The 144179-nt window shown below is 41.4% G+C and overlaps 6 protein-coding genes across 12 annotated transcripts in view; 3 read left to right on the forward strand and 3 right to left on the reverse strand.

Annotated features, from left to right (window-relative positions):
- Positions 1–28295: 28295 nt before the first annotated feature.
- Positions 28296–45550, reverse strand: fam207a (family with sequence similarity 207 member A). The gene is made up of 7 exons (XM_031736313.2): positions 45093–45550; positions 44387–44507; positions 43697–43729; positions 38981–39049; positions 30423–30597; positions 28670–28735; positions 28296–28573 (listed from the first exon to the last, which is right to left on the reverse strand). Exons 1-7 carry the CDS (start codon positions 45261–45263, stop codon positions 28447–28449), a joined length of 762 nt encoding a protein of 253 aa, XP_031592173.1. The 5' UTR covers positions 45264–45550; the 3' UTR covers positions 28296–28446.
- A 2170-nt stretch (positions 45551–47720) lies between these two features.
- cep70 (centrosomal protein 70) lies at positions 47721–55443 on the forward strand. Of its 6 annotated transcripts, none has more exons than XM_039607540.1 (12): positions 47721–47773; positions 48633–48732; positions 49138–49261; positions 50349–50451; positions 50971–51122; positions 52887–52992; positions 53091–53222; positions 53311–53460; positions 53598–53766; positions 54504–54612; positions 54693–54772; positions 55084–55443. In XM_039607540.1, exons 1-12 carry the CDS (start codon positions 47738–47740, stop codon positions 55143–55145), a joined length of 1323 nt encoding a protein of 440 aa, XP_039463474.1. In that variant the 5' UTR covers positions 47721–47737; the 3' UTR covers positions 55146–55443. The 6 variants fall into 6 exon arrangements, 5 of the variants coding, with proteins under 5 accessions (XP_039463474.1, XP_039463476.1, XP_039463473.1 ...); XM_039607542.1 differs by lacking the exon at positions 47721–47773 and adding an exon at positions 47784–48320 and having other exon boundaries at positions 48706–48732; XM_039607539.1 differs by lacking the exon at positions 47721–47773 and adding an exon at positions 47784–47950.
- A 2690-nt stretch (positions 55444–58133) lies between these two features.
- LOC116317522 (ankyrin repeat domain-containing protein SOWAHC-like) lies at positions 58134–61605 on the forward strand. Its single transcript, XM_031736309.2, has one exon. The coding sequence runs from the start codon at positions 59407–59409 to the stop codon at positions 60637–60639; it is 1233 nt and encodes a 410-aa protein (XP_031592169.2). The 5' UTR covers positions 58134–59406; the 3' UTR covers positions 60640–61605.
- Positions 61606–61878: 273 nt separating this feature from the next.
- On the reverse strand, positions 61879–83344 carry dhrsx (dehydrogenase/reductase (SDR family) X-linked). Its single transcript, XM_031736311.2, has 7 exons — positions 83211–83344; positions 68560–68667; positions 67180–67248; positions 66030–66131; positions 65736–65943; positions 63752–63959; positions 61879–63388 (listed from the first exon to the last, which is right to left on the reverse strand). The coding sequence occupies exons 1-7, from the start codon at positions 83308–83310 to the stop codon at positions 63206–63208; spliced, it is 978 nt and encodes a 325-aa protein (XP_031592171.1). The 5' UTR covers positions 83311–83344; the 3' UTR covers positions 61879–63205.
- LOC116317523 (E3 SUMO-protein ligase ZBED1) lies at positions 71587–83347 on the reverse strand. The gene is made up of 2 exons (XM_031736310.2): positions 83211–83347; positions 71587–74047 (listed from the first exon to the last, which is right to left on the reverse strand). Exon 2 carries the CDS (start codon positions 74020–74022, stop codon positions 71959–71961), a length of 2064 nt encoding a protein of 687 aa, XP_031592170.1. The 5' UTR covers positions 74023–74047; positions 83211–83347; the 3' UTR covers positions 71587–71958.
- A 57831-nt stretch (positions 83348–141178) lies between these two features.
- cd99 (CD99 molecule) overlaps positions 141179–144179 on the forward strand; it is a 19525-nt gene continuing 16524 nt past the window's right edge. Inside the window, exon 1 of one of the 2 annotated variants that reach the window (XM_031745980.2) lies at positions 141179–141532. In XM_031745980.2, coding sequence (XP_031601840.1) covers positions 141472–141532 — 61 coding nt within the window. In that variant the 5' untranslated portion in view covers positions 141179–141471. The remainder of the gene's footprint in view (positions 141533–144179) is intronic. The other variant, XM_031745979.2, reaches the window with a different exon arrangement.

The following is a 144179-nucleotide window of genomic DNA, read 5'->3' on the forward strand; positions in this document are numbered from 1 at the left end:
TGGTGAATCCATGGCGAGGCCAGCATCACCCATGGCCTGCGACATGTCCAAATCTAAGGTCACCAATGTGGAGGTATGGTACAGACGACACAGGAGCTGTAACTTTCCATTCCGACTTTATTCATCTCCAAACTACAACTGGACATATTGTGCCAAAAACCAGCAGAACCCTTCCTCCCGACCTGGGTGTGAGTGGAGCCCTCTGGTGGGCCACCACAGTTCCACCATTTACTTTGTTTCAAAAATGTTATGTGTTTTTATTTTTACATGTGCATGTGTGATGGCATGCCACACATGGTAAGCTCCACACCTCACCACCAGTTGATTCACCTTAGTTTAATTTACAGTCACTACTTTAAAATATTCTACTTATTCTTCAATATTGTTTCTTTATTAAATGTATTTATTTTTCCATCACACCTTCCAATGTTTATATGGCGTGCACACATATTAACCTTGCAAGGTCAAAGTTCTGTTTTATGTTATATTAATACATCTCTCTTTGTTTGAGTTACCTGGGGGTTGGCGTCTTCTCCTGTCTGGCAAAAGGTGTGGCAAAGGGCTGGGAGAGCTGAAATACTACTGACAGCCTAATTGGACAGAACCACATGCTTCATTGCCTGGGGGGTGTTTCATGTTTGTTTAATTGTTTTCTATTAGTTGGTTATATGGCAGCCATTTTGTTTTCCCCCGTGTGTGTCATTTGGTTTAGCTAAGCCAGTATTTAAGTTCCCCCGTGTGTCATTTCAGCAGGTCAGTTTATCATATGTTTGTTTGAGGTTTTGTTAACTATTATCTTGAGTTTAGTCTATATAGTTGACCTCTTTTATTGGTCTGCCTGTTTAAGTTTTGGCTTTGTTAAACATATTTTCATATTTTTGGGTCAATAAAACCCCTTTTTTGAATTAAACCACCTGTGTCCTTTATGCTTTACTGCTTGGTCCCTGACAGCATGTGTAGCAACCATTATACATATATATATATATATATATATATATATATACACACACACATATATATATATATATATATATATATATATATATATATATATATATATATATATATATATATATATATATATTCAATGCAATATGAACCTTGTAAGAAATATTACTGATAAAATAATACTGTAGAACATGTTATTAATGCATTTATCATAAGGCAGAGTATATGGCAGCAATAAAAGAATCTCTAAATCCCAACAATATATATATATATATATATGTGCTAGCTTCCCTCTGTTCACATGTCTCTGTTCTTCACTATTCCCGTCTCTGATTTTCATGTCCGTGTTAGCCACGTTTCAAGTTTCATGTTTTCTGTGACTAGTGTTAGTTTGGGTCCACTATTCTCCACTCCACACAGTCATGTGATACTAAACCATTAAACAGGAGTAGCTATACTGGCCCCTAGTTTGTTTATTCCTCACATTAACGATCTGTCTCTAATTCTCTTTGTTCTGTGTTATTAAGCCCAGGCTTATATATTGTAGTTTGTCCTGTAAAGAGGCTCTTTAGCATGGTCATCAGCAGCTGGGAACATCAGCTCAAGACTCCTTCCAGAGCGTTTCCACTGCATCATCTGTAAACTTGTTATTGAAATAATCGCTGACTAATCGAGTAACTGAAGAAAAATTAGGCAGATAATTGGATTAGAAATAAGTATTTAAAACATCTGTTAACTTATTCAAAAACCATGAGCACATATCTTGCCCATTATATATATTATTGTGCATGTAAATACAATCAGACTTTACAAATGATACCGTGAACATGTTTTAATCATGAATAAACATATCTGTAGTTATAAAGTACTCAGAGGAGTAAGAAGCTTTATGAATGATCAATGAAGCACTTATTACTGTTTAATAGTGGGCCATTAATAATACAAAAATGTTACTGCTAGTTTGATTAAAAGCCTTACAGTAGGACTGACTGCAGTCTAGTCTCGTGACATCTAGTGGTGAGATTTTGCACACTCTGTGTCTGTATGTCTGATCGTAAGCATTATGATTGTGCCCTCTAATTTCACTATTACAAACCTGTGAGAATCTTTTAATAGATCATAGATTATTTAAAGTCTACATGTGTCAAATATGTGATTAAACTTTCTTACTACTCACTGCTTTAAGAGATGAGACCTCATTATTAGAAATAAATGAACAAGCAATAATGAAAATGAGGGCAAAACCTCAGAGATTCAGCTTTTTTGAACATTGTTTATGGGTTCAGACCAGTACTAAAGTGAGACAGAGACCATGTAAACTAATGTACATGCTAAATGGGTCATTCTTTCAAAGCTGATGTAAATCTAACAGCCTGCAGCCCAGCTCAGCACACCACAGCCACTGCAATCACTTCAACAATCGATAAGACCAGGTGTGCAACACACTCTTTCATGGAGGGGAAGTCAGCACTGTGGAACTTCATGTTCACTCGTTAAAGAGGACATTAGCTGTAACTACGTAACATCATGCTGTGTTAGTATGCTATACAACCAAAACACTCATTTGGGACGCCCTGAGCTACCACCGCTTCCATAAACAGTGAATAAATCTGTTCAGTATGTAGAAGCTCTCTTTGTCTCTTTGTCCTGAAAACTTTCATTACATAAAACTCATCATGTACACTATTCAATTCAATTCAATTCAATTTTATTTATATAGCGCCAAATCACAACAACAGTCGCCTCAAGGCGCTTTATATTGTACAGTAGATCGTACAATAATAGAACCAGAGAAAAACCCAACAATCATATGACCCCCTATGAGCAAGCACTTTGGCGACAGTGGGAAGGAAAAACTCCCTTTTAACAGGAAGAAACCTCCGGCAGAACCAGGCTCAGGGAGGGGCGGGGCTATCTGCTGTGATTGGTTGGTGAGAGAAGGAAGACAGGAAAAAGACATGCTGTGGAAGAGAGACAGAGATTAATAACAGATATGATTCGATGCAGAGAGGTCTGTTAACACATAGTGAGTGAGAAAGGTGACTGGAAAGGAAAAACTCAATGCATCATGGGAATCCCCGGCAGCCTACGTCTATTGCAGCATAACTAAGGGAGGATTCAGGGTCACCTGGTCCAGCCCTAACTATATGCTTTAGCAAAAAGGAAAGTTTGAAGCCTAATCTTGAAAGTAGAGATAGTGTCTGTCTCCTGAATCCAAACTGGAAGCTGGTTCCACAGAAGAGGGGCCTGAAAACTGAAGGCTCTGCCTCCCATTCTACTTTTAAATACTCTAGGAACAACAAGTAGGCCTGCAGAGCGAGAGCGAAGTGCTCTAATAGGGTGATATGGTACTACAAGGTCATTAAGATAAGATGGGGCCTGATTATTTAAGACCTTGTATGTGAGGAGCAGGATTTTGAATTCTGGATTTAACAGGAAGCCAATGAAGGGAAGCCAATACAGGAGAAACACTACCAGTCAGAAGTTTGGACACACCTTCTCATTTTAAGGTTTTTCTTTATTGTCATGACCCTGATTGGTTCTTGCTATAATATGAATTCTAACAGTTGTCAAATAGAGCTGTCAGCTGTGCACCAACCTGACTGCTGCACAACACACCTGATGGTCCCAGCCCCATTAAGAAGGTAAGAAATTCCACCAATGAACCCTGACAGGCACACCTGTGAGGTGAAACCATGTCAGGTGATGACATCATGAAGCCCACCGAGAGAAGGCCGAGGGTTTGCAGGGCTGTTAACAAAGCAAAGGGCGGCTACTTTCAGGAATCTACAACATAGAGTTATTTATCTTTTCTTTTTTTTTGCTACATGATTTCATATATCTTGCTTCATGTATTTGATGTCTTCAGTTTGTATCTACAATGTAGAAAATAGTGAAAATAAAGAAAAGGTGTGTCCAAACCTTTGACTGGGAGTGTGTGACATATAGGGCTGCTACGATTCATGCAGTAATTAGAATAATTTGATTACTGAAAACCTTCGACATGAATTATTTGCTCAGTTCTTTGATCAATACGCTGAACTGTAGCATCCCATTGTCACCATGTAATCGCAGGTGCTTCAGATGTGTGTAGAGTTCATCTAACTGTTAGACGAAGGCTTAGAGAAAGAAATGTGTTTGTAGCATCCAAAACAGGAGCTCCTGTTCCTGTAACGACCATTAAAACCTTTACTTGGAAAAAGCTGCGGAATTCCTTCATCAAAGCAGCTGATTAACAAAATGGAGAAAAGAGAACTTTGTGGCTGTTCCCTCCACTGCTGTTTGTTATACACAGCTAAAACAAAAACAACGCTTGGACACTGCTAGCACGGGGCGCCCACACAAACGCAAAGCAGGAGATGAAGCATCGCTGAATATGTTTCCAAACCAACTTCATTCTAAGCCAAAGACTAGAAAATATGGTGAAGCATATCTTCCCTTTGGCTTCACCTGCACAAGTGCCGAGGTAGGTCTCCCTGCAGAATTAGTTTTCCCTGCATCGGAGCAGCGCTGGGGTCCGTTCTTCGTACCTCGCTTACTACATCCAAGATCAAATCATCGCGCTAACTTTGAGCTCGCTAATCCGGTTCTCCGAACACACCTGTTGTTGACGATTAGTATAGCTGGATGAAGTAATCTGAGATCACTGGGTGGCTTAAAAGGGGCTACGCATCGATAGTAGAAACATTGATCGGCAACCCTGTGATTGGTCGGCGAAGATGTCGAAGGAGCGCGCTCAGTATTTCACGGCAGCAGACCAAGAACTCTTGATTGAGGGATTTCAGGAGTTTCAGAGTTTAATTAAAACGCAGGGGAACACTGCAAAGGCTGCAAAAGCAAGGAGAGAGGGCTGGCAGAAAGTTGCTGACAAATTAAACTCGTAAGTGATCCATGATATTACATTATATCATGTGATATTATATTATACCACATTATATTATATTACATCATATCCTCTTTCACATTAGAGCCACAACAGGACCCACTAACATGGGAACAAGTAAAAGTGAAATATAAGAATATTCTACAGAATGGTAATATTTATCACTTATATTGCTTTTAGTCTCTTGAAAAGAGACCCTGAAATAAGACAGGTGGTGGTCCTGCACCCCCTCGTCACACCCCGGCTTTCTGTACTGTGACATTTATTGACATTGTGGGTTTTTTTGTGTGTACTTTTACATAACACTCCATCACTTTTACCTGTTCCCATGCAAGGGGTGACTGAAGCATGCACAGTAAGTTGGGAGATAGATATATCTATCTATATAGATATATATATATAGATCTATCTATCTATCTATCTATCTATCTATCTATCTATATATAGAGAGAGAGAGAGAGAGAGAGTGTGGTAAGTAAATAACAAAAAAATCGATATCTCTCTATGAGCACACCGTCGCGCTGAGCTAAAGGATCCTGTCTATCCCGCAATATCCGCTGAATTCTGTAAACTCTCCTTATCAATCTTGCACCTTCCTTGCTCGCGTACAAACGGACAGGACATGGCTGCGACAGACTTCCCAAATCCACCTTCGCTTTTTTAGCCGTGGTCTCTCATCTTGATTACACGTAGTAATTTACTATTACTACTCTAAAATATGAATTACATCTGACATGATCTACTACATGTAATAGAATGATTAATAGTACATTTCCCTTTTTTTAGGAAATGACCTGTATGTATCTGTATGAAATCAATGAAAGAATCAAATACTGCATTATCTTTAGTTACATTGATAATATTTATTTATGGTCAAACAGTGGAGAAATATCGCTGTTGCTTTCGTATAAATGCAGCGGACATACCTGAGAGGCCGCGATCTAATCCTGTTTACATAAAGTAAGCCTGCTCCCGAGCAGGTTTACGCTTACGGATCTGTTGCTATGACAGCAAGTCCCAGATGAGCTTCGGAGAACCGAACGATCCAAGATCACGCGAAATCGTCAACAATCAAATCCGGCTAACTTACTTAGCGAGGTACGAAGAACGGACCCCTGGGCTGTTCAAATCACGGACAAACAGTATCCCACAGTTGTTTATGTTTTTGAACCCATTTTGTAGAGGGTTTTTTTGAAAAATGTATTGACAGCAATGTTGAACATTATTACACAGGAAAAAAAACAACTACGTGTAAAATAATTACACCGTGATGCCTCTGCCTTTCTAAATGCAGGGACAGTAATGGCCTGTATACACTGTAAAATCTAATTAGTTCCCAGAACTCAAAAAAATTATGGAAACTCGTTGCCTCAAAAAAATTGAGTAAAGCTTAGCTAAAAATGACTAAGTTAGGACAACTTATTTACTTTGAGTACTCTGTACAAATCAAATCAAATCAAATCAAAGTTTATTTATATAGCACATTTCAAGACCGAAGTACACCAAAGTGCTTTCCATAAGATCATAGTACAGATAAAATCAAGTATAATAAAATTATAAATATGAAAATACAATAAAATAAAATAGTTACATAATCCAATGCAATCCGGATGCAGTTTGCCCTAATTGACCTTAAATGCAATGTCGAACATGTATGTTTTTAAACGTGATTTAAAAGACTGAATAGAATCCGATGCGCCAGATATGGAAAGGAAGTGTATTCCATAACCTAGGTGCTGCAACGGCGAAGGCACGATCACCTCTGGTTTTCAAGCGAGACCTGGGTTGCACTAAGAGCAGTTGGTCTGATGATCTTAGTGCTCTTGTGGGGCTATATAGGCAGAGAAGATCAGCTAGGTAATCAGGTGCCATATTATTTTAAAATTTTATAAGTAAACAGTAAAACTTTAAAATCAATTCTAAATTTAATGGGGAGCCAGTGTAAGTTTGCCAGGACAGGAGTAATAGAGTCATACTTTCTTGAGCCAGTCAAAAGGCGAGCTGCGGCGCTTTGAACTAGCTGCAGTTGTTGAAGGAGGGAGAGTTGTAGGCCCATATACAAGGAGATGCAGTAGTCTAGCCTTGTAGTAATGAAGGCATGAATAAGTTTCTCCAAATCCTTGTAGGGAATATAAGATTTAGCCTTGGAAATTAGACGTAATTGATGAAAGCTGGATTTAACCACACTAGATACCTGTTTGTCTAATTTAAATGAGCTATCCATAATGACTCCAAGGTTCCTAACGGCGTCAGTAAGATGACTAGCAACAGGACCAAATATGTCATTTAGCCGTCCTGAAGATGTATCTCTGTCAAAGACAATAATTTCTGTCTTCTTCTCATTTAGTGTAAGAAAATTTTGTGATAGCCATTCCTTAACATCCCTTAAACAGTCAAGCAGAAGATGTAATGGGAGGACGAGGTCCGGTCAAATGAAGATAAATTTGAATGTCGTCCGCATAACAATGAAAAGAGACATTATGTTTAGCAAATATTGAACTCAATGGCAACAAATACAAGGAAAACAACACAGGGCCCAACACCGAGCCCTGGGGGACACCACAACGAAGGGGAGCAGGTGTGGAAGAATATTTTCCTATCATGACTGAGAATGACCTATCAAAGAAATACGATTTAAACCATGTAAGGACAGTTCCTTTTAGGCCAACTACTTGTTCAAGCCTTGTCAAAAGAATATCATGGTCAACAGCATCAAATGCTGACATCAAATCCAGTAAGACTAAGATTGCGGGACACCCCGTGTCAGTAATTAGGAGCAGGTCATTAAAAACCCTTAATAATGCAGTTTCAGTACTATGACGCTGTCTAAATCCAGACTGGAATTTTTCATATAGACCATTTCTCTCTAAATAAGTCTGAAGTTGTTGAAGCACTATTTTTCTAGGATTTTTGACAAGAAAGGAAGTTTAGAAATCGGTCTGTAATTAAGCTAGCGTATTATGATCAAGGCTAGCTTTCTTTATAACTGGTTGCACGACTGCATGTTTAAAGGCAGTCGGAACACAGCCAGATGACAGTGATAAGTTCATTAAAGCTAGGATACAGGGCCCAATAGTATCGAACGCCTCCTTAATTATACGCGAAGGGATGGTGTCAAGCAAAGAGTTAGAGTTTTTCTGGGTATTAATTAATTCTTTTAACGTCGTGAGTGATGCCAGTTCAAACTGATGGAAGGCAGCTGAACATACTGGGATTGGGGCATGATTTACAATCTGGGGGTGTGAAGCCCTTAGCAGTGAGATTTTATCTACAAAATAGTTCAAAAATTTCTCACAAAGGGCCGGGGAGGCATCTATCAAGACGTCAGGGCAGGGATTAACCACTGAGTTGAAGATTTTAAATAGAACTCGAGGGTTATGACTGTTAGTTGCAATAATGTTTGACAAGAAAGACGTTTTAGCCATTTTAGCGGCCTTCTGATATTTGGACCGGCTCGTGTGCAGGATGTCTAAAGACACTTGAGTTGATCTTTCTTCCATTTCCTCTCGGCTCGGGCGACAATCACGCCTGAGGGCACTGGTAGATTCATTTAACCAGGGTTGACGAGAGATTTTACGGCGTTTGGTCTTAACTGGGGCTACAGTGTCCAAAATGGAGGAGCATGTAGAGGAAATAAAGTTTACTAAACCATCAACCGAGAGGAAGCATTACTAAAGTCATCATAGCAAACAGTGTTAGCAAAAGCCTCGGAAAAGAGGGCAACAGACTCCGAATTAATCAGGCGTGTTAGGCACTGTGGGCCCTCAAAGTTCAGATCCAGGTTACATGACTGGACGCTAAACATAACTGGGAAATGGTCCGAAATCCCAGCATCTTTAATGTCAGTGATGGAAATATCCAGGCCATACGACAGAACCAAATCCAGCATATGCCCTTTAGTGTGAGTTGGTTGTGTAACCCACTGGGTAATATTAAATGAGTCAATGAGGGATAAAAAATCCTTGGCGAGGTGGTCAGCCTCACAACATAAATGAATATTAAAATCACCACAAATAAGAACACGATCATTAAGCGTGAGGATAGATCCTAGAAGGCCAGCGAATTCACTGATGAAATCCTTAATACATTTTGGAGGGCGGTACACTACCACACAGAGAATCCGAGAGGAACCAAGCAGCTCCAGAAGTTGTACTTGAGCTGGAATATGAGGCAGAGGGCAATAGTCGCACTCTGAGTTTAGTTCGAAAAACTGAGGCTACTCCGCCACCCCTGCCCACAGTCCTAGGAGTGTTAAAGAAGGCGCAGTCTAGTGGGAGAAGTTCCGAAAAGGGAGAGGACTCACCGGGGCGGATCCAGGTCTCCGTTAAAAACAAACATCCAGCTTTGAGGCTAGGAAAAGTCATTAACAATAAAGGATTTGTTCGCCAGTGACCTAGTATTCAGTAGTGCCATCCGAAGAACGCCGATTGTGTCACTCCTAGATGCACGTCCCAGCTGGCGGAGATTGGTGTAATCCACTCCTCTTCCAGTGTCCCGCTTCAAACTCCAACCGAGTGGAAACTCTGCTGGTTGTACCATTGGGGCTAGCTGGCCGGCATAGTGAATCCATCGATAGCGACACTGTCTGAGGGTATACTGAGAAAGCCAAAAAGCTTCTGAGATGGAGCGGCAATTAACCACCCAAGTGCTTTTAAATGGGCTTTGATTCGACGCCGAACACCACTCCGTCTGCCCGCTTTCTATGCCGTTTTTGTGTAATGGAAAGAACGGCAAATAGTACGCACAGGCGGAGGAGTCCGTTCGAGTATGGGAAAAGTATCCTAAATTCCGGTGTGAGTCCAATTTTTGATGGTAAAAAGGTCGAAGATTTAAAAGAGTTTGTCGGTCGTAGGTAATTAGTGCAGTAGTGTCCGGAGAGCATAGTAAAATTAGGAGAACGAGGAGTAAGCAATACTCAAAAAGCGGAGTCCACAGACGGCTGGCCGTACACAATGGCGCCATCTTTGTCGATTACTCAGATGGAAGGTGATGTACAAGCTCATTTGTTCCCAGAACTCAAAAAAATTGGATCAAGTTTACGTAAGATGACCAAGTTAGGGCAACTTACTCATTTTGAGTACACTGTACAGCCTTGTTAGTTCCCAGAACTCAAAAAAATTATGGAAACTCGAATAACTTGATATCTCTGACTGTACAATACTAATTGTTTACCTACTGACAAACATTTCAAGTTCAACTAAATGAAAAAACAATTTGTGGTAACCTGAATATGATTAAAAATAATTAACAACACTTTTTGTAATGATGTTAAAAATCAGCCCAACTTTTATTTTCAAACACAACAAAGTATAACAGCCAACATACTGGACACTGTTCTGCTGAACAACAAACAATTATATTGACATCACTGTTATAATCTTACAATGAAACAAAGTCTCAGATGTAATTATTCTGAAAACAAGTTTAGGTCTACCACAGTTTGTTTTGTACTTACATTACTTATATAATCAAAATAAAATATTTATTGTTCTGTCACAAGTGCAGTCTCTAATTTAAACAACACATTTGTTTTTCATTCCAACACAGGAGCTGGAATGTTGTATTATTTTAAGGATGCTTGTTTCCAGTCCAGGCATTACTGCCTGAATGACTGTCATGGATCGAGGTGATCCAAATGTAAGTGCAGAAGAAAGTCTTTAACTTCCCTTAAGTACAGTGGCAGTGGATGTGGGTTGGAGATGCAATGAGCTTGAACCTGCAGGCGACCAGCTTCACTGACCACACCATCTGTGACGGAGGACTCGTCTCTCCTGGTGTCCTGCAAGCAAACAATCAAATTTTTTGGAACATGAACTTAATTGCTTTCTTAAAACATTTTTTTCTGCATTCGGTATAAAACAGACTCCAATTTAGACGATCTCAGGCTCCCTCCCCACCGGAGAGGTGACTTTCAATGTCCCACTTGTCAGTCTGGATAGCCCTGACCACCACCCAACACACAATAATGTCATGAAAGCATCATTTTAAAAAGGGCTATGCAAACATGGCCAATAACTTTCATTCTAATGATGTGCAAAATGATTTTGGGCACAAAACAGATTTTGCTGTTAGAAAACTTGCAGACTTCACTATATACAGTGTAGACCCTCTAAACTAAGTTTGGGGGATGTGATCTTTCGAGAAATGCAGACCAAACTGTTGTTGTTTGTTTACTTACACAGCATGTCTTGTAGAATTAACTGTGGTCACCAGCAACAGCATAGTGCAGTCATATCTCAAGTCTAATAACAGAAGACAGGAAAAGATCAGTAAAGAAACAACTTCCCCAAAGCAAAGCACAAATAAAACAATAAGTAAAACAGGCTGATCTAAAGTATGATTAAAGTTCAGCCTGATTAATATAAATGTCACTGACAGTTGCTAATATATTGGAAAACCAAAATACCACTGAGTTGATGTCTTTCTGTCCAACAACAGGAGTGCTGGTCCCGAGCCTCAAAGACAGTAAGAAGCAAGCAGAGGGAGAAAAAACAGAACATTTTTCAGAAACTGATTTGATCCTTAATGGCTGTGCAATCATTGTAACATAGAGTTTGCTTATGTTGTTAAATAAAGGCTAGATTTGACATTAATAGATGCCACAGATGTTCTAAAGCTGCCACAAAGCATGAAAAAAAAATGGACGTCTCCGAAAACGTCAGAGCATTTTTGCAAATATGTGATGTCTTGATAAATCGAGCAGATATTTGAACTTTACACAGCTACATTCTCGCCTGAAAATATCTTAAAAGTTTATTTTGTGACCCAGAAAAAGTAATAAGTTTTTCATGGCGCCTCCGCCATTGCCGCGCTTACAAGTACGCACAGGCTCCGACAACCACGGCGACAAATGCGATCCTCCTTTTCCCCAGACTACCCTTTCTGGGTCACAAAATAACCTTTTAAGATATTTTCAGGCGAGAATGTAGCTGTGTAATGCTCAAATATCTACTTAATTTATCAAAATATCACATATTTGCAAAAGTGCTTCACGTTGGAGAGCTCTGTTATCCACCCCCACACCCCACACCTACCCCACCCCTAACGGCTGCACCTCCCGAAGAATTTTGTCTGGGCTCTTATCTCACTTATTTATTTCAAACAATCAACAGAAAATTTCACCACATAGTTTTATGTAAGGTTTTTAAGGCTGTGGTGTTAATTTTTAAGTAACAGCCCAGCGACAGCAGCAACGCTAGGCTAACACTAACTAGCTAGCAAGATTTTAAACCTGGTGCTAAACTAAGAGAAGCCACAAAATCAGTTTGAATAAGAGTAAACATTTACTCACCAAGTCAGTGTATCAGGTAAAGATCCACAGCAATGACAACAATAATATCTTGAGCTGACGCTTCTCCAGGTTTGCTCAACATATTCCATAAAAAATGCACCGTGAACATGCGGACTGATCCGGGAGGGAGGAGGACGGTAGTCACGTGGCATTTTCAAAACACATCTTTCATCCTTCCGCACTGAGAAGCAAAACTTCCAGCTTACTTAGTTTTTCTAAGTTAAGACAACTTAAATAAATTGAGTTTATCAGCGTTTTTGCATAAAAAGTACTGGTAACTTATTTAAATTGAGTTCTAATAACAAATTGATAAAAATTGAGTTCAGCCTATTTAATATTTTTAATTAAACACAATATTACATTTTACAGTGTATGTAAGCTGTAAAACCTGCAGAGTCAGATTAACAGTAACAGTATTTTGTCTCTATCTGCCATTCTGCAATTCATCTCATGTAAACAATAACGTGGCGCACAGTGTGACGTGAAAAAGGCACATACCTTTGACATTGCGTGACGAACTCTGTAATCCTTGTCCACACGTAAACGCAAAAAAAAGGAGTTTTAAATAATCTCCGTTCTCGGTGATTCGATACGCCGTTTACATGTGCCCGAAACAGCTGCGCGTTCAAAAATACCCGTGTAGGTGCGGACGGAGCGTAAAAGAGTTGGTAGTTTATTTTCTTACTACCTGTAATTTACTGCAGATTATTTGTATTTGCTTAATTGTTTAATAAATGTTTGAGGTGTGAAATAAACCGCAATGGAGCAAAATATGGGTGTGTGTGGTTGAAGGATGTGTTTGTGCGTGTGCGTGTGCGCGCGGGGGGGTGGGGGGGCGCGAACATTTTTCTTGTTAAACAAGGGGGGCCCAGCAAAAAAAGTTTGGGAACCACTGGGTTAGATCATGCAACGAGCTGAAGGCTGACAGCAGCCGTTCTATTTTACATGGAAGCATACCTGCAGGAAACAGGGCTGAGTCTAAAGAGGTGTATGAGACCATATTTATTACAAGGCTTTTGTAACATTTTAAGATTAAAATTGAAATAAAAAAAACTCTGTTATTAAATTGATTTCATATTTTAAAAATATAAAAATAAAAGATTTGTAAAACTCTGCGCTTTGTCCGGTTGGACACATTAACATCTACACCGTCATTATGTCCTGTTTTCAGCAGCACAAAAACTTTGCATCCACACACAGGGAAAAGCTCGCTCCTCTTCACTTCAACACACACACACACACACCTACACACACACCTACACACACACACACACACACACACCTACACACACACACACACACACACACACACACACTCATAAACATGGACACACAGCAAACCTGCGTCACCACTTTTAGGCTCCCATTAATGCCAGTAAGCCTTGTAACAGTGAAGGTTACATTTTTTATGCATGTGTAGCTTATATTATTTGACATTACTGTATTTATTTTTACAATTAAGAAAATGTTTTCTTTAAAAAAATACAACTTTAATAAGGCTTTAATGTAAATAGTGTATTAGTTGATTTGGACAGATGTTGCATGTAGTTACATTTTACAACTTTGCAATTTCAAAAATTGAAACCAATGACAGATCATTTGGAAATGCCTGTTTTTTCTTTTGAATATTTATTACTATTCATTAATAAGGAAAAGAAATATTTATCAGATAACTCGATTAATCAATGGAATAATGGAAAACAAATTAAAATAATTGTTTACTAAAATAATAGGTAGCTAGCTTCTTTGGCTGAATACATCATGTGCTCTTTGTTAGTTTGAACAGGGAAATTATGACAAAGCATCATGGACGTCATATGAGCGCTTATTTTAATGCTTGTGATGACGGCTATGTTTTTTCCTTGTATTCTTCAATTAGATCCTTTTAAAAAACTTCCAGAATATGAGTCTATCCAAACAAGCCCACTGAGTGTCCCACAGGAAGTGTGAAGGCTCAGTGCAGCCAAAAGAAATAGATGTGATAATATTATAAATGTGGGGATGATCATAAAGCCTTTTCGTCAGTGTCTCCTGGAAGTGATGTATTTGATGCCGTTCACTCAAAAACGATTTTCACATCTGATCAGATTAACGTCATCAGACAGCGAGGAGATGTTTCACATTATGATTAGAAATATTTGAGCTGAAAAAGGCTCAATTCAGCCTGGATGGACAAACGCTGCACCTGCAGAGGGCCTTCAGCTTTTAGCTTCACACGTCTGAAAGGGGAACCTGCTACAACCTGCCAGCTCCCCATTACACCTTTAAATGCTCCGCACTGTTTCTTTTGATTTACTAATGTTGCTGTTTGTCTGTGCTGTCACCCTCAGGGACAGAGATGACTTCATCCTGAGGCTCTTTTTGCTTTTACAAGAATATTGTAAATATCTTTTAATAAATGTGACATGTACAATATTAATAGAGTCACGTTTTCCTCTTCATTTTTGTCCTTTGCAGCAAGAGTGAAAGTCTGACTGATGCTGCTCAGAAGAAGCTGCTCAGCTTTACAGGAACGTCAACCATAAGTTTAAATTTGAACTACAGCAGGGATGAAAAGCTGGACATAGAAACACACAGACACTGCACCATGCATGTACCAACACATAGCATCATCTGTTTGAACTGAAACCAGCCTTCTGTATAACCCAGGCCCATCATCGTGTAAGGACACCTGAAGAAAATTGTGAACTTCTCATTTCCTGTCAACATGTTACAGTAAGCACTGAATATGAAACCCAATGAATACTTCTTCCATAAGTACTCACTGTATTTACTGCACAAACCTGTCAAAAGTTAGTTTTTTTTCTATGAGGCAACAAAGGCTGAAAATCACAAAACTTTGTTCATTTCATTTGTAGACAGAAAAACCAGAGTTTGAGGGCAGATTCACAGATCTCCATATTTAGACTGATGCCATTATTTCTGTGATGCAGCAGATTCAAATAATATGAACGATCACTTTTCAAATATGAATCTAAGCTCTAATGATATTACACGACCATGTGAACAAAAAGAGTGAAATATTAACCATTGTTTGTTTGTTTGTTTGTTTGTTTGTTTACAAAGCTATTTAATTAGACACAAACGTGTCACAGTAGGAGCCAAACCTGTGATAGTGGTCGGTTTGTGTGACCTCCCCCTAAATATTGATCGATTGATTAACTTGTTATATTTTAGCTGTCCGCCCAAATCCAACTAGACCCGAGCTTGGTGCACTCGCGCCAAAGTAAAAGGATAAAAAAAGATACTAATTAAAGAAAACGGTGAATTTTCTGCAACGCTACATTTGTCATAAAATAAATGAAAAGCCGGTCTTCTTATTTTACAGCGAGTCTTGAAGTGGCCTATTTATTACACATCATGCAGTAAATTGTGATCACAGCTGTTGGTCCATGCTCTCTTCTTCCTAAAGTTCAGCGCCGATGAATAAAAGACACATTTTAAGCAAAAGCGACAACATGACTAACCTGATGCTTTCTTCCTAAATCTTCTGTCCTGTTTACTAACCGTGCGCTCTGTCAACACTGACACCGTTACACCCGGATTTAAGGAGGCTATAAAACCAGCTAATGAACTAATGAGAGCTACTCACAGCGAGCTTCTGTGTGACGGCGCCTGTAGAGCACGAAGGTTCAAAATCAAACTACTCTGGATGCTTCAGTGCTGCGCTTCTCATTGGACAGCAGCGGCGCCATATATGGTAATGATTAAATGTTTGCAGCATCACCCCTGACATCCAGCTTCATGCAGCAGCTACATCACCACTCCGTGCATCTAATGAAAGGAGGAGCTGCTGGACAAAACATTAAGAACACCACGGCAGACAAGGTGTTTTTTTCTTCTAACAAACTTCACTTCATTGACATATTTTTTATTCACTCTGTAATTATTGTGTGAATGCAGCTGTTACTCATTTCATTTTTATTATTCTGAATAATGTAGGCTTGTTTGGCGTTTGTTCCTGTCTTTCTTTCTATAATAACTTTTTCTCACAGTCGATTGGAAAAATCTCCCTAAAATTACGATTTGAACTGTTTCAGCTGTTACTACAGAAACTATTAAAAAAATGTCAGTTTTGGTGTTTGTGTTTCTTATTTTTATTTTTTTTCTTGTGTTATTTACTGCGCGATAATCTTACACGCTGGCCTTTTTCTTTGCTGCAGGATGATGCAAATGCAACTAAAAGAGCTTGTGTAATTGTTTATCTAAATGAAGACCCAGAAACCCTCATAAAGGAGTACATGGTAAGTTTAGTGACCTCTGCTTCCCACAGATTTGCTTTTTTAAATGTTAGTGATGTTTTTAAAACATTTTATTTATTATTTTTTATTAATTCTTTTCCTCATTGGTATTAATAAATTATTTTTTTTCATTCTTTTAGTATTTTAGTTCATTCATGAACAGATGTCCATGACCCAAAGAATAAACCATGTTGGGGTGCATACACAGTACCTGTTAGATCGTTGTTGGTTTTCAGTCAAACTATGAGGTCTGTTGGCATTAAGAAACACAGAATATTGCCGTTCTTCCCTCAGGACAATTGCATGCAGTAAAGATCTCTTCTCACTAACATTAAGAATTTGTAGACTAATGTTTAACATTTAAGGGAGGTGCTACTGAGTTTTCCAGTGTAGCCTTTGTCATGTGCATGGCTGGGAACAGATACCAACAGGCCAAAAGTGGCTATTAGCACAGCTGGAAAAGCTACACCAAATATGTACTGTGGTTTGTGTTCTGACTGAAGGTTTATTTCTTTTGTTTTTGAGGATGCTGAGGAGAACCAGGAGGCAATGCGGCAGACGATCCTGGGAATCTTCACCATTAGGAAGGAAGGTGCAGAACCCACTGGTGACCTTGAAGATGTCGGAGTAATCACTGAAGATGCTGAAGTGCTTCATGACCTTGGTAACACTGCATATGCAGTCGCTGTTTCGTTTGGCCTCATTTACTCACTGGACTGGAGCCTCCCCACAAAGCTGAAGTACACATCTGAGGTTTTACAAAGAACTGTGACGGAAACTGTCTGTTGACAAAAGCTCAAGTGGTAAAAAACAAACTGAATGGATCCACACACTGAGCTACTAATGCGCTTTGAAAAGATGTCTGAATGTGTTTTAACAGACTTTCGACTTGTTCACGTGAGGTTTTCCTTTTATGTCGGTCAGGGAAGAGGAAGAAATAAAAATGGAGAGTGTAACAAAGACCGGCATGAACGAGGGGCAGTAAGAGATGTCAGCAGGCTTATAGCAAGTTTGTTGAGGGTGACAGAGGGTAATATGGAGTCAGACTTAGAGGCACTAAATGAATGTCGCTGAAGTTGCTTGTCATTAGCAGGACATGTTGATTTTATACGTGGTGCAGTTTTAAAAATGTCCATCTGTAGCTAATGGTGGTGTTGTTTTGACCTTTTCAAAGAGGAAATGAATTAACTCATTTTTTAGAAGTATTTCCTGTGGCACAGCACTGTTTAACCCTTTGAAATACTGATTCAATTTTAATTTCATCACAAAGTTTCTCCGGGTTTGGATTGTGCAGGTCAAACTATTCCAGAAGGTTTTTTGTTGATTGCATGTTTTGATCATATTTAGAGGCCGAGAAAATATATTAATTTGTCTGGTAGCGAAATAATTACAACCTCATAAACTGACTCCAGCGTTTCCTCAGGTTCTGGGAGTTTATTTGAGAATATCAATGACAGCTGACGGTTGTTAGAGGTGAAGGGTAAAGCTGGTGATTTCCTTTTTTTTTCACAGTTATAGACAACAGATTCAAAAAGTAAATTTATTTTATTATATGTATTTTAGAATAGAATAGAATAGAATAGAATAGAATAGAATTCAACTTTATTGTCATTGCACATGCACAGGTACAGGGCAACGAAATGCAGTTTGCATCCATCCAGAAGTGCTTTAGCCGTGATATAGATATATTACAATATATATTAGCAGTAATATAGATATGTAAGTATATTACAGAAATGGGTCTATTACGGTATGTTATAATGTACACGGTAAGTATGTTATGAATATGCTATAACTATAAGTATGTACAGGCTATGAACAGGATATAAATATGAAAAAAACTATACAGAAATCTGAGATATACAGTTATACAGAAATGTGAACTATGCAAGTTATAAACAGTTGTGGGATTAAAAATTATCGTATGTACAGAATGATTATTTACACAGAGCTATACAGTAGTGCAGTTAAGATGAGTGAGATATGTGGATAATTTCTACAGAGGCTATATAAAGTGCTAGTGGTTGTGAGTGGTGGTTCAGTCCATGTTATTATTGTGTGTTTGAGGGTACAGTTGTCCATTGTGTGTGTGTGTGTGGCGGTTGTGGGTGTGTGTATGTTCAGTCCATGAGTTTAACGTGGGTCAGATGTCAGGAGGCAGAGTTCAGGAGTCTGACAGCTGTGGGAAGAAGCTGTTCCGGTACCTGGTGGTCTTAGTCCGGAGGCTCCTGTAGCGCCTCCCAGAGGGCAGGAGGGTGAAGAGTCCATGTGATGGGTGACTGGGGTCTCTGATGATTTTCCCAGCCCTTTTCAGACACCGCTTCCTGTAGATGTCCTTTATGGCAGGAAGTGGTGCTCCGCGATGCGCTGGGCAGTTTTCACGACCCTCTGCAACGCCTTCCGGTCCGAGGCGGAGCAGTTCCGTACCAGACTGTTATACAGTTGGTCAGGATGCTCTCGATGGTGCAGCGATAGAAGTTCACCAGGATGTCTGAGGACAGGTGGTTCTTCCTCAGAGTCCTCAGGAAGAAGAGGCGCTGGTGAGCCTTCTTGACCAGCTTGGAGCAGTTGGTCGTCCAGATGAGATCCTCGGAGATGTGGACTCCCAGGAACTTGAAGCTGTTCACACGCTCCACAGCCATCCCCTTAATGTGGATGGGTGGATGTGGGTCAGCATTCCTCCTGTAGTCCACGATGAGCTCCTTGGTCTTCTCGGTGTTAAGCAGCAGGTTGTTTGTGTCGCACCACTCAGCCAGATGATCCACCTCCTCCTGTAGGCGGTCTCATCGTTGTCACTGATGAGGCCAATCACCGTGGTGTCATCTGCAAACTTAATGATGGTGTTGGAACCATCAGCAGGTCTGCAGTCGTGGGTGAAGAGGGAGTAGAGGAAAGGGCTCATCACACAGCCTTGTGGTACACCGGTGTTCATTGTGATGGTAGATGAGCAGCGGTTATCCAGTCGGACATGTTGGGGGCGGTTGGTCAGGAAGTCCAGTAACCATTTGCAGATGAGGGAACTGATGCCCAGGTCTGTCAGTTTCCTGATGAGTTGTGAGGGTGGATTGTATTGAATGCTGAACTGAAGTCTATAAACAGCATTCTGGCGTAGGTGTTGTTGTTGTCCAGGTGTGAGAGGACAGAGTGCAGTGCGATGGAGACTGCATCCTCTGTGCTCCTGTTCTGGGTGGAGGGGAGACAGGATTTGAAGTGTGCTAAGACCAGCTGCTCTAAGCACTTAGTGATGATGGGGGTGAGTGCTACTGGGCGGTAGTCATTGAGGCTAGATGGGTTGGAGTTTTTGGGTATCGGGACAATGGAGGTGGATTTGAAGCAGGCCGGTACCACAGCGTGGGCCAAGGACAGGTTGAATATGTCTGTGAGCACTCCTGCAAGCTCCCCAGAACACGCTCTGAGAACACGCCCGGGGATACCATCAGGACCTGCAGCCTTGTGGACATTGATCCTGCTCAGCACCGCTCCTACATCGGTGTACATTTTCTGTTTCTCTCCAGTTCCTTTCTGCTACAAGTCAATTTGTTGTTGGTTTGGCAACATTAACAATATTAACACTGCATAGAAAATCCCAGCTATGACCGCATTAATGTGAGAGTGAAACACAAACTGTTCAACATTAAGTTCAGTGAAGAAGAAGGAACATCTTTATTGATATACTCAGCAGAGGGTGGATGTCTGTGTTTCACTGGTAACAAACGTTTGTTCCACTAAAGTGCTGTCATTTCAATTTACTTAACTACACTGTGTGGAAACTGTTGACGTATCCTGGTTTAGTAAATCAACTTAAGACTTCTACGGTTATACCACTTAAAACAGGTTAAATAAAATAAAATCCAGTGACTGCCGCACTAATGTCAGTCAGCTAAGTTGGAGCTGCAAAGTATTGTTTGACTGGTTTTACTAAAGAAAAGTTGTGTTTACATATATACATGTCTGCACTCATCAACACTTTAATTATGTGAACACAGACTTAAATCAGAGCTGAGCAGGGGCGGATCTAGAAAGGTGGCATGGGGTGGCAAGTGCCACCCTAAAATAAGCCCTTGCCACCCCAAGTGCCACCCTAGTTTTGCATATGGCAGTGTTGTTTATTAAAATAAGATACATTTACCATTTACCAAAATAAGATACCATTAATGCTTCGATCAAGCTAGCTTCAATTTGTACTGAGTATGAATTTTAAAACTAACTGAATTGATTGCACAATCCCCCTTGCCTCCTAAAAAAATGGTTCAGCCCATAGCCGCTCCTCCAACGTGTTGTCAATAGCTACCAACGCTATGCTCTGATTGGTGCCAGGGGACATTTTGAATGTCTTCATATTAAATCTGCATTTGCATAATTTCAGAAACTACTGAGATGTATGAAGAGAAAGGGTGACATCACTAGTTTCTTCCACACAAAGAGGAGAGATCAGGGAGACAAAGGGTTAGAAGCTGAGCCAGCGCAAGAAGCTGAGCCAGGGCAAGAAGCTGAGCCAGGGCAAGAAGCTGAACCAGGGCAAGAAGCTGAGCCAGGGCAAGAAGCTGAGCCAGGGCAAGAAGCTGAACCAGGGCAAGAAGCTGAACCAGGGCAAGAAGCTGAGCCAGGGCAAGAAGCTGAGCCAGGGCAAGAAGCTGAACCAGGGCAAGAAGCAGCAGAGGAAGAAGAAATAGACATATGGTCCAAAGCAGAGGAGGTGATGGGGTCAGACAGCAGAGGGAAGGAGAGACAGCCTGAGTTCTCTGTGTGTATTCAAAGCGATCCCCATGGTAAGATGTCTATCTGAATTTGCATAAATGTAGAAAAATAAAATATATAACTAACATGTAAAACTAAATTACAGTAATGGTTTAATCATATTAAATATGCATTAGCATTGTGTTGCAATACAAATCTAATTAATTAATTTGTGCGTATCAGGTTTTTCAAAACACAGTTGAAGCTCATGCAATATTTTGTGTTTTGTATGTGATTTTTAGACATATCCAAAGCCAGAAGTGACAACCCAACACAGCCACATCTGAGTTTTCCTAAGACTTATCAAGGATGCAGCAGGAGGAGCTTCCACCCACAATGGTACAAAATACACCCTTGTTTGGAATATTCCCAGAGTAGAGACTCTTGTTACTGCTTTGCTTGCCGGCATTTCTCTTTTCCTGATGCTCCCAAAAGTGTGTTTACTTCAGTTGTTGGATATCGTAATTGGAAGAAAGCAAAGACAGAGGGTTCTGTTCTCATGCAAAGTCTCAGAGTGATAAAACAGCAATGATTGCTTGGGCAGAGAATAAAAAAATTTGTGAAAAAAATGAAACTCTGATGACTGCAATAGATGACCATCGCCAGAAACAAGTGCTTCAAAACCAGACTTACATTAAGACTATAGCAGAAAATCTAATCTTGACTGCTACAGAAAATATAGCTCAACGTGGACGCAGGGAGTCTGCTGACTCAAATAAAAGGGGCATTTTCCTAGAAATGTTGAACATGGTAGGCAATCATGATCCTGTGGTAAAAAGGAGACTGGAACAACAAGCCAAAAATGCTTTGTACACCAGTAAAACCATCCAGAATGAAATTGTTTCATGTTTGGCTGAAATGGTTGCTGAGGAGATCATGGGAGAAGTTAAAGACAGTGCACAATTTTCAGTCATTGTAGATGAGACTAAAGATGTCAGTAAATCAGAGCAAATTTCTTTTATAGTTAGATACTACTATAATGGTGCAATACACGAGAGTGTCTTGGGGTTTCAAGAGGCAGACAGACTGGATGCTGCTGGGCTGACCAGCAAGATTATTGGCTGTTTAGAAAAACATGGGCTGGACTACAGACAGAACCTTGTTGGCCAAGGGTATGATGGAGCATCTGTGATGAGTGGGTCGCATTCTGGTGTACAAGCTAGGATAAAGGAGGTGGCAAAGTATGCTTTCTACATTCACTGTAGTGCCCACTGCTTAAACCTTGTCATAGTAGATGCAGCCCAAAGTGTGCCTGATGCAGGAAATTTCTTTTCTTTGCTAGAACGATTATACACATTCATATCTGGATCTTACGTCCATCAGAAATGGCTGACAGTGCAGCAGGAAATGTTTCATGGGGTACCAAGAGAACTGCAGCCCCTTAGTGATACACGTTGGTCTTGTAGACATATAGCATGTTGCAATATCATGGACAGGTTGCCTGCAATTTTGCGTGTACTAGAAGAGATCTCATCAGAGAACAATGCACAGAGAGCTGTAGAAGCAAAGGGCATTCTGGTTCAAATGGATCTGAATTTTGTTGGATGCCTTGCACTCTTCAGAAAAGTATTGAGTGATTCTAATATGTTATCAGAAATGCTTCAGACTGTTTCCCTTGTATTCTTATTCCTATTTATTCTATTCATCCCTTTTGTATAGTCTTTATTTATATATGTCTCTGTATTTATATATGTGTATATATGGTATATTTCTGCTCACATTCTGTAACTTCTGTCGGTGCTGTGCTATTGGAAACCGAATTTCCCGGAGGAACCCACCCGAGGGATTAATAAAGTTTTATCTAATCTAATCTAATCTAATCTAATCTGTCTAAGGCTATAAACCTAGTTGAATCGCTTAAGGAGACAATGGTTTATTACCGAACTGAATCCTTTTTTGATGACCTGTGGACTGATATTGTAGAAACATGTGAAAAAGGTGGCATTTCAACCCAACACATCCCAAAATGATCAATACAGAAAGCAAGAAAACTTCATGATTCTCTTGTTACTTCTACCCTTGGACAGCATGCAGACCCAGACAGCAAACAAATGTTCAGAATCCAAGTATTCTACCCAGTTATAGATTGTATGATGGGAGAAGTGGAAAGACAGAGGAAAGACTGTCCAATCTGTCTATACTCAGTACTGAGTCCAAACGCACAAAAGCATTGGATTTGGATGAGTTTGTCAGACGGTTTGCTCACCAACATGGAAATCGGCGCATTCAGTTGTTGTAGACACAATATTCTTCAACGTGGCCTAATGAAATGAAAAATAAAGTTTAAGTACTTGAAAAATGTTTTTTTCATATTATTTTGTTCAGTGTTTTTTGTAAAGTACAAATTTCTGACCTTTTGGTGTAAATGTAAGGATGTAATACACTTTTGAATGTATTTCCAACATAAAAAGAGTGTGAAACTTAATTAAAAATACAAGTCCAACTTAATCCACCTTGTGTTGTGTAGATTTCTGGATTTTGTACTTATTGGGATATATGCTTATTTGTTGTATAGGCTATACACTACATAAATTCCAAAATATTTTTTAATGTAACTGAAATATTTTGTTATTTTGGCTAATGCCAAAAAGAATGTTAGACTACGTTATATTAAACACGCAATTTACTGCAAATCGATGTATTTTGACTATATATGGCATGTATTAGAAAATGTAGCACCTGCAAATGTGTAAAGAAATGGCTTTGACTTTGCCACCCTATCTGATCTCCATGCCACCCTCATGCCACCCCAAAAAATTTTCTCTAGATCCGCCCCTGGAGCTGAGCAGGTAAGGTTGGAATGACCTGATCTGGTTATGTTGGTTATATATATATATATATATATATATATATATATATATATATATATATATATATATATATATATATATATATATATATATATATATATATATATGTACATAGAACAAAACTGGGCTTATTGTTGACATAACTGTGTGATGTGAACTGAAAAAATGATCTGTGTGAGTTTGCCATGTGGACAAATATACAAACTGTCTTCAGATATAATATATTAGAAGACAGAACATTTGTCTGTATTTACATAAGGACAGTGACAAAATAAAGGACAAACCATAAGTGGTCCTAGTGAGGTCGTGTGTGTCTTATAGACTGCACTTTGTGACCTTGTTTTAAATCTTTTTGTGCTTTTGGCAATGTTTTAATGTTGCAGATGTTTGCACCGTATTCATTTCCCACATGTTTTTTAAATAATATTCATTGATTAGTCTTATTCTCACTTTGTCTGCCTTGCATGGTTTTTATTTGTTTCTCTTTAACATAAAGAAAAGTTCTGTTGGGTTACATTTAAAAAAACAAAAAAAAACCCCAAAAAACAGTTACATTTACTGTCCAGTCATCATTTCTGGGTTGTTCCTAAAATTGACGATAGTTTTCACATAGGCAGGTAGAAACCCAGTGACTGCTAAAGGAGTATAAGAACATAGAGGGATGGGGAGGGCAGGATGACAGCCTACATGACTTTATTAATGAGATCGCCCCTGACACATTTTACCACGTCAGCTCACCCAGGATCACATCTTTGTCTTAGCTTACAAAAAATATGCTGGAAAACTCTTTTGTAAATCACAGGATTTATTTCAGTGGGGGACGGTACAGGTGCGGCTAAACTAGTCTGTGGCTCTTTGTAGAACATACACAGTAGTGATGGGAATTCCAGCTCTTTTTAGAGAACCGTCTTTTTCGGCTCGGCTCACTAAAAAGAACTGGTTCTTTCGGCTCCCAACCGGCTCTTCAGGTTGTTTTGTTGCTTTAATTAATTTATTATCAACAACAATATAAAATTATGCACAAAAGAAAATAGTAATGTAAAAAAAAAGAAGTGGATTTACTTATATGTTTACATATAAATATATATGGTGGCCCCTAGAGACAAAGCACATACAAACTCCAAAACACATTGCTACCGTTAACTGACCTTCCTAAACAGAGCTACCTAGATCACTTAAATTACACAATTGAAAGCATATGTGTATTGTTTGTGTATTTATACCAAGGTTATTATCGTTAACTAAAACTAACGAAATAACGAAAACTAGAAGTGAAAAAACATTTTCGTTAACGGAAATAAAAATAAAAACAAAAAAAGGAAAACTAACTAAAACTGTAATGAGTGTTCACAAAACTAACTAAAATTAACCGAATTTATAGCAAAAATGTGTTTAGTTTTCGTTGATGTGTGCGTGTCATACAATAGTCAAGGGTGAAAATGAAGTTTAGTTTCCAGGTTTTTTTCTTGCTGTGTCTCATTATGCCAGCAGGTGGCAGTACGTTAGTCGAGTCGTCTGTGTTGCTGCTCCGTCCACGCGCAGAATCATGTCAGGAAAAGTCTGGAGAAAGCACCAGCTTCCAATTTGGGATTACTTTGAATATGACTGTGTTTTGGATAAAGCAAGTGTCTTGTAGTGGAACGAGACAAATTATGAGGGACATTTCTAAAAGGAAAAAAATCCCACAAACCTTAAAGTGCACTTGAAAAGCTCACACAAGAAGGCTAACCTAGCTTACCTTGAGAAGGTAAGGGAGCACGCCCAACCCTCATCCCCAGAAACAGAAGCTAACCCCAGGCAAGGTAGCGTGATGCATCCCGAGACAACAGGACTGGGATATCTACATAACTGTGTGAGTCAATTGCCTTCAAAAGGTTTATCAGTTCACTTGAACCAAAATTACGAACACCCGGTGCTGCAAGAGTTAACTCTTGTCTAGAGTTAACTCTAAACTCTAAACTCTGTTTAGTCTCATTGCGGCCAAGATATCCATTTTATAGTTGCCTGGTATCAATGGTTGTTCATCTGCCTTTATTTATTTATTTATTTAAAGAACCCATAGGTGGGAATGTGAGTTGTCTGTCTCTGCGTGTTAGCCCTGCGACAGACAGGCGACCTGTCCAGGGTGCAGGGTATGGTAGCTGGAATAGCAACATACCCAAGGATAAGCAGAAGAGAATGACTGATATGATGAAACTGGGATTTTGTTACACTTAATTATTGCAAACACAACTAAAACTATAACTGAAACTAATCAAAACTAAACTGAAACTAAGGATTTTCAAAAAAATAAAAACTAAACTAAACTAGCAAACAAATGGTAAAAACTAATTAAAACTAATATAAAATTGAAAATCTGAAGTCAAAACGAAATAAAAATAATAACTAATGAAAATTGCAAAACTATTAAAACCCTGATTTATACACAAGCACTCATATATATTCAAATAATTTAAAAAAAAAACGTTCAGCAGAGGCCTCTCCATGTACAGCAGGGGTGTCCAACTCCAGGCCTCGAGGGCTGGTGTAGGTTTCAGACGTGTCCTTGATCCAGCACAGCTGGATCAAATGGCTAAATGACCTCCTCAACATGTCTTGAAGTTCTCCAGAGGCCTGGTAAGGAACTAATCAGGCCCTTGAGGCCTGGAGTCCCCCACCCCTCATGTAGAGCGTTATACTGCAGTAGTGAGAGAAACTTAGCTTCAGGAGTTCTAACCTTTTAGTAAGAACACCTGGATACTTCATGTTCTGAAAGTATTTATACTGAAACTTTCATCTTTTCCTAAACTGAACTAGGTTTGGTGCCTGAATCTGACTGTAACTTTAAAATAAGGTCATTAGCACATGGGCTACAAACCCAGCCTCCACTAAATTCTCCTAACACATTAGATTATTTTGCTTTGTCCTAGTAAACCCAGAATCTGTAGCCTTTCAGGCACTATTATTATTGTTGTTGTCACAGTTCATTCACTCATTGATGCTGCCACACTTGAATTGTGGTTGTGTTCTTTCATTGCTGTGTTTGTGTCTGTTGTGTGTTGGTCATGAAATATTTGTCCTTGCAGTTTAAGGCTGTGAGATTTGAGAACAGTGTGATTCACAGATACAAGCTTGTGCTGGGAAGCGCACCGTGCTTCATATATTCACTTCATTTAGAGGCTGCTAACAATGAGCTCTGGTTACTTTAATTCAACACTGTGCTCGTCCCATAGATTCATTATTAATGAGTTCTAATGGCAGCACTGAACTTTGTATTGATTAGGTTTTTCTTGCCTCTGACTAATAATAACAAGGCTTCCGGGGGGGGGGGGGGGTAAGGTACGACTCGATGACTCTGGAAAGAAAGGAATACATTTCTTAATTGGATGGTTTTCAAACAGTATCATTGTCTCTGTAACTGATCCATACTGTGAGAGCCTTCATATGGGGGGTCACATGAAGTCAGACGACTCTCAACATGATCCCTACCCTTATCCCCAGCACAGGTTCTGCAGCACATTTAACATATGCTGTAAATGTAATTGAATTAAAAGGCGGTGATTTTGAATTGAAACTCAAAATATAACCCGTTTAACACCAGCTTTAGTGTTAAGCATAAATGACTAATGTGATTTAGCTGTTTAAATAAAAGCAGAAAGCAAAGCTCTGACTTACCATTAACGTCAGTTTGTAGTACAGCCGTGTACAGAATAACATGTAGGAGTTTGTTTGTATTTTGAACCACAGACAGAGTCCTGGGATCATCGCCCAGGCCGTTTCCTGTTCACTGTGCTCTTCTTCTTTCTGTCATTCACTCCTGTAATGTTTGATTTGTCCTTCAGTGCATTCAGAGCTTTGATCATATGTTGTGGCTTCACACAAATGTCTTTAATTGCAAATTAAATACTTAGAGTCAAATCCAGACCTTCATTCATTCATTTCATTTATTAAGAAATAATGAAGAAGAATGTAAAAAAGGAAAAGAGCAGAAGCTAAAATCACACATCAAAGCTAGCACGTTGCCTTGACATTACTTATGTCTTATCTCTTCTAATTTCTGCATTTCCTGTAAGTCAGACTTGGGGAAACATTTCACACTGTTTTTGTAAGACTCCTCATTTCATTTGCATCTACACCCGAAGTGGAGAGTCGGCACGGAGACATGTGCCATATTACTGGGAACACACCAGGCTGAAATAAAGGGGAATTATCAGAAGCATCCATATTTCTGTATGTTAGAGGTATGTGAATGTGGTGACAGTTTGAACACTACTGTCAGCTCACAGCCTTATTCACAGATAAGCAGCTGAAAATACACATCCTGGGATGTTACGTTATTATTATTTTTAGTGAACACAGAGTGATTAAAGTTTGTGAACCTTGTAAGAGAAATGAAACAGAACATGTTGGGTCTAAACGTTGTGATTTATTATTTCAGAGAAACCCTGCTGTATCATTTCCACTCACAGGTATCAGGGTTGTTGCTGTTCGCTGACAGTTATAAATGTTTATGTGTGAATACTCTTCAGCCTCCCACAGTCCAGCTTTGGGATCTTGCTAAAGGCAGCTTTGCTCTTCCTCCTGTCTCATCCTCTTCCTCAGCAGCTCACCGATATCAGCCAGAGGGTTGGTTTTACCTGAGAGTGTCCTCACTGCTTTGCTGAACCTGCTGATCTCAGTTTCCCTGTAAAAACAGAAAAGAAGAGTGGCAGAGGATTTCCACACAGGAGTGTAGTCTGGCTCTCAATCACTGTAAGTAAGAAAGAAAGAAAGCTCTTACAGCAGTTTGCGTTTCTGTGAGCGTTTCATCTGACTGAAATCTGTGGGCGCTGGTCTCTTCACCGGGCTAAAGGGAGGACATCGGACAGAGACATGGGGACACTTTAACACATCGAGAGCAGTGGACAGTTTCTTCTAATGGTGTCTCCTACTGGTCTTCCACAAAGCAGGGAAACGCTCTGGGGTTTATTTATAAAGCAGTCATTACTTTAATGTTGCTTGACATCAGTATGTGGTGGTCACATGACCGCAGAATTTAAGTGTAAATCAAACAAACTAAAGAAATGCTTTTTATCACAGTCTGTGGTAGAAGCTGCTCCTTCAGGTAGCACCATCCAAACTCTGTAAGACAGTCGGGGACAGGACAAGGACAGACGGGGACAGAGAGGGACAGACGGGGACAGGATGGGGACAGAGAGGGACAGACAGGGACAGACAGGGACAGACGGGGACAGAGAGGGACAGGATGGGGACAGAGAGGGACAGACGGGGACAGAGAGGGACAGAGAGGGACAGACGGGGACAGAGAGGGACAGACGGGGACAGGATGGGGACAGAGAGGGACAGACGGGGACAGACGGGGACAGAGAGGGACAGACGGAGACAGGATGGGGACAGAGAGGGACAGACGGAGACAGACAGGGACAGACAGGGACAGACGGGGACAGAGAGGGACAGGATGGGGACAGAGAGGGACAGACGGGGACAGAGAGGGACAGACGGAGACAGGATGGGGACAGATGGGGACAGGATGGGGACAGATGGGGACAGACGGGGACAGGATGGGGACAGAGAGGGACAGACGGAGACAGGATGGGGACAGAGAGGGACAGGATGGGGACAGAGAGGGACAGAGGGGGACAGACGGGGACAGACGGAGACAGGATGGGGACAGAGAGGGACAGACGGAGACAGACAGGGACAGACGGGGACAGACGGAGACAGACGGGGACAGAGAGGGTCAGACGGGGACAGGATGGGGACAGAGAGGGACAGACGGGGACAGGATGGGGACAGAGAGGGACAGGATGGGGACAGACGGGGACAGGATGGGGACAGAGAGGGACAGGATGGGGACAGACGGGGACAGGATGGGGACAGAGAGGGACAGGATGGGGACAGACGGGGACAGGATGGGGACAGAGAGGGACAGGATGGGGACAGACGGGGACAGGATGGGCACATGGAAGCTCATTTAATTATTAAAGGTTCGCTCTCTCAGACAGACCTGTGGTCACAAGAGTCAGCTGACTGTACTAAGGAGATATCTGACACTGATCCAAATGAAAATATCACTCAGTGTTTGTTTTTGATATTATTATTATTGTTGTTGTTGTTATTACTGAATAGTGTTAAAGTTTGACTTTGACCTAGATGAACCCAAGCCCGATTACTGCTGCTTGAATAACAAATTTACAGTTCAAGGTTTGTTTTTTTTGCCACTCATCATGAACACGACAGAACAAACTGAAGTTCAAATTCTCTAAAATACAAACAAAGTGACTGAGACTAAAGATGTGAAAACCAGCACGAGTGTACAAAGATGACAAAGTTTCTGAGGACTGTGAGTGAGAGCAGCCATTGGTGAAGCCTCATCAGCCACAAACATGCTGTAGGATGCTATTAGTCCTGATTTGCTGCCTTCAAGGACAAAAGAAACGCGATCATTTCGGGACGCTGCACTTGATAATCAACAACTGTCATGTTGACACTTGATGCCTGGCTTGCTCAGCGCTGTGCAAAGTCACACTTACACTTTGATTTTCCTGCTTTTGCGGCAAGCAACGGGGGCTGTGGAAGCTGGGGAGATGAGCTGAGAGAGCTCCGGCAGGGCGTCAGCCAGCGGCCTCATGTCTCCCACTACAGGAGTGGCCTGTCTCCGGACCTCGGCTGCTTGGAGCTCTTTCGCCTGCTTGATGGAGCTGATCTCTAAGAAACAGCAGCGAAATTATTACAGTAAGACATATAGTGACAGAAAATGTCAGTACAAGATGTGTGGCATTTACCACACTGCACTCACTGAATGAAGCCTGTAATTTTAGATTCTGGTCTTTTACAAAGTTCATATTCATTTTAAGCTAGCTTCCTTCTGGTTGTAAACAACTCTTAAAAAAGAAAGCTCTGGGCGACACAGCAGTGTACTGGTTAGACCTGTAGACAGAAACCAGTGAGAGTCCATTTGAATACCATAACCCTATTTGTACCTGGCAGCTGTGAAAATACAAGCATCCAAAACAAAAAGCCTTGTTTCTGTTTGTTGAGCCATCACTGTAAATTTACAAGGAACCTCTTTTTATGATGTCATGTGGTTTGGCCTCATCTCGCTGCTTTTCACGAGCAACAAAACACACTTCATGTTTTACAACAATACATACAACACTAAAGCAAACACCTGGTCCCTTCCTGTGACATCAGCACTAAACAGGAAGCTATGCATACAGGAAGTGAGGCAGCACTTCCTCCTTTTGCTTCTGGAACACAGGTAAGTAAGGCGAGATCAAACAAAGTAAACTGGACAAACTAACAGTTTAAACATTAAATGAAATGCAATGAAAAAACGGCACTTCAGAGGGTCATTAACATGGCCCAAAAAATCCTTGGACATCCTCTTCCCTGCCTGAAGGACCTGTACAGCACGCTTGAGGTATATATATATATATATATATATATATATATATATATATATATATATATATATATATATATATATATATATAAACACACACATACACATATATATATACATATATATTATATATATACATCCACATCCTCTCGAGCTCTTCTCTGAGCCCTTGGTATTTCTCCAGCTTCTCGTGTTCCTTCTTCCTGATATTGCTGTCATTCGGAACCGCTACATCGATCACTACAGCCGTCTTCTTCTGTTTGTCTACCACCACTATGTCCGGTTGGTTAGCCACCACCATTTTGTCCGTCTGCATCTGGAAGTCCCACAGGATCTTAGCTCGATCATTCTCCATCACCCTTGGGGCATCTCCCATTTTGACCTTGGGACTTCCAGGTTATACTCGGCACAGATGTTCCTGTACACTATGCCGGCCACTTGGTTATGGCGTTCCATGTATGCCTTGTCTGCTAGCATCTTGCACCCTGCTGTTATGTGCTGGATTGTCTCTGGGGCATCTTTACACAGCCTGCACCTGGGGTCTTGCCTGGTGTGATAGACCCCAGCCTCTATGGATCTTGTACTCAGAGCTTGTTCTTGTGCTGCCATGATTAGTGCCTCTGTGCTGTCTTTCAGTCCAGCTTTGTCCAGCCACTGGTAGGATTTCTGGATATCAGCCACCTCCTCTATCTGCCGGTGGTACATACCGTGCAGGGGCCTGTCCTTCCATGATGGTTCCTCGTCTCCCTCCTCTTTCTTGGGTTTCTGCTGCCTGAGGTATTCACTGAGCACTCGGTCAGTTGGGGCCATCTTCCCAATGTATTCTTGGATGTTCGTTGTCTCATCCTGGACTGTGGTGCTGACACTCACCAGTCCTCGGCCCCCTTCCTTCCGCTTAGTGTACAGCCGGACTTGGGGTGAAACCCTCCATGCATGGTAAGGAGCTTTCTTGTCTTTATGACAGTGGCATCTATCTCCTCCTTTGGCCAGGCTATTACCCCAGCAGGGTACCTGATCACGGGCAGGGCGTAGGTGTTGATGGCCCGGATCTTGTTCTTACCGTTCAGCTGACTCCTCAGGACTTGCCTGACCCTCTGCAGGTATTTGGAACCGCAGAGGGAGGGTAATAATGCTTTGGATTTTTATATAGCGCTTTTCAAGGCACCCAAAGCACTTTACAATGACATTATTCATTCACGCTCACATTCATACACTGGTGGAGGCAAGCTACGGTTGTAGCCACAGCTGCCCTGGGGCAGACTGACAGAGGCGAGGCTGCCATATCGCGCCATCGGCCCCTCTGGCCAACACCAGTAGGCGGTAGGGTAAAGTGTCTTGCCCAAGGACACAACGACCAGGACAGAGAGGCCGGGGATCGAACCGGCGACCTTACGGTTACAGGTGCCCTTCCCAACCCCCTGAGCCACGGTCGCCCCGTACTGCCCCTTGTGGCTGTTCAACTTGTAGCCAAGCATCTCACTGGTCACTGCTGCCGTATTGTAGATCAGCTTGTTAGTGTCGGTAATCGTGGTTGTAGGTATCGTCCATAGTGCTGCATTAACATCATCTAGCAGACCTGAGGGTACTTCACGTAATGTATATACATATATACACATATATATATATATATATATATATATACACACTACCCTACCGGAAACCCGATCGGTACCCCGCATGTGCAGATCTTACATCACTTCCTCTCTTTGCCAACACTGCGACATTCAATATATTTGAATGATACGGTTAGTGCCCAGTTAGCTCCTAGCATTTGTCAACAGCTGTGCCTCCTTTTCGACTACCGGTAAATGGTAAATGAACTGGTTCTTATATAGCGCTTTTCTACTCTGAGCACTCAAAGCGCTTATACAACTAATTCATTCACACAAGCACTTCTTCTAAGCTAAGTGCTAATTATCTAACATTCATACACATTCACACTCCGATGGATGCATCGGAGAGCAACACGGGGTTAGTATCTTGCCCAAGGATATTTGGCATGCAGACTGGAGCAGCCTGGGATCGAACCACCAACCTTCTGGTTAGTGGCTGATCTGCTCTGCCACCTGAGCTACAGCCACCCCGGGACATTTAAACAATGGATAATCCGTATACAAACAAATTCATGCTTTTCTCCTCAACAGAGAGCGTTCCCCGATTGAACAACAGCGCTGTAAAATAAGAAGAATGGCGCCTAATTACAGAGTTAATAATACAGACTTTGTAATAGGTCATGTGAAGATTCATCAGCCAGATGAAGTGTTTACTGACAATTGACAGTGATAGCGGACATCATCATCACTATTCCAATCAATCCTCTCCAAGCATAAACACACTCGACTATCACTAAATCAAATGTAACACACGTTTGTAATGACGCTAATTCAGTTTACAATAGGGTTCATTCGCTCGGTCAGCAGGTGGCAGTATCCTCGAACACTGGGGAGTAAACTGCCATTAAACGAACAGAAGAAGAAGAAAACCCCTGCACATGCGCGGTACGGATCGGGTAGACCCGATTTGTACTGTCCGACTTTGCACATGCGCAGTAAGGATCGGGGAGTCCTGATCCGTAACTATCTTTTTATTTTTCGTTTTTGTCTACATTATATTAAATGTTTCATTATTGGAAACATTTTAAGAGATACTTATTATTCTTAACATCTTAACAGATACTCTGACCCGTAACTATCGTAAAACGCTTCGACCGGAAGTAGACACCTTTCACGCATGCGGGGTACCGATCGGGTTTCCGGTACGGATCAGGTAGTGACAGCAGCTGTGTCCCAAAACGTCGGCTGCATCCTTCGGAGGACCCGGCCTTCGCGGTCTACGTGGGCCGGGTCCAAGCAGATATTTGATGTTTACACAGCTACTTTCTCGCCTGAAAATACGTTAAAAGTTTATTTTGTGACCCAGAAAGATTAAGAGGACTAATTTTAAAACTTAGTAGCGGCCGCCATTGTTGACACGAAGGACACACCCGACCCATCCTTCAAATTCGGGGAAATGAAGGACGCATTTGTCGGCCGCATTTGAAGGAGTTGACGAATTGGGACAGCCTTCGTCGCCTGGCTGTGACGTAATCGGCCTTCAAATGCGGCCTCCGGAGGATGCAGCCGACGTTTTGGGACACAGCTAGCGTCCTTGGGTCGGGTGTGTCCTTCGTGGCCCACCATATCCCAGAATTCATAGCGCGGTCCAGCCAAATTTCAGCTGCCAACAATGGCGGCCGCTACTAAGTTTTAAAATTAGTCTTATTAATCTTTCTGGATCACAAAATAAACTTTTAACGTATTTTCAGGCGAGAAAGTAGCTGTGTAAATTTCAAATATCTGCTTGGTTTATCAAGATATCGCATATTTGCAAAAGTGTGCCGACGTTTTCGGAGACGTCTGTTACCCACCTGCTCGATAGCAAGCCGGGGGGTTCAATGGTCACTCAAGCCAGCGAGAGCAGCGGACTCCCGGCTTCATCGTTTTCAGACCCCCGCTCTTTCGCTACTCAGGTTAAACATGATATATATAAGTCACTCGGATAACTTAAAAATGTAATTGTTTGCCTTTTTTCGGTGTTTTATTTGTTCCGGAGTAAATTGGTTTGGCTGAGATCAAAGTTAGATTAGATAAAATAAAACTTTATTAATCCCCTGGGTGGTTTTCACACAGCTGAATAAACGTCAAACAGAAAACTGATTAAACAGAAGTGTGAGATGGTCGAGAGTTTACGCCAGTGTCCTGTTATAATTTAGATAGCAAGGAGCAGACGGCCGAGTTTATTAAACTCCACCGACACAGCGGTGACGTTAATCAGAAGGCTAGACTGTCCAATTTCACAGCTGTTTACTTCCGGCCTACCCGACCTTCTGAGGACCTGGTCCACGTAGACCGCGAAGGCCGGGTCCTCAGGAGGATGCAGCCCATGAATTTGGACACGACCGTTATATTGAGTAACAAACGCAGACAGTAAGTGTTTGCAGACTACAGAATAAAGACGAGGGACAGCTAACAACAACAAGCCTAACCTGTGAGCGACGGTGTTCTCGGCCACTTTGTGATGACAGCTCTGTAACATCACACATGCAAACTGTTGCACATGAATAAAGTCTCTGTGGAACTTTAACAGGAGGGTTTTGTCCATTTTACTGTCATTCAATTCTTTTCAAACTATTTTCTGGCATCACAGTGAAAATGAGCGACGTGTCTACCAAAACAATAAGAAGAAGTATTGATCCCAAAGGAACCTTCATGAAATGTCTCTTTTTTGTCAGGATAGTCAACTAAATACTCCACAGCTGATGACAAAGATTAAAGTACCACCTGCCAGGATTCATTCTTCTGTCAAACAGCTGAGCCCCAGTGATGTGGAAACAAACCAATAAAGTATGTACTGCATATTTCTTACTTCCCAAACATCAGAATTACTTTATGTTTAGTCATTCTGGAAATGAGGCTTCTTTCCTTAATGTGTCCATTCAAACCGTACATTTAAAATGAAAGCTGGATGTCCTTGGACAGTGGAGCACAGACTGTAACACTGGGACGATCCACTGTGGAGCTGGTTTAGGGTTTCAGCAGGGCTGAGACATGAAGCCATTAGTAACTAATTATACGCCTGAAGAGGATACGTGTTGTGTTACTGAAGAATTGATTGGCTCATCACAGGGCTACTGTTACAGGCCTAATCCCAATTACCTGAAATGATCATGGAGAGAAGATTCCTAATTGGAAGAAGATGTCAGTCTTAAAACCTTTACAGGGCTCTAGACTAACTTTTTGCCACGGTTAGGCACACTGGTGCAAAAGTTAGGCGCACTCAAATTTTTCAACCGCATTGCTCAACACCGCAGTTTTACATGTGCACTTTTTTTGGGGGGGAAGTTGCAGTCCATACAGACAATATTGATTTCTAAATGATTAACTAACAAACTTGTGCTTAAATTGCTTTGTCAATATTGTAGAAAATGTTAAACTTAATCATCATCTTGGCTCCTCTGACGACCTGTTTGCTGCTGCCTGCTGCTGAAAGGCAGTGGGGAGAGGGGACACTTGGGCAGTGCATTTATTGCAGCATATAATGTGTTTTCTGGATACACTGCTGTTTTTTCAGCATTCAAAGATTGATGGCACCGTGTCAGAGCTGGCTATGAATTTCAGACGGATCAGTCCTTAACTTAACACAAAAGTTATCAATAGTTCTTTTCATCTTTTCTTATTACCCACAGCTACATCCACTCTGTCAGGCCTAGGCTGCTCACTAGGGCTGGGTATCATCACTGATTTCTATAATCCATTCGATTCCGGTTCTCAAAGTCCTGATTCGATTCAATTTAGCCTCAGACAGTCAGAAATATTATAATTCTGATCATTTATCAGAATTATAATAGTGCAAGCACTTCGCTCTTGCACTGCAGGCCTACTTGTTGTTCCTAGAGTATTTAAAAGTAGAATGGGAGGCAGAGCCTTCAGTTTTCAGGCCCCTCTTCTGTGGAACCAGCTTCCAGTTTGGATTCGGGAGACAGACACTATCTCTACTTTCAAGATTAGGCTTAAAACTTTCCTTTTTGCTAAAGCATATAGTTAGGGCTGGACCAGGTGACCCTGAATCCTCCCTTAGTTATGCTGCAATAGACGTAGGCTGCCGGGGATTCCCATGATGCATTGAGTTTTTCCCTTCCAGTCACCTTTCTCACTCACTATGTGTTAACAGACCTCTCTGCATCGAATCATATCTGTTATTAATCTCTGTCTCTCTTCCACAGCATGTCTTTCATCCTGTTTTCCTTCTTTCACCCCAACCGTCGCAGCAGATGGCCCCGCCCCTCCCTGAGCCTGGTTCTGCCGGAGGTTTCTTCCTGTTAAAGGGAGTTTTTCCTTCCCACTGTCGCCAAAGTGCTTGCTCATAGGGGTCATATGATTGTTGGGTTTTTCTCTGTATTTATTATTGTGCTATCTACTGTACAATATAAAGCGCCTTGAGGCGACTTTTGTTGTGATTTGGCGCTATATAAATAAAATTGAATTGAATTGAACTGATACACATGAGACTTCATCAGAATTGTGAACATCACAGCAGATGCCTTTGTGTCAAAGTAACTGAGAATAAAACACAGAAAAACATGAAGCAGATTTTCCTGGTCTGGCGTTTTATAGCAGATAACCTTAAAAATATTCTGCAATTTTGCATAATTTTAAGAAGTTTAAATTTCTTCAGTATTGAACAGCAGAAATTAGGCTTTCTTGTCCGAGGACATTTAAGAAAAAAGACAGCGGCCGACAGCGCTGTAAACAACGGTAGACTGGTGGGTGATAAGAGAATGAATGATGCAGAAAACAGAGATTTGAGACGGGAAACTGTTCTTGAAGTACAGAGAGAGAGAGAGAGAGAGAGAGAGAGAGAGCTGTGCATGAAGTGTGATTTTTATCGTGGTGGAAGCAAAACAGCAAAAGTCAGAGGGAATTCATGACGACATTGATCAAATGTGAAGCGCAGTTTGCTGCTTCTTTTGCTGCTGGCTCGGCGAATTTTGGTTGGAGAGACAAAACCTGCAGCTCAGAATCAGCGCAAAAAGACGGAAACAGCGCGGACCAGACGCAGAATCGCTGAGCTCCGACAGCGTGTCCGTGTTCGGGCCGTGGGGTGAGAAAGCCGAGAAAGACAAAGCTGATTCTGATGCGTCGGTCCGCTCTGTGTTTACATCTTTGTGTGGAGTCCGTGTGCCTGCTCTCATTTGCTGTTTGGTGGTTGTTGAAATAGTTTTGTGAGCTTTAATCTGAGAATCTGGCATTTCTGACAAAACACAGTTATACTTAAAAGTCAATTCAGGATTTAATGAATCGATATCGCTTTATTCAAGCTACTCGCCTCCCTCTATCCACCTGCACTTTCAACTGGACCACGGCCAATCAGAGAGGTCCCGCCCCTGACTATTTCTGATTGGTTTAGTCCACGATAGGGGCATAATGTGTGTCTGTTGTTGGCCACACGGAGAGTTGCAGAGATTTTTTTTTTTTTGTTACCCGAACAGTTGGTCGCACCGGTGCAACCAAATATGTTTTTAGTCGCACCACTGAAAAATTTGGTCGCACTCTAGAGCCCTGCTTTAATAAGCTGTGTTACATGAAAACAACTAAGATCACACAAACTGTTCAAAGCTTCACACATAGTTTCCAAGCACGTGTGTCCACGGTGAGTGGAGTGTAACGGGTTCACCTTCTTCACAGAACGACGCGTCCAACTGTTTTTTCACAAGCTTTGAATTCAGTTCTAGCAGCACTGAGGCGACACCTGGACCATACACAGGTCCCACAGGCAGTCCAAGTCCCTCTGGATGGCAGTTCGAAACCTGCCATTGTTGTTTCTGATGTTTTTGAAGAGTTTGTGGACTAAAGTGGGGCTCGAGCACAGAGCGATCAGACACCTCAGCCTCCCTGGAAACTAAACCTAACTCAGTATTTAAAACATTGTAATAGTGAAGTGATCCAAGACAGACACTGACAAAAATATAACATTAATAAGAATGAACACAAGCCAACGTGGCAGACTCCAGAGTGTGTTTGGACTGTTTACTTAGATGAAAATGTGTGTTGGCCTGAGATTTTTTGTAAGAAATGGAGTTGTACGACTGAACCTCAGCTGACAGAGTGAATAAGAGCAGGTTACATTGTTGTGTCCATGTGAACTCACTGCTGAGCCACCGCTCCCTCCTCTCCTTCATCTTTTCTTTCTTTGACTGCATTTTCTTGATTTCTGTGCCTGTAGAAACACAAACACACACAAACAGGAATATCAGTAGACATAACAGCACACATCCAAGCCAGTGTGGCATCACTCAGCAGTAAGACGAACCTATGAGAGGCAGCTTTATGTGACCTATCAAAGATGGTTGCAAACCTTCCTTCTTGAACAGAAAACAAAGCTTCGTGCTGCATAAACCAGCGCTGACACTCCGTGCATGTATCAGGACCAAAACTCATGCAGGGTTAACCCAACGTAGAAACACAGTTCTTTCATTGTGGAAATGAAAGAGTGAAGACAAAATGCTGTAGAGGCGCTGAGCAGTCCTGTCCCTGTAGCTGCAACAGCATCAGAAATATATTAAAGCTTATTAATCCTTGCTTTAGCAGCAGCTTCAAACATGCTATTCTTTGCTCGACGTCCCTCTTTTAAATCATAGCAGTGCCCAGCACTAAAATAAAAGCTAGGTCAACACTGACCCATGAAATAAATGTGTTCTGGTATACGGTGCACTACTGCTCATATTGGGGTTAATTACATTATAGATGCAGTATTCTGTCAATATAAAGACTTTTAAATAAAATCTACTGACTATATGTTGGTGTTTTAAATTATATAACAACTCCCTCTTGTCTAACATTAAGGCTGAGTGTATTCCACATTTGTTCTGTGAAGACGTGCTGTGCTTAGAGCTGGGCGATATAAGATTTTTTCATATCACGATATGTTTTTTCATTTCAGGCGATAACGATATATATCACGATATAAGCCAAATAACTATATTTGTAAGATTTAAATGTGCCGTTGCTCACAAGTAAAATGTGAAATAATTAGCAGCTTGTTTTGATTTAAATATTTATTTCCCATAATAAGTTCAACAGGGTAGATGTACTTAAGGAACATGAGACTTCAGTTTCAGATAAATAAAGGCAAATATTGCAAACTACACAAAAGGCAGCCGCTAAAGCGTTTAAGTTTCAAAATAAAACAAAACAGACTAAATTGTCAATTCCACTTAGAAACAAAATATTAATTCTAAAAATAAATCTTAGTTTGTTTTACAGAAGAACAGACAAAATTGACTAACTTTTGTCAATATCAAATAAACTGAGAACTAAAAGGAAATTTTCAATCTCTCCTTGTTGTATAGCTTAGCTATTACCTCAATTAGCTGCTTGAATCCTTAATTTTCGACCGTGTTTATTGGTAGCATGTCTTTAGCAAGACGGTAGGCTATGGCATTCGTTATGTCGCTATGTCTCTTAGCTTTTTTGTCATATGGTAAGACGCTGGAGAAAGCCGACTCAGTTGACTGTTGTTGCTTCGCAGGGATTCTCCTGGTTGTTTTCGATGACGAATTAGCGCTTTCAGTCTACGGAACTTCTGTGGCCCTTCCTTTCGACAATCTCTCCGGCATTGGAACCATCATCTGTGTTCTCTTCGGTAACCTGGTCACCCAAGCTCTCGGCTGATTTTTCTCTAGCGGGCAAACTCATTTTCTCCATTAACCGGCCGGCACGGCGGCTGGCTGCTTCCCAAACAAATACACATGTGCGGCTTGGCACTTGTGCTGTACGTAACAAGTCACGTGACGTGACGCTGCGGCTGTGATTGGTTCGGCTCTGCGCTACTTAATTTGGATTGGCTGTTCTGTTTTTTTTAAGACAGGAAGAGAGAGAGAGATGAGGTCTATCGCAATAGTTTCATTTTTCTATCGAGAAAAAGTTATTTCGCAATACATATCGTTATCGTTCTATCGCCCAGCTCTAGCTGTGCAATACGAAGCAAATTAAAAATAATTCAGAGATCACAAAGTCCAGCGGTCAGGTAAAATCAAAATCTTATACACCCTTTCTGAAATGCTGAGAATAACCAAAGGGACACCCACAGTCAAGTACAAAGAGTTAACACTGTGATAACTTCACTGAGCGTCCAAGAGAGAACCATTTATCAGAAAATCTTCCCTCAGCTAAAACACTGTAGAGGTGTCATGGATGGATCTTCCAGCACGACAAAGAACCCTCAAATTTCCACATCCATAATTCTGAGGCAGGTATACACAGGGACTAACCAGCGCAAACACAGGGGTTCAGAGTGGACCCTAATGGAGGTGATGGCCAGCAAGCATCCAAAACAATGAACACATATGGAAAGATGGAATGATAGAACAGGAGGTGATGAGAGGGAACTGAGTATGAACCAAAGAGCTGCGATGAAGCTGAGGAACTGATGCAAACAGGAAACTAAAAGAACAAAAGAGAGATGTTAGAGCCCCAGTTACACCTGTACAGTTACACTCAGTCATCCAGGTAAGGAAATCCCAAAAGGCTGATTCTGCTTATCTGGATGGTTTCAGTGGGAGAAACTGTTAGAGTGAATTGTTAAATGTTGCCATTGTTGTACTTAAATGTGTAAACCTTGTCTTAACCTGTATGTTTAGAGATTTTTCTGTTCCTCCCCTACATGTAGGTGGGGGATGCAATTGGTTACAGTGTTTAACTGCAGACATTGCATGTAGGGCTCTGGGTGTCCTTATTTAGTGAGGATGTTTTACTTCCTGCCCTTTATGGCCTCACCTTTGCTTGTGTATGGGTGAACCTTTAAAGGAATTGAGCCATATACAGGGTGAGAGGAGATGACCCTTTGTGATCAGCACAAAGTCATACAAACACACCCACATCCACACACACACGTGCTCCCACACACACACACACGCACACACACACACACACACACACACACAGTGCCTTAGGCTACGTCCACACTAATGCGTTTTCATTTGAAAACGCATCGTTTTCTCTCCGTTTTGGCCTCCCGTCCACACTGAAACGCTGCTTTCCTCAAGGAAAAACGCAGCGTTTTGAAAACGCTCTCGAAAACGCTTACATTTCAAAACGCAGCTGTCCTGTCGCAGTGTGGACACAGGAAAACACAGACTTTCTAAAACGATTATGTATTTTAGTCATGTGATGCAGTCATGTGACCAATTAAACAAAGATAGCGGAGTGCATTATACAGCGGTTGTTTTGATTGCTCTCAATTTTGACAGCCCTAAAAAAAGATTAATATCAGTCTGTACATGCTGCAGACAGCTTTTCTTCAAATTCTTTAATTCTCACTCGCTTTTGCGCATGCGCAGGACTGGAACGTAAGCGTTTTCATCCGTTTCAGTGTGGACGCACACCTCTGTGAAAACGACTGAAAACGCTAGTGTGGACGCAGAGCGTTTTCAGATGAAAAAGCCGTTTTCAAATCTATCCGGGCTCGTGTGGACGTAGCCTTAGTTTTAGAGGTGGCAACAATGGGTGCTTGTGTGTCCCTGAATAAAAGGCTGCAGGGAAGGCTGTTCTTTGAAGTTGGCTGGGAAACAGGTGAGGAGCATTCAGCTCCAAGAGCCTGGTTCCGACCAGGCTTTCCTTGCTATCAAGTAAAAACCGGTTGAGCTGTTTGTCTTGCTTTGTCCACGGGTGATGAGTCTCTGAACCAGCAGGCGTGCGAAGCGCAGACCCAACAGAAACGTTCATCATCATCAGATGACTTCTTCAGTCTCAGCTGACTTTATGATCATTAAGATGCAGATTGTCACGACCACTGATCAATACCAACAGTCACTTTGGATGAGTGATGAAACGTTTCTCCCACTGAAAACATCCAGATGACCAGAATCAAACCTGCACAGGTTTCGATGGGATCTCCGTCTTACCCTAATAGGAACTGCCAAGGACTTGTTTAAGCTAGCGATGGGGAGACATGCCTAACTCAACATCTTGTATGTTTGCTCACTTAAAAATAATAGACGGCTCATTCTTTGTATCATAGTTTAAATTTAATTGAGAGATAAAATATCAACCAAGGCAACAACAGACTGGCTAAGGCGGAGGCCCATTAAAGGCTCCCCAGTCTCCAGACGTCAATCCTCCAGAACATCCGTGGAGGGAGCTGAAGCGTGGAGTTGTTTGTCAGGTGGAGTGGGCCAAACTCCCCCCAGAGATGTGTGCAAAGCTGCTGCTCATCCTGTAATTATGTACCCCACTGTATGTCAGCCAGTGTTGTTCAGACAGGCATGTTATCTCCACACTGTGAACAGTGCAGACATCCTAGCAGGCCTTTATCTACCAGTACAGCACCAAACAACACAAGTGTTTTAACAGAACAGGCAAAGATAAGCATCTGCCACTGACTACAACTGTGAGCACAGGTGGAGAAATCCAATCTTTCACAAGTAGGTGGGGGTTTGTTGGGCAGGGGGCATGCTTTACCACCACTGTTCCCACTGGGAGCCTCATTTTTCCACTGTCAGATGAAATGGATCTCTGTGACTGAGGTGGGCAGAAGACGAGTTCTTCACCTAACCGTCATACATCCACCACACCGCACATACTGCAGAGTAAGGGATATTGAACAGCTGAAGGCAAATGAGAAAACAGCACCACAGCAGGGAGAGAGAAGACTGGTTCAGCACATCACAGCTTTGCAGCTGCTGTAGACGACTAAGTAGTGACGAGCATTTCAACAGTTTCATGGAGGTCTTCATATACACTGAAGAACCAAAACAGGCCTGCTTATTAAAGTCACACCCACAATTACACTGTTTTTTTGCCTCTGTACATTTCAAATTTGAAACTGCTCTATTCTCAAATTACAGAGATTCTGAAGTCTTCTTACCTGTTGTTGCTTTTTCTCTGTTGTTGTCAAATGCTGAAATAAAATCAAAACACTGAGTGAAAACCAGCATTTACACGAGCTGTTCACACAATGCAATATTACATCTGACTCAGGGGCCTGAGCACATTAACCTAAGATTAACTGCAACCGGTTTCACAGCTGAACAAGAGAGACACTTAATCAGCTCAGCAACTCGATTGAATTTCATTTTATTTATAATCACATCAACAGTTTACAGAGATTTAAGGATAGTTTGTTCCTGTCACACCATTTTTTTAAATTTTGTACATTTCTTAAGTAACCATATCGAGCAGCTCTGTTAGGTTCCAAACACAAAATATTTCTCTCATCAGCAAATAGCACTCATTTTAATAAGTCAGACACCTTACAAATGTCACTGATATAAATAAATAATGAATTGTTTTCATTTAACTGTAGCAGTTTACCCGATGAAGAATACATTTTCTGAATTATTTACATGTAGGTTAAGACTCAGGCACAGAAGCAAAACCACTTTCTGAACGGACACAGAGCTTTGTGTTTCAGTTTAGACCTGAGCCACGCTTATACCGTCTTTATAGTTGATACCTTAATTTGCTTCACTGACCTGTGTGGGTCATAATACAATAATCAGTCCAACTTCAAACCTGCACAGAAGCCATCACACTGACATGGTCAAACGTCTCTTACCTTTCGTGACAGGTGTGGGCACATCTGGAGCTTCATCAAACTTGAGTGTCTGTACCAGAGCCTCAGGAGAGATCTTAGTGCCAGCAAAAACACTGGAGGGGAAGGATGCCAATGCAGGAGCCTGCAAGGGTTTAGAATGAAAGTACATCTATAACTCAAATGCTTCTATCCACCACATTTGTGCTAGAATGGAGCCTAATGTGTGATTCTAAACTGCCCATAGGTGTGAATGACTGTCTGTCTCTATGTGTAATGGTCGCTGGGATTTTCTCCAGCTGGTACTTAGTTACTCAGTAATTCAGCAATTACTTCCTCCAAACCATCAACGTGTCTTTTAGACCCCATTCCTACAAAACTGCTCAAAGAAGTCCTGCCATTAATTAATGCTTCAATCTTAAATATGATCAACCTATCTCTAATAATCGGCTATGTACCACAGGCCTTCAAGCTGGCTGTAGTTAAACCTTTACTTAAAAAGCATCTCTAGACCCAGCTGTCTTAGCTAATTATAGGCCAATCTCCAACCTTCCTTCATATCAAACATCCTTGAAAGAGTAGTTGTCAAACAGCTAACAGGTCATCTGCAGAGGAATGGCTTATTTGAAGAGTTTCAGTCAGGTAAAGGTTGATCTTGTCACGTCCGTTCCAACAAAGTGGCAGTGACAGATTTTGACTGTTCGTTATCTCCATGGTTTTAAACACACACCTGTCTGTGAGGCTTGCTCCCCAGTCTTAAATTTGCTGTGAGTAGTTCACCAGGATCCTTCTGTACGGTAGAAGACACCAGTGAGCCGTGCTGCGCGAAGCCGATCGGCCCATCGACCTTTACGGCCTCGTGGTGAAGCTTCTGCCGAACATATTTTATCTTCCCAACCATTTTAATACCGCCGAACCAACTTTAAGTCCACTTCTTACACGAACTCCCTCGTGTTGATACTTCCATTCAAGAGCGTGCAATGTAGGTCAAGTCGTCTATGCTAATACCGGAAATAGTTCTGTTTCGCCTTCAAAAATATTTTCTTTCCTTTGAACATGTTGCCTCAAGCAAGGTTTTGGTATTTCACTAACGGAAAACACGCCGCGTACTTAACTTCCCCCCTGTTATCGCAGCTGCCATCGACGGTGTTAACACTTTAACTGACTTAGAGAGCGAATAAGGAGGTTAAACATATTTTATTTTGGTAATAACTACCGGAAGTAGTTATAGTAGTTCTGAGACGGCTGGTGTACCAGCTTAGTGCCTCGGTGTAAAACGAGGAGGAGTGAAAGTTCCTAGTCATACTAATTTCCAAAAGTTATGTTCTCCAAAACTTTAAGATGTATGTATATATAATTTCCAAAATTATGGTATAATTTCCAAAAGGTTTAGTACCAAGTTATTTTATTTCTTTTTTTCTTTACCTTTTAGAAAATAGGAAAATAATTACTTCCTTAAATTTGTTGAATAATTTGATTTGATGAAATAAATATTTTGTACACTCTCCTCGAGTTGCAATGTTAACTATTATTTTTATATTTTTATTCTGATACGTATTTTTATATTTTATTTTCTATTTATACGATAGTTGGAAGTAAGCCACAGAGGTAGCCAACCAATTCATATTCACATCATCTGCACATTTAAATTCAGTATGACAAAACATTTATTTATGCGAATAATTTTAGTCTTCTTAAATATAACTCACGAAACAAGTAAAAGTACAAATGTGTATACGTTACAGACGTCCTATTTAGTAATTGTGCATGACAATTTTGGAATGGTTTGAACTGTGGGTTAAAGGAGAAAGAGATTAGGGACTAAAGTAGAGGACACAGAGTCAAACATCACTGACACAGTCTCTCCCACATGAAGTCCAGGTTGCAGGTTTTCCTGTGTGGGTGACTGATGTGCTGCCAAAGTCGTAAAATTCTCTATGACTATGGTAGGAACAGATGTGGGTGTGTCCTCATCTCCAGAGAAGTCCAAGTTGATCAAACAAACCTACGCACAAAGAAATGAATAGAAAATGTAAACATCAGCAAAATATCAGCAGGGATTTAATAAACCAACTTTATGAACTCTGTGAGAATTATTTCCCTATCATTTACTATTTACATCACAGCATTCAGGGCCTTTACAGACACAGACCTTACAGAGCATACAAAGAAAATAAATAAACTCATTCAGTTTCAGCTTTGGCTTTTATTACATATGTTTTATTAATATCTAAACTTCATTATCTGTAGTTTTACCACACATTTGACTAAGTATAGGTACTTTAGGTGCATATGGTTAAATGCTACTTATTGTAATATACTGAAGATTCAATGCAAAGATTCAACTGTGTTAGAGAGGCTAAGAATGAAAGTGTGCACTCGTGTAATGAAAACAAATGAACTTGAATCAATACTGTCATCTCTGCTCTTTGCTTTGTCACAGAGCAGTAATTAGTGATGGGAATTCCGGCTCTTTTTAGAGAACCAGCTCTTTCGGCTCCCAACCGGCTCTTAAGGTTGTTTTGTTGCTTTAATTAATTTATTATCAAAAACAATGTAAAATTATGCACAAAAGAAATTACTAATGTTAAAAAACTTGGATTTATTTATATGTTTATATATAAATATATACGGTGGCCCCTAGAGACAAAGCACGTACAAACTCCAAAACACATTGCTAGCATTAACTAACCTTCCCAAACAGAGCTACCTAGATCACTTAAATTACACAATTGAAAGCATATGTGTATTGTTTGTGTATTTATGCACAAGCACTCATATATATTCAAATAATTAAAAAAAATGTTCATTTACCTGTTACTACCACACACCAAATCCGGTCGTTGGTACTTCTTGGCTTGTGTAGCCACTAGGTAACAAAAGCTCAACACTGCCCCTAGCGTCCTGGAGCACTTCTGTTGTGTTTTGTATGTGCTTCGGAGTTTGTACGTGTTTTGTCTCTTTGTCTCTTTTATTTATTCACTCCACATAAAATGTCAAAAATTAATTATAAAATACAAAAACCAACTATTTACATTTCAACTTTTAACAATTTACATTTTCAGCTTTTTCCTTTTAAACAAATTTAAAGTGAAACAAAACAAAACACTGCAAACCACAACACAATTAAATATAAATTAAAATATGAAAACAAAAAGAAGATGCACATTCTCTGTCATATGGGGCTGCATGAATAAACTTTCTGAATCCTTTATCATCCGCCACTGAAAATAGTTGTGGATGATTACTATACCTTTCTAATGTGACGTTGTTGTCCCTGGCTCTCTCTCTCTCTCCCTCCCGCTCTGTTCCTGTGCAACTGCGAGTGTAACTACCGCCCCTCCCCCCTCTGCTCAGCGCAAGCACAAGGCTCGCATGCGGAGAGAAGCGGAAAAAAGTGCGAGAGAGAGGGTGAGAGAAAGAAAAGAAAAAAACACGGCTCGCGTCGTTCACTTCAAAGAGTCGGCTCTAAGAGCCGTTTCGTTCGCGACCGACACATCACTACATCGCGCACTTATTTGAATGACGGAAGGAGCATATTTTCTGTATGAGATGACTGAAAATGAGCAAAGTGTACATCAACAGCTGGTAACTTGTACTAAAATTATCGGTACCAGCCTTCTTTGTTCACTACATTAATATTTGCTAAGCTAACGTTCAGGGCCAACGCTAACTTGTTAGCTACTAGTGCTGCTAACACTGCCTGTGCCTGTTTGCTTGATTAGGATTATATTTTTAACTGGACGTTTATTTATCGACTTTTTACAGGAAGTACTTACAGTAAGGACTTAATTTAACCACTTTAGGAAGTCTAAGGTGAATGAATGTGGTTTGGCTGATTAAAGAATACATTAAACGAAGATTACCAAGTTGTGTTGAGACGCCAAAAGAAGAGCTTTTCACTGAAGCCCTTTGGACACTTGTTGATTTCTTTCTGTAGACTGAACCGATGAAACAGGTAAGCTACGTATTAAAACAGCATGATTAAGGTGATCCGAGGCTGCAGGGTTGTTGGGTCGCCTTTCATACACTGCTTAGCTTCAGCGACCTCTCTCAGATACACGAGCTGCATTGTTAGTGAAAGCTGGGTTTACGTTGAGTGGGACGTTTTTACGCGTGGATATGGACGTCAGGACTACTTATGCTTTACAGTCAAGAAATCAAACATATGTTTATCTGTGGAGCTACAAGCAGTTTCAGGTAGAGCTGTATTTCTGTTAACTGGAAAGTGTTGAACTCCGCTGTCAGTGATGGTTTGTGTGTGTTGCAGCAGGAACAAGTGGAGTGGGATGACGTGAACAAACGTTTACAACATCATGGTTTTAAACCGGTGTTTTTTGCAGATCCCGCCGAGAATAAGAGTCCTGCAGGTAAGAATAAAAGTACGAGTATAAGATAGACTTTATCAAAGGTCACGTGTTACGGTGGTCGAAAGTGAACAATCGTATGAGGCTGAAAACTGTAATAACTACAAATGGAAACAAAAAACAGAATTTAAAACTGCTTACTCAGCTGACTAAAGACAGGATGTATAAAGTGGCTCAACAATATAAAGTGTAGCTGATAAATGCTGTTCAGTAAATTAAGTTACTGTGTTAAATGTCAACAGATTTAATTTACATGCAACTTTAAATGAAAAGAATGATTTAAATGGTCTTTTTGTTGTTTACTTCTCTATAAATTCTACCTTGATTTTTAAGCAAAAATGTTTGGCTTTAAGAGGCTAGTCAGTGTGATTTGATAAGTAATGTATACGGCTGTTTGTGTGTTTGTAGATTTGGTCCTTCTGGACAAGAAGTCAGCTGCTGAGCTGAGGACAACTCTGAGGATGATGCTCACAGACTCCGAGAGAAGGCAGGCCCTGATCCAAGAGCTTGTTATGTCCAACAACCAGCTCAAGTAAGTTCGGCACTGTGTAAGAAAAATTCTAAGTGATAATGTGATGTTATTTAGTGATGTTTTCAGTGAAACATGTTTGCAACTATCTGTTTAAACATGGAAACTGTAAATAGCCCCCCCCCCCCCGGACATTATTGCAGTCACACACAAATGTCATCTTACTGGACTGAACCTCAGACTGTCCTGTAACGTGGGTAGGAGAGCTGGGGTCTGTTTCAGTGACACATGCTGGATATTAATAATGTATATGCAGTGTTGTGTAGACCACCTGTCCTGCTGTCATTTAACCTCTCCAACATCAGATGAGTATCAGGAACACACATTTCTTGATCCTCACAGACCAGTACAGGCATGAAATGTGAGACTGGGTGGCACACTGCTGAGATGGAGTATGTATGCTCACCAAGTGTCAGGCAGTTTCTGTTGGTGCTTGGCTTTTCTCCAACAGTTCAGCTCTATTCAATTCAGTTTTATGTTTATAGGGCCAAATGATAACAGTTTCCTCAAGACGCTTTATATTGTCAGGTAAAGACCCCAAATTAAAACAGAGAAACCCAACAATCATATGACCCCCTATGAGCAAGTGCTTGGCGACAGCGGGAAGGAAAAACTCCCTTTTAACAGGAAGAAACCTCCGGCAGAACCAGGCTCAGGGAGGGGCGGGGCCATCTGCTGTGACCGGTTGGGGTGAGAGAAGAAAACAGGACAAAGACATGCTGTGGAAGAGAGACAGAGATTAATAACAGATATGATTCAGTGCAGCGAGGTCTATAGAAGAAAGCAGTCCTACATATTTGTTTAATATGAAGGACATATCCTGGTCAAAAATGACTCCAAGGTTCCTCACAGTGTTATTAGATGACATGGTAATGCCATCCAGAGTAAGAGTCTGGCACATTCCTCTTGGTACACATGCTCTTCTTTCCTCACCCTTTGAGATTTTAACTTGTTGATTCTGTTTTAAGAATTTTACGTAGAAGATTGAAGTTATGTTGCAATAAAGTATTCGGTGAGCCTTTCAGGACCTTCAGGACTACACAAACTGCAGTCAGCAGGTGCAGAGATGCTTTGCTTTGTGTGTTGTTAGAATGGAGGTTCAGGAGCACATGAGCCGAGCAGCTCAGCAGTCTCAGGCAGTCCAGCAGCACAGCCACACACAGCAACTGCAGAAGGAAAAACTGGAAGCACATGTGGGTCATTCAGTTTTTTATTTCACACTCCTTTAAATTTCACATTAACAAAAGGGCATTTACAAAGAGTCAAAACAAACGGAACAAGCACTCAAAGCCACAGTTACTTCTTTGTATTCTTTTTCTTTCAAGCTCCAACTCAGCACCAAGTTCATTAAATTTCCTTTGGAAGACTTAATCATAATCATGCTGAACAGCTCTGTGCATGTAAAACACTGAACAAACACTATAATTCATATAAGCAGACGTCTCCAGGTGTCTGCTGAAGTTTACATGATGTGAACATATTATCTGTAATGAACAAAGATATTCCCGAGTCCCCAACGTTAACATTGAACCTTGAGCTGTTTCCCTAACATTTAACAGGCTACCCTGATCTCTTTAAGATGAATTTAGGTGTTTATTTTCATCAACTGTATGTTTTCTTATAGAGCACACATTTAAACATTAATGTTTCATGTTTCAATGGTTTGCATTTTCTGTGTACTGGTAAAAGAAAAACCTTCTGCATACTTTCAGAGACGGTGTGAGGTTCTAGAGCAAAAGCTGTTGAAACAGAAAGAGGAGGCAACCCAGCTTCAGAGGAAACTCCATTTCATCACCAAAAAAGAAGAGCAGCGATTGGCTTTGCAGCGTCAAACCTCCCAGCAGAGGTCTCCTGCAGATCAACAGTAAGAACTACTTTATTTGAAAACCCCACACACAAAATCATTGGACAGTGTGTAAAGTCTGTTCTAGACTGTCTAGGGTAGGGAGCAGTCAGCCTTACGGTTGTGCAGATCTGTAGAGGAGGGCTCATATCAAATACTGCTACAACATGGTTTTTGTAGAATACCAATAGAAAGTGAGCCTTATCTACATCAGTCAAGCATGGCATGTTGTAGCAGGGCCCGTGCTCAAAAGTCAGGCCCGTGCCCCAGACGTGCTCAGACATGCAGACGGGAACATGCTGTGAGTTTTTGGGGAAGTCTCCGCTGCTGTTTGACTGAGTCAGCAAGGCTTAATCTGACCTCAGATTGCCTCAAATTTGGCCTCATTCTACCCCTCTAAGTCAGAGCACCAGCAGAAGCACCCAGAGGAAACAGACCAATCTGACCCAAGGTCAGTGCACGTCACATTGGCAATGCGGTGTCTCGAGAACAGTGCGATGTAGGATTTTTCAAATTGATACCATAGTTTCATGTAATAAAAAAAAATCAGACACTAGTTTGAATCCTGGTGACCTTGACTTCAAGGTCAGAGGTCAGGTTTTCTGAAAATTCAGTGAATGCAATAACTTTAGAACAAGGCAATGTAGGATTTTGAAACTGATACCATAGGTTAGGAGGCTGAGGGTTAGTACTGGCTACTGACGGTAGTTTCAGATCTCTCAAAAGATGTCTAGTTGGATTTGTATCTTGGCTCTGGCTGAGCCACTTAAGGACATATCCACTGTGCTCATTAGGACCATCAGTGCTGCAGGGATTGTTCTGTAGTCTTTCCCAGATCTGTGCCTTGATACAGTCCTGTCTCTGAAGTCTGCAGACTGCTCTTTGGACTTCAGGACTTGTGCCCTGACATTCACTGTTAACTGAATTTACCACAGGTGGACTCCAAGTTGTAGAAACTAAAAGATGAACAGTCTAAGGAGCTTGGAAAGAAGAGCTTCTGGACTTTAAGTTTCTTGAAGGCGTTTCACCTCTCATCTGAGAAGCTTTTTCAGTTCTAAGAGCAACTGGTGTAATAAAATCTGGGACTCTCCACCACCTCCTCTTAGAACTGAAGAATTGTACACAAAAGAAATTACTAATGTAAAAAAAACCAACGTGGATTTATTTATATGTTTACATATAAATATATACGGTGGCCCCTAGAGACAAAACACGTACAAACTCCAAAACACATTGCTAGCGTTAACTGACCTTCCTAAACAGAGCTACCTAGATCACTTAAATAACACAATTGAAAGCATATGAGTTTCAGAGCTTCTGAGTTTTTACATGTTTTCTGTTCCTGTGCTACTGTGACTGTAACAACCCCCCCCGCCCGCCCGCCCAGCGCAAGCACAAGGCTCGCGTGCGGAGAGAAGCGGAAAAAAGTCGCTTCCCTCCTGTAAGATATATACATGCACCATCCCAATACGGTCTACCTACAAACGCCAAGCTTTCCTCCACAGCACTCTCCTAGATCATCAGTCACACTCCATTAGAAAAGGACATGCACTGCATTGTGACCCACGATAGACACAAAATCCAATTTAAGTAGAAACTGAACTCCCATTAACAAACAAAAAACCTCCAAATAGTGTTTAAATATGAGTCATATGAGTCTTTTGCTGTCCACACTTTATCAGTGTGAAGATGACCAAAGTGAATTTGGCCCCTCTTCCTGAAAGTCCAAAGTATTAAACAGTAAAATTTTTGTATCCAGGAGTTCATCTCATTTCTCATTCGCAGAGGTAACTTCCTGTCGAGCTCGCCAAAACAAGACGGCACAGCTGAGATTAGCGAGCTTATCAGTGACCCAGCCAAGGAAGCCAGGCTGTGTGTCTACTATCATCATGTAAGTGTGACTTCATGTAGTCTTGGGCACGTACTGCTTTGAGCCTTTTTTTCCTGACGTAACAGAAATATCTCTTCTTTTCTTTCCTGAATTTTCAGCTGTTGAATGAGATAAGTGCAGTTGTAGCTGATCATAAAGCTCCTTTGAGAGTGCACAAACTGGAGCGGTCTGACTTCCAGGATGTCCTGTCTACACTGAAAGTGTGGGCAGAGCAGCTCGATCTGCTGAAGGTAAACACCAACAACCTGCAAAACTATCTCGAGCCCTCGGACGTTTGCTTTGAAGATGAACTTCCTGTGTATGCGTGCTTGTACGTAGGGTCTTCAGTGCCGTTTAAAAGAACTGTCTGTCAGACTAATGCCCTTACAACCATGTGATGGTGGTTATAACACTGACGAAGGAGCAGAGGTTGGAGACATGATGCTGCTTGTAGACGCCATGCTGGAAAATGCCTCAGCTGATGATAAGGTAGAGGTTTGTTACTCTTTTGTTGTACTGCTTTAACAGGCTGTTGTGCAAATGACAGTGCAGGCCGCAGTGGCTCACGTGTCTGAGCGTATACTTCAGAGAAGCCTGCTTATTGGAGCGTTTTCTTTCCTTGTTAGGTCCTCAGAAGCCCCACTCGACACACTCTGGAGTCCATGGTGTCTCATTTTCAGAAGCTGTTTGACGTCACGTCTCTGAGAGGAGTGTACCCCCGTATGAATGAGATCTACACTAAACTGGGAGAGATGACCAATGCCATGAGGAACCTTCGAGATATTCTTGATCTAGGTGACTTACACAGAGTGCCTAGTTATGGATGTCATTTATGCAGTATGACAGTATGGGCTTCTATGAGCATCTCCTGGACAGGTTTTTCTTTGTTTTGATTGAAACCCTGAAGTTAAAAGTAACTAAGAGTCATTAAAATAAGCAAACTAACTCATGGAAGCAGAGTAGACCTATCCTAGGAGGTACTGCTGCTAATGTCCTCATGATAATCCATTGTTTTGACTGTATAAACATCCGGTTCTTCACATCCAAGATATTCCAAAGTACTGCACAGTAGTGTTTAATTAAAACACTTGGCACACACGCTGTCCAGAAGTTCAAAGTAAACTAAAAACAATGACTGTTTGGAACATAAGAGCAGTGACTGTAGAGGCCTGGACCTGCCAAAGACTGCTACTCCCTGCAGGTAGCATCACCTACACTTAGCTCCTAATGCACGCCTTGGCCACTAGATGGGGCAGACTGACAAAAATGAATATTTGTATAACTGTGTCGTCATCTTTGGTTCCTGCAGTTTTGGTGTGGTTAGATTAGATTAGTCTCATGTCGCCACTGGCTGTGACTCTTTGTTCTCGATTACTAACAAGCATCTTCCTCCTGACCTTGACCACAGCAGTAGCTTTTATAATAATCTTTTTCATGCTGCTTCCATAATCAGGAGAGTCTTCCATATTACACTGAGTGTGGATTACTGTCATTCAGCATGTGACTAACAGGGCTGTCTGTGGTTTTGTCAGACTGTAGTGTTTCTCCTGCTGAAGTTGTGAAACATGTGTCCAGACTGGTGTCCTCCACTGAAAGCATGGCGAGGTTCCCTGAGCTGCTGGGAGACATTGATATTGACAGGTGTATTTCTCTCACACATTAGTTGGACTACCAGATGGCAGCTGCTCAGGCCTGCTTCAATCTTTGCTCCTGTTTTTCAGCATCATCATGAAGGTGAAACAGCACGAGGAATTCTTCCCTGCTTTCCATGCCCTGGTTACAGGAATCTTACAGACTCTAGGTAAATTCAGCCAACTCTCTTTATTTTATTTAGAAATGACTTATTGGTGGAAATAAATCCAGGACTCTCATCCAATATTTACTGAGGAAACATGAAGATGAACAGATTGTGGTGTTTCCAGGAGCTCGTAGTCAGAATAAATATACATGTTTTTTTTCTTTTCAGTCAGTGTCATTATGGCATTTGGTGCCTTTCAAGCACTGACTGATTGTGAACTGCTCGTTGTAATTTGATTTTAAGACAATCCTGGGATTGGCAGAGCTGACTTTAAGCCTGAGATGTCTACTGCTGCTCTTCTCTGTGTGTTACAGGAGTGAGCCACCTAGACGACATCCTGCCAGCTCTGAAGGCTTTGACAGAAACAGCACAGTGACCTGGATCAGCTTCTTGTTTTTAGTCAAACATCTATATTATAAGCTGCCTTGAAAGCATGGCTGATACTGTTTTCACCTCTGTGTGGATGATGCCAACAGGTTTTTACACTTTTGATACTTTACCATTGTAAACTTGACAGGAGTAGATGAGTTAAAGGCACGACGTGATGGTGGTGGTGCCATAGGAGGTGTGGTCTCTGAAAATCATGTCAGTACTTGTGTTTGACATGTGTACATAGCTGTAACAAAAGCAGGTCCCAAATATGGGAGGAATAAAGCATTTGTCAGTTATTAGCAGTTTCATGTCTGTGACGTCTTCATTTGGTTTGGTGAATGCATCGTCCACACACGTCTCATAGATTTATACTCCCAAGCATTAACAAGCAAAACTATTCCAGCTGTTAAATGGACAAACGCCTCACATGAAGCTGGTTAGCATACCGTGTTGCTGAGGGAAACACGACTTTAAAGAATCTGGAAAATGTCGCAGTTTAACACTTCTTGTGTTTTTCTTGATCAGTAGGTTTAACTGGACACTGTTTGCTGGTTTACCATCAGAATGGTTTTACTTGGTGGCAGCAGCAACATGTAGCTGAATCATGGTTAATCCTAATCAGAATATAATCAAACTCATGAATGAGAAATATAGCCTGAGTAAGGAAAAGGATTTTTAGGCCTGACCTTTTTACCCTGATTCCCAGGAGTGTTGTTATCACTGCTGTGAGAGCACAGCAGATAGTGTGTTATATGTTAGATTGTAGAAGACCGAGAGATGTGAGAAGCCCCGACTTTACCATGTATGACTGAAAAGGGGATTTTAGATTGATTGATTGTGATTGAAACCCAGAGTCGTGAAGAGAAAAGGTAACCCTGTGAAACTAAGAGGAGATGTTGGAAAGATTTGTCATATTCATGTGAGACTGATTCAAGAAAAAAACATGTTGAAGTAAACTAACGATAAACTCTATTGAGTCTTTGTGCAATGAAATTAATTCCAGTAAAGAAGACTCAAACTTTTGGAGCAATCGATGATAGAGGGACACAGTTTTATTTAGCCGTACGCCCGAACAGTTTCCCAGGAAACAAACACTGGATTTCTGCAGTTTTGAATGTCGAACAGTCTGTCTTTATTCGTTTGAATGTTTATGGATATAATGGAGACTCTAAGAACAAGATATCACTGGGGAAAAAAATCAGATGTTATTGGAGATCTAAAAGCAAAATACCCAGATTACTTTACATTAGTGGGTGTTAGTTGTGGCCCTGATGAATAGTCTCCTATTTACACCATGAATACAATCAAAACATTACAAGATTCTTTAAATAAGCATCTCAGGACAACTGTTGTTGTGATTTGTTTGATTTGTTGTGATCTCACCCCAACCGGTCGCAGCAGATGGCCCCGCCCCTCCCTGAGCCTGGTTCTGCCGGAGGTTTCTTCCTGTTAAAAGGGAGTTTTTCCTTCCCACTGTCGCCAAAGTGCTTGCTCATAGGGGGTCATATGATTGTTGGGTTTTTCTCTGTACCTATGAAGCGCCTTGAGGCGACTTTTGTTGTGATTTGGCGCAATATAAATAAAATGGAATTGAACTGAATTGAATTTGGTGCTACATAAATAACACTGAATTTAATTGAATAATAATAATAATGTAATTGATGTATGGACACATTGTAACCCCATAATAAGCTGGTTTTCATGGATCACACCCAATTGAAATTGTTGATTAAGAATTAAATGGTGTAAATGTGCGAGTGAATGTGAGTGTGAATGGTTGTCTGCCCATGTGTGTTAGCCCTGCGACAGACTGGCGACCTGTCTCAGCAGACTGGGAGACAGCTTTTTCCACCAGGCCATCAGACTGCTGAACACGTCATAGACACCTCACCCTCACTACTGGAACTTCAACATTATGCACTCCATACTGTACATTAATGCCACTGTTTTGCACATGTCCAACTACCAACCTCTGTATATTTTATATATCTTATTTTATTGTTTACTCTATTTCATTTGTAAAATATGTATATACACACTCACACACACACACACACACACACACACGTAGAAAAACATATTTAGTATACACATCCAATAATGCATATACTCTTATATATTGTACATATATTTATTACTTTCAGATTTAGCCATTCTTATATTTTTGCTTGTTTTACGTTATTGTATTTTTGCACAACTCTGTTGCTTGAGAAGCTCGCACACAAGAATTTCACTCGCATGTACTGTACCAGTGTACCTGCACATGTGATGTGACAATAAAAGTGATTTGATTTGATTTGATTCGTCCAGGGTGTACCCCGCCTCTCGCCCTATGACAGCTGGGATAGGCTCCAGCGCCCCCCGCGACCCTGAAAAGGATAAGCGGCAGTGAATGGATGGATGGATGGATGAATTAGTTATTGGTTGGTTACCCAAGATATTTGTTAAATGTGCCACAAGCCAACATCTCTGCAGCTCCCATTCATCTGAATCAGAGTACTTCAATTAAAAGTAAGACAAAGTATGGAGAGAAAAGCGGGAGCAACTGAAACAGGCTGCATGCCGGTTGACGCATGCGCACTCCTTAATATAAAAATTATTGATCATTGTGGCGTCACTATTACTTTAAAACCTGAAACAGAACTAACACTCTGACAAAAATGGTGGAAATTTAACGCATAAAGTTTAAATGACGGTGAAAAAAAATTCATGTTCAGGTAATGAAAAAGGTCAACTTGTTTATTTATATTTATAAAGTGAGAGAATCCCCGAAGACAAACTACAGACAAAAGAAACGGAGAGAAAACTAATCAATGACATCAGTATTTGTTGTAAAAACAATGCAGTGTCACATACCCATAAGGAATAACTTAGAAGCTTACGATCAGGTTAGACGAGTTGTATCGGAGTAAAGCCAGATGTAAACAGATTTTCAATTCAACTTTATTTATACAGCACCAAATCACAACAGCAGTCGCCTCAAGGCGCTTTACATTGTAAGGCAGACCCTACAATAATACATACATTACTGAAGGTGATTAAAAAAACAGTTCCTACTTCATCGAATTACAAACAAGGAGAATGAACAAATGTGACCGTAAAATTATGAACAGCCGTAAAGAAAATGTAAATGTTATCAGAATATTTTCATTCCATACTCTCTCCAGGTATTATTTTTAGAAAAGGTCAAACTGGTTATTTGTCAGATTGATCTGAAAAGGAAGTGACTTTTTAAAAACTGACTTGACTCAGCTACGAAGAAAACGGCTCTGGGAAAATCACCAGGACAAGAACGCTTCAGCACTTTTGCGCAGATATCAGAGGTTTGCTTCGTAAAGCAATAAAACAATGTATACAGTGAAGCGAGAGATAATTAGTTTAATACCAAAACGAAATATTCTGAATAATTTAAGGCCAATTACATTCATATTTACACAGATGGCTTGCTCCAGACACATAATAACAACAGTGGGGCAGCAGATTTGTTAGATTAGGCAGAACGGCTGGAGCAGAATGAAAGAAAGTGAAATAACGTTTGTCAGGTAAGTATGAAAGTTTTTGGATTTTCCAAACAACAAAGGCGGAACAGATTTCAGTATTTATTGATCCAACACATGCTTTAAAAGTGTCAAACGGAACTATTAACATGATACACCAAATTACAATTTCACTTAAAATAATAACATCTCCCTCGAAAAAGCTTTATAGTAAAATCGTTAGAAACAGGAGGTTAGAATGTAATAAATGCTGTGAGTGCGTTACAGACATTCATCAGTTCTGGTTTAGTGTCCCAGTATCTTCTCCAAACACTGGGTGGGGTCCAGTTTGACTCCTTAAACGTGCTGGTATTACTGCCTTGAAAAAAAAAAGGCTCTACAAGAGATTTTCTTCTCAAACTGAGCGATAATATTTTTTCCTAATGTGGCTTAATACCCCGTCGTGGATTTTTACGTACACAGGTACACGTGTAAATAAAAAGTCGACGAGTATTTTAGTTTTATAAGCGCTGCCCTATTTCACAGAAGAATGGTGCTTTGGCGCAATCGGTACTTAAAAAAGTAGAAGTCCAGTAAATCACAGCTGTTAGCAGTTTTAGCGTTACAGCCAGCCCGCGGAACAAGAAGTGAGGAGAAACACCTGGCTCAGGTTACGGAAATAACAGCCAAGTCAGAGTTCCGCATAATTTCAACACTGAAAGAATTTGACAGGACAAAGTGTCCTCGGTGTGTTTGTACAGTGGAGGAGTGGACAGCAGCTCGAAGGCGATGGGAAACTGGGAAAGCTTCAGACGAGACAACAGGGAGTCCAGAAAGGAGCCGGTTGGAAAAGAGCCCAACGTACCAGAAATTACAGTGACTGAAGCGTCGCCGCTCTCTCCAGAGAGGTCTTTCTTTAGCGTACCTGGGCCTGCACACACTGGTAGGACGGGACAGGTACTTACTGCTGCTGAGCAGCAGGCTGAGTCTGAGTCACAGGAAAGCCTGAGCGCAGCAGAGGGGCTTAGTGTGACCATGTGCAGAAAGTCTGCAGAGTCCCAGCACAGGTCTCCCTTTGGCCCGCCGGAGTCACAGGAGGAGGAGGAGGAGGAGGAGCGCGTAGATACGCACAGTTTGTCTGGAAGTGACGATAACAGCACCCCAAGAGGCAGCCGCAAGCATTTCATAGAGGTCATGATGAACAGCTCCCCAGCGATTCGGCGCTCTTTTTACCTGTCCCCCAGGGCTGAAGCTGACTCCACCTCTATGGTTTCCTCCACCCTGGACGAAGACAGGACAGCTGTAGCCTTGGAGCCTATGGAGCATGAGTGGATGATGTGTGCTTCAGACGGGCAGTGGAGCAGCTTGCATCGCCTCCTCACCGCAGAACCCAGCCTCATCCTGAAGAAGGATTTTGTGACTGGCTTCACCTGCCTTCACTGGGCCGCCAAGCACGGCAAGCCTGAGCTCATAGCCATGATTATTAATTTTGCCAAGCTGCACAACATTTCTGTTAGTATTGATATTCGATCCAGCACCGGCTATACACCTCTGCACATCGCCACCATGCACGGTCATGTGGAGGTGGTCAAGCTTCTGGTTAGAACCTACAATGCAGATGTGGAGATCAGAGACTACAGTGGGAGGAAGGCCTGCCAATACCTCACCGACAACGTGAGCGTGGATATACGGAGCATCGTTGGAGGCTGTGAGTGCTCTGCAGGTGAGAACTCTCATCCCAGGGACGGAAGACGCTGGAGGATCTCTAACATAAAGCCCCTCAGCCAGCTCAACTCCAACGATTGTGCTTCTGGGGACAGTGAGGGCCAACCCAGGGAAAAGCCCCTCAGGAGGAAGTCCTCACTGAGCAGGATGAAGCCCAAACTGCAGAAGCTTCGTGACAGGACATCCCAGATTGTCCACAGCACTTCATTCAAAGATAAGGAGCAACAGGGAGGGTCAAAGAGAGCCTCCTTTAGATCCAGAGCCAAGAGCCACTTCTATGGGTCAGATCAGTACTGACACAGGATGTGGTGGAGCACTATGTATATCTCCCAGCTTATTTTCATTTATCGTTATTGCAAACAACCTTTCAGTGCAGTGTCTGCTTGATTTGACTGAACATCATGTTGATTCAATGGGAACATGAAAAACATGCTTAGCTAGCTTTGGATTATCAAACAGGAACTTTTCTGTGTGGTGAATATATGAAGCAGCTTTCATGGTTACTGTGGCCCACTGAAGGTTGTGGGGTCAGTGGAGGTGGACATGAGTGACTGTACTTTTCACAGCTTTTCTCTCCTTTTAGTTTTCTTTATGAAATAAACTGAGGGAACAGTAATGGTCAGTATTTGGCTCTATGATGTACAACAAACGCACACTGTGTGTTCACAGCAGTAACTCCTATTAGCCTTTAAATCAGATCACAGAGGGTGAGACTCCCTCTGCAGGCCAAGCTGTGTATTTTTATCTGTCCACAGCTGACACTGAAGCCCGTTGACTAATCCGCCTGCAGTGATCCAGATTACTGTGTCACGAGGCTGTGAGGGAGTGTAAGGTGACAGAGAAGCTCTGGCAAAGTGTGACCACTTTGTGTGACCGCTGTGCACCAAGTGTACTGATCTGAGCATGTCACATGATCCATTTTAGTGAGTTTATGGTTTACTGTATGTGAGGACAGCACTGCTGAGATGGAGGCACAGCAAAGTGGAAAAGAGGCTTATGAGCCACGCATGTACTAAACGTCCTGCTTCACCTTCTGCTCACACCCGGCATCTCATTTCTGGGAAAACCCTTTTCCCTGATGTTGTATGGATGTATGGAAGTTTTGTCACCCTGTTTTTCATCAGTGTGTAAAGAAGCACTTCTTCACTTAGCTACACGTTTAATCTTTAACAGCTTGCACTTCAGCATTTGTATTTGCACATGTTTACCTGGGTTATTGACACCATTTGCATGTTTGTTTTACTTATTAAATAAAGCACTCCATCACCATCTGATTTAACTCTTGTTGTTTCAGCTCAGCTTGGGTTTCGTGGTCTGTGGAAATATTCGGGCTGTCCGTCTTTGTAATTTGAAAATGTTTCGTTACCAAATCTGTTAAAGCAAACTGCTGCTTCAGTAGAGATGCAGATTTTTTTAAAAGCCCAGTGAGGGACTTTGATTTAGACCTTTCTAAAAACTCTTCCCTAAAAGAATCCATGCAAGAAAAAGTACTTACAACAGTACTAAACTACAGAGTAACAACACCAATCCTTAATAGACCGAGACGTGACTTTTATTTACCATTGCAAAGAGATCAAATAACAGTACAGACAGCAGAAACATGGCTACATTGGTCCAAAGTGCTGAAACAGAGCAGAATGTACATGGAACAATATAAATGAAGTCATACATACAGTGTCCACAGGGCGGCGCTGTGGGCCTGTGATAGCGTCTGAGAGGCGTTAACATGTAGGAGACGAGTTCATTACAGCAAACCAAACCAAAGCAGCAGTGATCATTTGTTTTAATAACACTGACAGGTTCATGTTTCTTTTATGGAGTCACATTCATGAAGCATTACAGTTACACTAAGTGGTCCCATCTCTGGGTGAAGTCCACCCATTTACAGCCTGAGTTAAAGGGACTGTACTCACCTGTCAGCCAGTACAAGGTTATTCTGCAGTAAAACACATCAATGCAGTACTTTATTATGTACATATACATTCTGACATTTTAATCATCTTCTTCTAGCTTCTCTATTTAGCGGTCACCACAGCAGATCATCCACCCTAACCTGTCACTATCACCTGTGTACCACCCCTCCTTCACTACATCCATGAACTTCCTCTGTGGTCTTCCTCTTTGACCCTGGCAGCTGTGTTTGTCCAGTATACGCACATGTCTCACCCAGCCTGATCATACAATACTCATTTATACTGCCATCCATCCTGCTCACTGCCAGTGAAAATCACAGCATACTGAACTCTGCCAGCTCCACCTCCGGCTCCACCTCTGGCTCCAGTCATTTCAGCGCTATGAAGCGACTGTTGTTGTGATTTGGTACTATATAAATAAAACTGAATTTCTAAAGCATACATCACTCTTGAGGCACGATTTGCTCCTTTAGAAGCAACATCATAGCACACAGTGAAATATAAAGTGAACATTAAGATAAATCAGTCCACAGTCATTTACAGGCATGAACGATAAAGCTAAGGCACGAAGGCTTCATGTGAGCTCAGACCTTTCTACGTCTGTCTTTGTTTGGAATATTAATCATATTACGGTGTGGTTTAAAAACAGGCACATGTGTGGAGTCATGCCGATGTCTGGTACATATGATGGGCCATGAGCTCAGGTCTACCAGAGGCCATGGATGTAATTGCTCCTTTGGTATAGTTATCTTTTTTGTCAGGTAAAGTTCAAACAGAGGTGATTAAAATCATAACAGAATGAACACTTCTATATGAGTAAAAGTTATATATGAAATCAAGAGTATTGTTGCAAAACTTTGAAATGTTTGACTTTTGAAACACTGTTAGATAAGATTGTCCCAGTGAGTACTGAGGATGCAGAAGTATCCACCCTTAGGTCAGCTGGTGGGTCAGGCCTCCTGCAGACCCACCAGCTGGCAGCTCTTTTTCCACAGCTTGGCCTGTAGTTCAGAGTCATAGGAAACACCTGCAGACTGCGTCTTCTGGCCATTGTACAGGTAACAGCCACCCACCCCCTCCATCTCAGAAGCAGCTGCAGCATAGACGGCTGTAGATGCTCCCTCTGCTGGAGTCTGAGCAAAGCACAGAACAACAACAGCTTCAAAAGTCTCGTATCTGTAACATCTCCAAGAGTGTGTGTGTGTGTGTGTGTGTCAGTCATAAATAGTGAGTTGTCCATTGATCTCTCTCTCTCTCTCTCACACACACACACACACACACACACACACACACACACACACACACACACACACACACACACACACACACACACACACACAGGGCAGCATGACCGTACACCAGGTCTTTGTATACATCATTAACATCATTAACAGTAACCATTATCAGTATCAGAGATAAGAAAACATGAACAAAGAATAATAATAATAATGGAGGAAAACCTTCCAGCTGGAGAAGGTGAATAACTTAGTCCTCACCCTGAACAGTATCTTGGCTACTGGCTTCTTGAGCAGCTGCACCAGAGTCCACAGGTTATCGTACAGCGCCGTGTCCACCATTCCCGGGTCCACAGCATTCACAGTCACAGAGCAGCTGCTGGCAGTCAGCTGCTCCTGCAGGTAGTAGGTGAACAGGACCAGAGCCAGTTTGCTTTGGGAGTAAGCACCATGGGAACTGTACTGGATCCTGGGAAGAAGAGGATGAAGGGAGAATCAGAGTTAACCTGGCTTTTTTATATATCCCAAACTTACAGAACTCAGAGCAGCCTGATGGAAAAGCTGCTTCATATCCAGCTGCTGTTAAAGAGTATGGTGTGGGTGTTACTCCCACTCATCTTTACTAGCTGCTTATGTACTCGTAAGCATTTACTTTACTCATTACTCCACCTACAGCTACCACTCAGAAGAACGTGGACACAGAAAAACCTGATTTACAATGTTTTGGTTTACTCGTCTGTCAGGACTAATATTTATCCTAATATGATTTATATGATACGGAGCCCTTTCACACTTTTTCTTTATTCAGTTGAACCGAGAAAGTTCTCAAAATGTTTTAGTTTGAGCCATATTTCTATCTACAGTCACTCTGTTTTAGCAAGGTTACAGCTAAAACATATTTAGAAGGATAATAGTTATAGAAATAAATATTATTTATATGCCTATTATTTATTTATAAATAATATTTAGAAGGAATATTTAGTGCTTTTGCAGGAATCATTGACAGACAGTACTCACAGTCCTGTTCTTTGTATTTTCCCAGACTTTTCATATTTCAGTGCATTTGCACTGCACTGTAACTATGAAGCCTGTCACACTTTCTTAGTGAATGCATTTGTTGTGTTTTGTCCTTTAATGAAATTGATCCCAAAAGATTTGTTTGATTTTCAGGTTACTGTCCAGAGTGTATTAATAAAACTCTTTATAAAGACATCTGCAAACTTTGTGACATCATGTTGAATATTTGCGTCTGAATAAGGCTGTTTAGTTCATGTAGGTGTGCTCAGTCAGAGAAAACAGTATCCAGGTCAGAGCTGCGTTCATGGAAACTCCGACATCATATTATCACTGCTGTTATCTCGGGGTGAGAACATGTACTTTTCCCAGTTAGAACAGAAACCAACAATTCCTGTGAAAAAAAAGCGTAAATGTATGAAATTCAACATATCTTATTGGTAATCTTCTACAAGGCATCGCTGCTGTGAGAGTGCTGCTCTCAGTCCTGTCTACATGTTCACACATCATCCCAGCCCAGTAAAACTCACACAATTATGTAACATACATCACAACCATGGAAACATTTAACACCATAAAAACACTTCAAAGTGTGTTTTTGTAATAATTTTTTTTTACTTCTCCATATAAAAACCTATAAAATTCAGTCCATAGACGGTTTTAAATGCAGCCTTCAGCTCAGCTCATAACCCTGCTCCTCTGTCTCTGTGAACCTTGTTTTGTTTCCTGTCCGTTATTTGACCACATCCATGAGTTTGTGTGCTCCACATATTCAACCTATCTGGTTTCTGTAGTGTGCCTTTGTATGCATTACCCCGTATCCTCACACAGTAATCCAACTAAGATAAAACCTTTGAACATGTGTGCCTTGTTTTTACTAATCAGAAGCAGTAAGAGATGCTCCAACAGGCCCACTGCTCTGTAGGCATGCTTACAATACATGCTGGGTGAAATCAGGAAGCACAGACTTCAGATGTGTCTGATTCAAGTCTGCAGCTATGGTGTGACCTGCAGCAGGATGTACCTTCTGTAGTTTATTTTTAGTGGTGTGCAGGAGGGCTAACAGTGCTAACGCTGGGATCTAGGGGACTGAAGATGACAAAGTGTTCCAGTTTAAACATGACAGTGAAGTTGCAGATTTCCTGTGTGATTATTATAAAATGTAATCACTCAAAATTTTTGTATTCTTTCAGACTCAGAGGGTTTCATACCCACTGATTGATCTTCTCACCTCCTGTTTAAGTCCTCCATGTCTACGACTCCTGCGTAATGTGTAGCAGAGGACATGTTGATGATTCTAGAGCAGCAGCCCGGTTTTCCTGACCTCTTCAGCAGATCCAGCAACAAGTTTGTCAGCAGGAAGTGGCTCAAGTAATTGAGGCCCAAGTGGTACTCAAAGCCATCCTCTGTCTGTCTCTCAGGAACCATCATGGTCCCAGCTACATGAAAGGAACAAGTTTAATATTTAGTAACTGGTGTGTGACTTTGTAAAGACCATCAGTGTGTGTGTGTTCGTATAGCCTACCGTTATTAACCAGGACATGGAGGGGTAGACCTCTGTCCCTGAACAACCGCACAAAGTGGCGCACAGATTTCAGTGACGTCATGTCCACGAAGACAAACTCAGCTGCAGTAAGAGAAGAACAGCACTGAATCCTGACTCTGACTCCATGACTGTGATCAGGTAACAGCAGTCAGTAGTTGCAGTGCATTTGACCTCGAGGTCACTGTGCACGCCACATCATACGCTCCACCATCAATAGGCAGAAATGATTTAGTCGTCTCTAAAGGTAACAAACATCTCAACAAGTGGGGACAGTATGGAACATATGTAAGACGAAGGGCTTTATACTAGTAAGCATTAGCAAACATGCTCATTTATTTATGTATCGTTACACAGCATGGGATGCTGGTTTGTCAGGATTTACATTTTGTATTCTGAGGGGAGATCATGTTCGAGGTCAGACTGGTTTTAACACCCTCAATGTTGCCATGGTAATGGAGAAGAAAATGTGACATCCTTGGTCCATAACACCGATTATTTACTGTTAAAGTATCATTTTTAGGAAGAAATCTGGAATATTTTCATTGACATTATTTTTGATTATCACTTATATGTTTTGCTATAGGCTGGGATGGCTGATACTCACCATCTGTAGGGATAAAAGGTGTGTGCGTGCGTGTGTGTTTCACACTCAAAATGTGGTTTTAGTGTCAGGGTTACGATTGGGTTATGGTTAGGTTTAGGCTCAGGGTCAGGCATTCATTTTTGATGGTTAGGGTAAGCAGCTAGGGAAAGCATTATGTCAGTGACATGTCCCCACTAGGATAGCAACACCTGACGTGTGCGTGTGTGTTTTTCTGCACTGAATGTTTTTGAGTTTTCCAGTTAGGCTGGACTAAACTAAGAGTTTATTTTAACTCATTAAACCCGTGTCTGGGTCAATAGTTGGCTTTCATTTGCTCTCTGTGTCAACTCAGATGTGATCATGTTATTTAGCTTTTCAGAGAGCAAGTACCACAGCTGACATTATTTCATATATGTATTTATGATGTAAAGCATCGTCATGGTATAACATTTTTTTCTGAAATTTGAGCTTTTATTTTGGAATATCCACTTCCTGTTTCATAGACAATACTGAATGAGAGCTTCCGTGTTACTGGATGTGACTTACCTGTTCCTTCGGTCCCTTCTTCATGAATCTTCCGAACAGCTGCTGCACCTTCTTCTCTCTCATTCCCAGCTGGAGATGATGAAGATCAAAGAGAGGCTTGGTGGGCAGATTACAGCAGCTGATCCACTTTAACTCAATCCTAAAGCCTACACTCACTAACAAAACCTTTGGTACGACTGATACTAATGAACAAAACACTGGACAAATAGCCAATCACAACTCATCTATCAACAGGGCAAGGTAATATTCTTGTATTTTAGTCTGTCATGATCAGGATGATGGGGGTAATGAAAAAATAATCTAGAGCAGGGTTGTCAGACATAAGGCCCAGGGGTCAGAATCGGCCTGCCAAAGACTCCAACGGGGCCCACTGTATGGTTTTGGAATATGTTTAGCAAGTTATAGATTTTGGACTTTTCATGGGTTTTACAGCGTTTCCTGCTGATGAACACCAGTACCATGACCATTCATAGTACACCGCAGTAATTATATAAACAATAATTAAAACACAGAAGAATTAATGTGAATTACTCTCCTGGGCGATGAGATAGCAGAACTTTCTATAATTTTACGCATTTATTTGTGACAACAGATTTCTTTCAATTACTACAGCAGCATTTCTTTATCTTGTAGTAAAAATGAGACGTACTATTGAAATTGCACTTAATGGGGTTAAAGGTGTAGTTTAACGTATTTACGCTGACTGAAACGAGGGCGTCACTGGTTCGGCCCACTTAAGATCAAAATGTGCCGTACATGGCCTACAATGTAAAATGAGTTTGACATCCCTGCTCCAGAGTTAGGGTTTGCAAAGTTTGTATGTTAATGTCTTTTCAGAAAGTATTTATCGTTGGAATTCTCATTTTGTAACAATCTTTAATCAGTAGTAAGGTGGCATGCATTGACACCAGGAACGTTTAGTTAGCCTTGTTGTGCTAGAAAAGTTAAATGCTCAGTTGGTCCTGCATAAACTGTAGATTCATTCAAGAGCTCTTCATTTTCATTAACACATTTAGCTGCTCTGTGGACCATACTTTGAGAACCTAGGATCCACTGGCAGTGCAGATATGAAGCATTCAGCTCCATATATGGAAAGATTCCAGTGCTGTTGTGTGCAAGTCATTCAACAAATGAATACAAAAGGTCAAAAGTTCATATTAAACACAGCCGCTGTTTAGTCCTATAGACAACATACAAAAGGTTTATAGATCAAGTGGGCAGTAGGCTCCTTTTCTCATAGTTGTACACAGTGAGCTTATTTTTGAGTCCCAGCCTGTGGGACATCTGAAACAACGCAACCTTAAGGCACTGCCATAAGTAAGAAAAAGTATAAAAATGGGAATTGACCGAGTGAAGGCATGTGATTGGACATTAGCCTACCTATGATAACATGCATGCCAAGGCTTGCCAGGTGTCTTGCGGTTTCAAAACCAATTCCTCTGGTACCCCCAGTCACAATGGCAACCCTTCCATTTTGCTTGGGTAAGACTGTGTAGGAGGAGAGAGGGGACCACATAAGAACATTACACAATGTTTCATTTAAACTCTGGCGAGGTTCAGTAACGATGAGGTTTAAGACAATGCTGGGACAAAAGTCTTCTGTGACTGATTTATTAACAGTCATCTGTAAATATGCAGCAGCAACACAGCATTTGAAGAATCAACAGAATTACAGCGAGTGCAGATAAGTCTATAAACAGTTTGGTAAGTCAGGTGATTCACAAGAAACTTTTTCTATAGTTGCTCAGCTGGTTTGGCATAGAACTTAGAAACATATCTGAAGACGATGCTATTTGAAGCAAATTAATTATGAATGCATTGACATGTCAGTCTACTTGACTGCCACTGGGAAATACAATGACCAGTCACCCAGGCCAGTGACTGACACTTTTTAAATAGTGCAATGAAGAGCATGAAATGTGGATTATATGTAACCTATGAAATACACCGCTCCAGAACTGCATTGCATTTTCAAATATTGAACATTGTTCCCATGCAAAGTGAAGACATCAAGCAGCCAGACAAGCAAAACCTTTACTCACATTTATTATCAGTCAGTTCTGCAATATGTGGACAAGTATTTACAAAGTACATAGCCTGAATGACATTTGAGGGGAAAAAAGGACAACTAAACATAAGAGTATACTAGGAAGTCACAACAAGTGATCAGTGATTAAGATGATCCTAACTACTATCAAAGGCAGGTTTCTGTAAGTCTGGCGAGTCATTCGTCCCCCAACATGCAAACCGGAAGATTTTCACATGGTTAATGAGTTTAAAATATTCTATTTTAATCTGTACCATGATCTTTTCCTAACCATTACAATGTAGTTTTGGTACATAAATCTCAACAGTGACTGAAAATTAAATTTAACAGCAAATAAAACTTTGTTGTTTCAGACTGTGTGTAAACTGATCACCCTAGTGGTATTTCTTAGAGATATTTATGAACCAACAATTCACCTAGGTTTCAAACAAGTGAATTACAGGTTTCCTTATCACACAATATCACGTTTAAATGTATGAAGTTTAAAGAGATATAATTAATCGATCTCTGGCTTCCAACATTAGCATGTGTTACATGCAGTGTCACTTCACTGGTGGGAAAGGAGTCTGAGCCTAAGCATGACATCGAGCGATGGTGACTAGATAGAGTTAGGCTCACCTCAGTGCACAGCTTGGGCACTGGAACCAGTTTCCTGGCCTGTACTCTGTTCCACTCTGGACTTACTCTAAATGAAAAGAGGCTGCAGAGTGTGCTTGTACCCCTTACTGTGGAATTTCCATGCTCACATGGGCAACAAATGTTTTACCTGGAGAGGTGTGTTTGTGCACTCCGTTCCTCCGTTCCCCCACCGTTGTGTACACCGAGATGTGTACAGGTGAGACCATCAAGCAAGACTTTGAGAATGGCCACAAAGTGATTCAGAAAAACTGTCAAATGACTCACGAGAGGGAATCCGAGCTAAACTCACACTCTACATAGTGGTAGTGACATGCTATTGGCCTCAACACTACATCTCCTCGACGGTCTTCCACAGTTCATCAGGTACTGTTTGTGGCCGAGTGTGAAGCAGTGGGAATGATAGAGAGCACCTCCAAGTCTAAAAAAGGGTAAAGCGCCCACTTCAGTTTAAGTATCTCAAAAGTGAGGGGAGAGTGGAGGGTGACATTTTACAGTGAAAAGATAGCGGAGCTAAAACAATGCAATTGATTCCCTGGTCAATCTCCTACCTCTTCCCTATGATCACAAGCTCTGCATAGCAACCAAGAGAAGGTAGCAAGCAGCTGAGTTTCTTTTTAAATAGGTGGGTGGATTCTCCCTGTGATCAGTCAATCAATAGAGACTCTGTGTTGAGCCACTGTTCCTACACATCAAAAGGAGCCAGTTGAGGTGGTTCAGACATCTGACAAGGATGAGTCCTAGGTGAGGTGTTTTGGGTATGTCCTACTGGGACAAAACCTCCGGGCAGACCCAGGACTCACTGGAGAGATTATTTCCCTCACTTGGCTTGGAAACAACTTGGTGCCCCACCCAGAATGAGCCAGAAGAGGATTCTGGGTTGATGGAAGTCTGAGATTCACTTTTTAGGCTTAGGCCGCTGCCTGCATAACTCAAACAAAGAAAGCAAAGAAAGAAACAAAACAAACAAAAAACAATAGATACATGCATGTTCCCTTAAAGCTCTTCATACCCTCTTGACTTGGCGTGGCTCTTGCCAGATTAATTTGCATTTAAACGCAACAGGTGTGCACAGATGAGGGGGGAAAAAAAGGCTGTGGATTTTAGGTTTTGTGACCCATCTAATGGAAAAATCCTGAATACCTAACCTTCCAATGTACCACTCTGATCATCCAAAGCTGAGGCAAGTATGAGTTGAAATTCCCAAAGGTTGATTCTGTTCATCTGGATGTAGTGTTTTCAGTGGGAGAAACATTTTGTCATAATCCAAGTGACTTCTTCAGTCTCAGCTGACTGCAGGTTTCCCCAACCTTATAAACAGTACATTTGCATAATGACTGAAACTAGCCCACTGAATGAACGATGGGCTGGAAGGTCAGTTCCTTGATCATTAATATGCAAATTGTCATGACCATTGATCAACAACCACTGATCAATGGCCATGAGTCCCATTCACAGAGAGTTGGGGAATGGCTGCAATCACAACGTTTTAAGATGGTGACAGATGTCCCCTTAGGCCCCCTCCCAGCCTATTGTTCATTCAGTGGGCTGGTTTCAGTATTTATGCAAATGTACTGTTTATAAGATTGGGAAAACCTGCAGTCAGCTGAGACTGAAGAAGTCACTTGGATGAGTGACGAAACATTTCTCCCACTAAAAATGTCCAGATGAACAGAATCAGCCTTTTGGGATTTACTTACCTGGCCGACTGAGCATGCATCAAGACATGAGTTGTAATTAAAACAAAAAACAACAAAAAAACCCCCCAAAACAGCTGATACACATTTAAAATAAAGACAACACACAATATTGCTACATAAACAACAAATATTTTCTTCTTTTATAACCTTCCACTTCATTTTAATACAATAGAGTTTCTGTGCAGATTTTGAATGCATAAGGACATCAGCTCTGTAAAGGAGAAATGTGTTTACAGCAGTAAACTTAAAAGCTAATGTGTTCCATATGTTATAAAGGCTGAAAATGTTGTCCCTTCATGCCACCAGTGGCTTTTCAGCCTTTAGAACCTCTGTCAAGTAAACACACAAAGAATACAGATAGCAAAGTAAATAAAGTTCTTTAAAACCTCAGTCACTTTAGTGCTGAGCCAAACTAGAGTTGGTTTCCAAAACAGTTTCAAATTCATCCTCACAGGGTTCAGGCTCATAGTAGCTCCGAGAGTTCTCATACAGGAAAACCTGCATATCCACTAGAGCTGAAGGTATGCGGTTCCGTTTTCCAGAAAGAAAAGTACCTGATGAGCTGAACAACCTATGACAAGGGACACTTGTGGCAGGAACACACCAATACTTCTGGAGCACCTTAGGAAGTGTGGGGAACAAAGGTGCATGGTTTGACCACCAAAGCAAAGGGTCTTCATTCAGACCTAGAACCCTCTGTGACTTGTAGTTGCTCAGCTCCTCTACTACTTGAGCATGTAGCTCCTCTTGGCTCTGGTCTGCATCTGACTGGCAAAATATGGCAGCCAAAGGGTTGTCTTGAACTGAAGTGCTGGCAGAAGATTCACCCGGAAGTCCCTGTTTTTTGCAAGGTGGCTCATCAGACACCAAAGAAAAATCATCAAGGCATGATCGCTCTGAAATCTGCTTCTCAAGGATTGCTTTGGCCTCTTCAATAATAATACTCTCAACTTTTGAACGTTCTTGGGTGGAAAGAAAAGGCAGTTTCTTATAACGAGGATCCAAAAATGTAGCAATGTTGAGGAATGTTGCGATCTCTTGGGATAACTGTGAATTCTGTGAATATGTGCTTGACAAGACCTTGGAGATGACCTCTTTGCTCATGCTGATCTCTTTGAGATCCCCTTCCTTAATTTTGAGGGTGGTGTTCAGCAGCATATGAAGGACAGGTCTCACCATGCTAATGGTTGGATACTTACAAGAAATGATCATGTTTGCCACAACTTTAAAGGGCTGGAGGACTTCAATCAAGCCCTCCAACAAGGCCCAGTCAGAACCACTGAAGGTGAAATGATGGCTACTAGAACTCTCTATAAGCGTCATACTTATAGCAGCCTGTTGCTCTTTCAGTCTTTGTAGCATTGCCAATGTACCGAACCATGACCTGTCCTGGTCTGTGATGAGTGTACACTGAGCAAGGCCGTGTTGCTTCTGTTTTTCTCGTGCTGTATACATTGCAGATTCTCTATAATGATCGATAAGCTTGCGGCAGCATCCCAAAAAGCCACTCACTCGTGGCAGCTGGAAGGCTTCAGCCATTGCATGATTGATTGTGTGCCCAAGGCAGGGCATTCCTACTGACAGATCAAGGAGGGAGCATGCTTTCACCACATCCACCGAACCATCTGTGGTAGCCCCAATGACTTTATGAGTTATCCCCCACTTCACAAAGGCTTCATACATGGCTCTGGTGATATTCTCAGCTCTGTTGTCCTCTTGTACTTCAAAAGTTTTAAGGCATTTGTTGGTCACTGAGAAGCCAGTTGCACTGTTGTAATTGATTGAATGCACAGAAAGTGAAATATATGTTCTGTTTTGTGTTGGGCTTTGCCACAGATCTGTAGCAATGCCACAATTCATAACTCCACTAAGCTCACTAAAGACCACATTTTGGGTACGGCAGTACATTTGAGGAACCATTTTGCCTGCGAGGTCACTTTTGCTTGGAGGAGAATATCCAGGGTCAACAATACCGATTAAATTCTTGAACATAGGCTCTTCAACTGTACATACCGGATATAACCCCTCACAAATGAAGTTGATAATAGCTACAGTCAAATCATTGTGTCGTTTGTTTTCAGAGTCTAAGCTCTGCCTTAAATAGGTTTCCTGGGACTGCTGCTGTGAAACTGTCGGCTCAGTCTTTATCCTAGAAAACGCCGTAGCAAAAGCTTCACGCATCTGATCTGTGTTGCTTTTCACAAACTCACTGAACTCTATGGGATGGTTCTTTTCAAGGTGGTATGACAAGTTTGAGGTGTTTCCAGAGTAGGCAATTTGGCTCATACATACACGACAGTAAATCCTTTTCCAATGTAATATGCAGCCATCTGCATCTGTGTCAAAGCCAAAGTACTTCCACACTTTGCTTTTGGCACGTGGGTGTGCGACCAGATTGAGGCCTGAGCACGAAGGTCCTGAACTTTTAACCTCCATTGGCTCCTTAGGTAAAAAGTCCATCAGGATGGCTTCTCTTATCGAGAACCTAACAAGAACAGTGAAATAGACATTTGATTTTGGTGATAAAAACATTTAAAGTGTTTGAGAACTGGATTTTACAATCCTCCCACCATTAACATGCAAATGAGCAGATAAAATAAAATATCCGGCTAAGATAGGAATTTGCATGATGGTTACCACTGATACTGAGGTTTGCACAAGTAACAACGCCATATGAGACACTACATGCACACTACGCAGTCACTGCCTCTGAAGCTGGATTTGAGAAATAACTGTTTAAAACTTTACATTTATAGAACATCTTGTGTTAGTACAGAATATCAGGTCAACAGGTTGGTTGGTTATTTGCAACTGATAGACCCACATTAGATTAAAAAAAAAAACCCTCGTTGTTGCAGCCAGGAGTAATTTAAAAGTTACCCTTTGAACACATTTTTTAGTTTTAGTATTCTTGTTTTCCATTGAGTTAGCAGCTTTCTTCACTAGCTTACATAAACTAATATAAGTCTGTTAACCACAACCAACCAACTCTGTGATGTCATATCCTGTACTGGCACAGGATAGTGTTAAGCATGTTCTTAAAATCTTTAACTTTAAGCACTTATTCTTATTTAAGTGTTACATCTATGTCAGTTTTGGGCAGCACATCCTCCAAGGTGTAAATTAGCCTTTACACACAGTGTTTCATGTCCACTTTAAACCTACCTTTAATAAGTCGATAATATTGCTGCTCTTTTAGGTCGGTAACAGAAATATTAGTCAGTTAAACAAATTACTCATATCTAATTCGTTTACCACATCATTTAACTGCTTACTACACTATGGTCCCACCCACAACTATTTGGCAGCCACATCGTATCTCTCCAACTCAAGAACAATAACAGCCAAGGGGAGCTGCAGTTCTCCAATATTTGGCTGTACAAAATAAATGTTTGTGAGTCAGAGTAATCAGACACAACCATTTAATTGCAGGAACGCCAAATTATAAACAGGCATATTAACATTAACCGTAAGGAATGAAGGCTCCCGGTTGCAAATACTGCTAAAGCTTGGCGCATTTGATGCGTGTGAAATGCTGCTCACATTCCAAAGTGGCACATGTGACGTGACACGGTCAATTCACACGCTCTTTAAAAAAACGAATCCTACAACTTCGTTCACATTCTTGAAACCAAATTTAATGGTTTGTTGAATGGTTGTTTAGCCCTGCGTGAAAATGACTGCCACAGGTCGCGCTAATTATATGAACACACTTATCAAACAAATTAAAGGAACATTTTTTAATCAGAGTACAGCACTAAGTCAATTAAACTTCTGAGACATTGATGTGGTCAGTTAAGTAGCAGAGAGGATTGATAATCAGCTTCAGCTGCTTTGGCATTATTGAATGCCAATCACTTATTGATGTGCCATGTGACACATCAATAAGTTTGATGTGTCACATGGCCCTCTTCCTATTGAAAAAACAAAAGTTGTATCCAAGATGGCCGACTTCTAAATGGCCACCATGGTCACCACCCATCTTGAGGAGTTTGCCCCCTCACATATACTAATGTGCCACAAACAGGACTTTAATATCACCAACCATTCCCATTTTATCACGGTGTAGCCATATAAATGGCCCATCCTGTAGATTTATTTCCCCATTGAGACCTGATGTGTTTTCAAAGTGTTCCTTTAATTGTTTTTTAGCATAATTATATTATGATATAACAACAATAAGCAGAAGATGAAAAATATACATTCCCTTGAATTTTTTTAATGGAAAATTGCTGATATATTATAACTACATTTTTTTTAAAAAAAAAGAAGCAGCAATATTTATATTATGCCAATATAATCTGCCCTGGTTAAATACTCCATCTATGACCAGCTGAGCCGGAATAATTCTTCTTCCATCCAAATACAGTTTGCTAGCTGCCACATCAGTGATAACACAGCAATTACCTGACAGCCACTTGAGCTAATAGTTAAGTGTCTAATGTTAACGTGTGCATCAGCCAGGTTAACATTTATGATAACTATATATCAATGTTGTTGAAATGGGAGCTTTACTGACCTCTAAAATTCCTCTTAAGCTGTTTGTATCAATATTGATGCAAATGAGTATCGTAATTCTGTATTCATTTTCGTATCAATAAATACTGGAGTAACATTTTTTTCTTGACAATCCTACTGTGTACATGTAGGGCTGTGCGATATGACCAAAATCTCATATCCCGATATAAGACATCTATCGTCAGATAACGATATAAATCACAAAAATGTAACATTTTCTGTAAATTCTGTGAATCTCGGGCAGCTCGACTTGCGGGAAGTGTTTCCAGCTGGGCGTCGCGTACCTGGAGTCCAGTGTTTTAACCAATGCATGAAACGATACATTTTTAGACATAAGTTGTAACGGCCGCCGTTTTCTTTGTATTTATCACACGGCGTGCTGCGGGGAAAAGCCTGTTCTAACGTTTGAGTCTAAGGTTTATTTTTTAGCACCTGGCGGCTCTTTTTTTCTTCTCATCCGTAAATGATCTGCTCTTTCACGTGATTCAGTTTATTTTGAAAAGTCTCAACAGGATCTTGAGCTTTATTGTGAAAGGTTTATGTGGAACATAAACAAGCGGAGATGCGATGGTCTTACCGTCGTTGTTGCTAACCACAACGCATAAAAACAGGCGCTTGTCCGTCTGTAGTGTGGTTATATTAAATATAAGAGAAAGAGAGAACTTTAGGAAATTAATATAGCCGCTACAGTGACCATCAAAATAATGAAAAAATATTGCCGTAAACAGTTTATTTTGCGACACCACGAAACAAACGATAGCGTAAAATGAAACGACAGACGTTTTTATATCGTCATCCGATATATATCATTATATCGAACAGCCCTATGTACATGTCTAAAGCCCTGCCTCCAACCTGAGCGGTCTCTCAGATAAACTCACCTCTAATCTAGTTCCTCCTGGTTCTTTCCAACAAAAGCATAAATATTAGTAAAGATGATTGATTTATTGCAAATATCCAACAAATCTTGATCTCGTCACCAATAACACTGATGTTCAGAACTAGAATAAAGGTCTGTTTTTAGAAGTGAATATTTGGCTCATTAAATCAAAGGCCAATCAGTTTAGATCTTTTTGTAATGCTGCTGGATATTCCAACAAAAAGGAATGCAACAAATCTGTCATTAGTCACACACTCAATAAGATTATATGAGTATAAAACCCAAATCTGCATCTCCAGAAACACTTCCCTCTTTGTCTCACAGTGTAATGCATTAGTGATTTTCCACTTTATGGTCACATGCTTTATTCACTCAAATTAAATTAGTAACACTAGGGCTGCTCGATTATGGCAAAAATGATAATCACGATTATTTGACGATATTTATTTAACAATAACAATGTATTGAATAATGGCTTTAAAGATTGTCAAAAAATAATATAAAATAGTGTGCAAATACTGATTACAGATTACAGTTCTGACACACACAACAAAACTATTGACTACACTACACACTAACTACACACTAACTACACAAGATTTGCGCTAAACGTCTCAAATCTCTCCATCTCAGAACACCGCCGTCACTCCTAAAACTTCCCCCCGTTTCTTAACAACTAGATGCCACGTTGCCATATCATTTTTTGATTGGTCGACACAGTACTTTTTTCGACCAATAGGAAAGGGTGGGGGGTTTTTTGGTGTTGTTTTTGCTCACAGGCTTTCGAGCGTTTTCCTTATAAAACGCCGTTTTTACCGTTTCTTCCCGCAGTAAATATAAACAACGACAGTATTCAGGAAGAAAACCAAACATTGCAGATATTTTATCATAACTCTGGTTTTACGTGGCCGATCAACACAATTTAAAAACTGGTATAAAGTCCACACTTTGTCCGTCAATTGTTCCGTCTGTCCTGCTCACATCTCCAATGGTTGGACACGTTGTCATTGATGTGGCTTCACTGCACATCAGCCACGCCGCTTTGCTCGCTAAAACACCGGTGTCGGCACATAAGGACGCTGTCATAGCCTGTCAGCGACGTTGATTGGCTGCGTATATACGAATGTGAATCGCATTATTGGCTGGACTACAGGATAAGGTGGCATCGTTCTAATCCCATACAGGAGCAGCCAGTCACTCACTAACTAACACTGCAAAACAGATTTGTTAAAGTTTTAATTTTAATTTCAATTCAGGTTAGGTTTTTTTTGTGCGCAACGCAGATTTTCTGTGCGCAGAGACCGTGCCAGCAGTGCGCAACTGCGCACGTGCGCAGCTTAGAGGGAACATTGGTTCCCACACCACTGAAGTCGTTTTACCTCTTTTCAACCAATGGCATTCTTTCTTCAGCAGCCATCATCCTCTCCTCTCCAAATAACTTCTGCTTAGCTTTCCGAGCTTCCCTCGGGTCCTCTTAATTGTTGTGACGCGTGTTCGAAACGCAGAGAGGTGCACTCGATTTGCCACACGGAGCAGCTCGAGAGTAAAGCACGAGGGAGGTGCTAATAATCGGCTCAGTCATTTTTAATGATTGTTGAAAACCCAGATCGTAATCGAGATTAAAATTCGATTAATTGAGCAGCCCTAAGTAACACTGCTCCTTTGATATTGTTATTGTATATTTTATTTATTGTATATTTTACACATGTTGGTATGGGATATTGTATTTGTTTTAAACGTTATATACTTATATGGTATGTGTATTTTGACTTTTGTTGCCATGATGCCAGGTCTCTCTTGAAAATGAGACTTTTAATCTCAATGAGATTTTTTACCTGGATAAATAAAGGACTAATAATAAGTAGGTTTTCAAAAAACCTCTAGCTGTAACTCCACCTGTCTACATACTTTTGCTAACAAACAAACATTTTCTGGTCTTCAGCAATGAGAAGTTTACCTGAAAAACCACCTCAGTGTAGGGAATGGAAAAGTCTTATGAAACACTGGGTTAGATCATGGTGAAGTCAGCTGTGTAAGTCCACTAAGAACAGTGTTGGGGAGTAACTGAATACATGTACCGCTGTTACGTATTTAAAATACAAAATATGAGTAACTGTATTCTGTTACAGTTACCGTTTAAAAAGGTGGTATTCAGAATACAGTTACTTTGTTGAAATAAATGGATTACACGGCGGTACTTTCCTGTTTCATATGTTAGGCTGTGCCCTCTGTATTTTTGGTAATTCCACGCTGGTGGAAACCCAAACAAAACACACATTAAGAGGCTCTAATGCCTGCGTCTCAATCTTACGTCTCATAATGACGTGAAGAAATATTTTTAAAAATGATTTAATATGAAGGCAGTAGGCAGAGTGTGACAGGCATGGCCCTAAAGAATGTAGCCTCATGGGCAGTGTGCTCCGTGCTGCAGCGAGAATGGACTGCCATACACGTTATGTGTCTGTGAGCGAGGGAGGGAGAAAAAGGAAAAGTCCAAGTTGTCAGTGAGCAGAAACCACTGCAGCCAAAAAGAGTGCCTGACGAGCCCAGTTGTAAGTAAGCTATTAAGTTGTTCGTGTTTTCCTCCGAAACAATAAGTTCCGTTGGAGCAGCCTTTCAACGCCTCTCTCTGTCTCTTGCTAGCAAAGTTGACCCAGACAACAAAGTAAAGCTAGTTTTCAGCTACGAGCCCGACACGAACCCGACGTATTAGCCAGAGGTCCCTTTACTACGGTTCGGAGCAATTCCTGTTTTATATACTGCCATGAATAGTTTTCTATAGGAGATTGCTGCAAAAGGTGCAGCCTTACCTAATGTCCACCTACTGTTACTCATTTATATTAAGATTTAAACATCAAGTCGGTATTAGTATGGCGAGTAACCTTCAGTAACAGTAATAAATCACAGCAATAGTACATTCATGTAGTTGTAAAAAGCATGATAATATATTAAGTAATGCAAAGTATTCAGAATACGTTACTCTCATTGAGTAACGTAACGGAATACGTTACAGAATACATTTTGGGGCATGTATTCAGTATTCTGTAATGGAATACATTTTAAAAGTAACCTTCCCAACACTGACTATGGAGCAGCAGTGGTCACACATGGCAGCTAATCAGAGGTACACTGGGGCTGTGTCCCAATTCAGGGTCTGCACGCTTGAAGTACGCATTTCAAGTGCGATTACGTCACCGCCACGCGACGACGGCTGTCCCAATTCCAAGTGTACTCCAAATGCGCCGTCGATTTCCCCAAATATCAAGCGTGGTCCGGTGCACGCCATTATTCCCCATATATCCCACAATCCATAGCGGCGGGTGGGTGTGGATAATTTTACCGCAAAAATACGGCAGAAGGGAGCGGCAAGGGTGAACTGTCAGAAGTAAGTACTGAATATGATGTCACTTATTTATGTGCGAATGTTTAATAACGAAGAACATTAAAACATTACTGTTGGCCACATGTCGGCAAAGTTATGTGACATTAGTGATGTTTGTACTTTCAGCGGTAACTTGGTTTTAAAGCCTCTACTTCTAAATATATATATAGCTGACCTTAATCTTACAGAGAATGTGATGATTTTATGGATAATTAAAGTCAGTCATATATCCACAAACACAACAAGCTGAAAGTCAGTGATGCTGCTCGGTTTGCAGTCCTGAATATGACGGCACAAGCAGGATTCACTGCACTGTTAATGTTAGCTATGTTATATTGCTGCCTCTGTTCGGTGGTGTCGAGCCAAACGGACTTTAACGTGTGTTTGAACGAGCTGACGGTTCACTCGTTAAGCTGAAAGAAAGATGCTTTAATCACAGGAGTCACACATGTGTCCACTGGACCATCTGGAACTCTTCTTGTTTAGCACTCGTAATAACACAAACACTAAATCCTCCTTCTCTTGTGCTGTTTTGTAGCAGTGTGTACACCTGAGACTGTCACCTGTCTGTCTGTCCTGCACTCTCTCTCTGTTTCTTTCTCTCTGATTGTGGAATAAAAGTATGAACATGTATTTATAAGTTACACTTGTGTTTGAATCCTGCAGCTTATCACACATTTGATTTCCATGTGTGACGACTGCAAGTGTCCAGAGTGAGGACAGACTGAGGGACCCACTGCTGCACATCATCTGTGAGGCTTTGCACCCCTGATGATCCACCAGGACAAACTCAGCAGTGTGTGAGGAAGAGGAGGAGGAAGAGCCAGCAGCAGCTGACAGATGGAGAGAATAGACAGACTGTTCCCTGTTTGTGAAGGACTGCTAGGAAAGTTTAACATAACTAATTGTCTGTCCTGAATCAGTCTTATTAGGTAATGTTCAAATAATGTTATCATCCCAGTGTTTTCAGTGTGGGAGAAAGTACTCAGGGCCTTCAAGTTACACACTATGAAAGGCAGCAACAAGTTTAATATTCAGAAACCTAAAGTATGTATCAGCAGCAGAATCCTGCAGCTTATCACACATTTGATTTCCATGTGTGACAACTGCAAGTGTCCAGAGTGAGGACAGACTGGGTCCCTCAGTTTGTTTAAGGCTCTGATATCTATTCTGTGTGACTTAAAGCAGTTATGACATGCTCTGATTTTCTCACCCAATAAAGGAATATTTCATATATCAGTCTACTCTTCATTCTATCAGAAACAGTTATCACAGCTCGTACATTTTCTTTTTACACATATATGTAAGCATTGAGCCAAATTTAGTAATGCCAACATATTAAACGAACAATGTTTGTCTCTTATATATAATACATCTGTATATACACTGTCAGAGATACTTGAGTGTCTTTGAGTGAAGATTTAAGGTGATAGGAAATATAAATAACTGCTACTTGCATCTTTGCCAATACATATAATATTGTCCATATTATATTAACATTACCACAGTGAGATGACTTTAGTCTCATGAATAACATGAGCTAATTATTATTTACTAACTAATCTTAAATGACTGTTCAGTACAGAAATGAAGCCCAACTATCATGTTTTACAGTCCTGTGGTCTCAACTAATCAAAGTGATGTCATGACAAAAATGAATGAACAACAAAACATTTTTCTCCTTCATTCTGTCACACAAAGCTGTATGAAACATTTCTCGCGGTTAGTATCATGGTTGCTAGGCAACCTGAACAGCGCGACGAAGACTAGACCGTCCCATTTTACAAGCCTCTCACTTCCGCACTTCCCGTACTTGTAGTACGCACCGTACGTAGTACGCGTAGTGTGCGTACTTCAAGCGTGCAGACCCTGAATTGGGACACAGCCAGCGATCTGCTGGAGCTCACAGCACGAATCACTGGGATCCTTTCAGATATGTTAAAGTACTACAGCTGATGTTCCCCTACCTGCTGAACTCCACTTTAACCCCTGAGTTCTGTTAGGGTTAAAAATAAAAGTTTGTATTCACATATACTATTATTTTATTACATGTTGTATAAACATAGTTTACGTTGGACTAAAATAGCTGGTAAAAACATGCTTCAGAGAGCCGCCACTTATTACCTCTGTCACTGTTTTAATGGACCCAGGCTGTTACAGCTCCACCAGATTTTTCTTTGCATTTCTAAAGACAAAGCAGGGTCTTATGTCACACCTTTACTATAGTGCCTATGAGCTCAGTGAGGTGTGAAGCCTTGTCCCTGGGGAAATTTTAATGCACTTCAATAGAAAAAGCATAGAAACGTGGTTGTAAAGGGACAACAGTCAGTGCATTCACCATCACAGAAAGTGTACAAACATGAATCAGTGTAAGAAATAAAAACGAATGATTGATAATGAAAATTAAATGAACCTCCTTTGAAAACATGATTATTCTGATGCAATCGGAGTCACTTTGTGTCTCAGCGCAGGTACAGGTGGGTCACAGCCCGCGCAGGTGCCCACAAGGAGACGGACTCACCGTAAGAATCATCTCAGTTTAATCTCATCCCAGCATCCAACCGTTTGCGAGTTAGAAAACGTTATTTTAACACCTGTTCAGCCGCAAACACACGCACCGCCCGTCTCTGACATAAATCACATTTTCCTCACACTATCGATCGGTCCAGAATTACAAAGAGAACTAACGAGTTCTTCAAACTCTCCGTTTCCTGTGACTAGTTCTTACAGCTGACTGAACAGCTTTATACCTGCACGCGCTTCTGTCGATGACGACATCAGTACTGCACATGGATCATGATAAATATGCATCAGGCACAAACGAGCAGACAGTCAGAGAGCTTTGTAAGAGAGAGAAGCGGAGCTGACCTGGGAGCGTAAAGGAGCGGTTGAAAATTTGGTAGAGAAGAACTTTAATTCCGCATAAGTACAGTTTGAAGAGAGGCACCAGCACCGACTGAGGCGACATCCTTCTGCTTCCCACACCGAAAAGCTTCCGAGTCCGAGTGTGCTTCCGTTAATGAGTCCGAGTGGACGCCTCACTGGGATAAGTCTGTCAGTGGTTCCGCCCTCTTTGCGTCATTACTTCTTGAGGGTGGAACCAAATGAGCTGAAACGCATTTTCTCCTTTTTCCTCAGCACATGTTATTCAGCTAAAGCTGTGAACACTGTTTAGTTTGAACAGCCACAATCAATGCATCCTGCTGTCGTTATGTCAACAATAACAGTATTGGTACTTTGTAGTTTCTGATAGTATAACCCGCTGTGTATAAAGTAAAAATATAAAATATATAAAGAGGCTGTGAGCTGTTTGATGGCCTTATTTAGACGTTATACTTATTGGGCCATAGCAGCTGGGTTAAAGTAGGGGCAGAGATGAGGTGCCATTCATCAACATTAACAACAATAAAAATAGAATACAAAATAAAACAATATATCGCAGTGGTGGGACAGGGGTACCTTGACACAGAGCTTCTGAAGCACAGTGTGGCTTGTTTTTTGTCACATGCACTGGAGCTTCAGCTTCACAGACCGTCACTACTAATAACTAGTTTACACATCAGGTAAATGTTAAAGTCATATTTTCCACCAGCTTAACCAAACTTGCCATACTAACTGAAATTTCTATTCCTAGGCAGACATTAACCAGTCCCAACTGGAAGACCTACAGACAATAAAAATATGTCAAACTTGTTGTATGAGTGGGGCTCAGATATTTTCTGTTGAGGATTTCTGTTGTTGCTGAGGGAGCTTTACAGTGACACGAGACTGTAATCTATCACATAATAGTTTGGATTGAAACATCCCTCTGAATGATGTAAACTCAAACACTAAAGCTTAACTTAATACTGCTTTAAGTCTAAATCCTGGTTACAGTGTAGTGATATGCTCCAAACATTATCTATGATGATTTGTAATACTGCAATGATGCAGACTGCAAGAACAGGTTCAGCTGGCCACAAAAAGGCAGTAAATAAATAGACACACAGATAAAGTCTCCAGGAAATGAAATCTAGGAGCATTTTTAGGGCCTCCAACCTGAGCGGTCTCTCAGATAAACTCACCTCTAATCTAGTTCCTCCTGGTTCTTTGCAACAAAAGCATAAATATTAGTAAAGATGATTGATTTATTGCAAATATTTAACAAATCTTGATCTCGTCACCAATAACACTGATGTTCAGAACTAGAATAAAAGTCCGTTTTTAAAAGTGAATATTTAGCTCATTAAATCAAAGGCCAATCAGTTTAGATCTTTTTGTAATGCTGCTGGATATTCCAACAAAAAGGAATGCAACAAATCTGTCATTAGTCACACACTCAATAAGATTATATGGGTATAAAACCCAAATCTGCATCTCCAGAAACACTTCCCTCTTTGTCTCACAGTGTAATGCATTAGTGATTTTCCACTCTATGGTCACATGCTTTATTCACTCAAATTAAATTAGTAACACTGCTCCTTTCAAAAAGCTCTAGCTGTAACTCCACCTGTCTACATACTTTTGCTAACAAACAGACATTTTCTGGTCTTCAGCAGATTCATTCTCCACATCTTTGGCTGTAGTTCAGGAGTTAGAGCAGGCCATCTATTAATCAGACGGTAGGTGTTTAGCCTACCATATACACTACAATAAAACTAATATGGCTATTCAGTAGTGGTGGCCTAATGAAGCTTTCTGAAGCGTTGAAGCTTGTACTGAGGAAGGCTTAATTACTCAAAGTTTTCAATACAGTCTGCTTTGGTGCCATCTGGTGGGCAAAAACATGAAGCGCAGCTTGAATCTACAAATTAAATGAACTGCCCACTCTCAGAGCTCAGTTGGCAGTTTCTGTTTAATATAATGTGACAGTTCTGAGTGATCACTGAACATGTATTTGATTGAAAAATGATGTGATGTCCACTCGACTAATGAATCATTTTAAAGAAGAAACTTTCCTTGTTTGAGCATGTGTCATGCTGTGTTCTCCCTTTACTTGATGACATTTGTAAAGATAACAGATAAATAAAACATTACATATATTACAGTACAAGACACTGTTATAATAGGTTGGGAGTAATGCTTGTGCTGTGAGGTCCCTGTAATTGTGACAGGTACGTTTATATATAACATATTACAGCTTAGTTGTATAGTCTATTTCTTCTTTATGTTTGTGAAGGGGTTGGGAAGCGCATCTGTAACCGGAAGGTTGCCGGTTTGATCCCTGGGCTCTCAGTCCTGGTCGTTGTGTCCTTGGGCAAGACACTTTACCCTACTGGTGTTGGCCAGAGGGGCTGATGGCGCGATATGGCAGCTTCGCTTCTGTCAGGGCAGCTGTGGCTACAACTGTAGCTGCCTCCACCAGTGTGTGAATGTGAGAGTGAATGAATAGTGGCATTGTAAAGTGCTTTGGGTGCCTTGAAAAGCGCTATATGAAATCCAATCTATTATTACTCCTGACATTTTGGACATGTTAGCTCTTTATGCAGTAAAGTTACAGTGGGATACAAATAATATCAGGCTGATCCTGCCGTAATTTGTTCCCCCGGTTCAAATCACGGACAAACAGTATCCCACAGCTGTTTTTGTTTTTGAACCCATTTTGCACAGAGAGACATTTTTAAAAAAATGTATTGACAGCAATGTTGAATATTATTACACAGGAAAAAACAACTACACGTAAAATAATTACACCGTGACGCCTCTGCCTTTCTAAATGGAGGGACAGTAACTGTGTGTAAAACCTGAAGATAGTCAGATTAACAGTAACAGTATTTTGTCTCTATCTGCCATTCTGCAATTCATCTCATGTAAACAATAACGTGGCGCACAGCGTGACGTGAAAAGAGGCACATACCTTTGACGTTGCGTGACGAACTCTGTAATCCTCGTCCACACGTAAACGCAAAAAAGGAGTTTTAAATAATCTCCGTTTTCGGTGAATCGCAACGCCGTTTACGTGTGGACGAAAGGCCCAAACGCACAGAAACAGCTGCGTTTTCAAAAATACCCGTGTAGGTGTGGACATAGCGTAAAAGAGTTAGTAGTGTATTTTATTACTACCTGTAATTTATTGCCGTTTACTTGTATTTGCTTAATTGTTTACTAAATGTTTGAGGTGTGAAATAAACCGCAATGGAGTTTGTAAACAAAATATGGGTGTGTGTGTTTGGAGGATGTGTTTGTGCGGGGGGGGGGGGGCGAACATTTTTCTTGTAAAACAAAGGGGGGCCTGGCAAAAAAGGCTAGGGAACCACTGGATTAACTGAAGGCTTTTCAGTGAGTTTTTAGGACATCCTGATAATAATGAATTACAGTAGTCCAGCCTGGAAGTAATAAATGCATGAACTAGTTTTTCAGCGTCACTCTGAGACAGGATATTTCTAATTTTAGAGATGTTGCACAAATGGAAGAAAGCAGTCTTACATATTTGTTTAATATGTGCGTTGAAGGACATGTCCTGGTCAAAAATGACTACAAGGTTCCTCACAGCATTACTGGAGGCCAAGGTAATGCCATCCAGAGTAAGAATCTGGTTAGATACCATATTTCTAAGATTTTCAGGGCCGAGTACAATAACCTCAGTTTGATCTGAATTAAGAAGCAGAAAGTTAGCGGCCATCCAGGTCTTTATGTCTTTAAGACATTCCTGCAGTTTAACTAATTGGTGTGTGTTACCTGGCTTCATGGATAGATAGAGCTGCGTGTCATCTGCATAGCAGTGAAAATTTATGCTATGTCTTCTAATGATGCTGCCTAAGGGAAGCATGTATAATGTAAACAGAATTGGTCCTAGCACTGAACCCTGTGGAACACCATAATTGACCTTAGTGTGTGAAGAGGACTCTCCATTTACATGTACAAATTGGAGTCTATTAGATAGATATGATACAAACCACTGCAGTGCAGTACCTGTAATACCTACAGCATGTTCTAATCGCTCTAATAGGATATTATGGTCGACAGTATCGAACGCTGCACTGAGGTCTAGCAGGACAAGCACAGAGATAAGAGATAAGAGATAACTCTTTATTGTCATTGCACAGTCATACATAGTACACTAGTACAATGAAATTGGAAAACTGTCCTACGTCGGCAACAACCAACCATGTAACACAACACAACATGACACGATACGACACATCACAACGCAACACAAACAACACAACACAGTATAATAACTTAGTTAAAAAGAAGAAGAAGAAGAAGTGTATTTGTATTACTGTTATTATTGCACATTAATTATTATTGCACCTTGTTATAAATATAAATATTATTATTATTATTACTGTTTTTACCGTTGTTAACGGTAAGTCCAGGTAGGTAGCCAGTCAAGTTTAGCTATTTGCATTGATCAGGGCTGTTGCCCTGTTGTAAAAGCTGTCCTTGAGTCTATTCGTTCGGGACCTCAGCAGCCTGAACCTCCTGCCAGACGGCAGCAGCTTAAACACCCGGTGTCCTGGGTGTGTGCAGTCCCGTAGGATGCTGCGTGCCCTCTTGAGACAGCGAGTGCTGTACAGGTCCTTCAGGGAGGGAAGAGGATGTCCAATGATTTTTTGGGCCATATTGATGACCCTCTGGAGTGCCTTTCTGTGTGCTGTGGTGCAGCTGGAGAACCACACACTGATGCAATATGTCAGCACACTTTCAATGGAGCAGCGGTAGAAGACGGTCAGCAGCTCCTTCTTCAGGTCCATTTTTCTGAGGATTCTCAGAAAGTGGAGATGCTGTTGGGCCTTCTTTAAGACCGCAGAGGTGTTAGAGCTCCATTGGAGGTCTGTGTCTATGTGCACACCCAGAAACTTGAAACTGGAGACCCTTTCCACACACTCCCCGTTGATGCTGACAGGCTGCAGCTCAGACTTCCTCCTTCTGAAATCAACTACCAGCTCTTTTGTCTTGGTGGTATTGAGGTCCAGGTTGTTATCTACACACCAATCTGACAGCCTCTGAACTTCAGCTCTGTACGCCGTCTCATCTCCCCTGAGATGAGCCCCCACCACGGTGGTATCATCTGCAAACTTGATGACTGCGTTGTCTGGGTGGGTACTAACACAGTCATGTGTGTACAGAGTGTACAGTAGGGGACTCAGTACACAGCCTTGTGGGGAGCCGGTGTTAAGGCTGAGGGCTGAGGAAAGATGAGGCCCCACTCTAACTCTCTGTACACGGTCTGAGAGGAAGTCTCTGATCCAGCGGCAGGTGGTAGAAGGAAGTCCGATTTCCAGCAGTTTAACTATTAGCCTGTCCGGGAGTATCGTGTTGAAAGCAGAGCTAAAGTCAACAAAGAGCAGCCTGGCATAACGGCCCTGCACTTCCAGGTGAGAGATGGTGGTGTGGGCGTTGTAATAATGGCGTCTTCAGTTGATCTGTTAGCTCTGTATGCAAACTGGAGCGGGTCGAGTGTGGGTGGCAAGCAGGACATGATGTGACGTCGGACCAGTTTCTCAAAGCACTTCATTATAACAGGTGTTAGAGCAACTGGTCGGTAGTCGTTGAGGCTGCTAATGTTAGTACGCTTTGGCAGTGGGACAATTGTGGCTGACTTTAGGCACGGCGGGATGCAGGACTGGGACAGTGAAGTGTTGAAGATCTTAGTAAAGACCCCAGCCAGCTGGTCTGCACACTCTTTAAGGACCCTTGCGGTTACCCCATCTGGTCCGGCGGCCTTCCTGGGGTTCACTGCCCTCAGTGTGCGCCTCACCTCATATTCCTGCACTTTTAGGCTTGGGCTGCTGCTGCTGTCCGATGTTTTTGCTGCTGCTGCCTCTGGTCCCTTCACCTCAAAGCGTGCGAAGAAGTGGTTCAGCTCCTCCGCAAGCTCCGCATTGCCCTCAGTCAACGTGGTATTGCAAGGTTTGTAGTTGGTTAAGTGCTGAACTCCTTGCCATACCTGTCGTGAGTTGTTGGTGCTGAAGTGGTCTTCGATCCTTCTCTTGTACACTGCCTTGGCTTCTCTGATGCCTCTTTTCAGCTCAGATCTGGCTGCACTGTACTGCATACCATCACCGGATCTAAAAGCGGCGTCACGTTGCTTCAGCAGGACCTGGACCTCTTTAGTCATCCAGGGTTTCTGGTTGGAATATACCCGGAGACGTTTGTCCACAGTGACACTGTTGACACAGAAGTTAATATATGAGAGCACTGATGTTGTGTGCTCTTCAAGGTCCTGATGTTCAAACACACTCCAGTCCGTGTTTTCAAAACAGTCCTGCAGCTGATGTGATGCACCTTCTGGCCAGGTTTTCACAATTTTTGTGACTGGGGGCTCTTCTCCTAACTGGAGTGTATGCAGGGATCAGCAGCATGGACATGTGGTCTGACAAACCTAGATGTGGAAGAGGGGTTGCTCTGTAGCCTTTTTGGATGTTGCTGTAGGCTTTATCCAGTGTGTTTTTCCCCCTGGTTGCACATTTAATATGCTGTTCAAATCTGGGGAATACTGACCTTAAGTCAGCATGGTTGAAGTCCCCAGCTATAATGTGCACTGCGTTTGGGTGGGAATTCTGCTGATTGCTTATTGTCTTGTGCAGCTCCTCCATGGCCGAGTTAGCGTTAGCATCGGGTGGTACATACACGGCCGTTACCATGACAACAGTAAACTCGCGAGGTAGGTAGACGGGTCTGCACTTCACAGTCAAATATTCCAAATCCGGGGAACAATGGCTGTCTACAATCTTTGTGTTTTTGCACCAGCTGTCATTGGTGTAGATGCATAAACCCCTCCTTTGATCTTACCGGAGTGGCCGTTCCTGTCGTGACGGTGGACCGTGCAGCCTGCTAGCTCAATAGCCGAGTCCGGAATTGATGGCTGCAGCCAAGTCTCTGTGAGTAATATTATGCTGCTGTCCCGTACACACTTGTTGACTGCAATCTGTAATCTCAGTTCGTCGATTTTGTTGGTTATGGACCTGACGTTGGAGAGGAAAATACTCGGAAGCGGTGGCTTAAATGGCTGTTTCTTTAGCCGTGCTAGTGGGCCCGCCCTGCAGCCACGCTTTTGCCTCCTTTGTTTACGTTTCCTCTTTGTCTTGCCGCTGGGAAGAACCAACCACGGAGACCCTGGAGCTCTCATTATGTCCTCCGGAATGCTGTGAAAGTTGTGGTAGTCCGATGTAATGCTACTTGCACAGCGTAATCCCAAGCTCAGAAGGTCCTGACGACTGTAGGTGGACTCTACTCGATGTATAATAATAAAAAACACACTCATCCAAACAGATACACGTAGAAAAAGTAAAAAACAAAACACCGAACGTGAGGAGCAGTGAGCCGCTGCGTCTGTGCGCGCCGCCATCTTGATCCAGGATGAGTCCACTGTCAGACTACTCAAAAACACAACTGTGTTTGAGCAGGAACAGGAAGTGATACTCTACCGCAGAGAGAGCGGACACCAAGAGAGAGCAGAGAGAGTTCAGCCACCTGTCTCCGCTGGAGAGTCCGGGGGCCCGTCCAGTCGTCCTCTGTTTTAGCTGGGGGTTCGGGAGAACCCAGCCAGTTTCACGCCCCGTCAGCTGGTGGGTCCGAGGAGCCCGTCCAGCATCACACCTCGTCAGCTGGGGGTCCTGGAGGACCCGGCCATCACATCCTCGTGTCCGCTGACGGCTCTGGGGAGCCCGTTCAGCCACCACCTGCTCCACCACCTGCAACTCCCACACCGTCGCCTACAGCATCACCGCCTGCAGCTTCCACACCGTCGCCTGCAGCATCCTGTTCCGCAGCTGCCACGCTGCCGTCTGGTCCCGCAGCTGCCACGCTGCTGTCTGGTCCCGTGGTTGCTACACTGCCATCAGATCCAGCTCGGCCTGTACCACCTCGCCTTCGCCGGCCGCTCCCCAGGCCCCTAGCTGGACATCATTATCGTCGAGGGCGGCCTCCTGAACGAGTTCTGTCGCCGCCACTGCCTTCGGTGTCCAGACCTGTTCTGTCGCCGCCGCTGCCTTCGGCATGGCCGGCCTCCGGACCTGTTCTGTCGCCACTGCTGGCTTCCGCGTGGCCGGTCTTCTGATTTGTTTCGCCTGTGTCGCCGCCATCGCTGCTGTCTGCACGGCCGGCCACCTGAACCGTGTCTGCGCCACTGCAGCTTTCGCACAGTTGACCCAGAACTGGATCTTTGGATTTTTGTGCTGTTGACTCCCTGAACTTTTAATTTGTGGACTCTTGATCTAGTTTTGTGTTTAACTGTTTTCGTGTGTTTATGGACTGATCTGGACCCATGCTCCTTGTCTTTTGTTTTGTTTCTGTCCCTCCATTCTGGACCCTCTCCGCCTTGGCCTAGTACTCTAGTTTTGTTATTCTGTTTTTCTTTGTTTAGGGCTGTCGAGAGCCAGCCCTTAGAGCGGGGGTACTGTCACGGTTCTGTGTCATTTTGACCCAGCATTTTGAGTTTTTTATGTTTTGGTTTATTTCGCATTATGGATTCTTTTCTCATTCTCTTGTGGTGCTTTGTTGGTTATTATTATTAACCTATGTTTCAGTTATTCTTGTTAAGAGATCAGTTCTTAGGTTTTGTGTCTCATGTTTAATGAATTGTCTCTAGTTTCCTGTTTTATTTTGAAGGTTTATGTTTCATGTCAGCGTTTCTAGTTTCGCTCCCTCTGTCTCATTAGGTCTAATTTCTCCCAGCTGTGTTCCCACCTGTTCCTCGTTCCCTCATGTTCCTGCCTGGGTATTTATAGTGTGTGTCCTCCAGTGTTCAGCGTCGCGTCGTTAACGTCAGTTCTCCCTTCTGCTGTCTGATGTTTTCTTGTGTATTTTGATTCTAGCTTTCTAGTTTAGGTTTTCTGTTTGGTTTCCCTTGGTCAGCAATAAAGCTGCTTTCAAGTTCACATTTTGCCTCAATGAGTCCAGCGTTTGGGTCCTCTACTCCTGTCTGCACACAGCACATCATGACAGACTGGGAGGCAAGCAATGGGGACAGAGCAGGTCTGGGGACATTACTTAATAATAAGTAATTTTTCAATGCAGAGAGGTAAGTGGGATAGGTGACTGAAGAAGAAACACCCAGTGCATCATGGGAATCCCCGGCAGCCTACGTCTATTGCAGCATAACTAAGGGAGGATTCAGGGTCACCTGGTCCAGCCCTAACTATATGCTTTAGCAAAAAGGAAAGTTTGAAGCCTAATCTTGAAAGTAGAGATAGTGTCTGTCTCCTGAATCCAAACTGGAAGCTGGTTCCACAGAAGAGGGGCCTGAAAACTGAAGGCTCTGCCTCCCATTCTACTTTTAAATACTCTAGGAACAACAACAAGGGAAGCATGTATAATCTAAACAGAATTGGTCCTAGCACTGAACCCTGTGGAACTCCATAATTAACCTTAGTGTGTGACTCTATATCTATTAGATATCATACAAACCTGTCATAAACCTGGCAATTGCTGGGGTGTAGTGGCAGGTCGGAGGGCAGGCAACCAGGTAGGAGAAGCAGCCAGAGATCACCAGGGCGGAGTAAGGTAAGTTCACTCCTGATGGTTTGATTTATAGAAACGTCAATCTCTGCACACAGGGAGAAGAAGGTTACTCAAGGGAAAGGCAATTAGTTTAGCTACATGAAAGAGTGGCCTAGTTACCGTTGAATGGCACACAAAAGACCGGCGAGGCATGGCAGACTGCTCCGGGTTTAAGAAGCCCTCCTGCTGATTGCACGTACCTGAGTCCCAGGTGAGACGTAGGAGGCTCCACCCTAAAGGGGTGGATGGGAGACTTACAGCCACAAATGGAAAAAACCCCGGACACTCCCACCACCATGACACAAACCACTGCAGTGCAGTACCTGTAATACCTACAGCATGTTCTAATCGCTCTAATAGGATATTATGGTCGACAGTATCGAACGCTGCACTGAGGTCTAGCAGGACAAGCACAGAGATGAGTCCACTGTCAGAGGCCATAAGAAGATCATTTGTAACCTTCACTAAAGCTGTTTCTGTGCTGTGATGAGCTCTGAAACCTGACTGAAACTCTTCAAATAAGCCATTCCTCTGCAGATGATCTGTTAGCTGTTTGACAACTACTCTTTCAAGGATGTTTGATATGAAAGGAAGGTTGGAGATTGGCCTATAATTAGCTAAGACAGCTGGGTCTAGGGATGGCTTTTAGGGGAAAAAAGACTATTATCTACAGCTACTGAAAGTAGCTGTAAGATTTTTTTCCTCTAATGATTGTCTAAGGAGCTTGGAAAGAAAAGCGTCTGGACGAATATCTTCTTTACACTGACAGAAAATATAGTTTGACTGGTCTGGCCAACTTAAAATCTAAGTGGACTGTATGTGGCCCACGCTGTAAATGAGCTTGAATGAATTTGTAAAATATAGTGCAGTTACTTTATGTGTTTAAAAAAAAAAACTGACAAAGAATGCAATTTTAACATTACATCAGTGTTTATATTATAGTCTGTAAACTCAACAAAGAAAACATATTAAAACATATTCTTACTCTAAAATTAACATTTTTGTTTGGTTCATTAGTTTACAGTAGTATATGTATTATTTAGAAAATATTGATGTAAATTAAACATTGGTTTATTGTTTTTCTATTTACACTTTTTTTGATGTCAAGATTTTAGAATATTTCACTGTGAATTTTACAAATATTTTTTCAATGTATTAATGGCTTCATGAATTTCTTTACAAATAAACCTCACAAACGTACATTATGTACAGCTACTGTAATCCATCAGCCAATGTTGATAATTAAAGAAAAGATAAGATATGATTTTTCACAGCAGAAAGTACAAGAGCAGTAAAAAATTAAGAGAAAAAAGAGAAAAACAATAAAATAGAATAAGATAAACAGAATAACATACTATACAAAATAAAAAGAATATTATATACAATAGAATAAGTACGTTACAAATAGAATAAAATCTGCTCTCTTAATCCGATGTATTTGTCTGGCAGAAACCGTGCTCATTGTGCCCGTGTGTGCTGTGAGTCAGCCACAAACCTCTTAATAGTACGATGATCATGCTTAAGCTTTTGTGAAATGTCTAAGGTTTTCATTACGTGTCCAAGGCATTCAACTATTTCAAGCTTTTCAGCAGCAGAGAGAACCTTCTTCTTTCCCATATTGCTTGAAAGTGGTGGTCTGCTTAATAATGTGGAACATCGTTCTTTAGCATTTTTCCTTTAATTGGGCAAACTAATTATCACAGGTGTCTGGGATTGATTTCAGTCATCCAAAGAGCTCTGAGACACAATGCTATCCATGACTTTAATTGAAAAACAACATATTTAATCTTTACACTGACACTTAAACACAATTTGCATAATAATTTGGAACACGGTATACAACATGCCACATTCACATAAGCACTGTTTTCCTATGCTTTTAAGTGATCACTAACTACCATTTACACACATTCGCACAACTTGGGGCCCAAAGATATTTGGCATGCAGACTAGGGAGCCAGGGATCAAACCACAGACCTTCCGATCAGTAGACGACTTGCTCTACTTCCTGAGCTACAGCCACCCCCACTGATGTATTTGCATGTGAAGATGCTCCCCAGAGCTTAATTAAGGCAACAACAAACGTCTGAAGTGCCACAGAATTTCAGTGAGGCCTTCCTTAGGAATGTGTGGGTTTTTTTGCTCCTTTGCTCAAGAGATGCAAAACGTGCATGAGTTGGGCCAGGGTTATGCTTTAGGTAAACTACATTCACTTTTGAATGTAGTTTACCTACTCCCAGATTTAAACCACTGGGTTTAAATCTGGGACTCTCGGCCATTTGACCTTAGAACTGAAGAAGCTTCTCGGATGAGAGGTGAAACGTCTTCAAGCAACTCAAAGAAGTCCAGACGCTTTTCTTTCCAAGCTTCTTTGACTACGATGACCTGGATGACTGAGAACCTTCACAGACATACATTCACTTTTAAAAAATGACTTGTGCCTAAGAGATGATGCTATTGCTAAAATCTGTGATTGTATTAAGCCCACTGAGAATGACATACTGAAGCCAGAAGAATTAATGTCAGGAAATGATGGAAATTTGACACCAAGGTTTTCCTTCTACATACCTGTGAAACAAACACTAAGCAGCTTATTAGAATCAGAATTATGGACAAATTCAGTGTCACAGCAGTCTGGTGAAACTGACTCGGATGCTTTTGGAGTCATAAGTACTGTGGTTGGAGTCTGTCTGTCTGTGGCAAATTTGCCTGCTCATGTGTGGTCCAGTACTGATCACATGTCTCTTGTCTTACTATGTGGAGAGAATGACCTTAATAAAAATTTGGAAGTACAAAGGTTTTCTCAAAAATGTTAGAAGATTTAAGAGATTTGGAGGGAAGTGGTATCATTTCTGGTGATGAAACAGTCAAAGCAGCTTTGTATTATATTGCTGGGGATAATTTGGTTTCACACAACGTTGGCGGGTTTACTGAGAACTTCAGTCGCTCTGAATACTTTTGCAGATACTGTGAAATCACACGAAGTGAGTTTCAGAGTTATGATGTAAATGCATGTGGTCCGCAGCGCACATCTGAAAGTTACAATTCTGTTGTGAACAATCTACAAACTGAAGGTAGTCAAGAAATCAAAGGGATAAAGGTAAACGCTGTTTTTAATACTTTGAAATCTTTTCATGTTTGCCAACCTGGTTTACCACCTTGTTTAGGCCACGACATATTTGAGGGTGTCTTAGCCTATGATATTGCACTGTACCTGAAGTATTTCATTAAGAAAAAGAAGTGGCTTACATGTGCACTTTTGAACTGACGCATTAAACAGTTCAAGTACAAAGGAGCTAACAAAGCTGTGTGCTGTCAACCCAGATTTAACCGAGCTTTCAGGTCAAGCCATTCAGAAACTGGAGTTTCTTAAGGTTGCTGCATGTTATAAATGGTGATAAAGTCCAAAACCCAAAGGATGACATACGAAGGTTAATGCTCCAGCTTAAAGACACAGTTGAAATGATTTGTGTACAAAAGATCTCACTGTCACAGGTAGCCTATCTTGACCTTGACCTTACAAGAAAGTGTTTGTTTCCAGAGAGTCTACTAAAACCCAAACACCATTTCTTGTGGCACTATCCTGCACTTATTTGGAAGTTTGGCCCCTTGATTAGGTTATGGACTATGCGTTTTGAAAGAAAACATAGTTACTTCAAAAGATGTGCCAGGAATCTGAAAAACTTTAAAATCATCTGCCAAACATTATCGAAAGCCGTCAGATGTTTCAGGCATATCTTCCAGCTGAGCCAGGATGCAGTCAGTTTGTGCAAGTGAAAGATGAAGTTGCACTTTTTAGCCCAACCTCTACAGTGATGCCATCAAACATGCAGTGAGAGAGTTTGGCTTTACAGGAAATGATGCTAGTGTTTGCCAAGAAAATGGTCCTCCTTAACTGGAAAAATAAAAATAATCTTAATTCTAATCAATATAAAAACCATCTAATAGATCACATTAGTCTTGATACAGCCTCTGCCACCACATTTGATCAATCCCTTTGGGCTCCTTTGATCGGCTTCATCACCTAGTGGGGGTGGGGGGTCATGGTTTGGTCCTGCCTTCGCTATTGTGGTTGATGTGGAGGTTGGGACGGGCTTAGGGCGCCAGGAGAACCCCTAGAGACGTTATCCCTGGAGGGCTTAACCTGGGGGTTTGTGATCATAACCTGGTTAGTGGCTCTGGTCGCTCTTAGAGGGTGTTCTCCTCGTGGCTGCGTGCAGCGGGGCTGGGGGATGGTCTGTACTGGCGGACGTAGGTTACTGGCCTGGTAGCCTGGCTGCCCCTGAGTGGATCCGGGGCAGGCGTGGGGGCTTGGGGTTCGGGGGTGCTTCGTCTCCGTGATGGGGCTCTGGCTGGGCCTTGGGGGCTTCAGTCCTTGTCGGTGTGTCGCCGAGGTTGTGGGCGGGTGGGTGCACGGGGGCTCAGCCCTGGCGCAGGGGGCCTCTGGTGCATTGGCCTAACTGGGGGGCTCTTCAACTGGCAGGGAGGTTGTTCCATCCTTGCAGAAGTCCACTCTGCAGGTGGGGGAGAGACACAGGAGAGGTGGAGAATAAACCTAACCTGGGTGTCTGTTGTCTTGTGTAGTCTGGAGATGATTGAATGTTGGGGTGGGTATAGTTTCCTCTGCGGTGGGGTGGGGTGGGCTTCCCCAGGTCCTGTGGGGCTTGGCGGTGCTGCTGCCGTAGGCCCCGGTCTGGATGGGCCTGGGTTCCCTTGCCTTGGTGGGTACTAGAGGACGGGGGTGCCTACTGGGGTCCAAAATGATGCAGGTGTGTATTTTGTGGATATACACAAAGCCGATTATCTTTCTGATTACCACATGTACTCTGTGACAAAGGATAGTACAAGGTTGCAATGTCTCAACATTACTGACTTGGTAGATTTTTATCCATTACCATCATACTTTGTTAATGGTCACCAAGTCATTTCTCTTAATGTGTTGTCAAAATAAGGATTTTTATGTAGCCACCGTGGTCAGGAAACCATATTAAAAATACATGTGTGCTTAAAAAAAAAAAAAAAAAAAAAAAAAAAAAAAAGGGAGGGGAAAAAGTGAAAGTGATTAGCCTTTTGCTTTCAGATATGCAGAAATAAATGGTGTAAACCAGGAGTGTCCAACTCCAGGCCTCAAGTGCCAGGGTCCTGCAGGTTTTAGATGTGTCCTTGATCCAACACAGCTGATTCAAATGGTTAAATGACCTCAACATGTCTTGAAGTTCTCTAGAGGCCTTGTGATGAATTAATCATTTGATTCAGGTGTGTTGACCCAGGGTGAGATCTAAAACCTACAGGACACCGGCCCTCGAGGCCTGGAGTTGCCTACCCCTGTTGTAAACTATCACTCATATTATACTCTGAAAGCAGAAATTCATCTTATTTATATATGCACAGTGTTATTTGACCAAATACAAAATTAGCTTTTGTCTTTTCTCAGAGTGTCATTCCTCATTGATTCCAGGAATGACTGACTTTGAACCAACGTTTCTAAGGACTGCAATCAATAAGGTCCTTATTGATTCCAGAAGTGACAAAGGATATTCTTGAAGAAGCTTTACAATCAGTTAGGGTAGAGATAAATGATGGTTTTCAGTTCATTGAGGAATTTTTTTTATTTGCACTGAGCTTTGAGGCCAGTTCAAGCCCGAAAAGCCTTCGCTGCTTGGAAACTGAGCCATAAGTCACGTATTGCAGTGAAGGATACTAACAGCACTAGAAGATGCCTCCATAAATTGAACCCCCTTTTTTTGTGTGTGTTTTTGTTTGCAGGTCATACTCCTGAAAACAGCAGCTCATCAGTTGGTGCCTCGCCACAACCTCCTGAATCCTCACAATCTGTTTCACCTAAATCACCGTCAACCTTGTCCAGCAGCAGCCAAAGTCCTTGTGTAGACTGGATGGATACCTTCCAGACACCATGGAACAAGTTTCCTGAGGAACTGATGCAATTACTAGAAAGAGGAAAATGGCCAAGTCCACGCATGAGAAGAGAGATGGTCCGGATTGTGGTTTGTGAGATATACAAAGCTGGAGTGGCCTGTGCTTCGACGATCCTGACAATTAGTTTAACTCAGGGGTGTTGATTCATTTAAACTAACAAAATGATCGTGCTGTAACCAGGATTCTTTAAGGCAGAGTAAATCAATGTTGATCAGTTTTCACAGACTGCAACTCTGCTTCCTGGTCCCAACTCGGGATAGTCATGTTTTGGGGGGCTTTTAAAAATTTGGTCAGATTTCTATAAACTAAAGCTTCTCCATCCAAAGTGGAATGGATGCAGTCTCTCAAAATAAGACCAGGTTACCCCATGTCACTCCTGGTCCGACTGGGGAGGGGACCAGAGAAAATTACAGTCTGTTATCGTTTTGGCAAAGTTTAGTAACCTCTGACTGACATAACCAGGTATCAATACTGCTAACGTGAATTATAATTTTACCGAATTTATGTTTACCCTTAGCCAATAGCATACATGTCAACCCTCCTGATTTTTCCGGGAGAATCACGAATTTCAGTGCCCCTCCCGAAAATCTCCCGGAGCCACCATTCTCCCGAATTTCTCGCGATTTTCCACCCGGACAACAAAATTGAAAAACCATATCCCAGATTGGCCCAGCCAATTCCAGTTTTCAACAATGGCTACTACTACTGCAGCTACCTAGTTTTAATATTACTCTTATTAATCTTTCTGGGTCGCAAAATAAACTTTTAACATATTTTCAGGTGAGAATGTAACTGTGTAAAGTTTAAATATCTGAGCCGAGGAGAACCGCAAACTCCCGGCACATCGTTTTCAAACCCCCACGATCTTTCACTACTCAGGTTAAACATGATATATAAGTCACTTAAATAACTTAAACATGTTATTGTTTGACTTTTTCCAGTGTTTTATTTGTTCGTGAGTAAATCGGTTTGGCTGAGATTAAAGTTATTAGATTAGATTAGATTAAATTTAACTTTTTAATCCCTCGGGTGGGTTCCTCCTTGGTTTTCACACAGCTGAAAAAACGTCAAACAGAAAACTGATTAAACAGAAGTGTGAGATGGTCGAGAATTTACGTCAGCGTCCGGTTATATTTTAAACAGCAAGGAGCAGACGGCTGAGTTTCACTTCACCGAGAGAGCTTGTGACGTAATTCTGAAAGCTAGCCCGTCCCATTTCACAGTCGCTCATTTCCGATCTACCTGGCTTTCAGAGGACCCGGCCCACTAAGACCGCGAAGGCAAGGTCCTCAGGTGGACGCAGCCTCTGAATTTGGACAATACTAACGGTGACATTTAACTTATTTTATCCGATAAATAAACATTGTAAAATTCAAGTTTTTTGTATATATATGTATGTATATACCACTCCCCCCACCCCCCCACTCCCATTGGCAAGTATGCAATAGTTTTAAATTTCTCATAATGTCGCCTGCTCTGGCCCCTGGAAGACAGTTGTGACAGCTATGGTTGCTGGTGTCTCTAGCTTCACATGTCTCAAAATAGAATCACTAATTACTAGAGTTTGTTGCCCAGCGGGTGTGTCACAGACTGTGGAAAAATGGTTAGACTCATGAACGGGTTTGTAGTGTGTCACGGCTGAGTAGCTGGTGTGTTGTGGTTTCGACCCAAAACCAGAACACACAGGAGACAAAACTGAATCTAACAAAAAGACAGCCTTTATTGTGGCCAATGAAACACATGAAAATAAGTAATGGTAAATGGACTGGTTCTTATATAGCTTTTTTCTACTATACCTGAGCACTCAAAGTGCTTTATACAACTATTCATTCACCCAATCACACCAGTACGTTGTTAAGATAACTCTTTATTGTCATTGCACAGTCATACGCAGGCTGTGTCCCAATTCAGGGTCTGCACGCTTGAAGTACGCATTTTGAGTGCGATTACGTCACTGCCACGCAATGACGGCTGTCCCAATTCCAAGTGTACTCCAAATGCGCCGTCGATTCCCCCAAATATCAAGCGTGGTCCGGTGCACGCTTCGTGGCCCCATATATCCCACAATCCATAGCGCGGCGGTGGGTGTGGATAATTTTGCCGCAAAATACGACAGAAGGGAGCGGCCGAAGGGTGAACTGTCAGAAGTAAGTACTGAATATGATGTCACTTATTTATGTGCGAATGTTTAAGAACATTAAAACATTACTGTTGGCCACATGTCGGCAAAGTTATGTGACATTAGTGATGTTTGTACTTTCAGTGGTAACTTGGTTTTAAAGCCTCTACTTCTAAATATATATATAGTCGACCTTAATCTTACAGAGAATGTGATGATTTTATGGATAATTAAAGTCAGTCATATATCCACAAACACAACAAGCTGAAAGTCAGTGATGCTGCTCGGTTTGCAGTCCTGAATATGACGGCACAAGCAGGATTCACTGCACTGTTAATGTTAGCTATGTTATATTGCTGCCTCTGTTCGGTGGTGTCGAGCCAAACGGACTTTAACGTGTGTTTGAACGAGCTGACGGTTCACTCGTTAAGCTGAAAGAAAGATGCTTTAATCACAGGAGTCACACATGTGTCCACTGGACCATCTGGGAACTCTTCTTGTTTAGCACTCGTAATAACACAAACACTAAATCCTCCTTCTCTTGTGCTGTTTTGTAGCAGTGTGTACACCTGAGACTGTCACCTGTCTGTCTGTCCTGCACTCTCTCTGTTTCTTTCTCTCTGATTGTGGAATAAAAGTATGAACATGTATTTATAAGTTACACTTGTGTTTGAATCCTGCAGCTTATCACACATTTGATTTCCATGTGTGACGACTGCAAGTGTCCAGAGTGAGGACAGACTGAGGGACCCACTGCTGCACATCATCTGTGAGGCTTTGCACCCCTGATGATCCACCAGGACAAACTCAGCAGTGTGTGAGGAAGAGGAGGAGGAAGAGCCAGCAGCAGCTGACAGATGGAGAGAATAGACAGACTGTTCCCTGTTTGTGAAGGACTGCTAGGAAAGTTTAACATAACTAATTGTCTGTCCTGAATCATTATTAGGTAATGTTCAGATAATTTGATTATTCCAGTGTTTTCAGTGTGGGAGAAAGTACTCAGGGCCTTCAAGTTACACACTATGAAAGGCAGCAACAAGTTTAATATTCAGAAACCTAAAGTATGTATCAGCAGCAGAATGGAGCTAAAAATAAATGTTTGTTTCAGTTCTATGAAGCTTTGAGTATTTTGGATTAGTAGCACTGCTGTGTTTGTTGCATCATATTGCTGTAATTGTTTATATGCTTTATATATTCTGAGCTAAGTTGATCTATAGTGTTACATCATATTCTATAAGGATGTTATGTGTTTGTAGACTTTCTGCCCAGTTTGACCCATTTAGCAGAAGTCAGCCTGTTTAAGGCTCTGATATCTGTTCTGTATGACTTAAAGCAGTTATGACATGGTCTGATTTTCTCACCCAATAAAGGAATATTTCATATATCAGTCTGATCTTCATTCTATCAGAAACAGTTATCACAGCTCGTACATTTTCTTTTTACACATATATGTAAGCATTGAGCCAAATTTAGTAATGCCAACATATTAAAATAACAATGTTTGTCTCATATATATAATACATCTGTATATACACTGTCAGAGATACTTGTCTTTGAGTGAAGATTTAAGGTGATAGGAAATATAAATAACTGCAACTTGCATCTTTGCCTATATGAGTTCAAGCTCATATATATATATATATATATATATATATATATATATATTGTCCATATTATATTAACATTACCACAGTGAGATGACTTTAGTCTCATGAACAACATTAGCTAATTATTATTTACTAACTAATCTTAAATGACTGTTCAGTACAGAAATGAAGCCCAACTATCATGTTTTACAGTCCTGTGGTCTCAACTAATCAAAGTGATGTCATGACAAAAATGAATGACCAACAAAACATTTTTTCTCCTTCATTTCTGTCACACAAAGCTGTATGAAACATTTCTCGTGGTTAGTATCATGGTTGCTAGGCAACCTGAACAGCGCGACGAAGGCTAGACCGTCCCATTTTACAAGACTCTCACTTCCGCACTTCTCGTACTTATAGTACGCACCATACGTAGTACGCGTACTTCAAGCGTGCAGACCCTGAATTGGGACACAGCCATAGTACAACGAAATTGGAAAGTGCTAACTAAGATTCATACATTCATACTCCGATGGATGCATCGGAGAGCAACATGGGGTTAGTACGGATATTTGGCATAAAGACTGGAGGAGCCTGGGATCAAACCACCAACCTTCCGGTTAGTAGCTGACCTGCTCTACCACCTGAGCTACAGCCACCCCTGCACTAGCATAAACTGAACGAGAACTAACAAAACCTAACTGTGAGGAACTAAAACATGAAACCTGAAAATCCTGATGACATGAACCATGGAGATATGAGGAGGTAAACAGGCAACTCAACAATGAAGAAGGGGAGACAGGGGACTTAAATACACAGATGTGGGAAGTGGAAACACATGGGAAATAGGGGTGGGTTTTGATTATCGATTTATCAATTAAAATCGATTCTGGCTTGGATAACGTAAAATCGATTCATTAAAATCCTGAATCGATTTTTAAATATAATTTTATTTTGCCCAAAACGCCAGAATCTCAGGTTAAACCTCACAAAATTTCAACAACCACCAAACAACTAAAACAGTAAATGAGAGCAGGTACACGGATTCTGCACAAAGACGTAAACACAAAGCGCAGACCCGCCGATGCATCAGAATCAGTGAGATGTCGCTTTCTCACCTGACAACACGGACAGGGTTGGGGCTGAAAGCCGACAGCTCGCCGATTCTGACCCGTTGGCGGGTCCGCGCTTTGTGTTCACGCCCTTTTTACGTTAGATTCAGAAGCTGCAGGTTTTTATCTCTCTCTCCAAACGATATTGACTGAACCAGCAGCAAAAGAAGATCCAAACTACGCTTCACATTTCGCTTCACATAAACATCATCATTAATTCACTCTTAGTTTTGCTGTTTTGCTTCCACGATAAAAATCACACTTCATGCAGAGTACAGACAGTGGACTCTAGACTTTGTTGACTGGTGTCAGCAGAACCACCTGCTGATCAACGCCGGGAAAACCAAGGAGTTGGTGGTGGACTTCCAGAGATGCAGACCCACCACACTGACACCGGTGAACATCCAGGGAGTGGACATTGAGATAGTGGACTCTTGTAGGTACCTGGGTGTTCACCTGAATAATAAACTGGACTGGAGCCACAACACTGATGCTCTTTACAGGAAGGGTCAGAGCAGACTCTACCTGCTGAGGCGGCTGAGGTCATTTGGAGTACAGGGAGCGCTTTTAAAGACCTTCTATGACTCTGTGGTGGCATCTGTCATTTTTTACAGTGTTGTATGTTGGAGCAGCAGTTTATCGGCAGCTGAGAGGAAGAGGTTGGATAAACTCATCAGGAAGGCCAGCTCTGTTCTGGGATGCACCCTGGACCCAGTGCAGGTGGTGGGAGACAGAAGGACTCTGGCCAAAATAACATCTCTGATGGACAGAGTCTCCCACCCCATGCATGTAAATGTTGCTGAATTGCAGAGCTCCTTCAGTGACAGACTGCTGCATCCTCGATGCATGAAGGAGCGTTTCCGCAGGTCCCTCCTCCCTGCAGCTGTCAGACTGTACAATCAGAACTGCTCCCAACAAACACAGATGTTTACATCTGCGCTGTAACTGCAATAAGTTAATCAACCGATTCGCACTACAACCTGGTTTACCTCTTTTCTGTAGTTATTTTTATTTAATTTAATAACTGTACAGTACTCTGTTTATAGTAACCATTGTCCTTAATGTAAATATGTAAGAAAAATTGTGTATGTTTCTGTTCTGTGTCCTGTGTACTGTTTGTTTGTATATGTGTCTTTTTGGCTGCTGTTACAACCAAATTTCCCCTTGTGGGACAATTAAAGGATTATTCTATTCTATTCTATTCTATTCTAGCTGTGTCTCTCTCTCTCTCTGTACTTCAAGAACAGTTTCCCATCTAAAAATCTGTTTTCTGCATTATTCGCTTGCTTATTACACACAAGTCTACCGTTGTTTACAGCGCTGTCGGCCGCTGTTTTTTTTTTCCGTTTTACTTACTTCCGAAAAGAAAGCCTCATTTCTGCTGTTCAATAGGATACTAGAATAGAATAGAATAGAATAGAATAGCCTTTATTGTCATTGTACAGGGTACAACGAAATTGGAGTGCCACTCCCTTGGTGCAAAAATACAATAATAAATATAAATGTAAAATATAAAGGTGCAATAAAACAAACAATAGTAAGTACAATATATACAGGATAGCAGCATTAATATAATGACAGTAAGAATAGCAGCATAATAATTGACGGTGACAGTATGGTGTAGCTAAGCAGTTTCAATTGTTTTTGTGCTTATTTACAACGGTGATAGCTCTGGGAAAGAAGCTATCCCTGAATCTGTTTGTCCTGGTTTTATGTGACCTGTACCGTCGGCCTGACGGTAATAGTTCAAACAGTTGATTGCTGGGGTGAGAATGGTCCTTGATGATATTGCCAGCTCTGCTGAGGTACCGGGAGTTTGCAATGACCTCCAGGCTGGGCAGAGAGCAGCCAGTGATCTTCTGGGCTGTGTTGATGACCCTCTGCAGTGCTTTCCTGTCTGCAGCTGAGCACCCTGCATACCATGTTGTTATGCCGTACGTTAGGATGCTCTCTATGGTGGCTCTGTAGAATGTCACCAGCAGCCTCTCCTCCAGGTTGTTCCTCCTGAGCACTCTCAGAAAGTGGAGACGCTGCTGGGCCTTTTTTACCACCGCCGTGGTATTTGCAGTCCAGGAGAGATCATCAGAGATCTGCACGCCCAGAAACCTCATGGAGTGTACCCTCTCCACACGGTTCCCGTGAATGTAAAGAGGGGCCGGGTCTGCTCTGCCCTTCCTGAAGTCGAAGATAAGTTCTTTAGTTTTCGTGGTGTTCAGTTGGAGGTTGTTAACTGAACACCACTCAGTCAGTCTGTTGACCTCATCTCTGTAGTCCGACTCATCCCCCTTGAGATGAGTCCAACCACTGTGGTGTCGTCCGCAAAACTTTATGATGGTGTTTGAGAGATGGGTAGGGGAGCAGTCGGATGTGTAGAGTGTAAACAGGAGGGGACTCAGAACACATCCTTGTGGAGACCCGGTGCTGAGTGTGATGGTGCTGGACAGGTGTGGGCCGAGTCTGACAGACTGTGGTCTGTTTGTCAGGAAGTCCTTGATCCAGAGGCAGATGGGGGTGGAGAGTCCCAGGTGAGACAGTTTCTGGACCAGGATCTCTGGGATGATATGATTAAATGCTGAGCTGAAGTCCAGGAAGAGCATTCTCACATAGCTTCCTCTGTGCTCCAGGTGACTCAGCGCAGTGTGGAGCGCTATGGTGATAGCGTCCTCGGTGGATCGATTTGTCCTGTAGGCAAATTGGTGGGGGTCCAAAGTGGGAGGCAGACTGGCCCTGATGTGCTGACAGACCAGTCTCTCAAAGCACTTCATCACTACAGGCGTAAGTGCAACAGGCCTGTAATCATTTGGGCTGTCCACAGCTGTCTTCTTGGCGATGGGGATGATGGTGGAGGTTTTGAGGCAGGGTGGGACGGTGTTTAATGACAAGGAAAGGTTGAAGATTTTAGTGAAGACTCCGGTCAGTTCGTCAGCACATGCTCTGAGAACCTTTCCATGTATTCCATCAGGACTTGCCGCCTTCCTGGGATTCACTGACCTTAGAACACACCTCACTTGATGCTCCCCAAGTGTTAGTGTGCCGGTGCTGGGGGCGGGTGGAAGTGGTGTGACAGCTGAGGGCCTGGTCGTCTCAAAGCAGGCGAAGAAACGATTTAGATCCTCAGCCAGCGAGGCATCAATCCTAGATGTCGCCTGGTTATTGCTTCTGTAGTTGGTAATGTGATTGATCCCCTGCCACATTTTTCTGGGGTCGTTGTCAGCAAAGTGATCTTCAATCCTCCTCCCATAGGCAGCCTTAGCTTTCCTGATGCCTCTACTCAGGTCTGCCCTGGCCGCCCTGTACGCAGCCCTGTCCCCTGACTTGAAGGCAGTGTTGCGGCTTTTAGGAGGGATTGCACTTCGCTATTCATCCAGGGTTTTGATTTGGAAACACCCTGACCCTTTTGTTGACGGTGACATTATCAACACAGTTCCTGATGTACGAGAGTACAGTGTCCGTGTACTCCTGGAGGTTGTGGCTGGAGAATAAATCCCATACAGTAGATGAGAAGTAGTCCTGCAGTTGAGAGAGGGCTCCTTCAGGCCAGGTTTTTATTGTCTTTGTCTGGGGCTTTGTTTTTCTCAGCAGGGGGGTGTAGGTGGGGTGAGGGACATGCAGAGGTGGTCAGATCCAGCCAGGTGGGGAGGGGTGTCGCTCTGAAAGCATGCCTGATGTTTGAATAGACACGGTCCAAAGTGTGTTCACCTCTCGTAGCAAAGTCCACAAACTGGACAAATTTAGGAAGCACAGTCTTTAGGCACACTTTGTTAAAGTCGCCGGCGACAATAAAAACCCCATCGGGGTGGGCAAGCTGTTGTTTGTTTATGGTGTTGAGCAAGAGGCTGAGAGCCGTGCCAACGTTCGCATCCGGCGGTATATAAACAGCTATCACAATAACTACTGTAAACTCCCTCGGGATGTAGAAAGGTCTGCACGAGACTGCCAGAACCTCCAAATCAGGAGAACAGTGTGTGTGAATGATCCTGCTGTTACAACACCACTCGTTATGCACGTAAACACATAGCCCCCCTCCTCTGCTTTTACCTGAGTTGCTGTTTCTGTCGTGCCGGTGTAGCGTGCGGCCTGAACAAATTTAAACTTTTTAAAATTATGCAAAATTGCAAAACGTTTAGCTGTCCCTCTAATAAAACCTCTGTAACTTTGCTCTGCTTCTCTTCAGCAGCATCAGGTAATGTTCATATGTTGATTAATTACTTTCTTTCATTTTTGATCTACAGCAGAATATTTTTATCTGTTATAAAATCCCAGGCAACGAAATTCGCCTTCATGTTTTTCTGTGTTTTATCCTCAGTTACTTTGACACAAAGGCAACTGCTGTGATGCTTGCACCTTTGATAAAGTCTCGCAAGTGTTAGCTTTCTTTTTATAGATATAAAAATATGGAAATGTACTGATACGTGATCAGAATTCTAATATTTCTGACTGAGGCAAGATTTCCCGATTCAAATCGAATCAAATCGTGGATCAAATCGATTTGGGACCTTGTGAATCGGAATCGAATCGATCCTAGAAATCAGTGACGATACCCAGCCCCATACCAGGGACTCTTGGTGGCGCTGTCACTTGGTGTTCGCTCGCTTTGTGGTAGAGTATCACTTCCTGTTCCTGCTCAAACACAGTGGTGTTTCTGAGTAGCTTTTCTGCTTAGCAATTTAATTTAAATCTTTTGATACATTCCTTTTTCATAGTATAATCTTAACGTGCTTCATCTGAATCACCCTTTCTGTGTACTCACTACCTAATTTATATCCAAAGTATTCACTCACTGTCTCTTTACTGTTTCGCTAGCTTAGCTTAACTCGTAGCCGACTCGTTAGCACCATGGCTACTTCACCTGTCCCTCCTGCACTTTCCTGCTCATTGTGTCAGATGTTTAGTTACTCCTCGGCCTCCTTTAGCAGTAATGATACCTGTAACAAATGTAGCATATTTGCAGCTCTGGAGGCCAGGATTACTGAATTGGAGACTCGGCCGCACCCTTCATTCACCCGTAGCTAGCCAGGCCCCTGTAGCTGGTGCAGCCGAAGATAGCGTAGGCCCCGCTAGCTGTTCCCCGGCAGACCCCAAGCAGCTGGGGAAAGAGGGCGGCTGGGTGACGGTGAGGAGGAAGCATAGTCTTAAACTGAAGCCCCAGGTACACCACCAACCTGGTCATGTGTTAACTGTTTTTCCCCACTCGGCGACACACCCGCCGGGGTCAAACTCTGGTAATTGGTGATTCTGTTCTCAGACATGTGAAGCTAAAGACACCGGCAACCATAGTCAATTGTCTTCCAGGGGCCAGAGCAGGCGACATTGAAGGAAATTTAAAACTGCTGGCTAAGGGTAAACGTAAATACAGTAAGATCATAATTCACGTCGGCAGTAATGACACCCGTTACGCCAATCGGAGGTCACTAAAATCTATATTGAATCGGTGTGTAACTTTGCCAAAACAATGTCGGACTCTGTAGTTTTCTCTGGTCCCTCCCAATCAGACCAGGAGTGACATGTTTAGCCGCATGTTCTCCTTAAATTGCTGGCTGTCTGAGTGGTGTCCCAGAAACGATGTGGGCTTCATAGATAATTGGCAAACCTTCTGGAGGAAACCTGGTCTTGTTAGGAGAGACGGCATCCATCCCACTTTGGATGGAGCAGCTCTCATTTCTAGAAATATGGACCAATTTATTAAACCCCCAAAATATGACTATCCAGAGTTGGGACCAGGAAGCAGAGTTGCAGTCTTACACGCCTCTCTGCAGCTTCTCTCCTCCTGCTACCCCCAAAACCCCATCTCCATTGAGACTGTGTCAGCTCCCAAAAGACAAAAACAAACTAAAACCAGCAATAAACAACTTAAACATAAAGAATCACAAAGAAAGAACAATACAGTATCCACATCTGAACCAAAGAGTAAAACAGTGAAATGTGGATTATTAAATATTAGGTCTCTCTCCTCCAAGTCTCTGTTAGTACATGACTTAATAATTGATCAACAAATCGATTTACTCTGCCTTACAGAAACCTGGTTGCAGCAGGATGATTATGTTAGTTTAAATGAATCAACACCCCGAGTCATTCTAACTACCAGAAATCCCGAAGCACAGGCCGAGGGGGCGTGTGGCAGCAATTTTTCACACCAGCCTATTAATTAACGAAAGACCAAGACAGACTTTTAATTCATTTGAAAGCCTGATGCTTAGCCTCGTCCAACCCAGCTGTAAAACTCAGAAACCAGTCTTACTTGTTATCATCTATCGTCCACCTGGGCCTTACACAGAGTTTCTCTCTGATTTCTCAGACTTTTATCTGATTTAGTGCTCAGCTCAGATAAAATAATTATTGTGGGTGATTTTAACATCCATGTAGATGCTAAAATGACAGCCTCAACATCGCATTTAATCTGTTATTAGACTCAATTGGCTTCTCTCAAAATGTAAAAGAACCCACCCACCACTTTAATCACACTCTAGATCTTGTTTTAACATATGGCATAGAAACTGAACATTTAACAGTGTTTCCTGAAAATCCTCTGCTGTCTGATCATTTCCTGATAACATTTACATTTACAATAATTGATTACACAGCAGCGGAGAGTAGACTTTATCAAAGTAGATGTCTTTCTGAAAGTGCTGTAACTAAGTTTAAGAATATAATCCACCCACTGTTATCATCCTCAATGCCCTGTACCAACATAGAGCAGAGCAGCTATCTGAACGCTACTCCAACAGAGGTCGATTATCTTGTTAATAATTTTACCTCCTCACTACGCACGACTCTGGATACTGTAGCTCCTGTGAAAACTAAGGCCTCAAATCCAAGTACCTGACTCCGTGGTATAATTCTCAAACACGTAGCCTAAAGCAGATAACTCGTAAGCTGGAGAGGAAATGGCGTGTCACAAATTTAGAGGATCATCATTTAGCCTGGAGAAATAGTTTGCTACTTTATAAGAAAGCCCTCCATAAAGCCAGAACATCTTACTATTCATCACTGATTGAAGAAAATAAGAACCCCAGGTTTCTCTTTCAGCACTGTAGCCAGGCTGACAAACAGTCAGAGCTCTACTGAGCCAACCATCCCTTTAACGTTAACTAGTAATGACTTCATGAACTTCTTCACAAATAAAATTTTTATCATTAGAGAAAAATTACCAATAATCATCCCACAGATGTAATATTATCTACAGCTACTTTTAGTACCATCGATGTTAAGTTAGACTCTTTTTCTCCAATTGATCTTTCTGAGTTAACTTCAATAATTAATTCCTCCAAACCATCAACGTGTCTTTTAGACCCCATTCCTACAAAACTGCTCAAAGAAGTCCTGCCATTAATTAATGCTTCAATCTTAAATATGATCAACCTATCTCTAATAATCGGCTATGTACCACAGGCCTTCAAGCTGGCTGTAGTTAAACCTTTACTTAAAAAGCATCTCTAGACCCAGCTGTCTTAGCTAATTATAGGCCAATCTCCAACCTTCCTTTCATATCAAACATCCTTGAAAGAGTAGTTGTCAAACAGCTAACAGATCATCTGCAGAGGAATGGCTTATTTGAAGAGTTTCAGTCAGGTTTCAGAGCTCAGCACAGCACAGAAACAGCTTTAGTGAAGGTTACAAATGATCTTCTTATGGCCTCTGACAGTGGACTCATCTCTGTGCTTGTCCTGCTAGACCTCAGTGCTGCGTTTGATACTGTTGACCATAATATCCTATTAGAGCGATTAGAACATGCTGTAGGTATTACAGGTACTGCACTGCAGTGGTTTGTATCATATCTATCTAATAGACTCCAATTTGTACATGTAAATGGAGAGTCCTCTTCACACACTAAGGTCAATTATGGTGTTCCACAGGGTTCAGTGCTAGGACCAATTCTATTTACATTGTACATGCTTCCCTTAGGCAGCATCATTAGAAGACATAGCATAAACTTTCACTGCTATGCAGATGACACCCAGCTCTATCTATCCATGAAGCCAGGTAACACACACCAATTAGTTAAACTGCAGGAATGTCTTAAAGACATAAAGACCTGGATGGCCGCTAACTTTCTGCTTCTTAATTCAGATAAAACTGAGGTTATTGTACTCGGCCCTGAAAATCTTAGAAATATGGTATCTAAGCAGATTCTTACTCTGGATGGCATTACCTTGGCCTCCAGTAATGCTGTGAGGAACCTTGAGTCATTTTTGACCAGGACATGTCCTTCAACACACATATTAAACAAATATGTAAGACTGCTTTCTTCCATTTCCATAACATCTCTAAAATTAGAAATATCCTGTCTCAGAGTGATGCTGAAAAACTAGTTCATGCATTTATTACTTCCAGGCTGGACTACTGTAATTCTTTATTATCAGGATGTCCTAAAAACTCACTGAAAAGCCTTCAGCTGATCCAAAATGCTGCAGCAAGAGTCCTGACAGGGACTAGAAAGAGAGAGCATATTTCTCCTGTTTTGGCTTCCTTCATTGGCTTCCTGTTAAATCCAGAATTGAATTCAAAATCCTGCTCCTCACACAAGGTCTTAAATAATCAGGCCCCATCTTATCTTAATGACCTTGTAGTACCATATCACCCTATTAGAGCACTTCGCTCTCGCTCTGCAGGCTTACTTGTTGTTCCTAGAGTATTTAAAAGTAGAATGGGAGGCAGAGCCTTCAGTTTTCAGGCCCCTCTTCTGTGGAACCAGCTTCCAGTTTGGATTCGGAGACAGACACTATCTCTACTTTCAAGATTAGACTTAAAACTTTCCTTTTGCTAAAGCATATAGTTAGGGCTGGACCAGGTGACCCTGAATCCTCCCTTAGTTATGCTGCAATAGACGTGAGGCTGCCGGGATTCCCATGATGCATTGAGTTTTTCCCTTCCAGTCACCTTTCTCACTCAGTATGTGTTAATAGACCTCTCTGCATCGAATCATATCTGTTATTAATCTCTGTCTCTCTTCCACAGCATGTCTTTATCCTGTTTTCCTTCTTTCACCCCAACCGGTCGCAGCAGATGGCCCCGCCTCCCTGAGCCTGGTTCTGCCGGAGGTTTCTTCCTGTTAAAGGGAGTTTTCCTTCCCACTGTCGCCAAAGTGCTTGTTCATAGGGGTCATATGATTGTTGGGTTTTCTCTGTATTTATTATTGTGCTATCTACTGTACAATATAAAGCGCCTTGAGGCGACTTTTGTTGTGATTTGGCGCTATATAAATAAAATTGAATTGAATTGAATTGAATAATGGGAAACACAGCTGACACAAATGAACATGACACCACAGGGGAAGCAAAACTAAACACACTGAACGTGGACCACGAGACTGTCAAAATAAAACAGGAAACATAGTGAGACGTAGACTGTGACAACATGAGCTTGAGAGAGGGAGAAAGAAGGAAGACTTAAGCATAGGGGACACATGGAACAGAGCACAGGGAGGAAAACACATGTAAACAGGATGGGGAGAGGAGACACCTAGGCCAGACAACATGGAAACAAATGTAACTAAACATACAGCCAATGCTAAGAATAACTTTATACCAAATAATAGAAAACTAACGGTACAACACAACGAATTCACAAAAGACCATGAACTGAAAATGATGGGTCACTGACCCAGGACCCTGACATACTGTTTTCCTGGCTGCTCAGAATAATCAGCAAGGGGAGAGCTAGCAGGGCCTACGCTACCTTCAGCTGCACCAGCTACAGAGGCCTGGCTAGCTACAGGTTTTTTGAAGGTGCAAAGCCAAGTCTCAAATTTAGTGATCCTAGCCTAAACTGCAAACAGGCTACATTCATTACAAGTATTACTGCTAGAGGAGGCTGAGGAGTAACTAAACATCTGACACACTGAGCAGGAAACTGCAGGAGGGACAGGTGAAGAGGCCATGCTGCTAGCAAGTCAGCTTTGAGGTAAGCTAGCAAATCACTAAAGAAACAGTGAGTGAATACTGTGAATATAATTAGTGGGGGAATCAACAGAGAGTGTACTTCGGATAAAGCACGTGAAAATGACACTATGAAATAACACACTGTCTATTATTTTGTTTTTTAATTAAATTGACTACGCAGATAAGCTACACAAAAACACCACTGTGTGTTGGAACAGGAACAGAAAGTGATACTCTACCGCAGTAAGAGTCAACACCAAGTGAGAGCCTCATGATATGGCAAAATAAAATGGCACAAAAGGAGTGTGTGTGTGATGTTTGGTGAGGCATGTTGTACCTTCATCCCTGACAATACTGCTGCTAATAGTTCTTTTACATAAACAGTCACTAAATTAGAAACATTGGCTGATGGATTTAAATATAACATTTGAGAAAGATGTCTCACATAAACGAACAACTCATTTAAATAAGTTTTAAAGCTCTCTTTATGCAGTAGAACAACTAATGCTAATGTACTATGTGCTAACTAATGCGTTGTACAACGAGTGCAACGAGTGTGAAGACGGGAAAAGAACTGACTGTAAGCTTTGCTCAAGACCATGACAAACTTCATTATCAAGCTGGTGTCTACATGATGGTGAGAATTTCACTCCCAGCCACTGAAGTGAGGAACATTGTATCCACATGATGATACCCATCATGTGGATACAATCTTGCCTTTTTCTCAATGCTGGTACAAACCCCATTCGTGCTGTATTGATCCCTTTGCAAAGTTTTTAACGTTCTTTAAATAAATCTCAGAAAATCAGTTTGGTTTCGATTCTCAAATTATTTTTCCACAACAGCCCACATGAGCGTTGAAGTCTCCAAGTAGGATGACAGAGTCCCCAGGTGGAGCACCCTCAACCACCAAGAAGGCGATTGGTAAACACTTGTGCAGGCTGCACACTTGATCCAACATAAACTTCAAAGTTCCATCCATCTTTCAATCATCGATTCACTCATTCTCATTCTCACTGCTTCACACTCAGCGGTGAACCATTCCAGTGCAAGCTGGAGGCCATCACCCGATGAAACCAACACAACTACATCGTCTGTGAAAAGCAGGGATGAGATTCTGAGACCACCCAAGTGAAAGCCTTCTGTCAATTCACTACGTCTAGAAATTCTGTCCATAAAAATTATGAACAGAATTGGTGATAAAGGGCAGCCCTGGTGGAATCCATCACCCACCAGAAATTAGTCCAACTTATTGCCGGCTAGGCAGACCAAGCTCATGCAACGGTTGTGTAAGAATTGAATGGCCCGTAGTAATGGGCCAAACACACCATACTCCCGTAAAACCTCCCGCAGGACCCTCCGAGGGAGATGGTCAAATGCCTTGTCAACAAAACACATGTAGACTGGTTGGGCAAACTCCCATGCCCCCTCAAGTATCCTCGAGAAGATAAAGAGGTGGTAGAGTCTTCCACAACCAGGACAAAAACCACATTGTTCCTCCTGTATCCGAGGTTTGACTAACGGACGGACTCTCCTTTCCATCACCCTGGCATAGACTTTCCCAGGGAGGCTAAGGAGTTTGATCCCATTATAGTTGGAGCACACCCTCTGGATGCCTTTCTTAAATATGGGTACCACCAACCCAGTCTGCCAATCCAAAGGTACCGCCCCTGATCTCCACGCAACATTGTAGAAGCGTGTCAACCAAAACAGGCCTACAACATCCAGAACTTTCAGGAATTCCACCCCCAGGGGCCCTGCCACCAAGGCATTAACTGCCTCAGTCACCTCAACCCCAGAGATAGACGACAATGTTCTCAGTCAAAGTAAGCAGTGCTCCACCCGCACTATACAAAGTGCAGGTAGAGCACCGCTTTCCCCTCCTGAGTCATCTGACGGTTTGCCAGAATCTCTTCGAGGCAGTCCGAAAGTCTTTTTCCATGGCCTCTCTGAACTCCTCCCACACCCGAGTTTTTGCTTCAGCCATTGCCCGAACTGCATTCTGCTTGGTCTGTCATTCCCTATCAGCTGCCTCCAAAGTCTCAAGGGCTAACCAAGCCAGATAGTACTCCTTTTTCAGCCTGGTGGCTCCCTTCACCTCTGGTGTCCATGATTTGGTTCGGGGGTTACCACTTTGCGGGCCAATGCAGCTCAATGCAGTGGCTTCGGCAATGGAGGTCCTGAACATGGTCCATTCGGTGTGCGTTGAAGATCTCGCAGACCGGGGCCTCTGTCAGGCATTCCCAGCGCACCCTCATTATAGATTTAGGTACTTGAAAGTTAGGTAATACAAGTAATAAGGCACAAGCTTCCTTTTCAATGGTGCTATAATGGGTTTGATGTTTGTTAAACGTTTTTGAAAAAGTAACAGATGGGATGATCTGTGAATTGTCTTCTTGCAGATGAACAGCTCCTGCACCATACGAGCTGGCATCAACTTCAAGTTTAAAGGGACGCTCAACAGAACAATGTTTTGGAAGACTCAAATGCCGCCTGAAAAGCTAGAGACCAAACAAAAGATTTCAAAGGACTAACAAGTTCAGCTAGAGGACTAGGCACATCAGAAGAATTTCTGCAAAACCCAAGACAGAAATCACACATCCCCAAATAAAGACGCACAGTTCTTTTGGTCTGTGGGACAGGAAAATCAGTAATTGCCTATACTTTAGCAGCAACTAAAGCACGTGTCCCTGTCCATCTTGTTTCCCTAAATAAGTGATGGTGCCTTTACCAAACTTACATTTAGAGAGGTTTAATGTGAGAGAAGCATCGTGTGTAACTACAGGGGTCCAACAAAGAATGGCCACACATCATACTTGTCACGTCTGGCGTGGCAGACGTGTGGAGTGTAGATAAGGACCCAAGATGCAGACTGCTTAAGTTGTGAGCGAGCTTTATTAACCAAAGGGTGTCATAAACAGGGACAAAGTGGACAAAAACCAAAACCTAAGAGTAACCTAAACTGGGAAAAACTAAGCAAAAACAAACCTGAAACCTTGAGACATGAAACTGAGATGCAGGGAGAACAACGCGGGAAGAATGCACAGGAAAGTGGAGGGGAACAACACAGACGAACCAGCAACGAGGACGGGTGAACACACACTATAAATACACACACCAGTAATCAGGGGATGGGAAACAGGAGGGAAACACACCTGGGAGACATAACAGCTGACGAGGCAGGGGAAAAGTAAACATAACACACTGACATAAGACACAGACCTTCAAAGTAAAACAGGAAACACATACACGTAATGACACAGACTCAGAGACGCGAACTAAACACAGAGACCTACTACACTAAGGGGATACACAAGCAGGGAGGACACCAAACAGAGGGAACACAACTAAACCCTAGGAAACAGTCATAATACAAAAAACTATCAAAAGTAAAAGTACACAACCAAAAACACTGGGTCACCGACCGAAGACCATGACAATACTGATGTCTTCAGAAATTTTTTTCTCTCTCTCTCTCTCTCTCTCTCTCGCTCTCTCTTATAGAGATTGAAAATGTGACGTCATTTCTGGGGTAAAACCGCAAAGGGTTGTAGGTACGAGTGGCAAGCGGTACTAGCGCACGCAGGCTTTCACATGAAAACAGTCACACAGCGATAAAAAAAAGAAACAAAGAATAGCAAGAAGCTGTTGTATTATTAACTGCAATAGCCGGTCGCATGACAGCCACGGGAAGCCGACGGGTAAAGAGATCGGTTTTCATTGGATTCCGTCGTGGAAGAAAAATTGTTCAAGCCATGTTTCCGAAGTAACAAAGAGCCGACGGATGGCCTGGATTGCAGCCATTCAAAGACCAAATACAACGTTCCAGAACACTCCAGCTCACATGTTAGTCTGTTCCAAGCATTTCCACAAAGGTACGTCTTCTGTTGTAGTTATTACGTAATTTATCATAACATAATTGTTGATGTAGGTTACAAATAAGTCTTATATTGATTTGAATTGAATTCGTTGTGCTATGCTGCTTTGTTCACTGTGGCTTTGCGGGCTAATGTTTGTTGTGTTTTGTAGGAAAACCAGCCTACAAAATGCAGGAATGCGATCCAGACTGGGCACCTCTATCAACCTGGGTCAGACCGAGTTTAAAGCTGCTACCACAGCCAGATTTGATCGATTAAGAGAGAGAGCGACGTCAAAACAGCCACAAAACGTCCCGCATATATGTGCCCAAGGGTTGTATTGAAGCAATCAAGTGATGAATAACTGTTTTCCAGTATGTTGTTTTGATATGTTTTTTGTTTTGTTGCATTGTTGATTTGTTTTTCACCGAAGCATAATGGAATACAATTTTGCCTCTTTCTTGTAAGATTCTATAATAGAATGGAACAATAATGCCAGTTATAAATAAAGACTATAAATTGAATGAATTACGAAACACTTATTTTATTTTCTATTGGATCTGAAAATATTATGTAATCCTACAACCTAAAATGACAAATAGATTGCGTTTGCCTGTACAGGAGATAAAGAAAAAAGTTTAACAACGGCTGTGAAATGGAATAGTCCAAATCACTAAAGTAAGCTGGACCTGGGCTTGTTGCAGGGATTTGAAGTTACTAAACATTTTGTGAGTGTATGCACTCACACTTAGGACCATATAATAATAAATGTAGCAGTCCCCCAGACTAAGGAAGAAATAGAGAGAGCCTCGACGGTTGCAGTAATTTTTACTTTGAGATTCATTCAGAATCTAACAGTGCTGAGGTGCGCCAATGCACCGTGAAAACTAAACAGAAACACAAAATACATTTTCTTAGACACTTATTACAAATATGAACTCAAATAAAGCAGAAAATACAACAAAATATCAACTGAGCAATCAAATACAACTTAAAACGTGTACCTCGCTCCGCATTCCAAGGGCTGCAAATTGTTAACTTCGCTAGAGTCCGGTATCACGCTGCTTCACGCTTCATTGAGAGCTGCCTACTGACACGTGCGCCACAAAACCGGTCTGAGCTGGAAGTGCAGCTTGCTGCTAACTAAGCGACAGAGCGCTCTACTGGACACTACGCGTAGCTGTTCAGGCTTAGATCAATAAACAAAACTGGACCTTTACAATAAATATGTGCGTGATGAAAGTTGGGCAGCACGCTAACGTCCTTACTCCACTCTGTATGCTCGTATGGGTCTAACCCTTTCACTCCTTTGATTCTTTCCTCGTACTTTTTTTTTTTGCCTTTTCGTCAACTCTGTCTTCATACGGACCTGCTGTGTTCTCCTTCATTTTGAACATAACTGTTTTGGGGGCAAATAAAACGCAGTATGGATTAAAACCGCAGAATTAATGATTACCGGTGCTGAAAATGCTAGCGCTTGATGCAGTGTTTTGATTTTGCTGCCACGTGTACCTACAATGCAATGCGCGAAAGTCACGTGGTCTGTCGAGCTCTATTGTCTTCAGACACCGTCAGGACTGGACTGGGACAAAAAATCGGCCCGGGCATTTTGACTAGAGACCGGCCCACCAGGTATTATAGGAAAAACCATAAAGCCTTTGAATGAAAACAAACGCTGTTGTGACAGTGATGTACACGGTCTTGTTGGCATATACGTATGTATCAATCTAATAAACTTAAACCTACACCATCCTCCCTATTCTGATATTTTAAACAATACTTACCGGACACATCAGACAACCTAATCAATAATTACATATACCCATCTAGCAGGGTTGCCAACTCCCAGCAAAAAAATAGGGAACCACCCCCCACCCTCTGCCTCATGATGCTTAATCAACGTAATCGACTTTAATTTATTGCCAGGGTAAAACAAATGCACAGAAACCAATTATTTTTCTACAATAATTACATAGATTCAACATCTTTCCGCAACAGAATTGCAGACTGCACACATGGTACCTTCCCAAAGGAAAAAGTACTATAGCTTATTAGGGCATATATTAGACTTAATATTTACTATATACAATAATGAATTTTTATATATTTTACATCAGATGACCACTTTGGTTGTAAGATTCGGTTGCATTTATTAAAACCTAGACATTTTACATGAGAATAAGAAAGAAAAGTATTTCTTTGTGCCCCCCTTTCCCTGTTAATGCTCTACCTGGCCCCCTGGCAAAACTTTGCTAGACCCGCCCCTGCACAGTTACCAGCTGTCAGCTACTTAGAAAAGGATCCTGGTGTTATTTGTCTCTCAGAAACAGCTCATAACTTCCCTTCAACTCATTCATGTCACCTAAAAGGTAAACCTGTTTCTCCATCACCTGTTCAGCTCTGGTGATTCAGTAAGGACATCTCCTGGTTTCATGCTTCCCTCTCACCACATATCGGTTTGGATATCTGTTGAGAGGGAAACTATGTGTTGACTGTGTGTTGACCAGCACCTTTATGGCTGTGGCTCCAGCAAACGTCAGCTGATACTAGAAAGTAATATTAAATTAGGGTGACCATATTTTGATTTCCATAAAAGAGGACACTTGGCCCAGTCATGAAGAACTTTAATAATACTGTTTGCTTAAAGAAAATGTTAACATATTTAAACGAGGCCTTCTCTGTGCGGTTAATGAATGGTGAAATAAAAAAATATGATATAGGCTTTTACATGTCAACAAGGGCAAAGAAATAACTTAAAAACCAATGGAATGAAATTATGGTACAGAAATAAGGCCTCATCTGCATAAGAAAAATTACCAGTACACGGGACGGTACGAGGGAAATTTCTTTTGCAGTTTGTCTGAAAAGCTACAGTCGTCCTTTGGCATCTTTTAAACATCACCAGGCGCGCTGCTGTGCGCTGTCTGTCCCATCTGTGAGCCCAGAACAACCACTCACAAAGCAGCAGCTCGGGGATGACATTTCACATATGGGTCACACATAGGAAAACCCGGACATTTTCATTATTCTCAAAAATACCCCCGTACGTTTCGGACAGAACGTGAAAAGTGGACATGTCCGGGGGAAAGAGGACAGTTGGTCACCCTATATTAAATAAATTATAACAAAGGCTGATCAAGCTTAAACGTGCTGCTGTTGTTTAGCGCGACATCCGCTGGTTTCGTCTTTCTGGCGCAAAGTGGGCGATAAACGAGACGGGACTTAGGACAGAAAAGCCGATCAGCTGATCATTGATCAGTTTCATGATTGAAGTAGCAACAGGAGAGAGAGGGGAGAGAATGAGAGAAGAGGCAGCTGCAGCGTAAAGACAGAATAACTCCAGCTTTGTGTCTTTTTTTTCTTTAGTTTTGCTGAAGTTTGGGACAAATCGGGTTCTTTACACCTGAATACAGAACTTTAAAGTTAGACCTCATCGACTGTAATTGGTCCAGCCGAGAGTCGATCATGACCAACTGGCCAATCCACCACCTTTCATTGTTTATACCGTTACAAAAAAACAAAAAACAAAAAAACGTTGGCCCATAAAAACGAAAAATCACCGTCGGCCCACCGGGCAAATGCCCGCTGCATGCTCATACTCTCTCCCGCACTCGATATATTATCCATTCTTTTTAAACCCCTAAACTTCCAAGCAAGCACAGAGTGCGCTACGAAACTCGCGGATTCTTCCACTGACCGCTGCGGCACACCTGCACCAGGGTATGCCCGATGGCCAGTCCAGCTATGGACACCATGAAAACTGAAGAAACATAAAGTTTACAACATAAATGTATTTGATCTTATCAGAGTCTCATGTTAGTGTCCATAAACAGTCTTGTACAAGCAGAACAGAAAAAATGCAAAATAATGGATATCACTGAAGATGTCCTCTTATTACCAATGTAGAACATGTATGCAACATTATATAAACAATATACATGAAAACCATACTGTGTGCGCCTTTTGGACCACATGCAGAATAACATTCATGTTGTGACTGTAGCCGCATCTGTAGCTCTGTATCCATGCTAGTTCTGACCCACAATGCCATGGTTGTGCTCTCAACCAAACTATGCTCATGTGACCATTACAAACTCTACCTAATACAAACTCTACAGCACTTTACATCTTTAAGAAACCATTATTTTCTAACCACATATTTTTTGCCAAGTTTTTTTAATCAGTGCTACACTTTTATCATCTTATCCAATACATTTTTAATCCTTTCCAACAAATAAATGAACTAAATTAAGCATGAATCTATCACAGAAACATATGAAATAAACAACTTTATTTTAACTGTCTCAGGGACAGTTACATCGTGGAAACGTCTGAACACAACAGAGAGCTTTTCCAGATATTCTGACGATGTCAGAAAATAAATGAGTATGTCATCCAAGTATGCTTCACAGTTTTTCACTTGAAACAAAACCTTTTGCAGTAAACATTGAAATGGTGCTGGTGCATTTTGCAACTTGAAAGGCATAAGAAGTATTGGAAGAAATGATCCAGAATTACAAAAGCAGAGATTTAAGAAGTGTTAATGCGTTAACGGAACTTGCCAATACCCTTTAAAAGGTCCAACTTGGTAACAAATTTAGCTGACTCGACAAAATGAATCCTCCCCCTCCTTCCTGGGATAAGGTAAGCCCAGAGACCAAGACTTCAAGAACACTATTTTCAACTAAATATCTTACTGGGTCTTTAGATCCATCCCTCTACAACAGAAGAAAAACAAGACACCAGTGAAGGATCACTCTGCTGCGGTTTGATCAACATTTCACGTCTATTCACGTTCAAGTTCAAATTTATGTCTGCAGGAATAACTTCAGAAACATCACATTTGAACATTTTTACAGAATTATTGGGTGACACAAAAGAGTCCTTCTCATCAAGTGTAGCCATAAATGATCCAGACAAATTCACAATTTCACCCATTTTATGAGCTTGTGCATGTGTAACTGGCATGCAAGAAACACATCTGAAGATAGTGCACCAGTCAAAGAAACAAACCAGCGTGAGATAAATGGCAAAAGCTGTAGATCAACGTCAGCTTTTGATTTTTGCTCAGCATCAACGTGCACATTCAGCGGAGAAGGTGCCTTAATCAAACCCACACCTGCAGGAGTTTTAATGGCTTTAGCGTCCTTTCTCTTTAATGCTGGGTTCAAATGTCCTCACGACCAGAGATGGGCAGTAAAGCGTTACTTGTAACGCGTTACTGTAATCTGATTACTTTTTTCAAGTAACGAGTAATGTAAGGGATTACTATTGCAAAAACGGTAATTAGATTACTGTTACTTTCACGTAGGAACGCTGCGTTACTGCGTTACTAAAACCGTGATTTTTTGCGAGAATGTCTCATGACAGTGACGTAAGCGAGTGCGACGTTCGTGACAACAGCTGTCTGCAGATCAACAATAGATAATATATCGAGTACGGGAGAGAGTATGAGCCTGCAGCGTTTAAAGCGTGGAAGTACTGACCTTACTTTGAGTTTGAGTCCATAAAAAGTGACAAAAACATTAGTGTCCACTGTTCACTGCGTGGGAAGAAAACTTCTTTTTAAACCCCTAAACTTCCAAGCAAGCACCGAGTGTGCTACGACATAATGTGAAATTCACAGAGAAACTCGCGGATTCTTCCACTGACCGCTGCGGCACACCTGCACCAGGGTAAACCTCCTCCTAACCCAGTCCTGCTTTATAGGTGAAAATAGAGCAACAGGACCGCTAGTCTTTGATTTTATTTATTTTCTGCTGTGTTTTACTTGCATCTATTTGAAAGACTGAGTGTAAACACAAAAACACATTTTATTTTATGTGCTGGAATGTGCAGAAAATAGGTTTAAATGTTAAACAAATTTCTTCCAGTCAGAGAATGTTGCATATAATTAAATTTTTGCTTGATGCATAAAGTTAAAAGATTAAAACTAATAAAACAAGTTTTAAAAAGAGACTTTTCCATTTGATTACATTTTGTATGATGGATTATGCAGAAAAAGTAGAATTGGGCTGAAAGTAACTTTTTTCAAGTAACTTGACCAACACTGCTTACGACAGTAAAAACAGACATGATAATTTGACTTAACAGCAGACGATGACACATTTTTTCAGACAGGTTTTGGTGATATTTTTCGTTCGGATGAAATTTCTTGAAAGAGCCATGAATTCTGTGAACAAAACACACTTTTATGAGTTAAAACAAACTCAGTTAAAAGTGCAGCATTAGTGAGGGAGGACACCTTTTGTTAACATAAATGATTCCCAATGCGCGCTGTCAAAGGCTTTTTGTACGATAAGTTTTAACTTTACATGAATAACACCATTTATCAAACAGAACTCTTTTCTCTTGCATCTCAATGAAGGTCAGGTTAGCAGTTTTATTAAGATTCCTGAATTTTTCACGATATGCTTCAGGGACAAATTCTTATGCCTGCAATATAATCTTCTTAAGAGTTTCATAATCTCAGCTCTGCACAACAGACAAACTTGAACACACTTCTTGAGCCTTTCCCACAAGTTTACACTGAAGTAAAAGGAATGAGAACTCCTTTGGCCAACTCAAAGCAGCAGCATTCTCCCTCCTCCCATCCGGCAGACACTATCGCAGCATTGGGGCCAGATCCTCCAGACTGCGAGACAGCTTTTTCCCGCAAGCCATTAGACTCCTGAACTCACTACCTGCTGCCCCACTCCCCCCCACCACACTCACCCACACAAACCATTAACTGACTCTATTGGACTCCACATACTACTCTCAGGAATCTTGCTCATGTTGGTCACTTTATTTTACTCAAGGTCACTTTAAATCACTTGTACTGTAAACTGTAAAGATACTACGTTGGTCATTTTAAACCACTTCAAAGTCACTTTAAATCTCTATTGTAAATTGTAAATTTTAGACTATTACTAAACCGTTTTTTTCCTTCAAAGTGTATATTTACTCTGCTTACCTCAGTCTCAAAGTGTATATATATTTATTCTTACTCTTCTTATATTTATTGTTGTTCTTTTGCACTGAATGGAACTGGAGCCTCGTCGTCTCGTCTCTCTAATTACTGTACTGTATATAGCAGAGATGACAATAAAGTTTACTTTGAATTTTTACGTGACTTTGAGCTGAGAAATTTGTGCTTGGTGGTGTTGATGAAACTGCAGGTGAGCCCTTTTCAAGCTCAAGAGCTCAGATATCTGACATATCAGTCGGTATAGCTCCATCTATCACTGCCACCATCCTCCTCTGCTTGTCTATCAGTACAATGCCCAGTTGGTTAGCCATCACCTGTGTGTCACAATACCACAAGCACAATGCTGACTAATAAACTGGTGCTGAGGCCAGGAATGGAAATGTGCTTGGCTTTCATAGTCCTACAAATACTAACACAGGTGTAAAAAGCCTGAAGGCTGAGTGTGCTGCTGTCATGAGGAACACTGTTCACTGTCAGAGGGTGGCCCACCACATCTGGCCCGCGGGCAACCTGTGGATCCTTCATCACAATTATGTAGAGGATACCAGAAGATCCAGAAATGCAACTGCAGATGCAGCAGAACAGAAGACCCCCTCAAGTACTGGGGAGTGCACAAAACTGTGTACCCTAACTTGTTTCAGTTCCTGGTGATGTGAACCTGGTGACCAACTTGTTCTGTTCCTAGTTAAAGGGTTTTCTCAAAGACTAGGGAAGTAGTCTCAAAAAAGGGAACCAGTGTAACTTTATTTACTGTGGAAAACTTATTACTTCTTAATAAAAACTCTAAAAACACAAACACAATAAATATGTTGCATTAGCACACATTTCCAGTGCCCCAAGCCAAAGAAAATATTGAGTATACCAAACAGAGAAATTAAAAAAGAATAAAGGCCAACACATTAATCACACCTACTGCCTCAATATATGATGTAAAACCATCTGCCCCATTCAGTATGTAAGTTACTATCAGTGACAAATCCATCTCACGTTTTTGTTTTATTGTATTATTTTATAGATAAAATTGGATGTGTTTATTATGTTTTTATTATGTCATACAACAACAAAGACCTATAAAATCGAGTCAGGTTGCCAGGATATTTGGGTAATTCTCACAACATCAGTGACAATTTTATAGGTGCAAGGCTTTATTTGGCTGTGCAACAAACGCTATTGCCAGTAGATGTCAGCCATGAGTGAAGTGAATGAATAGAATAGAATAGAATAGAATATTTTGAGTGCTCCACACCAACTGTGCTGATGGGTTTGTCTAGCATAAACCTATTTGCTGTAACGTTCAAGACAATTCTACTACACAGCAAAGCAAGACACAAGTCACCAAAGTTCTTTGTGTTACTCGTGCACGAGGGAGACCCGACTGAAGCGAGTGTCGTTCCGCCCACTTGACCTCCGTCTGACTCTCAACCAGGTTCCCTGTAGCACTCCTTTTATTGTGGTTACATGAATAGGCATAGGTTCATTAACATATGACATCTTACATAGGTATACATGTGAACAAAGAGTACCAGTCTGTGCATAGTGTGTGTGTGGTCAAGATGTGACCCTGTGAGGACTCCCCACACCTACTGGCGCCAGGGAGTCGAGCAGTTCACTTAAACAAAAGGCTCTTACACTCAAACAGATATACGTGTGTTTGCTATACCATATATCAGCAAGAGAAGATACGACCTCTCTCATGACCCTAGGAGGTGTGTGCATTCCAGAGTGCTCTGGGAGGCACACAGAGTCTTTGCAGACTGCTACGGATCAGACATCCTATCATTATGCAATCGATTATAAAACTAAGCATATATGAGTAAATATTTCTAAGCATAAATGACAATCCACAATATAAACCTGACATGTGCAGAAATAACAAACAGGAGAAATATATGCAGGCAGGAGGAAGGCACACATTAGAAGAACAGGTTAGAAAGTGCTTGGAAGTAGTGCATAGGACTTGAGTAGAGTCTGTCTTTGAGTGGCCTGAGTGATGACGGTTTCTCGGAAACACACAAACAGGAAAACGGGGAATCAGGGGTGGAGTCGAGAAAACCAAACACAACACACGGACACAACGGGCAGGTCGACCGGCGAGGACTGCTAGATCGTGACAGTGCCTCATATTCATCATGGAATTGGCAAGGAAGAGAGGATGCTCTGCCTATTCCTAATAAAAACTAAATGTTATGTTTTTATTTTACTAGTTCATAAACAGTTCTGCCCCCAGGTCAAAAACTTACAGAAAAATACACTATAGACATAAGTTATAATATATATAAATGTACCGGTCCACTGGTTAATTACAAAAGCACGAGGAGGCAGGGACCTCACCGCACAAGCACACTCCCAACCTATTATGAGAGTGTGTACGTTATTATATATAAAATGTTTTTTTAATCTGTTATTTGTACGAATGTCAAGAAGTCAAAAGGAGACCACAGCATGGCACATGTTTAAACAAAAAAGGTTTATGCATTAAAATGATTTTTTAATCAAACAGACATAACATACATATTCAAAGCACCACAACAATAGCCCGATATCACACAACAATTACATGATCTTAAACTGAAGCTGTCAAATCATAATGAAGCAGTTTATTTTAATTCAAGCTGCTCTTCATAGTTTTGCCCACCAGATGCCACCAAAGAGACTGTTAAAAGTAGAGTAATGAACCTTTTTCAATACAAGCTTCAGTGCTTGAGAAAAACTTAATTTGGCCATCACTACTGAAAGCTGTTCAAAAGGACCTAAGAACAACTGAAACACAGCTATGCCCCAAAGGCTTTTTATGGACCTTGGCTCACTGGCCCAGGTGTTGCCAGTGTCACCGATTGTAAACGCGAACTCCGCCTCTCCAACGCCTGCAAACAAGACACACATAAGCCAAAAGGAACGTCACATATGCAAGCAGTTATCAGTTAAGTTACATGAAACCACCAATACACAATTTTGTTTACACTATTCAAAAGACAATTAAAAAAAGTCTGATAACCTTCGTCGTTTTTTTCCCCCTCTTTCTTCCCTAAATGGTAAGCTCCAAATTTGCACTCCTATAAAAAGGCTTGGAATCTGCCACTTCCTGTTTGACTCTCTGAACCTCCAAGATGATGGCAACATGGAGCAAAGCAGCCTTTAAACATTTCTGTGATATTAGTGATTGAAATCACTTTGCAATAAATGGAATGAGTCCTTGATCAGTGATCAAAGCCCACTGATCAATAACCATGAGTACCATTCACAGAGAGTTGGGGAATGGCTGCAATCGCAGCTTTGTAAGATGGTGACAGATGTACCCTTTTCATGTAAACGGAGAAACTACTGAGTAAACAGAAGTGGACAGTTCTTTGGTAGCTAGCTCATCTTGGATTTGTAGCACTTGCTTAGCCCATTGTGCAAAAAGCTCTGCAGTTGGTTTCTTTCTCCAAACTAATGTCTTCCCACCAAAATCCAAAAATGAACAGCAAAGTCAGCAACAGTCCTTCCTGAAGAAAATCACTACTAAAGTACTTCACGAAAACATTTTTACTGTAACGGTTCAATGTGGGGGACTCAAGCACAGGACTCCAGAATCAGCTGTACACAAGCATTTATTTACAGAATCTGTTAGATTTGTATTGTTGATTGTCATTGTGACAAAGTGGGTGAGAACACCACTTGTCTATATTCTTAGTTAACATTCTTGTTTTGATTTAACCATATTTCACATGTAATCTGTGAAGCGAGATCGATCAACTGTAGACCAGACAACAAACGACGGAGGCCCAGAAAAGTGCAATCAAACGATGAGTTTATTGACAACGGAGAACAACCGTCAGCATATGGCTTATTTGCTCTGACAAAAATACAGAGTTCTGGTTTTATAGCATAGAGGATCACACCCCCACATACACGTCAATACAGGTCAAAAATACATTATGTCCAGTCATTGTTTACAGACAAGGGTACATCTTGTACATCTCTAATAACTATGAACAGACATATAACTTCTCTTTTTGATAACACCTTCCTTTTAAGGTAATAACTTCAAGCTTCAGGGCCTCTAAGGGCTAATAATGGACCCTCGTCCTCAATTACTAAGTAGACTGAATTGCAGCAGGTCTCAAAGAAAAGCAGAAGACACTTGGGCCTTCGCTCAGGCCTGCTACTAGATTTATGTGTATTGTAAGCATGCATGCAATTAACCTGCTATGTTCTCATCTTCCCTCAACATGTATCACCTGGACACTCTCACCAGTGAAGCTTAAAACCCTCTTGGATAGAACATCAACTCTAAACAAGCACAGATATGCATTGTGTATAGAATGAACTCAACCTGTGAATAGAATGAATGTGATGACAAACATATTCAATGCAATATGAACCCTGTAAACAAAATTACTGATAAAATAATACTGTAGAACATGTTATTAATGCATTTATCATAAGGCAGAGTATATTCAATTCAATTCAATTCAATTTTATTTATATAGCGCCAAATCACAACAAAAGTCGCCTCAAGGCGCTTTATATTGTACAGTAGATAGCACAATAATAAATACAGAGAAAAACCCAACAATCATATGACCCCTATGAGCAAGCACTTTGGCGACAGTGGGAAGGAAAAACCCCTTTAACAGGAAGAAACCTCCGGCAGAACCAGGCTCAGGGAGGGGCGGGGCCATCTGCTGTGATTGGTTGGGGTGAAAGAAGGAAAACAGGATGAAAGACATGCTGTGGAAGAGAGACAGAGATTAATAACAGATATGATTCGATGCAGAGAGGTCTGTTAGCACATATAGTGAGTGAGAAAGGTGACTGGAAGGAAAAACTCAATGCATCATGGGAATCCCCGCAGCCTCACGTCTATTGCAGCATAACTAAGGGAGGATTCAGGGTCACCTGGTCCAGCCCTAACTATATGCTTTAGCAAAAAGGAAAGTTTTAAGCCTAATCTTGAAAGTAGAGATAGTGTCTGTCTCCTGAATCCAAACTGGAAGTTGGTTCCACAGAAGAGGGGCCTGAAAACTGAAGGCTCTGCCTCCCATTCTACTTTTAAATACTCTAGGAACAACAAGTAGGCCTGCAGTGCAAGAGCGAAGTGCTCTAATAGGGTGATATGGTACTACAAGGTCATTAAGATAAGATGGGGCCTGATTATTTAAGACCTTGTATGTGAGGAGCAGGATTTTGAATTCAATTCTGGATTTAACAGGAAGCCAATGAAGGGAAGCCAAAACAGGAGAAATATGTTTCTCTTTCTAGTCCCTGTCAGGACTCTTGCTGCAGCATTTTGGATTAACTGAAGGCTTTTCAGCGAGTTTTTAGGACATCCTGATAATAATGAATTACAGTAGTCCAGCCTGGAAGTAATAAATGCATGAACTAGTTTTTCAGCATCACTCTGAGACAGGATATTTCTAATTTTAGAGATGTTGCGCAAATGGAAGAAAGCAGTCTTACATATTTGTTTAATATGTGCATTGAAGGACATGTCCTGGTCAAAATGACTCCAAGGTTCCTCACAGTGTTACTGGAGGCCAAGGTAATGCCATCCAGAGTAAGAATCTGCTTAGATACCATATTTCTAAGATTTTCAGGGCCGAGTACAATAACCTCAGTTTTATCTGAATTAAGAAGCAGAAAGTTAGCGGCCATCCAGGTCTTTATGTCTTTAAGACATTCCTGCAGTTTAACTAATTGGTGTGTGTTACCTGGCTTCATGGATAGATAGAGCTGCGTGTCATCTGCATAGCAGTGAAAATTTATGCTATGTCTTCTAATGATGCTGCCTAAGGGAAGCATGTATAATGTAAATAGAATTGGTCCTAGCACTGAACCCTGTGGAACACCATAATTGACCTTAGTGTGTGAAGAGGACTCTCCATTTACATGTACAAATTGGAGTCTATTAGATAGATATGATACAAACCACTGCAGTGCAGTACCTGTAATACCTACAGCATGTTCTAATCGCTCTAATAGGATATTATGGTCAACAGTATCGAATGCAGCACTGAGGTCTAGCAGGACAAGCACAGAGATGAGTCCACTGTCAGAGGCCATAAGAAGATCATTTGTAACCTTCACTAAAGCTGTTTCTGTGCTGTGATGAGCTCTGAAACCTGACTGAAACTCTTCAAATAAGCCATTCCTCTGCAGATGATCTGTTAGCTGTTTGACAACTACTCTTTCAAGGATGTTTGATATGAAAGGAAGGTTGGAAATTGGCCTATAATTAGCTAAGACAGCTGGGTCTAGAGATGGCTTTTTAAGTAAAGGTTTAACTACAGCCAGCTTGAAGGCCTGTGGTACATAGCCGATTATTAGAGATAGGTTGATCATATTTAAGATCGAAGCATTAATTAATGGCAGGACTTCTTTGAGCAGTTTTGTAGGAATGGGGTCTAAAAGACACATTGATGGTTTGGAGGAATTAATTATTGAAGTTAACTCAGAAAGATCAATTGGAGAAAAAGAGTCTAACTTAACATTGATGGTACTAAAAGTAGCTGTAGATAATATTACATCTGTGGGATGATTATTGGTAATTTTTCTCTAATGATAAAAATTTTATTTGTGAAGAAGTTCATGAAGTCATTACTAGTTAACGTTAAAGGGATTGTTGGCTCAGTAGAGCTCTGACTGTTTGTCAGCCTGGCTACAGTGCTGAAGAGAAACCTGGGGTTGTTCTTATTTTCTTCAATCAGTGACGAATAGTAAGATGTTCTGGCTTTATGGAGGGCTTTCTTATAAAGCAGCAAACTATTTCTCCAGGCTAAATGATGATCCTCTAAATTTGTGACACGCCATTTCCTCTCCAGCTTACGAGTCATCTGCTTTAGGCTACGTGTTTGAGAATTATACCACGGAGTCAGGGACTTTGGATTTGAGACCTTAGTTTTCACAGGAGCTACAGTATCCAGAGTCGCACGTAGTGAGGAGGTAAAATTATTAACAAGATAATCGACCTCTGTTGGAGTAGCGTTCAGATAGCTGCTCTGCTCTATGTTGGTACAGGGCATTGAAGATGATAACAGTGGGTGGATTATATTCTTAAACTTAGTTACAGCACTTTCAGGAAGACATCTACTTTGATAAAGTCTACTCTCCACTGCTGTGTAATCAATTATTGTAAATGTAAATGTTATCAGGAAATGATCAGACAGCAGAGGGTTTTCAGGAAACACTGTTAAATGTTCAGTTTCTATGCCATATGTTAAAACAAGATCTAGAGTGTGATTAAAGTGGTGGGTGGGTTCTTTTACATTTTGAGAGAAGCCAATTGAGTCTAATAACAGATTAAATGCGATGTTGAGGCTGTCATTTTTAGCATCTACATGGATGTTAAAATCACCCACAATAATTATTTTATCTGAGCTGAGCACTAAATCAGATAAAAAGTCTGAGAAATCAGAGAGAAACTCTGTAAGGCCCAGGTGGACGATAGATAACAACAAGTAAGACTGGTTTCTGAGTTTTACAGCTGGGGTGGACGAGGCTAAGCATCAGGCTTTCAAATGAATTAAAAGTCTGTCTTGGTCTTTCGTTAATTAATAGGCTGGTGTGAAAAATTGCTGCCACACCGCCCCCCCTCGGCCTGTGCTTCGAGGTTTCTGGTAGTTAGAATGACTCGGGGTGTTGATTCATTTAAACTAACATGATCATCCTGCTGCAACCAGGTTTCTGTAAGGCAGAGTAAATCGATTTGTTGATCAATTATTAAGTCATGTACTAACAGAGACTTGGAGGAGAGAGAGACCTAATATTTAATAATCCACATTTCACTGTTTTACTCTTTGGTTCAGATGTGGATACTGTATTGTTCTTTCTTTGTGATTTTTTTATGTTTAAGTTGTTTATTGCTGGTTTTTGGTTTGTTTTTGTCTTTTGGGAGCTGACACAGTCTCAATGGAGATGGGTTTTTGGGGGTAGCAGGAGGAGAGAAGCTGCAGAGAGGCGTGTAAGACTGCAACTCTGCTTCCTGGTCCCAACTCTGGATAGTCATATTTTGGGGGGTTTAATGAATTTGTCCATATTTCTAGAAATGAGAGCTGCTCCATCCAAAGTGGGATGGATGCCGCCTCCTAACAAGACCAGGTTTCCTCCAGAAGGTTTGCCAATTATCTATGAAGCCCACATCGTTTCTGGGACACCACTCAGACAGCCAGCAATTTAAGGAGAACATGCGGCTAAACATGTCACTCCTGGTCTGATTGGGGAGGGACCAGAGAAAACTACAGAGTCCGACATTGTTTTGGCAAAGTTACACACCGATTCAATATTGATTTTAGTGACCTCCGATTGGCGTAACCGGGTGTCATTACTGCCGACGTGAATTATGATCTTACTGTATTTACGCTTTACCCTTAGCCAGCAGTTTTAAATTTCCTTCAATGTCGCCTGCTCTGGCCCCTGGAAGACAATTGACTATGGTTGCCGGTGTCTCTAGCTTCACATGTCTGAGAACAGAATCACCAATTACCAGAGTTTGACCCCGGCGGGTGTGTCGCCGAGTGGGGAAAAACGGTTAGACACATGACCAGGTTGGTGGTGTACCTGGGGCTTCAGTTTAAGACTATGCTTCCTCCTCACCGTCACCCAGCCGCCCTCTTTCCCCAGCTGCTTGGGGTCTGCCGGGGAACAGCTAGCGGGGCCTACGCTATCTTCGGCTGCACCAGCTACAGGGGCCTGGCTAGCTACGGGTGAATGAAGGGTGCGAAGCCGAGTCTCCAATTCAGTAATCCTGGCCTCCAGAGCTGCAAATATGCTACATTTGTTACAGGTATCATTACTGCTAAAGGAGGCCGAGGAGTAACTAAACATCTGACACAATGAGCAGGAAAGTGCAGGAGGGACAGGTGAAGTAGCCATGGTGCTAACGAGTCGGCTACGAGCTAAGCTAAGCTAGCGAAACAGTACAGAGACAGTGAGTGAATACTTTGGCTATAAATTAGGTAGTGAGTACACAGAAAGGGTGATTCAGATGAAGCACGTTAAGATTATACTATGAAAAAGGGATGTATCAAAAGATTTAAATTAAATTGCTAAGCAGAAAAGCTGCTCAGAAACACCACTGTGTTTGAGCAGGAACAGGAAGTGATACTCTACCACAAAGCGAGCGAACACCAAGTGACAGCGCCACCAAGAGTCAGGAGGACCAATCCTATTATGGCAGCAATAAAAGAATCTCTAAATCCCAACATCTGCAATAGGCAAACATCTACTATCCTGGGTTTGTTTAGGTTTTGCACTTTTACAGATTATATAACATCTTGGTTTACGTCAATTCCTACAAGTTTGTTAAGTTAACATGTTCTTTACTTCAACTGTTAATTTGTATTGTTTAGAACTTACCTTACCTACCTGTCTTCCAGAAACAAAAGGAGGAAATGTAGTTTTACTTCCTGCTTTATACCTTCTGGGTTCATCTGAGGTCACAGGAAGAGACCAAGTGCAGGAGGGGAAGAACTCTTGTAATTTAATAAAGTTGATTTTAGAGTGTTTATGGATAAATAGATTTATTGTTGTAGTATGTATTGATTACACCATAGAGTTTATGTTGCCAGTAAAGAGTAGTAGAGGTTTGAATATAATTATGTTCATCTTACCTACCTACTGAATGGAATAGTCCAGAGGAGAAATTGTTTGGTTAAGTGGACTATTTAAACAGAAGAACTCGGGTGTTTGAGAAGAAAGGTTCAGGTCAGTGCAGCTGTGTGCAGTTTGACCTTCATTTCTGTTGATTTAAGTTCAGTTATGTTTATTTGAATGGAGTTAATTTGGAGTTGAGTTTCTTATTTGTTTCTTTGTAAATATTGTTTGGGTCACACAATGGTGAATAAATCACGTGCTACACTGGACAGCATCAGTCTCCTGCACTTCTTTGACCGCTTAAGTCAAGTCCTACCACAGTCATTTATGCTTAAAAATATCTACTCATATATGCTTAGAGTTTTATAATCAATGTCATGTTGGTAGACTGTGTGCCTCCCAGAGCACTGTGGCGTGCACACTCAACTTAAGGTCAGGAGAGAGGTTATATCTGCTCTTACTGATATATGGTATAGCAAACACACGTATATTTGTTTAAGTCTAAGTGCCTTTTGTTTAGATGAACTGTTGGACTTCCAGACCAGCAGGTTTAGGGAAGTCGTTTATGGGGTCACACTCCGAACGAACGAACGAACGAACGAAGGAACGAAGGAACGAACGAACGAACGAACGAACGAAGGAACGAAGGAACGAACGAAAGAAAGAAAAAAAAACCTATGCATATTCATGTGACCTCAATAAAAGATCAGTGTTACGGGGGAGTGGACGAGAGCAACTGGGGTCAAGCGAAGGAACGGCGTTTGTCCAGTTGGTCTCCCTCGTATACGAGAATCATAAAGAGCTCTGCTTGGTGTCTGATGCTTTTTGCTGAGTAGTAAATTGTCCTGAACGTTCCAGAGAATAGGTTTGTAGCATAAACCTATCATTAATTGGTCCTTCTTGAGCCGAATCCCTGGAGTCGACATTCACCGAGGGGAGAAGAGACACGCTGAAAGACTGACGTCAGCGTCCTGCAGTAAAGTCCCGAGACGTGAGAATTCGTCATCGGGCCGGTGGATTAGCGGTCTGTCTTTTCTCCTCAATGAATGACGATCGACGGGATTCGAGGCTAATGCTACACGCAATAAGCAACACCAAGTAAGTTTCAAAGAGTCCGACTCTATAACCGTGAGTGTGTAGTTCCTTAGCCGCTTTGTGGGGATAAGTGAGTTCTCCGCCGCTTTGTGGGGCGTTGAGAAGTTCCGCGGGGTCCAGATGTGCTGGACAATAGGCCTATTCTTTGTTGTTGTTCATGGCGTTTGTGTTTGTGTGAGTGAGTGTGGAGTAGAACACGTGGTCTGTGACGCCAGCTGTTGTTGTTATCAAGCAACCAAGAGTGCGTCAGAGGGTGACGAGAACTTTATGATGGAATTCGCTCCTGGCAGCGCAAAGTATTTAGAATATTGGCACACACAAAAAAAAAATATGATTTTGGGTGTAAACTGCTTGCTGGAAAATGTTAGAAGTTTTCAGAAAACACAGCAGCCTTAAAGAGTGTGTGGAGAAGGCCAGCCCACATCAGCAGCACTTAAGCTATGCTCTGGTGAATGGCTTCCCCCACCCCTTGCTGAAACAAAATGGTTAGATGATTCTTTAGATTGTCCTGATCAACAACAGCCTGTGCTCCAGAATTTAACCAGTTGCTAAAAGTAATCTGCATTAAGCTTAGGGTTGCTCAAATTCAGTACAATGACATATGAGCTGAAGTAAAATAGGTAAATATTTAAACTAATGACGTGCATAGAGGCACTTGACCTGTTTGAAAGACTGTCATCTTAATATGAGCTATTGCTGACATATAGAGCACGCCTTTATTGAATATGAATATGAAAGTGCAAGTCTTTGCCACTGTGGGCAAAGCACGCAACCACTGTGTGAGGTTGCATTGCTGTCTCTTCTGAGCTGATGAGCAAGCTACACATTATCAGATCAGGAGCTGCTGAGAACTCATCAAAGAGAGAGAAACAGAACTATGATAACTATGATAACTGGAGTGTGCAGCGTTTCTGTGAGTTCTTTCAGATGCGCAGCAGTTTTCCTGCATCTTGACTCATGTGTGTAGGGTGTTCATAGCATCAGCATCATGTTCTTGTTTATATGTTTTCTTGGGTTGAAAAATAATTAAATAAACTTGTGGTCATACTTATGGATCACCATGGCACATATCATCAGCCATATGATTTATTTAGGCAAATGAAAAAAGTGAGTGTGAAGGTGCCTGACGTCGCACTGTGTGTGTGCGCTGTGTAAAAGTAATTGCCTCCAATTGTGAGAGCGGTGATTCTGCAGGTCACCAGCTAGTGTAAAGGGGAAAAAAAGAATTAAAAAAGAGACAAATTTACATTGCAGATGAAAAATAATAATAGAAAAAAGGTTTTGTGTTTATCAGCCAAGAACAACTACAATCTCATTTTCTGCCTTTACGAAAGGAGAGTTCACAAAAAAACAGAGTTCTGTGTGTTGGTTCAGCAGTAATAATAATGATGAAAATGTCCTAGTTTTGTCACTTTCAGATGAAAAGCAGACCTGAATCAATTTTCCACATGCAGCAGTCGGAAGAAAGTTATAGTTTAACACCATTGGAAACGTTCAGGCCAAGTGTCTGGCTGACTTATTTACAGCTCCATGTGTCCCTCATCCTCACAAGCGAGCTCTCACTCCTCCCTGAAGACAAGGAATGCAGCCCCAAGAGCAATAACATGGCAGATAAAGAGACAGCAGCAAAGTCCTGAGCAGAGAGACCCAGCAAGCAGCAGCAGTGTGGACAAACAGCAGTGGAGAAGAAGAGCAAACCATCATCCTGACTGATTGGATGAATGACACTGTGTTTCCAACAAGCTGCAAATTCACTGTGCTTGTAAAAAGAACTTTTGAGGAGAACTGAGGAGACTGTTGGAGTTTGACATTTGCCACTTTTGGAGTAAAAAAAGTGGCAATTCTCATCATCATTTTTTTTTATACTATTTTATTATTGTTTTTGCTATTTGAGCTAATTTTATTTATTTTAAATGTCATTTTAATAATAATTTTTTATATATATATTTTATTTATTTTATAATATTATTATTATTATTATTATTACTATTATTATTACTATTATTATTATTATTATTATTATTACTATTATTATTACTATTATTATTACTATTATTATTATTACTATTATTATTATTATTATTACTATTTTTTAACATGTTCAATGTATCATTTTTGGCATGTCAAGTGTACAGCACTTTGTGTTCAGCTGGGGGCTGATCTGAAAGTGCTATATAAATAAATTGCTTGCTTGCTAAAATGGCAAGAAGAGACAGTGAAGAACACAGGACAAAGCTGAAAGAGGACTGCCTCCTATTGGACTGTTGAAGTGGGAGAGGACAACAGAGTGAGTAGGTGAGAACACAGAGGAAAGCTGTTGGTTAATGTGGGAAATCAAAATTTGGGTTAGCAAACCTGGGGAAAAGAAAACTGACTGCTTAAGTGGGAAAACTGTGAAGGAATCTGAAACACTGCAAAGAGAAATATATACAAATTCACACACAGAAGCAGAACATGCATTAACCCTACTAACACAAACACAAGAGAGCCCATGAAGATTAGACAACATCTTAAGAATGTGAGTGTGTTTATCATCTTGTCCAAGTCACTTAGTGTGATGAGAAGTGATGCAAAGATCAGTGGACTCATAGCACATTAGTTAAAAAATGATCAAATAATAGCAGAGAAGTGTGTAGGAAAGGCAGCTTTAAGAACATGCCCTGCTGGAGATGCAGCTCCAGACACATTAATTAAACCTGCCTAATAACAAACACACATGCAATGAAGATCAGCTTGTTATCTCTCATCAGTGTTAAAATAGTGTCAATTTAACAGACACTTGTTATCAAATGCTGAATTTATCCGATGCTGACAATTAATTCAATTCAATTCAATTTTATTTATATAGCGCTAAATCACAACAAAAGTCGCCTCAAGGCGCTTTATATTGTACAATAGATCGCACAATAATAAATACAGAGAAAACCCCAACAATCATATCATTAACTCTCCAGGTTGCAGGACAACAGTTTAATTTTTGTGGGAAAAAAGATTCTGGTTTGGCCAACCAGTGATCAGACCAAGGGCGTCGATTTAGCATGGACGGAAGGGACATGTCCCCACCAATATCCAGCGATTATTGAATTGTCCCCACCAATAATTTGATCTCTTCGAGTAAAGAAAAACAAACCCGATAGAAAGAAAAAAACCCGATCTGTCAGCGTCTCATTCACCCAGCGGTGCAGAAAGAGTTAAATTACGTTCTCTACTGGAGTCCTGCCTCATGTGACAAATATGGCCAATGTGATTGGCTGTGCCTTTCAGGGAGCTCTGTTTAGTTTTAGCAGCGCAAGCCTGCAAGGAGGAGAGGAGGATGGCAGCACAAAGGAAGAACCTGGATATAAGAAAGTATTTTTCAAAGAAACCTGTCAGTCACTTAAAGTCAAGTTCACTCATAAAATGTGTCCGTCATAATAACGTTACAGGCTGTGCTAGGCTTTGGCCCACATCAGTCTAAAATTGTATGTAACCATGAATAACGTGTTTTGGAAACTAACTGAACAACAGGCAGCACTATTAGTTATCTCAGTCTCAGAGCAGCATTTCTAATTTTGATTGTAACTGTCAGAGAAAACGGCAGCCTCGAGCAAGCCAGGATATTAGTTTACAGAGGCTGTTAAAATTATATGTCTAACATTAAAATGTTGGTGACACAATACTTTCATCCTAATGGCACTGACATATTCACAGGGTTCATTTTTGAGACAAAATATCATGAGGTAGTCATGATTTTGCAAATATTCCACCTTGTAGTGCAGTTTGCACAAATTGTTTTAATTTCACCCTACAAACATTACTGATGAGTCAAGATCTGCACACATTGACAGAAACACTGACGCAGCTCCACATTTTATTGTTATTGTCATGTATGTCCTATTTGTCAGGTGACAGAAGAACCAACACAAAGCTCAGAGAGCAATGGTGACACAAGGTCACAGGTGAAATTGGATGATGACTTGATGGTTCGTTACTGTATTTGAAGCACATGTGTGACTGCATGTATTTTGTAATTTAACATCATATAATTCACATATAAAACTATGAATTGTAATTTTAAATGGTTTAAAAGCATGTAGAATAGGATATGTGGGCAAGTATATTTCTCCCTTTTTTATCAAGAAGCAAAGACAAAAAGGAAAAAACAGAAACAGGGCAGGGTTCGGTGGTTGAATCATCCGTCCCCACCAATGCCAAAACCTAATCTACGCGCTTGCGCTTCACTCATTTTCGACATGCTGCTGCTTCTATTGCAAAGTGCCAGGATTCCCCTTTTCTATGAACCAAAATGTTTCGTAATTACTGAATACATGTTTTTGATACCATCTCTTCTATTTATTGCACCTGCATGTATAAAAGCCTCATTACAACACAAATACAAAGTATTAAAGTGTGTACATTACTTTTTCCTTGTGTTATTTCTCATTGTGTTTTAATCACAATTGAAACACAATAATGTTAGGGTGTAAACCACCACATCCCAAGACCAAAAAGGAGGTGAGGCGGTTGTTGGGGCTGGCTGGAATAGTGTAGTGGGAACCCTAAGATCAGTAATGGAGGTGAAGCATGGAGAAAAGTGCCTGTTATCAGCCGACTTGTGCTGATACTCTTTCTGAATTTTGCCACACAGCATTCAACAATACATAAATGAGTCATCATGACTGATTCCTAACTCCTAGACATGTGGAATTCACTGAGTTAATCTAATCAACAAAACTTTAACTTGATGTCTGCTACTATTGATGTAACCCAACTTTGACCATGAACGTCATAATTGCTCTGTAGCAATTCAACTTCAAACTGCAAACTAACCAGTGGAGCCTGCACTAATCTGTTTAGGAAGTTCATGCAACCTTTGAATAAGACATCAATTTGTTTTGGAAGGATGTTTCACCACATGAAAAGAGAACTTCAGCAGCTACGTATAGATCCAATATCTGTTTAAAAACCTCTAAAATTAATGAGGACATTACGTGTGAGCTTTTGTTTTCAATTGGTACTGAAGGAAAAGCAGGGAGGTGCCTTAATTAGCAGTTTTGTGCAGATATATACATGCTGCTACATGTGTACAGATGTGTTTTGTGACCAAATGATGTAGATCTGTCTTTTATTGTTTCATGTGGATAAAAATCCACTAAACAAATAACTGTCTCTGATACATTAAGAAGTAAATGCAACAATGATGCAGTAGAATTTAGAGATTCACTCTAACATGTATCCTGTTAAATGAAAACCTCAATACTAGCTCAACGTTACCCATGAAAGGGTTAGCTTGGAGCTAGCAATGCACTGTGTTAATGACATGGCAATCTTTTCATTTTGTCAAATAGTAAACAGCATGCAGAGCACTTAAAAGATGTTAGTCCTCACACACTCACTTGGTTGAAGCAGTATTTTCCACTGTAAAAACACAGAGACTTTGGTAAACCAGTAATAACATGAATTCATTACATTTAAACTGTCACTAGTGACTGCCTATAGCCAGCTTCACTAGTGCTTGTTTAGCATGACTTGTCTTTCATACCTGGTTTGGTCCAGCCATGCTTTAGATGGGGTTTAAACAAGTGTTTAACTGACAATTTCTAGAAAAAATAATAAGAGAAATCTTTATAATTAACAATAGTTACATTATATGTAAACATTTGATGTTTAAATCCATAGGCACCTTTCTATGGTGCAAATGAAATGGCTTTGAGACTGACACATAACTTTAACAGGCTGATGGGGTATGTCGTGCTACCAGGCGGCCAGGCAAGGTTGAAATACAAGTTTGTGAATGTGATACGTGGAGAAAGCGGTGACATGGGAGTCTCAAATGTGTCTACTAAAAATCTTGACTGAGTTTGAATCTCAGTGACCTCAAGGTCAAGGTCAGAAGTTGAGTTTTCTGAAACTCTTGTGATAATTTACAGAGATCTGATAAGCAGAAGGCATCCCAGGTGTGTTTATGTTGCAAATCTAGATCAGCTCTTACTGTTTGTAGTTCTCTGTAATCGCACAGGCATGGTCATACACATGGATACCCCTGAACTGTTGCATGTCATAATAATCATAACCAAAAATCAGATTACTTGTAAAAGTTAAACTGGAACAAAAATGGATGAATGGGTGTAAAATGAAAGGGGCTGACATACACTAGGTGGCACACAAGTTTCAGAAACTGTTACTGGTTCTTGTTGGATAAGCTGGTTAGGAGCCTGAGCCCTTGGGCTACAACCAAGCCAGAAAATATGAGTCATCCCATGAAAGACCTCCCACCTGCCTTAAAAAGGCTCAGTCTTATATAGCTACAGGCGTAACTGAAGTACGTAATCAGCAGCAAACATAAGAACTGTAATATTTATATCGGTTGATGTAAATTTTGGGGAAGGCACTGAAACTCCGTTTAGGCTCCGTTTGCTGTTTTTTTGTATCTTTCCTTGCGTCTCACGCAGAACGCCCTCTCAGAGGCTGCCACACCCAGTTTGTGCTTCACAGGCAAAGTTGACTCATGAAGTGTAAGAAGACACCAGCGGAGTGTTTCTGAGTCCACAAATACCTGCCGCCGACACGCGCGCACACGGCTAAAGAAGAGCCAACATGAAGCTTTGTTTGAGGATTGTGGTGCTGCTTTTCCTGGTTACTGGAACATTAACACAAGGTAAAAGCACTGCTGCTATTATTATTGTGTGTAACTGCCTTTTAAGGTCATGCGAGATGATTTTAGCGAATTAAAAAGTTATTTGGCCACTTGCCACAAACAAACAAACAAACAAAGAAGCGCTTCTTTGAAAAGCTGGGTATTGCTTCGTAGTAATAAAGTCTGCTCTTTTTTATGGATTGCACATGCGGACGATATAATCCACACGCGTAAAATAAGACAAAAGTTTTTTGTAATAACGTGTAACTTTTGAGGACTGTGGTTCAATGCACACAAAAACACGAAGCAACCTGAGCACACTGTTTTCCAAATGCCTCGATCCAAACCGGGATACTGATCATTTATTCACAATTTATTTAGTTCAGCTCACGAATCCGACCATTTTCTCTGTTAACCACCCTCCTGTGCGCACAAACGTCTGAAACTGCGCGTAACATCTCTCTCAAAACTTTCATTCGTGTGCACCTATCGCTGACACGCACAGATCACGTCATGCCCACGTGGGGTTTTGAAGCAAATTTAACGTTGCCAGCTTCGCACAGATCTACAAATATAGGCTGCGTTCAATTCCCAGTATAAAACTGGGAGATCTGGGCTTCCTGTCTGGGTTTTTGTGTGCTTACAAACTCATAACCCGTTTATTAGAAAACATAGATGTATCAGTTACAGACACTACACAGTAGCCTGCCGAAATGTTCGAGTTATTCGATCCCAGAGTGCAAGGCAATATGTCATTAAAGAATTTAGGCTTGAAGCTCATATCATACGCATTTGCAACCTATTCCATACTCAAAACAAAATTGTTTGTTTATTTGGAATAATTACATTAACACTACATTTCATATAATGTTGAAAAATGTTTATTACATGTTTGTTACAGTGTCCTTAGTGTGGTCCTCTGGTCTTTTTGTTCTTTGGGTAGAACACATGATAGCTGGTTCATCTGAGGTTTCCAGGATTATTTCCTTTTTTGAAATGCACCAAATTCCAGAAGTGGAAGCAATTTGTCGACTGGTACGATGCTGCTCATCAGGATCAGGCAAACAGTTTTATTTTCATTCATTTACAAATGAAGGTTGGGGTGCCTGTAGAAAAGATTGTGAGTGCGACGTTAATATGCAGTTCATGTTAACGTGTGAGTGGGCCTGACGTGGCTGGATATCTGTTTGGACTAATGTGAGAGGATCCAAATCAGCCAAGCTGATCGTCTCCTCACTTCAAACACTAGTGTCCAAGTCCCTGCACTTTACATTAGATTACATTACATTAGATTTATTTGACCTTTTGGAAATTCGGTTTGTCTTTTGGAGACTGTCTGACAAATAACCACAACGATAATTCAATTTAGTTTTATTTATACAGCACCAAATCACAACAACAATCACCTCAGGTGCTTTATATTGTAAGGTAGACCCTACAATAATACATACAGAGAAAAACCCAACCCAGTGGGAAGGAAAAACTCCCTTTTAACAGGAAGAAACCTCCGGCAGAACCAGGCTCAGGGAGGGGCGGGGCCATCTGCTGTGATTGGTTGGGGAGAGAGAAGGAAGACAGGATAAAGACATGCTGTGGAAGAGAGACAGAGATTAATAACAATATAGACATCACACTAAATTACAGACATTAAACACACTAACAACAAGAAAGTGCTCAGTAACAACTCTAAAAATCAAATACAAGTAACCCACATATCATATTATACATCACCAGGATTTGTTCAGTATAGTTATACTCCAAGGTATAAACGTTTTCCATGGGAAAACGTCATGGGGACCAAAATCCATCCATTCATTTTCTGCCACTTATCTAGGTTTGGGTTGAGATGTCCTGCCTGCATCCTGTTTGGGGGCGTTACTAAGGTAGCTGACAGATATCAGTCCAGCCTTTGTGAGTGTCAGCTACATTTAAAGTGAGAAGTCCTTGCCATTTGCACGTCTTCCTCTGTCATACTTCCTGTATGAAACTCAAACAGAGCTGGTATGGCAAACCACAGGCATGCTTTCTAAAGTAGATGGCACGCACTGTAGTTTAGTAACTGAGGTTTTCCACTTCACCCACAGCTCGTCACGATGCTTTGCATAATTCTTAAATTATAACTGTAACCCAGGAAACATGCCAAAACACCCACATTGGCGTGCTCACTGTGGGGCCATACGTGCACGTTTGATGGGAAATTGATATTTGGAGTAAAGAATTGAAACACATTCCTGACTGCAGAACTCCCAGGATGAACCTTTGAGCCATCATCTTACATCACCTGTCACTGGTCATGTGACCATGACCAAAGGCAATAACATTGAATCAGAATCACAAAGAGCTGATAAATAATCTACATGTAATACATATTGTCCTGTCTGGGAATGTTGTATGTTCAATTTTATTGTATTTATACAGCACCAAATCACAACAACAGTTGCCTCAAGATGTTTTATATTGTAAAGTAGACCCTACAATAAAATGAATTTTGTTTCCCAAAATGAAACAAAATTAGAAAGCTTCTGTTGTCCATCACCTACTGCTATAGAATATGTGTCATGCTACACTCATCTGATCACAAACTACATTTAAAAAGTGCAAAGCAAATAAAAGGAATATATGCAAAAACTAGTACGACTCCATTAAAAGTCAGTACTGGCCAGAGAGC

This window comes from Oreochromis aureus, linkage group 23, assembly GCF_013358895.1.
Source record: "Oreochromis aureus strain Israel breed Guangdong linkage group 23, ZZ_aureus, whole genome shotgun sequence".
NCBI classification, from domain to species: domain Eukaryota; kingdom Metazoa; phylum Chordata; class Actinopteri; order Cichliformes; family Cichlidae; genus Oreochromis; species Oreochromis aureus.

What these genes read in the sequence shown, in the direction of transcription:
- fam207a (XM_031736313.2), bottom strand. Translation starts at nt 45,263, where the DNA reads ATGGTTGGGAAGATAAAATATGTTCGGCAGAAGCTTCACCACGAGGCC. An exon ending in GAGGGAGCGGTGGCTCAGCA is followed by an intron (nt 30,598 to 38,980) that starts GTGAGTTCACAT and finishes GCTGTTTCTTAG; the next exon opens with AGATCAGCTCCATCAAGCAG. An exon ending in AAAAGCAGGAAAATCAAAGT is followed by an intron (nt 28,736 to 30,422) that starts GTAAGTGTGACT and finishes TCCTCCCTTTAG; the next exon opens with CCCGGTGAAGAGACCAGCGC.
- cep70 (XM_031736318.2), top strand. Translation starts at nt 48,485, where the DNA reads ATGGACGTCAGGACTACTTATGCTTTACAGTCAAGAAATCAAACATAT. An exon ending in GGAGCTACAAGCAGTTTCAG is followed by an intron (nt 48,563 to 48,632) that starts GTAGAGCTGTAT and finishes TGTGTGTTGCAG; the next exon opens with CAGGAACAAGTGGAGTGGGA. An exon ending in CGAGAATAAGAGTCCTGCAG is followed by an intron (nt 48,733 to 49,137) that starts GTAAGAATAAAA and finishes GTGTGTTTGTAG; the next exon opens with ATTTGGTCCTTCTGGACAAG.
- LOC116317522 (XM_031736309.2), top strand. Translation starts at nt 59,407, where the DNA reads ATGGGAAACTGGGAAAGCTTCAGACGAGACAACAGGGAGTCCAGAAAG.
- LOC116317523 (XM_031736310.2), bottom strand. Translation starts at nt 74,022, where the DNA reads ATGGACTTTTTACCTAAGGAGCCAATGGAGGTTAAAAGTTCAGGACCT.
- dhrsx (XM_031736311.2), bottom strand. Translation starts at nt 83,310, where the DNA reads ATGTCGCCTCAGTCGGTGCTGGTGCCTCTCTTCAAACTGTACTTATGC. An exon ending in CCGCTCCTTTACGCTCCCAG is followed by an intron (nt 68,668 to 83,210) that starts GTCAGCTCCGCT and finishes CCTCCTACACAG; the next exon opens with TCTTACCCAAGCAAAATGGA. An exon ending in AGAAGGGACCGAAGGAACAG is followed by an intron (nt 66,132 to 67,179) that starts GTAAGTCACATC and finishes CTCTTACTGCAG; the next exon opens with CTGAGTTTGTCTTCGTGGAC.